The sequence below is a fragment of the Mizuhopecten yessoensis genome, unplaced genomic scaffold, assembly GCF_002113885.1.
Source record: "Mizuhopecten yessoensis strain PY_sf001 unplaced genomic scaffold, ASM211388v2 scaffold5345, whole genome shotgun sequence".
Lineage (NCBI taxonomy): Eukaryota > Metazoa > Mollusca > Bivalvia > Pectinida > Pectinidae > Mizuhopecten > Mizuhopecten yessoensis.
Window position 1 is genome coordinate 71,214 of NW_018406003.1, and position 102,850 is coordinate 174,063.

Here is a 102,850-nt window from a genome sequence, read left to right on the forward strand (position 1 = left end):
AACCCTGTAGTTGTTTCTGTGTCTGCTCTAACACTGTCATTGTTTCTGTGTCTGCTCCAACCCTGTAGTTGTTTCTGTGTCTGCTCTAACCCTGTAGTTGTTTCTGTGTCTGCTCCAACACTGTTGTTGTTTCTGTGTCTGCTCCAACCCTGTCGTTGGTTCTGTGTCTGCTCCAGCACTGTTGTTGTTTCTGTGTCTGCTCCTACCCTGTAGTTGTTTCTGTGTCTGCTCCAACACTGTAGTTGTTTCTGTGTCTGTTCTAACCCTGTAGTTGTTTCTGTGTCTGCTCTAACACTGTCGTTGTTTCTGTGTCTGCTCCAACCCTGTAGTTGTTTCTGTGTCTGCTCTAACCCTGTAGTTGTTTCTGTGTCTGCTCCAACACTGTTGGTGTTTCTATGTCTGCTCCAACCCTGTCGTTCGTTCTGTGTCTGCTCCAGCACTGTTGTTGTTTCTGCGTCTGCTCCAACCCTGTAGTTGTTTCTGTGTCTGCTCTAACACTGTCATTGTTTCTGTGTCTGCTCCAACCCTGTAGTTGTTTCTGTGTCTGCTCTAACCCTGTAGTTGTTTCTGTGTCTGCTCCAACACTGTTGTTGTTTCTGTGTCTACTCCAACCCTGTCGTTGGTTCTGTGTCTGCTCCAGCACTGTTGTTGTTTCTGTGTCTGCTCCAACCCTGTAGTTGTTTCTGTGTCTGCTCCAACACTGTAGTTGTTTCTGTGTCTGTTCTAACCCTGTAGTTGTTTCTGTGTCTGCTCTAACACAGTCGTTGTTTCTGTGTCTGCTCCAACCCTGTAGTTGTAACTGTGTCTGCTCTAACCCTGCAGTTGTTTCTGTGTCTGCTCCAACACTGTTGTTGTTTCCTGCGTCTGCTCCAACCCTGTAGTTGTTTCTGTGTCTGCTCCAACACTGTAGTTGTTTCTGTGTCTGCTCCAACACTGTTGTTGTTTCTGTGTCTGCTCCAACCCTGTAGTTGTTTCTGTGTCTGATCCGTCAGTGGAGAAGAACAAAAACTAACCACAAAGTCAGCACTAAACGACAGAAGACACCAAAACAAAGTCAGCACTACACGTCAGAAGACACCAAAACAAAGTCAGCACTACACGTCAGAAGACATCAAAAAAAAAGTCAGCACTAAACGTCAGAAGAAGCTATTGAGACACCAAAAACAAAGTCAGCACTACACGTCAGAAGACACCAAAACAAAGTCAGCACTACACGTCAGAAGAAGCTATGGAGACATCAAAGAAAACGAGATTATGGATTTTAATGTAATAAATATGTAGCAACAGTCCAACAAGGACCTCTGAAAAGAAACTTTTTTTACGTTTTCTACTGAATTACCAAATTTACACAAATAAGTTTTATTGTGTTGCCTATGTGCTTTTTTAACAAATTGATTTATTTTATACGAAAATTAACACTTTAATTATATATTTCAAGCTGTATTGCTGCATTTTCAGCGATATCTAGAAACAAAGAGATTAATGTTCATTTATTTCTAAAATTGGAATATTTCTACAGTTTTTGTCAGTTTCAAAAGTTATGAATTAATTATTTATCTAAGAAACTGTGTACATGGCGTAAATGCCAAGGGGTTTATCCAAGAAAAGGACCCACTCTTTTTCGGTATATACTGTTTAATCCCATGAATAATAATGCTTATTCATTAAAATTTAATTTGAAAAGCAAACACAACGTTTAGTTCTTATTTCATGATTATTGAATAATTTCTGATAAAAACGAAAGCATTTGGCACAAAATACATCATTGCTTTTTAATTTGATCGCCGAGCAACTTCAACAAATGATCCAGATCGAATTATAAATACTGCATCAAACAATACGACATGCGATGTCACTATTTCTTTTAAAGGTTTACGATATACCATGGAGCGTATCATGTAGGAATTAGTCAATAGTGTATTAGTGTTAATAAATAAAACCCATTCAAACCTTATGTGTTAATAATTGGATATATCTTTTTACAAAAGGGGGAAATACCTATCAAAACACAGGCAAAATACAGACGATACAAGCAGACATTTACAGTACTACACAAAACAATGGCATGACACCCGCAGAGGATGACTGCCAAGTCACGTGTTACGGATGGTGAATTTTCCCCAGCACCAAATATGGTATCCATCAGGCTGTGTCCTGTCAAATCCAGGAAAGTGATTAGCGTCACGCTACCATTATTGGTACAGTTTGTAGTTTTTTATGACATTTAAAATCTATGTCATATATCTGAATTATTTTCTAAATTCTTGACAATGACAAACCATGGTGGTTCATTTTCAGGAAAAGTTTTTATTCTTAGTAATACGGTTTAAAAATAAGCTAAGTCGGAGTGAGATATCAACCGTTTTTCGGCCATGACTAGTACCGAACTGCTGCGCCACATCATAGGCTATGCAACCTGTTTTTATTTCTACAAGTTAATGTTCAGATTTCAACAAGTCATATTGTTTTAATAATAGTATACTGAACTTCACTTTTATATAATCCAATTTTATATTATCTGGTTATAATGACCAGAAATCAATATTTAAACATGCCTATAACTAACCCCTCAAACTCCTCCGAAATAACTTCGGCGTACCTCGTTTGCTCTGGGTGTTTTTTTACAGGATTACCTTGGAGACATCGTGTATTCTTAACTCATCTTGGTAGCGTGACGTTATGTCACCCAACAGACGTTTAGTCAGGGTAGACACTTGAATACATATGTGGAACTCAGGTGATCAATTTAGAATGCCCTCTATAGAAGCCCATGCCTAGGTAATTCATCGGTCAATGAGGTGCATCAATTCAAAGCATTCTGTTACTTAGAATATCATCTTTAATAACGAATTAACATTAACCTATCACTCCATCAGAGCACAGCGGGTATACCAAACTGACTGAAACATTGCAAATCGTTAAACATATAAGCATATCTATATAAGTACGTCTATATTCTCGAAACAATTGTTAAGATATAGTGAAACGTGTTTCATTGTCATAAAACTTAGCGATTTTTTTATATTTCTTTCTTCATTTGTCAGCGAGTAATTATACTATAATGGTCATTTTCTCAAAGCAAAGAATAAATGGTTCTATATAGAACAGGTAAAACACAAGATTAAATCACAATCCATAGATATCAAATTATAAAATTATCAAAATTCTGCTTTTTTCATTTTTTTTCAATCAATATACTAATGTTATCGAGGAACCTGTATGGGAAAGACTTGAGTTTAAAGGTTTTTCATTTATGCATCCCTTTGATATATAAAGGGTATTACATAGTTTCGACTAGTCAAAATATTGTGTACACCTTTCCAGCCTTTTCTTTATAAAACAATTCAGATTTTGAGCTATTATCATCATTGTAGTTAGAACAACACATCTAGCATGTTTTTAAAACACATCAGATTTCATATGATATGGTCAATAAATAAGCACTGATCTGATAAAATACATTTAAAAGGTAAGCTTCATGTAGGACAGGTGTACAGATATGTTGAGGTTTCATTTGAAGGCTGAAGATTTGCATTGTGTAACGTTCTAGGAGGATATTAAAGATTTGAAGTGAGTGGAGTTATTTGTTATTATGTCGAACCAGTGTATGATATTTTTTGTGTCATGTTCTAGTGCAGATATAAGTTTGTTAGGATTTGAGCATGAATGTGATAGGGTATTATCGTCACCAAAGTTATATAGATGTCATGTTCAGTTATAAATATGTTAAACAGAAGTGGACCGAGCCTTGAGGTACTTTCGTTTTGCCTAAATACAAGTATTTTCATCTGTTTTCTGCCTGCATATTTACGTGTGTAATGTTAAAGCTTTCATTCTGGGTGCCGTTTCACGACGCGTACGTAAAGTTACGGGTACCCGTAAATATTTAAGTGCACGTAACTTAGTGCACGTAAGTTACGTAGGGGGTGTTTCACGAAACCGTACGTAACTTTTCACATTTACGTACGGGTTTACGTGCACGTAAATTATACCGGAAGTGAATAATCCAACATGATGTGATGATCCTAAGGTTTAAAGCGGTTACAATCTTAACCATTCAATGATTTCTTTAGACTTAACATACGGCGATTCTCATTGGAATATTTCCGAAGTGGAACTCTCTAGTGTCAGTAGTGAAACTAATTAGAGCCCCGTAGAACCCGAGGCAGCACATGAGAGCCCGGTACAGCTGGGTAGAAGTATTTGAACCGCCCGGGCCTTTTCTTTTAATGTCATGTCATACATGTAGCAACTGTGTAATTTTTACATATATTAACAATATAAATGTAATGATGAAGAAACCTATCATATTCTACAAATCCATACTTGCCAACTCTCCCTATTTTGGAGGGAGATTCCCGATTTTGAACCCTGAATTTCAGCATTTTCAACTATTCCTATTTTCTATTATCTGATGATTTCATCTGAAAGAACAACTCAAAAGATGCCACTTATTAGTTATCTAGTTATAGTTAAAAAAAAATATATAAACATAACAATATTATGCCAATTTAGAATTAGAAATATAACAACTGTCAAGTACATGTACAGCTAATATCGCACATGTGACAGTACCGCGGAATTAAATTTTAAGTCCGTCACAGTACTTGTATTATTGGGACTATCTGATCGCCAGTTCAACTAAATATTAATAAGTACATTGCTTTGTAAAACTCTGATACAACTAAATATTGTTGTATTTTTAGGCATGGAAATATTAATTGTGAGGATTTTTATCATTTCACAAACACGATGATTTCCAATTCGTATAATTATAGAGGGCACAATAAAACACTGGGCAAATATTACATGTAACTGAAAGTTTACAAACAAAAATAAGCTATTGGATTTGGAGATGCCGCGGACTCTTGGGGTGAACCGGAATCAGTAGTCAAACATAAGCCAATTAATTGTGTAGGTATTGTTATTATAAGGATGCAACACAGTAAAAGTCTATCCTCTTAAAAAAAACAAAGATTGACAGACTTGCGACGTGTTGTAATAGAAGCACCACAACAATATCACAGCGACAAGATAGCGGATAGTTAAACGTTAAGTTACCTTCAAACATAACTTCCGTCGACTTAAACTTTCTTGCCGTTGCTTTCCCTTTCAACTACTGAATCATTGCATAATCTACATGTACAAACTATAATCGGAGATGAGGGGTTGTCTAGATCTCAGTGGTAGGGATCAGGTTGGTTGGGGGACTCTTTTACAAAGCGGTACTCGTCGAATGACAATTATATCGGGATCAAATCGTTATAAAACAACCATTTTCTAACATACTTTCATATTTTTTCAATTCCAAAAATATTTGCAACAGGTGCGCCAAGGTTGGGTAATGTGAACTCTGGAATCCAAAGAAAGGACGGACGAAATGACACAACAGTTCGTGATTTTTTGGGCAGATTATGATCAATTTCTTACTCTTTATTGATATACGTTAGTGACGCGTCATAAGCCTTTAAAGATACGTCATTTCTCCATTGCATCTATCAACATTTTTTCAATAAATTTCATGAATTTGTTTGACATCCGATTTTTATGCTTAACGTCCTGCCAGAAAATTACACGTTGTTCTTGCTAGTAGTATTTACATGTACATAATTCTCTAAGGTTCTGTTATTGAGATACCAGTTTTCGTCTCCGTATCGAATTTACTGTTGGCGTCTTTCTAATAGGACACAATGGCCAATTAACTCATTATGATTTAAAAACTAAGAAATGGGTGATAACATTAACCTAATTGACGAAAGCTTTGGATAATTCTGCAGATGCCCCCCAGTAAAATAGCATACAACCCAATGGGATAATGACGTAACGTTGAAGACTTACATGTACGGCACGTCATTGCATACAACATCTTTCATACATTTCTACACATTTTTCTTTAAATCATCTTAAAGTTAATCGGAAATGTTATAAAAACAAAATTTGATATACCGTGAAATAGAATTTCCCACATTTTTATTTCATATTAATTTTATACTTTTTCTTAAAATCAGAGACGTATACGTCTCTGTTAAAATGGATAGCAAATTTGCAGAAATTCATTTTTTCTGATATAATCAGGTTAAACATGAAAAACGACCTGCATAGCATAATTATTAAGCTAAATATTATATCATATCTTCAAAATCAGCTAACGAAATAATATTGCAGTATTTTGAAATAAATATCATCGTTTATGAAATTAAAATTTCGTTCAATTTCATCACAAAACTCATCATTAAAAATCATGAAATATATCTAGAAATGCATGGAATATATAGCCGTCGCTGTTACCATCCAAGTAAAATATTGGGAAAATACTGTACTTTTGGCCCCTACTTGTGATTTGTTGGTTTAGACACACTCATCCCCTATGTAATGCCCACTGGAGTTTATTTATTTAACACGACACAATACGGCAGTCATTTGTTTCCTTTTATGACGTCTGAACGTAAACTTACGTGTGGTTTACGGCAGGTATTTGTTGGCGTAAGTTACGTGAGGTTTTGGGCGTAACTTACGGGTACCCGTAACTTATTTACGTGCACTCGTAACTTACGTGTGCGTCGTGAAACGGACCAAAAAACTTACGTACGGTTTACGGGTACCCGTAACTTTACGTACGCGTCGTGAAACGGCACCCTGATCATAATTAAGCTACCTTTTACAAACAGGTATGTCAAGATGTGTTCAAAGTATAAGATACCTATAATAAATCGTAATGAACTTAACATAAATTTATCATTTTTATTTTCTAAAACATTTCACACTACCTTTAGCAGAACAGTATAATAAATTTTGAACATTCATTTTCAGTTTAGGTACATTGTAGTCGAATATATAAAGTAATTATTATACATAACTAATATCGTTTTGTCTTGGTGCTGCAACTACATAATCATTGTATAAATACTATCCTAGAAACGGAATTCTTTATCTACACTATCGTTACATAAACGGCATTATCTGTTTTCCTGTAGGGATAGGGTTGGGTACTATCCATCAACCTGTTTTAGAAGAGCATATAAAATAAGATGTCTTTAATTTGCCTACCATTTATTTTATTTTTATATACAGATATCTTCTTCGTCTGCCGAAGTTGTAACATCATTGTGCCATGTATTTGACAAATTGTTAATTGTTTAAATGTTAATTTCATGTAAATGTAAGCCTAACTTCATATATCTTCATTGATAACTAAAATGTTACCAAATAGTATCCAGTTGTGCTGTTAATGTATATATGCATAGCATGTCTACCTATTTATAATGCACATGTACCATGTAATTTGCAGTATTTCGTCACAAACTCAATGAATTCGTAATTTTAAAACCCAAAGTCTTTGTAAAATGTAATCAAGTTGATGACACTAATGAGTCATAAATAAATCCTTTCTAGATCCAATTGGTAAAGCTTTATTCCTGTTATTTGTTGTTGTTGTTTTGTATATACAGCAAATACATTGTATTACTTTTTAAGCCTATTCAGTCGTTCTCTTGTCTTGGTTAATCTCGAATCTTGACCCCGAGGTTTGAAAACATCACATGTATTTCAAGCTCATTGTCTCTAAACGAAAACCACTGTTGCGTTTTTTATTTATTTATTCTTTGACACTATCATACATTTGTTCTTCTGTGTCTTAACGGTTTATTCTCAGGTTGTAAAATATATTTTAAGCATTGAAATTTATAATAACTGTTTAAAAAAGTGCATATACATTCAGATTGATTCAAATCACATCTATGCATGGTATATGTCCTGTCTTCACTTCTTTTCTGAATTTTTCTGTTTTCTAATCAGCAAAAGTGTTGCAATCCTAAAATCACGTTTTTCTGTGTAAACATATTTTATCTTCCTATTACAGCGTTTCGTGAATCATAGATATTCGTATCTATAATATATCTACATGACCTGATTTTTAGTTGTTTTTTTCTTACCCGAAACACCGTTGTAGCCTAAATATCAAACTTAATAGATTATTCGTCGACAGCTACGCTACATCTACAGTTGTACTTTGGATATTTTCACGGGGTTATCCCAAGGACAAAAACCACCCCTGACAGTCAGACGCCATAAGCACTCGGCCTCGCATTCGCAATGAAGAAGTTAATTGGACGCTATCCAATATTTTTCATTCTATATTTCAACCTATATGTTATATGTCGACAGTAACCTTAGCAAGAGTGCGTGACGGATGTGAGCTATGTACATCCATAGAAGAGAAATGTTTTAGGGTAAGGTGGTCCCTTGTATTGTCTTGTCACTTAGTTGGGCCATAGTGATGTGTTCATCAGGGAAGATGGAGTAATAGCAAAGCTGGTTGTAACAAAGATAGGTGTTTTGTTCAATTTAGTTAGGTCATGATTTCAGTACAGGTAGGTATACTAGCGTGCATATAGTACATGTATAAGTACATTACAAGCAGGTAATGTTTGTAACACGGATAGGTTAATTTACAATACAGATATGACATGTTGTTGGTACAGGTATACACTATTAGTGGGTTTGATATATTTAAGTCCATGCAAAGTTCGAAACAACATCTTTAATGATTGTCTATTATTCAAAAACAAATAAAAGTGTCGAGGTCAACTACACACAGCCGAACCAAGTAAATATTCATGCCTAAGAAATGTACCACGTGCGTTCTTGCGCATTGTTAATGTAGAATATGTCGTAAATGAAACATCAAGAAGAGAACTTCAGGAATTTTATCGCTTAAAAATATATCATATTTAAAAAAAGAACAGCTATAATGAAGTAATGATGTCCTTAGAGATTCAAAGGACATACTTACCTCAGCTTAGCTGTAGTCTCTAAGTACATCATTACCTCATCTTTGCTGTTCTTTTGTTAAATATGATATATATATATATATATTTAAGCTATAAACATCATTTTATCTCTGATCGTTTGGTCGTTTGTCAAGCAAAAGCTTTACCAAATTGTGTAGGTGTTTCGTTTGACGTGAATAGCATTTTTAGAATGAGCTGCTTATGTTTGCTTTTAATATGAAGTCTCATGTGGTGACACTATCATATAGCCAAGTATATGTCAAGTAGTAACCACAACGTGTAGTAACAGAATTAATTAAACAACTATTTCATCTACGCAAGCATCTGAGTGCCCCTTGCGATAGCGCAAACTTGATTTCATTTCAATCCAGGTAGTTATTTTTCGATGTACTCAAAGGTCGACCAGTAACGTATTGAATGCGTTATTATATATAGATTGTATACAACTTAATACAACATACAAGCGGCAGGATACATTGGGTTTCACGGGTTGATAGTGTGAGAATACTCCAGAAGAAGGTGCCAACGACTTAAGAACGACTGAAGAATGTATTTACCTGTTTAAATCATTTAAAAATTATAAAACAAAAACTATTGTGAGGACTACAATACCTTTCTTTGTATTGATATGCGTATTTTCAAATATCTTTTAACACATTTTCAAAGTTTCATGGTATTCCTCTGGGGAAAACGCATTTGTTTACGTTTTGTTAGACCGTGAATCTAATGACCATTAGGCATTGAAGTCGGGTGGATGAAATAAATGGAATGTAGTTAACTTTTTTGAATGGACACATATACAAGGCAGTAGAATATATATTAAAAACAGTTTATCGTCTTCAATCTCGAACCCACATAAAGAGGCCTCTTGATTGTATCCAAGTGCTCGAAATGCGAAAAAAATGCTCTCACACAGTTTGATAAATTACAATTACTTGATAAATAGTCAATGTTTCACTATCCCTTTCACTTTTCAGGACAGTTTGTCACGTTGTACAACCCATTGAAATGTTCACCTGGTCAGACCTTGGAAAACATAAGGGCAACGCCAAACGCTGTGTCATTATTTAAGGTCCCCCATGTTGATTTCCTTTGGTGTTAGGAACTTTTCCATGGCAAGGCAATTAAAACATAATTGCCATCGTCTCTCTACCTATTTGGTCAATTAGCTCGTTCACCGATTCATGCATCATCGTTCAATCGTTCAAGTACCCTCATGTCATGAAGGTGCGAACATTAGTCCAGTATAGCTAGCCTGCCTCGAACTCCATTGCGTTGCAGTGAACGATCTCATTGGTCAGATTTTTTAGATTTTAGAGTTCACAAATAATAGTGTCACTGAAGCAACTGTGTGCCGGATGTAAGCCAGGTAGAGCGACACGGACTATCTAGCCATAACACGCTTAGGCGATCTAGTAACAAATCAAGGTTACGCTTCTCAGTCATAACACGTTTAGGTTATAATAGGACTGAGGTCACAATTAAATGCTTCCGGGTTCAGTTCCCACGAATGAAGTCCCTGAGAAATATAGGTACTTTAGTAAAAAATAAACTATACCTCTTAGAACTTGGTGTTTGTGTAAAAGTTTGGTGTTAAAATACTGTAGTGATATCAATCTTAAAATTTCTGTGTTAATTTGTTTTGGTGCAGGGCGCTGTGTGAACAGTCCTTTGTTGACCTCTACCCCTAACCCGGAAGTTTATTTTTGACATTGGTGACATATGCAGACGATTATCTCGAGAAAAAGGCCAACATGCTATGTTGAAACTTTGATATTTTACTCCCAAGATGTTGCTCTTAACCAGGTTAGAACGAAAGTTGGCTATCGGATATTGGGAATTTGTTATGAAATTAAATGTTATAATGAAACATATAGTAAAAATAATTGTGGTCTTTGTCCATCTATCGATGAAACGAGTTTAAGCTATATAGTTGTTACGCATATTTCCTTATTGACAAAACAATCTGAGTTATCCTAGCCGAGACAAGCTTGGTTTATCTAGCCATAACGAAACTGCCTTTGTTCAGCTTTACAGACAACTGTACCACTGTCCTGTGTGTTTTTGTTTTGTTTTGTTTGATTATACAGTAACCTCCCCTTGATTTTAATGTTGATATATAACTTCAACACTAGAGCCTGGACACTTCCGTTGATCAGGTAGGTTAGTCGGTTACAGCAATCTGAAGTCCACGGTTCGAGTCCCGGTCTAATTAACCTTTAATATTACAATAGGAGCTTTGTTGTTGATATTTGGTGTATTTCATCTAAATTATATTTTTCCTTTACAAATATCCGGAATTGCATGGCTATCTTTTCAGAAATGAGATATCAAAGTTATATTCATGCCGGGACATACAGTTTCCAATGTGCGTTTACATTTTGCGGTCGTGGTACGGGGATCGTCAACAGGATAAATTTATCTAGCAGTATCAAGATTAGACTATTTACCCTTATCATGCTAAGATTATTCAGATTTGATGAGATTAAGTAAAGTAGTCATAATAATCTTTCTTAGCCGTAGGAATCTTTCTTAGCCAATATGCCAGTTCTATATTTATGCATTGGTTTCTTGCACCATACAGGTTGCAGTTCAAAATGAGAGGCACAAAACGGAATAGCCTAATTATTCATATCCTGCCATGAAAACTTAAGTAAGAGCAAAACAAAATGCGTTCCAAAACTTCTTGTCAGTGACCTATGGAATCCTGTGTTTCATAAAGGTGGCAACCACTTTGTAAAATTGCTTATCTTCTGCTAAGTGGAAGCTAAAAATCCTTGTGAAATCAAAGAAGAACCAGCGTATGCTTCGACCCAGATCTAATCTCATTAGTGTACTTATACATTAAAATGACGTCACGATGTTTCCGGCGTATCATGGTTACCTGTACTGACTGATGTTTCGACAGTATTTTGCCATTTTGCAACGCTTGGTTTTGTTAAATTACATTTAGCTTCATGTGACAGTGTCAAATAATACCAACAAAACAGGCATATAAATATTAACATTTTCTCCATATATAGCCAAAGGGATCACATTATTCAAAACTGATTTGTGAAATATGGATGTGACCGACTAAAGAGCTAATGAATGTCGACGTGCTTTGTTATCTAAAAAGTGTAAACATTAAAATATTGCGTCGATCAATTACCGTATTGGGCAATATCGTTGCACTGAAAACGAGTGGTGAATAAATGATCAGAAGAATATATTATTCGTCAATTTAAAGGACGAACGCATCCGATGCGTGTTTATTTTTCGAAAATGGTAGTAATTGGGTGCACTTGCAGTTGTATGATGAAAGTATGAATGCCGTCTCTCGGGACGGTATTTAAACTCAAATGTCTATTAAACACCTGAGCGCAGACCCCTTTACATACTATATAACATAATAGATAAATCGAATGAAAAACAATGATTTCGATCAGCATGTCTAAATTCACATAATTCTTTCGACCAGCATATCTAAATACACATAATGCTTTCGACCAGCATATCTAAATACACATAATGCTTTCGATCAGCATATCTTAATACACATACTATTTTCGATCAGCATATATAAATACACATAATGTTTTCGATCAGCATGCTTATTGTGTAGAGTAGATTTATACTTCTTTTGCATTATTATATTATGTGTTTCTGTAACCAACCATAGGACTATAATACATTATGTACGGTAGAGCGCCTAAGTGTTATTTTGCACATGAAACAGGTCTCTATATTGTGAGTTTATTTTCGTTTACATGATGTTTTAACATTCAAGTCAAGCTATTTGGAAACTATATGGTAAAAGTGTTGGCGCATCAGCAAAATAGAAAAAAAATATGGAGAACAATTGAACCAAAAACATTTTCATTAGCTGATTAACAACTAGCTTCTGAAGATTGTTTTGGTTTCATTGGGTTTAGCAACCTATTACCAGTCATTCAAGGACATGTCTTCATGTGTGTAATGCATGTTTGTAGGTGGGCTGGAGGCGGTATTTTGGTTTCTGTGCCTTTTTGCGATATTGTGGATCTAATGCCGACTTTGAAAAGCTACCTCAATGAAATACTACACCATAGGCACCCGACACAATTCCACCAGGTCATAGCATACTGACAACGGGTTTACCAAGTGTTGCGATGATATTTGAGTATTTTAGAACTGGAATATGACCCGGTCTGAGGACAGAAGACATTGCCATTTAAATATGGCGAACATATGATATTAAGGTGAAAGTGAAGTATTGCCCAGCTGGAAGAAAGGAAGAAGAACAAATACAAGATCCTGAATATTGCTATGGCTACAAAAGTCATATATTTGTTACCTTTGTATCCTAAAGCAAAGGGCACAAAACAAATCCCCAATTCTGCATTAATTGCCCTTACATTATGCACTAGGTTCTGGTTCTAGTCTGGTAACAGCAAATATATATTCTAATGACAAAGAAAAACATTTTAATTGCAAGATTCACACTGAGAGATGCCCTGTCATCAAACAAATCGAATTAATCTTTTTTACAATATCATTATAATGATGACATCCTAGATTAAAATAATCGTACGTATCTTCTTCTAGTACTACAACACAAAATATGAATGTAAATCTTCTGCAGACCTAGTCAGCGCCTGTCTTTCCTTTTTTCTTATTTTATTTTACGGATATAATGTTTACTTTAGGTGCCATTCTAACTTTGTTGCTGTACAGTTTCACTACTTATTGCAAAAACATAACACATATAACATTGTGACTGAAACGCTTCAAGTAATATGCAACGATTTGCAACACTTGCTTTTCTGATCATCATATTACAGGCTTGTTTGAACAAAGTTTTAGATTGACAAAAACGCAAGGCCCCTAGTTTCAGTAAGCACCGTTTATCTAGACACCTTGTGCATAGAAAACCGAGTATTAATGGAAGGCCCCTTCACACACAGTGTTGAACACTTGTGTCCTGGCTGAGCAACCCGGTCAATGTGAAAGGAGACCTGACCTTCACCTAGGCTGGTCGTAAATATATAACAGGTTAACACACTGAATAGAAAGAGGTGTGATGACTGCTGTCTAAGGTATAAAAAAAGGCCGTTAGTGGACTGGTCACCATTGTAGCGAGTCAATCAACGCTGAAGCAATTGCTAGGTTTATTTAAATAGTGGGCAGTGGCTAAAGAATGGCTGTGACGGACTTGTTTAATTTATTGACCACTATGTCTCCATAGCGAAGTTTAGTCCATCGTTAAAACCCTCTAGTCTCTTGTCCTAAGGAATGCTATTTACACTGTACTTTTCATATGATACGTACATGAACGCAAACATATACAAGTATGTTGTGTATGGTGTAACCCGAGTAACCCTATATAATGAAAGGGAAGTGTGTTGTCACCTTTATAGTCAGTTTAAGTTCAGACCGACCATGAACCTGGGGAATTGTTCTCGCGTGCTTTTATTTACTGAAGTAGAATTTGAAGATAACAAAGTGTTAGTTTCTTGTAAACATGGGTGAAAAAAATGAAAACGCATTGCAGCCGGGGTTAATTTATAAACCATATACTATGGGATAATTGGTTAACAAGTATTAACGTACATTAATAGTCCTTCTCATCGTTAATAACAAAATGTTGTTAATACATATATATTTTTACCTTAGGAAACTATTGAGAACGAACATTATTCAAGGAAATATTAATAAGTTATCTGATGGGGTTTAACCCGGTTGGATGGGTAGTGAATTTTACATGCTACCTAAATGTTATTTGAATATAATAGCTTGCAAATCTTCTGATTTTATGAATTTTTGAGTAGATATTGATTCTCTTACATTTAAATAATTAGTGAGAGATATATCACCAATGGGTAATGCATACTATTATCTACAAGATTTCTTTCGAAAAAATAATGTTTTAAGAAACTGCCATACATAGGTTACTGTTACTTGTAGAATGTTACACAGGTTGTGTTACATGTAAAAAGACTTTTAAAGACATGTAGGTAGTCTATACATTGCAAATCCAGAACAGGGAATCCCACAAATTACATTAAAGCAAATATAAGTAGGAACAAAATTATACGATTATTAGTTATTTTCCTACTATTTAAGCAATACATAATGTGTTAAATAGAAAAAGTTCCGATTTAATTATTTATAGTAAACATCAGGCCGGGATGAATAAGATACATATATTTTATAAAATACAAGTAAGATGCACATTATGTTTAGCACGTAAGTGGTTTGGGAAAGTATATAAAGTCATATTTAATTGTATATTGCATCAAAGCACGCGCAACTGTGTGACGAAGGTGCTCCTGTGTATTGATGCATCTCTGACGTATAAACTAAGTTTATACAGCTGTATGGTATGAAAGCATAGAAGGGTCAATTCTTTAAACAAGAAACTTAAGTTAAAAACAGAGATATTACACAACAAAAGGAGAACTTACGGCTTTTAGAGTCGTAACAACCCCCGAAACATCGTACAAACGCCCGATACATCGTACAAACACGAATTTTTACACGAATAATGACATAATAACGCCTTTTTAGTTATTTCAAATGCACTATTACCATTTATTTGGCTATTGCATCTTTATTTGCGTTACAACGACTTCTAAAAGGAATTATTTATTCGCATTATATCGATATTTGACAGGCTTTATAAGCGTTTATTTGTGTAAAAACGGTACTTAAACTTTTATTTCCTGTCCAAATGTTGACCCTTCAAGGCTTCAGTACTACAGGGGGTGGAAACATGTGTTATTGTAAGAGACACACAAACATGTACAAGGAGAATGCACCGACTGTAGTGTAAAAACATCACATTATTGTTGAAGGACACGCCAGATATGATAACTTATGAATATAGCAACCACATCGAAAGACAACATGAATCTTTATTTGGTGATTCATTTATTCATTTTATCTTTTTTTAAACAAACATGTGAATAGCGAACATAAAATCAGATAAAAAGAATATATTTAAAAACATTTTTATTGTATGTGTAGATAGTTAAAAGAAAAGGGGGTTAAAATAATAAAAGTGATAACGAATAATTGATATGGACTATGTGATATATATAACGTCAAAGATGATAAGGTGGGTTAAAAGACATCAGAGTCTATAGAATAGACCTATGTCTTTCAAATAATTAAATAATGCCTTCAAGTCACGGATCTGAAAAGAGTTTTCATATCCGGGACTCGAAAGTATTTATCACGAGTGTGTTTAAAATAGGAACATTCATCTGGGAAGTGAGGAATTCTCTCATATGTTGAAGTTAATGTTGCAATATTGTTACGGTGATGTCTATTGCATAGATATTTTTGCATTTAGTAATAATAATATACGGCATTTGATATAACGCCCTATCTAGCTAACATAAGCCACTCTAAAGCGCTTTACAGTTCATAGATATACAATCAATACAATTAGCATATACATTGGGTGGTCGGGTGGCGCAGTGGATAGCGCACTTGCCTTTCACCAAGGCGGCCGGGGTTTGATTCCCCGATCGGACGTGAAAAGGTATGGGGTCACCTGCCCGACCACGTGGGTTTTCTCCGGGCGCTCCGGTTTCCCCCCACAGTAAGACCCCCAGCGCGCTAACATCCGTGCCAACAAGAGTAATTGGTATAAGTTGTAAAAACTTGTTTCATAATTGTTGTTAAATAAATAAAGTTTATATTATATTAAGCATATACATTAATCAATACAATATTGAGGAAATCACAGGAGCTGCCTTATCAGGTGCTAGCTACTAGTCCTATGCCACCTGGCTAATATCTCCCTATATGTGTATGCCTGCGTGTGTGCTGGGATGTTATGTGTTCTGTTTGTAGTGGGATCGTGCTTCCAACGGCATCTGTTAAAGTGCCACCTCACTTGAATGGTACAGCACAGATACCGCAACATCCACCACAGACCAATGTATATTCCACCTGGGTTGTTGGACTTGTGTGGGCTGGAGAAAAACACTTTCTCTGAATATCCATGCGTACGACGACTTCGGGGTCGACCACTCGACCAATCCTCCGCATACAGTTATTGAGTACACATAGGCTACCCGCACGGATAATTGTCGATGGTGGTCGAATTTTTGATCAGGTTTAAAACATGTGTAAATTATGTTAAATCACAGCTGATACTGTCAAGTCGTCCTGGTATAAGTGTTTTGTTTTTGAAGTTTTGTCTTTAAATTATTTTGATAGAACAACGTTACTACATTATCATAAATAGCAAAAGAATAATACTGTGCTATTACATTATACAATATCCAGATATATATTCATATAAGACGTCGGGAGCTGAGCGACATATTGTCTTTGCGAATTTAACACAGATCTTATGATCCGCCACGACGAGGTGCCGGGCTAATATGATAAACAAATATAAATATAAACAAACAAAAACAAAATAAAATTCATAAATTAGTTATTTTGAATCACAAATGTTACAACCGTGGAAACACACTTCTGCCAAGAAAGCGTAGTCAGCCTTGCTGTTCATTTAGTCACTAAATATTGAGTTAGTTATACATTATCACTTATTAAAATATTAAAACAACATCAAGCACACGAATACATCCAAATTAGCACGAACTATTTGTTTTGAGACCTCTGACATATTAGCATGGTGCGTCTTCTTATCGTGCGCTTTGCTTAGATGTACCGATACAAACAATATTTTTGTCATTTACTTTCTTGGTTTTACTTACGTACTATGTGTACAGAATGGTGGCGCACACTGAACCTTCGATTTTGTTATTACATGTTCCAGAGGTGCATAGAGCGACTGATGATGCAACTGTGACATCACTTCTTTACAGTAAAATATTAAAAAGCAGTTCATAAATGATTTTCCTATTAATTTTAACGTTTTTAAACACTGTTTTTGTTTATATTTAAAGCAGGTCGTCCGGAAAAGTTTGTTGTGATTTTTCTGATTATTGTTTATTTATTTATTGTTTTACTTAATTAAACATTTTAATGTATTGAGGTTTTATTCCAAAATAAACAAAAACGTTTCAAGGTTTCGACCCTATCTTAATATCGTTGTAATTCTAAGAACTATTTAGGACTGGGACAGGGCGATTCCTTACCTGTACAGTAAGACGATGTATGTACTTAGTCCAATTGCTAATTTGATACAATAAAATTGATTTGAAATGAGATTCCTTGTCTGGATTTATTGTATGTATTTACAGTTTAAATACTCAGTTTGCCAGTGAATCTAGATATCAAAGAGTTGAGATTATGTAATTCTGATTACGGTATAAGTCAGTACATTAATGACTCAACAATATACCTTTAGGACGGTACGGTAACACTGAAGGAAACGTCGTGTACCATTGCTCTATATCTGTCACACTAATGTAATGATTTAGACTTAAGTGTCGCTGTCTTGGTACAATTATCNCCCTATCTTAATATCGTTGTAATTCTAAGAACTATTTAGGACTGGGACAGGGCGATTCCTTACCTGTACAGTAAGACGATGTATGTACTTAGTCCAATTGCTAATTTGATACAATAAAATTGATTTGAAATGAGATTCCTTGTCTGGATTTATTGTATGTATTTACAGTTTAAATACTCAGTTTGCCAGTGAATCTAGATATCAAAGAGTTGAGATTATGTAATTCTGATTACGGTATAAGTCAGTACATTAATGACTCAACAATATACCTTTAGGACGGTACGGTAACACTGAAGGAAACGTCGTGTACCATTGCTCTATATCTGTCACACTAATGTAATGATTTAGACTTAAGTGTCGCTGTCTTGGTACAATTATCTCACGTATTTGAAGAGAACAAGTAAACTTAACTATTTAACTGATGTCAGATTTCAATCTTTATTCAACATTTTTAACATGCGTAAATTAATATCTTAATGCAATTGTGCTCGATTTGATGTATTACTTATTATCGCTATCGTTTGCCAGTTAGACAGGTGAGGAATTAAAAAACAAATCATCAAAATATTCCAGGTTAACAATTTACTTTGGAATTTGATTTTTTTTTTTTTTTTGCGAATTTCTGTTTTAAACCTTTCTATGGCGTGTCAAACGGTGCAATATTCAATGTTTTTTTTTATTATTTATAAATTATTTCAGATATATTTACAATAATTGAAAACAAATATAAAATTTCGAAAATAAAAATAAAATTATTGAATATTGCAACGTTTGACATGCCGTACCTTTCGACAAGGTTACGAATTGTTTGAGATTAAAATGAAATGACTCGTTTGGCTAAAATATACTAGGATAGCTGACAGGCAGTGGATGGCATCAAAGGATCATGGCGGCAAACCGAAGTCAACCTTGGTCAAATTAGCTTACAGGAAAGACAGAGAGCACGTCTCCAATATTTAATCTGTCAAATAATAAGCCAAATGACAGTTAACTGTGTAAACAGATAGTATCCAATGAAAGTAAGTGAAAAGTATCAACACTAATCAATTGTTACATTGTATTTGTCGTTTGCAAGTTAAATCTTAAGTAACCGAGAGAAAACACGGCACTTTCACCCTGGTTACATTTCCCGTCTACTTCATCCGATCACGAGAGAGGGTGTTGTTTCTAAATGAGTTTGCCAACAATAGGAAGCCCGCACGACAACTAGAAGTCATCTGGTGATCTGACACCGTTTTTCAGCGAGAGAGTCATTACGTTGGTCCATAGACACAATGTAACTTAAACAACGGTACAGGGGGTGTTTATATTGGTCCAGACAATCATCAACACCGATCTCATTAGTTTTAACGTTATAGGTTTACAATATTCTATTCCTAATGTAACCCTTTCTACCCAGCAATGTATTTGGCGTGGAGCTTGCTACTTTGTAAGATTCTTATTCTAGTGAATATAGAGGTTCCCAACAAGTTGAGGTTGGTTACTATGTTTATCTAACTCGAGAGTTGATTTTCAAATGGTATATACCGAGTGCCATTACAATATGTAAATTAACTAAAAATAGTAAGATAAATATGATTGATATTTAACCATCACGAGTTTTGGACCTCTTTTCCAACAACGCTTATAAACTACATCTAAATAGCATATGTTTCTCTTGGGAATACATTATTCCTGTTTCAGATCTGGGAATTAATTACCGTGAACTATGACGTCCCAGTCGAAGATGACGTCGCATGACACTGTAACATTACAATTAAATGATTTGCCAATGTAATGACGTCCAGGGTGTTACCACTAGTGAGTAACAAACGAGTTCACAAACTAGCAAGCATATTTGATGAGTTGGGGAAAAGGAAGCCTATAATCGGTGTGTGAGAAAGAGAGGTTCCCAAACGAGTTAACAGAGAAGAGTATAACAGTAAATTAGTGTCTATTTAACGTTATCCCAGCATTGTTGTCAAACGGGACGTCATAATAACTTGGTGTCAGATGTCACGCTTCTAATTCCCGCACTTTGTTGTAACATTGATGTTTTTGTCGCTTTAATTTAAAAACAAAATAGCGTTCGTATGAAAGAGTATACCGATAGTATGGACCGGTCGTACTGTCAATCTGCTACAGACAAGTTGGAGTCAGGTCTTCTTTCATGGTTGCTAGACTGACAACGAAGAAATCACCAACGGTCAGAACCAGACCGCCAAAGGTAGCACAACTTACACTATTGAGAGAGGTCGCTCGAATGAAGCTGAATGGGGACGTTGTTTGTTCATATACAACAATGAACTTCATACCTTTAACACAATGTGAAAACGTTGTGGGAAAAGGGAGGTAACCGCTATAAATAATGGTTTAACCAGACTGAGACTAACTTTGCATTATTCTTGATCTGTGAAGTAAAATGTGTATACTTTTCAACTCGCTTAAGATATATTTGAACTTTCTTTCTAAGTATGAAGTACAGAGAGGAAAGCTTAAGATTCAATTCAAATATGCCGTATCCTGCAATTTTTTTTAAATGAATGTCAATTACTTCGTGTATGTGCGTATGAACTTTGTAACATTATCAAGGGAAATGGAAGATCATTCATCTGCCACAATAGCTGAGTAGGAACGCTGTGTTAAATGATAGTCATGGTCGGTTGTTATTCCTTCAGCACAAGTGATTTTCATACTTATAATAAATTTGGAAACGATGGGCGTAGTGAGGTAAACGATATAACAAATTGTATGACCAAATCTTCAAGAACTTTACCTTATTCCTAGACAGACAGTGTCATCCTCGATAATCACGGGGTTACGCCGTTTTGCTTTTTACACCCCTGGAACGTGTCATATCAAAATCGAAGGCTCAAACGGCACAACCTTGTGGGTGAGACGGGACGACTAGTTTGACCCTTTGATGTACATCAAAAGAATCTCGCGGTCGTGTAACAGTAAAAAATGGCAGGCTTTGAGGTCGGGTGTCGCTCCTCTGTAATCTTCAAAAGACACGTATCAGCCTAGCGATTGGTCAGTTCTTTTCACCTGAAACCAATCAAATAGCTAGCTGCGTGCCTTCAATTTTGCTATGACATATTCAAGTGGTCCAGAGAGCGTAAGTGAGCGTAACCCCTGGAGTATCGATGAATAGTCAGTGTAGTAAAATGTTTTTCCAATTTTCACAAATACAACAAATAGTTCCTATGTACTATTTTGTAGCGTAATGTTTTTGCGTCATATGATAAGGATTTCATGCTTGTCAACAAGGCTGTGCGTCAATTTCGCTAACAGAACACATTTGGTTGAGTCGTATGGGCTACCACTTAACCATAATATAGTAATATTAATAATTCGTCAAGATGATATCACCTAATCGTTATTGTGATACAATAATGTATACTCCATCACCGAAAGACCAAGAGATTACATATCAATTTCATTATCAGAACACATTTGGTTGAGTCGTATGGACTGCCACCTAAATCATCATAAAGTAATATTAATTATTCGTCAAGATGATATCACCTAATCGTCATTGACATACTATAACGCATACTCCATCACCGAAAGACCAGGAGGTTAAATATCAATGTTATTATCATCAGAAAGCATTCGGCTGAGTCGTATGGGATGGCACCTAACCATAATAAAGTAATATTAATAATTTGTCACTATGACATCACCTAATCGATATTGTGATGCTATGATTTATACTCCATCACCGAAGGATCATGAGGTTAGATATAATTTGGGTAGAAATGTTGATTAAGAATTACCTCAGTACATAATCTTGTGTGTGGTCCGTGTGTGTGATATGACAAAAAAATAGTGTGATTATTTCTAAACGTTTTCCTCGGGTTGATAAGCACACGTTATTAAGCCAGTTATCAGAACTTATAACAATATTAATCACTTTTGTTGGTCCAGCTGTAAGAACGCGTAGGATCTTAAGTGTGGGAGGTAACCTGTATACCCGACAGTATAACCGACAGCAGGCTTACTCATTCCAGGAACCTACAATGTGTTTTTGTGTGAGGAACAGTGTTTGTAACGAGTACTTGTTACGTTATTTTAACTGTCTCTATTTTTATTTCAACTGTCCTCCTTGGTCTGCTTTCGCGTCATAGATGTTTGAAAGTTAGCCCTTTCAGTTCGAAATCTGCGAATAATACCCGAATAGCATTGTGATCTGATCAAAGATGCTCTATATTGTATAATATACTTATTGAGAAATTAATACACAAAAGTAAAAAATTTAAGTTTCCATCTTCGTAGGAATTTTCACTCGTGTCAAACAAATCATATAAAGGTAGATGACTCGCTTAAGGTTTTACATGTTTAATAGCCTGTTCACTGTGTTAGATCAACGGACAGTTACGTTTTGTATATTACTCATATCTATAATTGATTTTGTATGTACATACCAGGGTTGTTATCATATTTAATTGCGATGTTTATAAATTCTTATTGAAGGCAGACAGGGGTTAGAAATGCCCTCCTTTTTTATACATCGATGTTGACAACCAGGATGTTTACTTAGCTTTTAAAATATATCTTAAAAGCTAAGTATATATTTGTTAAAATAAAACCACGGATGAAAAAATCGGCGTCATGTCTATTTTTGGTATCTTGTATTCACTGTTTCTTATGAGTACGCATTGCTATATGTTAACTATTCAGTACGATTTAAGTGATTTGTATTGCAGACCAGGAAGTTGGCATGAATGATTAATGCTCAAATTTGACATACCACGTGACATCAAGTAATACCCAAACTAAATGGTTTCCCCTGACTAACAGGTATTTGGTTGGATCCAGTGTTAAGAACCATCGTTTTATAGTGCTTGTTTTAGTTAAACGAAAGTGTAATATCTAGCTCGTAATAGATCTGTTATTTCGACAAATAGGTCGAGAAAACTCTTCAGAGAGATTAATGATTATGCAATTTTATGTGTTGTGCCTGACAACACTTAAAATAATAATAATTTCAACAGTACCATGGTATTCATTTTTATATGACATGGAAACAAATCGCAATAAACCTAGCTGTGTTCAAAGTACTTGACTATATCTTAAGGGATACTGATATGTTTTTAGAACAGTGAAAAGGTGACGTGCACAAACATTTCGTTGATCGCACGGGTAGGCTCCCAAAGGTATTTGACCTCAAAAGTGAGCAAAAATATTTTTGTTTTTGTGTAACTGACCATCGACGGCTGTGGTCATTAATGGCCATGGAGATTTTTCTTTTTCAACAAACATGTGAATGTCGAAGATAAAATCAGATAAAAATATTCATTTATAAAAGCAATCGCAATGTATGTGTAGATAATTAAAATAAAAAGGAAGTTAATTAAGTAACAAAAAAGATAACAAAAAGATACTAAGGACTTTGTGATATATATAACGTCAAAGGGTTAAGGTGGGTCAAAAGACATCAAAGTCTATAGAATAGACCGATGGCTTTCAAATCATATCTGGGACTCGAAAGTAGTTATCACGAATGTGTTTAAAATCGGGACATTCTATTAAAATATGTTCCAATGTAAATGTAGTGTCACATTCGTGGCATATAGGTGGATCTTCTCGTTTTAAAAGGTACGAATTAGAAGGATATGTGTGCCCAGTACGGAGCCGAGAAAGGACAACTTCCTCTCTACGATCTCTCCGACTGGGAACAGATGTTTAAAGTTTCGGTTGTACTTTCAAAAGTCTGTTGCTGGTTTCTAGAGACAAGCGTTGCTGCCATTCATTTCGAATAATAGGTTTAAAAAATGTATATGGTAGTTTGCTATTTGTTTGTTCGAGATTTAACGCATTTTTTGCTTCAACAAATTCGTTGCCTTTAATTACGACATGGCTCTGAATTTAAAGTAAAGTTATTTCAGATTTATTTTAAGATACGAGATATTCGAAAAGCAAGGTTTTGTTCCAGTGTGTTTTTAGGATCCCGTAACTGTAAAGTTTGTAGGACAGATAGAGAGTCTAAACAAATGATTGCCTTTTTATTGCGGTGTTCATCGATATGGTCGAGGGCCAAACCAATGGTGCATGCTTCGACAGAAAAGATGGAGGCACCGTCTAGTAGTCGGACTGAAGTGCAAGAATTAGCAGTACAGTAGGCTGCTGCCACTTTCTCACATTCTTTGTAACCATCGGTGTGGAGTTTTTGTATGAGAAGGGTAATCCGAAATGCATTCCCGATAGGAGGATTTGTGTTCTTCGGGCATTGTACTGGATATCCCTCGCTCATGAAATGAAAAGTTAAAATTAGGTGTTTGTATGGTCCATGGAGGAACATCAGATGCGCTAAATCCAACTTTGTCGGTCAACTTTATGTTGAGTTCTCACGTGAAATTTGAAATTAGGAAACCAAATGTTGGCAGAAGTTTTGGGTTTTGCGTAAATATGTTTTGGTATTTTGGGTTGAATACTTGGTTGAAACCAGCATTTTTAGGGTTTGATTTTAATTGAGCTGCAAACAGGAATGCAAGTTGTTTCCTTCTGTCATAAAGGGATGGTTTATTCGCTTCCACGTACAGGCTTTTTACAGGTGTGGAATGAAAGAGAGTTTCGAATCAAAAATGAGGCCGACAAATTTAGTCTGTTCAACAACAGGAATTCTAGTGCCATCAAGTGTAAGATTTGGGTCAATGTGTGCTTTTCGTTTTTGACAGAAATGCATGCATACAGTTTTGGATTTAGAGAGTTTGAAGCCGTTTTCGTCAGTCCAATTTTGTAGTTTATTTAAACTCTGTTGAAGTTGTCTTTCTATCGTTTGCATGTTCTTAGATCTGTAACAGATCAAGAAGTCATCCACGAAAAACGACCCTTCGGTTGACTGAGCAAAACAAATATTGTCCAATCCAATCGAATTAACAGAACAGATAAGGTGTGTCATGGTAGTGAAGTTACTACATATATTTGTAATATACATGAATGACAAACATTAAAATATGTTTCTGTTATATGTTGGTTTATGTATATGGGTTTTAACGTCCTTGTCAGGCAATATGAGGACAGGTGGTGCCTTATAATATAAACTTCATTAAGTCCACATCAATTATGAAAAAAGTAATTTGAACTTACATTAAGGGCGCGTTGGGTCTTAATGTGGGTGGACACTGGATTGCCCGAGGAATACCCCATATGGTCGGGCTAGTGACCCTTTAAGAGTGCCAAGGGTGACACCACTCGAACAGATATCAGATGAGTAGGGCATAGATAAGATCTAGATCCAAAGTATTGCAATGGGGGCAGTAGGTCAATCATTATATGCAGTAGGATACAACAGGCCTTTTCTTTCCCCGAGCCTGTAGGGAGTTATGTGTGAAAAACTATATATGTACTGTGTAATTGTTACGTTATTTCAACTGTCACCATTTTTTCTTCGTATTCTTTTCCTTAGTCTGCATTCACAGATGTTTGAAAGTTAGCCCTTTCAGTCTCGAAATCTGCAAATAATACCTGAATAGAATTGTAAACTTATCAAACGTGTATTATATTGTATAATATACTTAATTACAATACCAGATTTCACCAATGACATTCAGTCTACTTCCGCCTTCAATCTACTGAAGGTGGGGGTTGATGATCTTGGTAAAGAAGCCGTTATAGAGAAGCAGGCACCTCTGCAGACTTAGGTGATAACTGTGAGACCGGATGCCCCGTGGTATAATACAAATCTTTGCGTAGAGAAACAGAACCGTAGAAAGGTAGAGAGAAAGGGTCGACGGACCAAATTAACCGTTCACCAACAGAATAATAGGGAACAATGCCGGTTTGTTGGTTCACTTCTCATTCAGTCAAAGACGGCTTATTATTCGGAAAGAATCGAAGAATGTGGTAAGGATAATAGACAGCTTTCTAGACTCACAAAAAACCCTCATAGGCCAGATAGGTGAAATTATCCAACCAAGCTGTAATTCTGAAAAAAACCTCACCAAACAAGTTCAGTGATTATTTTCTGAATAAAATCAGCTCAAACAGGAAATAATATATCTCTGTCATGACTGCTGACATTGAATTCGATGGGGAAACCATTGGCAAAGCTCTTACCAACAACCCAGGACGATTTGCACAATATTATTATGACCTCGCAATCGAAGTCCTGTGAGCTTGATCCACTGTCTACAGATCTATTAAAGTAATGTCTTGAATCACTGCTTCCTTTGATTACCTCAATTATGAACAAATCATTGGATGAGTCAAAGGTTCAATTGTGTTTCAAGAAGGCACATGTTATACCATTGTTAAAGAAGTCTGGAATGGACAAAGGAGGAGTTGAAGAACTACTGCCCAGTTTCAAATCTGCCTTTTCTGTCCAAGATTTTGGAGAAAGGTGTGTCCCGGCGTTTGGAGGTTCATCTCCATGCAAACAGTCTCCATGGCAACATGCAATCGGCCTACCGCATGGGACACTCTACTGAGACTGTACATACAGTAATGACATAGCTTCTGGATTGGATAACAAGTGTAGAGCGGTGCTGGACTTGTCATCTGCATTTGACGTCATCGACCATGGCATACTTTATAAACGTCGTGAATACTCTTAAGGAGTAATTGATACCGCACTATGCTGGATACAGTCTTATCTGAGTGAACGACGATACATGATAAAATACTAGCTTTCGGGGTTCCTCAATGGTCGGTGTTAGGACCACGAAAATATTGTTTGTACTCTAAACCGATTGGAGAGATTTGTCGTCGCCATAGTCTTCGCTATCATTGCTATGCTTATTACACACAAACGTACATGGTCATCAAACCACAGGACTGTTAGGATACAGTTTCAGAAAATCTTGAAGCTTGTCTGACAGATATCAGTACCTGGATGAACGCCAACATGCTAAAAGCTTAATCAGGAAAAGACGGAACTAATAGTCTTTACCCCAAAGTGTCATCAAACAATGGGTCTCCAGCTCAAGGTCGCTGCCAGAACTGTTAAGACTGTCCCAGCTGTTAAAAAAACCTAGAGGTATACTTTGATAGTTCATTGAACATGGAGAAACAAGTGAACGCTATTGCCAAATACTTTTACTACCAGATCAGGAACATCAGCTGCATTTGGCAGTTTATAACTGAAGATGCATGCAAGATATTGGTGCATTCACTTGTTACCTCTCGGTTGGATTATGGTAACGCCCTGCTATGTAGTATAACTGACAAACTAACTAGTCGTCTGCAGAGGGTCCAGAACACTGCAGCACGGCTGGTTACTCGTACTCGAAAGAGAGAGTACATCACACCTGTGCTATATTCATTGCACTTGTTTTCTGTACGATACAGGTCGCAGTACAAAATGTTTGTGTACACATACAAGGCACTGAATATAACAGCTCCTCAGTACCTACAGGATATTGTTACCTGGTATCAGCCGTCACGACCATTTTAGGGTCTCTGCAAAGACGTCATGTAAATACCACCCTTCATTTGTTCAATTACATGTTGTGTGTGTGTATGTGCACATTGCTTGCTTAAATGTATAAAAGTGATTGTAAGCCTTTGTTTTTGTTTCACAATTATAACTATTACTATTTTCCATATGTTGTAAAGCGCTTTAGAGTAATAAACAATTTATATAGGGCACTATATAAATGTTGTATATTATTATTATTATTATGAAAATCTTTTAGTTTCCATATTCGGGGGTATTTCCACTTGCGTCAAACACATGCTCTATATTGACCCCGGTTCCAATTTACATTCGGTTTTGCGTTTTACACTATACCATATAATTGTAGGTGACTCGTTTAAGGTGCAAGCTATTTATCGGGCTGTTACGTTATGTTTTACCGTTTTCGAACCCGTTACTCATATCTTTAGTTGATTATTTACGTACGTACCGGGGTTGCTCTTATCAAGACAGACAACTGGTTATAAAATGGTTATTACCTTCACGTTATCTGCACCAGTCAATTTATTCCGCTAACGCCCCCGTTTAGTTGCCAATGATGATAATAAGGATGTTTTATTTAGCTTTCAAAATATTTTAGACTATTAGATTTATTAGACATTATCATGAAAAATCGGCGTCATGTCTATTTTTGGTATTATGTATTCAATGTTTGTCATGTGTACGCATTGTTATATGTTAGACCAGGAAGTTGGCAGGAATTTGATAATGATCTTATCCCCGCGCGGATCAAATTTGACACACCGTGTGATATCTAGAAATTCCCAAACTGAATGTTTTTTTCCTAGCTCAGAGGTACTTGGTTGGGTGCAGTGTTAAGAACCATCGTTTAATAGCTATAGTTAATTACGTGTTACAATAATACTTTATGTATGCATCATTTTTACTTTATTAGGCAAAGACTATAGTGAATGGTGTGTTTTATTAGTGTTTATTTGATGAAGGCTATAGTGAATTACGTGTTATTATAATACTATTTTATTATGGCCCTAACCGCTTGGACCCTATACCGCCTCAGAAAACATTATAAAAGAACTGTACCCGAGGGAAAGGGTCATAATAGATTTAGTACATCACATGACTGTCATTTGACAATAAAAAGTCAAACATGAGGAACTGCATTGATAACATATTTAATAATTAACAACAGCTGGCAATTTGAACGTAACATTTAACATTCATTGTTGTTAATTGTATCGGTACAATTACTAAAATTGGAAGAAGGTGCACAAACAATGGAATATCGAAATCTCTGCGTGATGGTTCTTGTAAATGCCGCCGCAAACCTCGCCTAATGGCAATAAGAGAACTTTGTGTAGATTTCTACTTTTTTGTTGCGTATATTTGCATAGTAATCCGCCAAAATACCGGTACCGTTCAATTCACTGGATTGGGTCACATACGGTCCCCTTTTCCAGTAGGAAGTCATTAAGGACTGTGACGGCAAATTGTGTCGCCTACTTCGTCTTTATGCATGGCTGAGTCTCTGCGAAGCATAAAAATGATGCATACATAAAATATTATTATAACACATCAAACACTTAAGTCTTTATGCTCAAACATTTATAATAGCAAACCATAATTAATAATAATAATTCGAGGTTCTTACATACCATATTCTAAAGACTTTATCAAAAAACAACATTTATGATATGTGCATAAAGTATGTAATGACCTTTCATACACTATAATCTTTATCTAAAAAAGAATCTATGACATAAACATTTTAAAAGTATTGTGATAGCACACTATACACTACCGTCTTTATCTAACTAACATCAATCACGCCATAGACATATACTATTATGACAACACATATTTCACTAAAGCCTTTTTTAAACAATTATATTAATTACGGTGTATAAATATAGTATTAAGATATATAACATTTTTATAGTCTTTTACGAACGACAGTTGCTCTGTTTATAATATAGTATCATAACGACACATAATTTTCACTACAGTTTTTTTATACAATAATCAGCAATGTTGCCGTATACATACAGTATTATAACAACACGTCATTCGTATAGTCATTTTATAGCAAACAGATTTGCAATATAAATTAAGTTATGTTTTTTTAATGCAGGTTAATTATATTCCATTCAAATTATTTGACTATTTTGACTTTCGCGCTACGTGTACATTTTACCTATGTTTAAATGATTTGTCGATACTGATATTCTGTTTATATCGATCTCGAAGTATCCGTATCGACACATCATTTAAACATACGCTAAATATAAGTATATATCTAAAAATAATGTCACAAGTAATGGTGGTTCTTAACATGCCGCCTATATTAAGAACGTGACGATTATATAAGTAGCACACCCCTGTAAGATCCTATTCGGAAGATCACACTTAATGTGCCATGATGTGCACATTGCTACATATCTGGCTTGTGGTACTTTCTTTTACAAAGCTGTCTCATGGAATCCCACTTGCTGAGTTCTACCCGTTTGGAGTATCGCAGGGTGATAGTGACTTCCCTAAGAATGATGATGGCAGCTCACCAGTTGTAACTATCAGTACTCTGTTCCCGTTCTTTAACAACCAACACGACAGTTTATACGTAAGTGTTGTAAAGTTTCGTGTCAGTTTTATATTCCATTGGACAAGTAACTAGTATAAACATAAACAACTATACTATAAATCTCAATGTAATTCATAAAAAAACTCCGAGAGCTAACTAACTTTTTTTTAAATTTTTTTAACAACTTATACTTTGTAGAGTTGTAAAACATTAGGAGCGATCCGCGCCTTTTTAACAAGATTCATACACACCATTAGGTTCATTATTTGATTTTTCTTTAAATATGTTTAACCATGTTATTTAATTTCGATGAAGTATAAACACTAGTTAAAAATATATAAAACTGTTGTACTGTTTTGGTTAGTCTTACTCTCCCTTTAAAATGACGTTGTTTCCATTTCTAAACCAAATCAACGACCGCTCATTAAAGATCAACCGCTATTACAAATTCTTCTTTGTACATAAATGTAATATGAACTCGTATTGATATAGACTGGGACAACTGTATACGTGTCTGGATCAAACGACACCCCATTACCATATCTTTGCTCCCGAGTGANAGGGGTTTTTTTTTTTTTTTTTTTGTAACAGTAGATCACACTTTCAACATTTAATATGTATTCCCATCAGCCTTCGCACTGTTTTAATTTTTTCGACAATTACTTTGCCTGTATTAACCGAATTTATATTGATTCTAATTAATCAACAATATAAACAAAAGGAAAATCACCAAGTATACGATAGTAAATCAAAAACAAAAAATGTTATTTTTGAGTGAACGTTTTAACAATCTAATTTTATGTTGTGTTTTTGAGCAGAAAGAAAAGAGATAATTAATACGAGACAATAAAGATCCTAACACGACAATAATTTACTTTTAGAAGCGCTTTATTTGTTGATATATATATATATAAATTGTAGGTGAATGCCTAGACGAAAATTACTCAAACATGCATGCTATTATTTAAATACATGTAAACTGACTGTTATAGTTGCACATTATCAATTAAATACCACTGTTACCAAAGAAAAAGGATGGTGTTTGCTTTATACAGTTGAGCTTTGGAAAATCGATTACCATGACATCACACTGTGTTAAATAAGCATTGAACTATTTACTGTAAGTATGGGTATTCACGCGGTGTGGAAATGTTCGCATTGTTACTCTTTAAACTGATTGCGGTGTGGACAATTTTGGGTTGGCAATCACTCTGCGATGTACATATTCTTTATATCCATTATCCATATATATTTATACGAATGTAGACATTTTTGTGCTGATTTACGCAACGCGAAAAACGCAGGTATTTCAACAATGCGATAATTTCCACTTTGATGTTATTCATTTTATCTCTTGATCAAGTATTATTTTGTGATTCATATTTTGATCACACGAAATCTTTGATCTCGACACATGTAGTTGATCACATATTTTGTCGTGATTTCTTGATCAGGTGCCATAGAATGATACCTTTCCTTGATCAAGTATATTAAGTCCAGGATCAGATCCTGTGTATTTAGTCCTTGACCAAGTGGATTTAATCTTTATATGTAGTCAATGGTTAAGTATCGATGTACAAGAGCTAACCCGACAATACAAGATTAGACTGGCAGGGGAACCAACATTATAACTGCTTAATTCCCTTTCAATTATTGTCCTGAAGATCAAAGATCGATTTTCGTTACTATCTGACATATTCATTACTTTGAAAACTGCGCTTCATGCGCACGCTTTTGTCAGAACAAGTGTATAATTGAATGTAATTCCGTCTTTTGTCCTTGTTTAAGGTAAATACTAATGGTGTAATCAGCTTTCTGAGAACCCTGTCACAATACACGCCTGATCCTTTCCCTCTGAGCGGTTCACGCCGGCTAATAGCCCCATTTTGGGCGGATGTCGACATACGAAATGGCGGCACGGTTTGGTATCGAGAAACAACAAGTGCATCCATCCTTCAGAGAGCCACAGACGACGTAAGACTGTTTTATCCGAGCCAGTCGAGCTTTGTAGCGGCTTGGGTATTTATCGCCACCTGGGATGATGTCGCCTTTTTTGGAGCAACTACACCCGATGCAGCAACGGTATTGTTTCTTTCATCTTACTTTTTCATCTTATCATCTTATCATCAAATGCTTTTCTAATATATAAACGACTTTAATATCTAAGACCAGATAAACATTGTTAATAATGAATGGTTGAACAACTGTTTTGCATAACCACATTATCTGGTTATCATTGTAAGGAAATTCTCGTAATAATTTGAATTTGACGTAAAGTCATAAATAATCCCCGATCACTTAAACAGTGAAACACGATCATTGTCGAGTTTGGAAACATTCATATGTGACGGTCCTTACTGCTATTGAAATGTAACAACGTTTGGGCAAGTAGGTTTATATAAGCACTGTACGAAGGAAATACAAATATTTACAAGAAATCAATTTATACTAAGCCAATTCACATTTGAAATCAAATCAATTTCCTGCTGTTACTACATCATATGAATACATTATAGGGTATGTTTTTGTAGTCTGATGAGTGTATACACCTGTTTAAATTGAAACACAGGACTATTGGAGACGGCTATTACATTTGATAAGTTCGTAACATACATGTGCATAGTTTTAGATACCATACTTCTGTGAAATCCAAAGGTACAAGTTAGTTAATACTTAATAGTAAAATGGGTATACTGTCTATTAGCTCATTAAACAATAAGGAAGGCCTGCACGGTGAAGATTGTATTGTTTTCGGGTTGACATCCCATTGTTATCGAGGCTATTATTATGCCTGCTGGATTTGTCATTGTTAGACACCTTTTATACTAACGCTTTATGAACATTTTTTTATCTTATATTCGACACATTTTCTAATGTTTATTTAATTTTGAAATTGATTAGAGTTTTGAATTTCACGAGAACCTGCTACATCAGATATAACAAAATTTGAATGTCAGTAGATCGTTTAAACAGATTAATATTACATGTATGAGACATGGATGGTTGAGTTTCTCTTTCAACAAACAAACCCATTTAGCCATATAAAACAATAAAAAGATAGGTTTCCGGATGCTTTGACATGACAAGATTATTATAGCTCTTTGTCATATATTTGTCCACGATATGGGTTGTTTTGCACGTACGTGATATTATTGAACCAACCCATGTCCGACTGGCGCACGTCATACAAGCCCAGCACGCGCCACATATGGTTAACTTCTGGAAAAACACTTTTCAGAAAAATATATACACCCAAATATCATTTACTGAAACAAGCACGCACTGTACACACGGCAATCCTTCTTACTTTGTTATTTTATTTTAAAGTTGAATGTGATTATAGTAATAATAACATGTATATTTAATGTTGATGTTAAGAGGTGTTATGATAAAGATGTGATAGCATATAACAATTTCTATATCATACTCCGTATCGGCCTTAGAGTCCTCGGGCATCCGGTCCCTCCGGTTAATGACAGCCCTCGGGCATCCGGCCCCTTTAGTTAATGACAGCCCTCGGGCATCCGGCCCATTTGGTTAATGTATAATCTTTCACTGATACCGAAAGGTATATGGACAGAGTCATACGACAACCATTGAGACGTAAAGTGTCTTATAATGTTGTCTATGAACATAGCGATACATTGTCTTACATTCATTTATCAATGCATATCTAACTTCCGTCAAATATGGTAGTTGTTATTCCCTACATAACGTTCAGTATTAAGGGTAATGGCAACAATAATAATAATAATGTATTGACCGTAGTGCTAAAATACAAATCATGAAGTTAAAACTATGCAGATAAGTTGAAAACGTTAATTACAAACGAGAAAATAATATTTCACAAGATCAAACATATGAAACAGTGTGCGTTTGTAAACATTCAAAGGTTTTGACAGGGAAGCATTTTTTCATATATTTCAATGAGATTCCGTAATATACAAATTGTTTTAAAGACATGTATCTCTTTTATTCGATTTAGAAAAGAAATTCTTTTCAAGCTGTTCTTATCACCAATGGTCGACATTCGTTCACAATATACAACTATTATGAGATAACTTGGACGACTGGAACGGCTAGCGGCGGTACTCCCGCCGAGGGTTTGGGAGGAACACCAGCTCAGGTAAAATGTGTATAGAAAGCGCATTATTCGGAAACCCTTAGTTCTTTTCCATTAACTTACAAGCGTTATATATTCTCTACTGAGTTTTTAAGGCATACATTGGGTTTCTCTTTATCCTATCATAAAAATAATTAACTAAGTTTATTTATTTTAATGTTTTTATTTTTTCTTTCACCATGTCAAATGTCCTTCTGTCCGTCAACTTTTCATTTAAAATGTTACTAGGCAACATCTGCAAATGGCGTTCTGTTTTTTACCATATATTCCATAGTAGTAGTATTTTTTTGAGCATTTGTTATAGCATAGGGTTTCAGGTAGGATTCACTGTTATAACATTCTTACTCTCTGGATTTTTAGGTAGGATTCACTGTTATAACATTTTTACTCTCTTGGTTTTTTTGGTAGGATTTACTGTTATAACATTCTTAATTTCTGGTTTTTAGGTAGGATTCACTGTAATAACATACTTACTCTCTTGCTGTTTTGGTAGGATTTACTGTTATAACATTCTTACTTTCTGTTTTGTATGTAGGATTCACTGTTATAACATATCTATTCTCTGGTATTTAGGTAGGATTCATTGTTATAACATATCTATTCTCGGGTATTTAGGTAGGATTCACTGTTATAACATTCTAACTTTCTGGTTTTTAGGTAGGATTCACTGTAATAACATATCTTTTCTCTGATATTTAGGTAGGATTCACTGTTATAACATATCTATTCTCTGGTATTTAGGTAGGATTCACTGTAATAACATATCTATTAGCTTTAGGTAGGATTCTCAAATGTCCTTCTGTCCGTCAACTTTTCATTTAAAATGTTCACTGTTATAACATATCTATTCTCGGGTATTTAGGTAGGATTCATTGTTATAACATATCTATTCTCTGGTATTTAGGTAGGATTCACTGTTAAAACATATCTATTCTCTGGTATTTAGGTAGGATTCACTGTTATAACATATCTATTCTCTGGTATTTAGGTAGGATTCATTGTTATAACATATCTATTATCGGGTATTTAGGTAGGATTCACTGTAATAACATATCTATTCTCTGGTATTTGATAGGATTCACTGTTATAACATATCTATTCTCTGGTATTTAGGTAGGATTCATTGTTGTAACATGTCTATTCTCGGGTATTTAGGTAGGATTCATTGTTATAACATTTTTACCCCCTGATATTTAGGTAGGATTCATTGTTATAACATATCTATTATCGGGTATTTAGGTAGGATTCACTGTTATAACATTTTTACTCTCGGGTATTTAGGTAGGATTCAATGCTGGTGATGGCGTTAATTACTATGCTGTCAACGAATCACGAACAGACGCTATAATCAATCTCCCTCGATTGTCAAACGTACATGTGGATGGGAAGTTTGTGTTCCGAATAGACACTGAGACAATCGAACAGGGCGGCTGTAACACAGGAGGTCAGTACTAAGTCACTGCATCATAACGATCTATTTCGTTTATTTGATAAATGGCACTGATAAATCTACTCAATATTTATCATTTTATGTACACCAAGTATAAAGGCGGGAATTCCTACAACAATCGGGCTTTCGTCTTTTCGTTTGAGTTTAAGATGTCTATACTTTTGTATCAGCAAATGATGTACTTCCGTAAATGCGTTGTGTGTTGACACAGTGGTGAATTTTCGATAAGCCTATTTTAACTTAAGTTATCCTACTAGCTTTTGTTTTTTTAGGATATAAAAGCAGTTAATTTACATTGGAAAATACTATAAAGTGCATGTATATAATATTTTGTGCTAGGAACCTTGACTATATCACCCCGATATTCCCACATGTTTGGCGGAGAGAAAAAGCTGTTGTCTGGTCCATGCATCCAATCCAACGACACCTTGACAGCTGTGTTCGGGAGAGGAGCCTCATCTATAAACTGTGTGATGCATTCCCAGTTCAGTGTAGCCTGCGTTACACCCATATTTTATACCACTGGTGATGTCAGTGTGGCGTTGACTGTGACGACATCAAATCAGCAAAGCGCCACATATGAAGGGATGATTACTATACGTGAGTATTAAGTAAAGAACATTGTCGTAGCTAACCTATGTCGACATCAACTGTCATTTGCAATCACTTCTCACAGCACGTTTTCTGTGAAATAATAAACTTATGATGATTAACGCTTTCGTTATCTTTTTATCTTTTCGCATTAAATTTACCATTAAAAAAGACCACCATGTACCGTGAACGTTTTACCAATAATAAACAAATGATTGTAACGTCACTGGTTTTTTTTTTTTTTTTTTAAAACATGTGACCTTACGGGATTGCTTCGCTGTAGGCGTGTCTATCTTATTTTGACATTTCAACTGTCAAATATCTTATAGGTTTAAGCTACAGTGAGAGCATATCTGCGTTGTCCCTTTTCCTAAAGCATTTATAATGAACTGAGTGACAACGCAATCGTTCAAAGTATTCAAATGCATCAATAAATATATCCTTTGAGCGGTTGTTTAGCTGGTGAGCGTAGGCAAACAGTTTTTACTATCATGCCATGAGAAAGGGGTTGTGTACAAGATATTTGAAAAATATACTGGACGGGATAGGTTCATGTTTTGTAAATCTTGTTGCATGGGGATTAGACAGAATACTATTAATTCAAGGATAGAGTGATAAACTGTTATTTTTTTAATTATCTTATTTTGAAATCCTCATAATCATGCTTATGTATAAACAGCAGTGCTAAAATAGTGTCAGCAACACAGCATCTATACAATGAGTGTTGTCTTTTATTTTTATTTGATGAAGTGAATCCTTTAAACATGAAACCAGTGTTACAAAGACTAGACCCGTCTAACTGGAGAAGAGGAGATGAAGTTACTTTGACGTGGTCAACTCCACACATCCCGTTTGATATCGAAGGATCTTACGTGGAAATCTACACTATAAAAGTAATACAAAAATATTGCAAAACAATAGTATTCTATTTCCTGCTGGATAAAAGAAAATATACAGTAATGTCTTTCATTTTGTCCGATCCTACTTTCGACACAATGTACATCAATCAATTTCCTAGATATTACGATTTCTCCAGCTTACCAAAACATGTGCAGGTTCGAAAAAAGAATACGCCTGCTGTATCTCACTGCATGATCGTAAGAGGCGACAAATGCCTCAAAAAGTGTAATTAAATGTTAAGAACGCAGTTTAAATGTATTCATTGACATGATTGGTTATATATGTTATATCGTGAGAGTTCTAAATTGAAAGACTGGTAACTGAACTTTCAATTGTTTTGTCTATATTACTCGACCATTCTGCGAAAATGTAGTTATATTCCATTAAAACATTGTTGACTCCAATGAGAAAAGATGTCATAAATAATTTGCTCTGTACGTCATTTGATCAATTACAGCCCGACTTGGACCACATACCACGTATATATTATCATAGCAAGGCTGTGCAGTACATAGAATCAATCCAAACTGAAGTCACGCTTACCCTTGACACTAAAGATGACGTCATTGTCCTGAGTTTGGTAGAGCTGACTCAGGGAAACGACCAGTAAGTTATTATTTTACTGTGCATTGCATTGGTTTTGATGTATATACTTTGCAACAGCTGACTAACACCTCTTTGATTCCAATATGTCCAATATGATTGAAGCCATTGGCAAATTGACTCAGAATGTTTGTTTCCTGTACGTTTCCTGAATCTGACATCAAATTAGATGCCAAATGAGTGATAATACATCGGTTGGTTGAACTGATAACGTCATCATGTGATGAGTCGGTTGAATATAAATGTATATAGGATCTTACAAAAAAATGAAAAATTTGTGACGAGTTTCATTAATTTCATATGAAATGAAAACGAGTATTAAGATTTGTGGCTTTTTATTCGTGTAAATCGCCAATTTTCATACAACCTTCAAATGTGAAAAGCCGCCACTTTGACTCCAGTACGTAAGTCTGTGACGTCATGTAGTTGTCCTAGGCGTGACGTCACAATTGAAACAATTGAAACTTACAACCAATCACAAGGCTGATAGGTCATATTCCATGGGTTTATACGCAAAAAAATTTGACATGGGTATATTCACATGGATGACACAGTACATTATTTGATAAATACATTTATTCTATACTGCACAGTATATCTAAAACTCCATTTAATTTACAATTGCTACAAACTGGGTGTTTTCGATGGTTAAAATTTTGAAATAATTGAAATATCTTTAGCAAAAGGTGTACTTTTTCCATCTGTTTTTAGAACTCAAAGACAGAGAGTATGGTCAGACGCTTTTGTTGTTATACCAAAAAATATCACCGAATCTAAAGCCTCTTGTACGCGATGGCAAACAACAGATGACCAGCTACCATCTTTGTCCGGAGTAGATGTGCAGGTGTGTCCATGTCGCCTTGACCAAGCGGAGATCGACCTTGTTAGATTTCATCCCGATCCCATGTGCCAGTCCCCGGACGGTTCGCAACAATCGGATGCTGACACGTCAATCAACTGTCTGGTCCATCCCCATGCCAAACAGTGCTTCCGACTGAACACCCCCGGGTAAGATGGAGGCATATTTCTTCTGTGTCTGTGTGCATCATATAACAAACATAATGTATTACTTTAATCTTATCACGTCCCTTACGTTAACGTCTAAAGTGAAATATTTGATATTTTCTCCTTTAGTTTATGTTTCTGTCATTAAATAATTGACTATTGATGGAATGTTAGATGTGCTTATCAGCCACAGACGTACAATATGTAGAAGTAGAAGTATGTGGCAATAGTTATTCACTTAAAAACTTTAATTTGCGCAACCTTATTACAGCGAAAAATGTTAAAGATCCAAAATTTCAATACCACCCAAATATACACGTTGACAGTATCCTTAATCACATGGTAACTAAGTCCCGCTTCTTAAGTCTTGGTTTCTAGACTTTTAGTGGGTTTGTTTTTCATAAACAACGTTTCCTTTGATTTTACCCTTTTGCATTAACGATCCTGTAATTTTGTTTTCCATTTTTCCACATGATGCACACTTTTTCGGTCACGTTTGGTACCAACGATATTATTCTAATTTGTTATTACATTTACATGATCGACTTAATAGTTTCACTGGGCGTGCCTTTGTTTTAATAGAACAAGAGGAACGGGACAGCTGTGTTGCTATGACGATAATGGAAGCATCATGAATATGCTGACCTCGTCCGGTGGTGGATCACTACAACGTTATCACTACTTCGGTGATACAGATGACGCAGTTCCGTATCTGTCAAACATTGTTTATGATACGGCCCCCTACTACCATTGTTGTGCGTATCCTCACCTTTTTCAGTCGGATGTTCCGAGTGAGTGTTACAGATTTCATCAGAGACGTACGCCTGGAAACTGCAATGAGTATGTCCCAAATACGCCAGGTAAAGCAACGTCTTTTATATTTATCAATTAACTTCCAAATATCTATATCCTTGAATTCTATATATCAAATAACACAACATTCCCAGTTGAAATATAAGCTATATTCTTGCTATTTTCCATTCTGTAAATGCTGGTGGTAAACAATTGGAAATTCTTCACTTTAATTCTAGTATAGAACTTCAACAATACCATGAGCAAAAGGGCACAACAGAGTAAAATAGGGCTGAAATATTTTCGACTCCTTACCAGCTGCACATGTTTGGGAATTTTTGTTTTTTTACCATATTTGGCAAAAAATAATCATCGTTTAGCCATAAGTTTTTTTGTTTGCGCTGCTTTGAAAAGCAAGTGTTTTTTTTTGGCTCTCTTTTAGCTTCCCTAAAGTCGATTTTGACAAAGCTGAATACGGATGTATCTCTCATAATTAATGACATTTTGAAGATAATTAATGGCTTATTTTATAATCAAAGATGGGCAATCTAGTCTTTGTTTGCGTATGACATTATTATATTCCTCTTAATTTCCAATTTATCAATTTTAACAAAATAAATCTATAAATATTTCTGTCTCAATAACATTTTATAATGATTTACATTTATCGATGATAAGATTAAACAAGACTCAATGAACCACGAATTTGTCCAACTTAAAATTCACCGCTACCTTAGGTTATAATAGATGAACAAATACAAATGTCATAAAGTGCATCCTATGGTATGGTATGTATATTCAGTTGCGTCCTCATTTAGAGACCTTTATAATATTTCAGCACAAAACTTTGGCGATCCCCATTTTGTGACACCGGATGGTCTGTCTTACACATTCAATGGAGTAGGGGAGTTCACATTATTTAAAACGAAAACCAACACTTTCATAGCTCAGGTCAGGATGCAGTCTCTTGGTACCACCGGTAAGAATTGCCTTTTTTTTATACGCTCATACTTATCGAATTGTTAACTGAGGTATAATTCAGTTACTTTCCTTATAGTGACATTCCAATTGCACTTTACATGTGTAAAATTAAATGTTATTGAATAATATTTCTGGTAAAAGTGACGTTAACTAATATATTATAGGTAAAGATCACCTGCTCTTATTGACAATGACGGCTATTTTGCCTTTGATACTGTAATGTGTTTTACTATGTACTCTTCATTCGTGATATAATGAATCATTTCAGAACCATTTTAGTAATTTTGGGCCAGTTCTTAATCGAGAGGTAGGTCTCAAAGACTCTCGCACATCTATGACCAAGTATTAAACAAAGCGTAGCTGAATCGAGTCATTTCGGTACATATATAACATATATAACAACTATTGTACATACGCTTACAGCGTAGCCTAAATCGACATCAAGTTTGTAGATAACTCGTACACACTTTACACCTTTGTGTGCATACGCTTCACTGGTCATTTGTCCGATGAAGGTGACAGTGTACATATCGTACTAGTCATGGAAACGTCACATAGAAAAAATAGTGGTTGCGAGAACTTTTCATAATCCATACTTACCAACCTGAAGAAAATGTTTAAAAACATTTTAGTAATTAAATTCATATCCCTTTGATGTTTTAAGTTATTTATGTCAGTAATGTATTTTTTTATTTTTTTTTTGTAAATATAAGAAGTATAAATCGTTTAGATATACGTACATTAATTACATTGTATCACGTCCGTAATCAAGGCGGACTGAGAGTGAATAACACAACGTTTATCTAGCATATTCACACCATCACAGATAAACATTTATATACAATCTGTGTTTCGAAGATAACTATTTAGTCAATTTAATTCCAGGCAATCAAGGAAGTGTGATAACATCTGTCGTCGCAAACGCAGCGAATGCCTCAGATCGTGTAGAGGTTAGGCTCAACTCCATCCGGGGATTTGATATTTTGGTTAACGGTGTGTTGGAGGACATTACAGACGTCCAGTTCCTTCGGTATACAGGCAAGTGTTTCTTTGATATACATGCAATTGTTCCTCCGGTATACAGGCAAGTGTTCCTTTGGTATACAGACAAATGTTTCTTCGATTTACAGGCATGTGTTTCTTTCGTATACAGGCAAGTGTTTCTTTCGTATAAAGGCAAGTGTTTCTTTGGTATAGAGGCAAGTGTTCCTTCGGTATACAGGCAAGTGTTTTTTCGGTTTACAGGCAAGTATTTCTTTGGTATACAGGCAAGTGTTTCTTTAATATACAGACAAGTGTTCTTTCGGTTTACAGGCAATGTTTCTTCAGTATACAAGCAAGTGTTTCTTTAGTATTCAGGCAAGTGTGTCTTTGGTATACAGGCAAGTGTTCCTCCGGTATACAGGCAAGTGTTTCTTTGGTATACAGCCAAGTGTTCCTTCGGTTTACAGGCAAGTGTTTCTTTGATATACAGGCAAGTGTTCCTTTGGTATACAGGCAAGTGTTTCTTCAGTATACAAGCAAGTGTTTCTTCAGTATACAAGCAAGTTTTTCTTTGGTATACAGGCAAGTGTTTCTTTGGTATAGAGGCAAGTGTTCCTTTGGTATACAGGCAAGTGTTTCTTTGATATACAGGCAAGTGTTTCTTCGATTTACAGGCAAGTGTTTCTTTGGTATACAGGCAAGTGCTTCTTTCGGTATACAGGCAAGTGTTTCTTTGATATACAAGCAAGTGTTTCTTCGGTTTACAGGCAGGTGTTTATTTGGTATACAGGCAAGTGTTCCTTTGGTATACAGGCAAATGTTTCTTCGGTTTACAGGCAAGTGTTTCTTTGGTATAGAGGCAAGTGTTCCTTTGGCATAAAGGCAAGTGTTTCTTCGGTTTACAGGCAAGTATTGCTTTCGTATACAGGCTAGTGTTTCTTTGGTATAAAGGCAAGTGTTTCTTTGGTATAGAGGCAAGTGTTCTTTCGGTTTACAGGCAAGTATTTCTTTGGTATACAGGCAAGTGTTTCTTTAATATACACACAAGTGTTCTTTCGGTTTACAGGCAATGTTTCTTCAGTATACAAGCAAGTGTTTCTTTAGTATTCAGGCAAGTGTGTCTTTGGTATACAGGCAAGTGTTCCTTCGGTTTACAGGCAAGTGTTTCTTTGGTATACAGGCAAGTGTTCCTTTGGTATACAGGCAAGTGTTTCTTTGATATACAGGCAAGTGTTCTTTTGGTATACAGACAAATGTTTCTTCGATTTACAGGCAAGTGGCTCTTTGGTATACAAGCAAGTGTTTCTTTCGTATACAGGCAAGTGTTTCTTTGGTATAAAGGCAAGTGTTTCTTTGGTATAAAGGCAAGTGTTCTTTCGGTTTACAGGCAAGTGTTTCTTCAGTATACAAGCAAGTGTTTCTTTGGTATTAAGGCAAGTTTTTCTTTGGTATACAGGCAAGTGTTTCTTTGGTATAGAGGCAAGTGTTCCTTTGGTATACAGGCAAGTGTTTCTTTGATATACAGGCAAGTTTTTCTTCGATTTACAGGCAAGTGTTTCTTTGGTATACAGGCAAGTGCTTCTTTCGGTTTACAGGCAAATGTTTCTTCGGTATACAAGCAAGTGTTTCTTCGGTATACAGGCAAGTGTTCCTTTGGTATACAGGCAAGTGTTCCTTTGGTATACAGGCAAGTTTTTCATTAAATGGATTTAATATAGATGAACGAAGGTCATTATTACAAATCCGATTACTGCAGAACATGTTTTTTCATGTAAAAGTTGCGACTAGGACTGCCAACTCCAGAACAGCAAATATATGGGGGGAAACCTTTGACTCAAGTTTCTGTGGTATAGGCTATCATGAAAACGTGTTTATAAACAGAAAACCGTGAAAAGATCACGAATATTTCATGTATTACAAATATTTTAGTGTCATTGCCTACGACAACAAAACAATAGGTGCCAAATAAAGAAAATGCACAAAGTATGTGCCAATATAATACGTTGGTAAACATTAAATATGAAGCTAAGCTCTTACGTTGTTGTAGGAATATGATTGCATTCATATCACTATAAAAGTTACTCTTTCAAGATATGACATACAACAGATAATATATATGACATATATGGAGAAGATAGTTATACATAACAGTTTATTTTTTATAATTTTTAGGAGTAATCATTTCTATACTCGACAATCCTTCCACAACAAATAATCATACGAAACAAGTCAACGTTGCTTTTCCGGAGCAAGACATTGCCTTCCAGATACTGATTTATGGGTCGTTTTTGAACTACGTCGTTAGTTTTGGCCAAGGTGTGAAGCGAGGTAAGAGTCAACAAACCTGAGTTAACGTTCACAACTGAAAATGTCTACCGTCTTACACATTATTATATGACTGGTGCTAATTCCCAGCCCTGATTGGAGGAGCGACGTCATGTGACGAGTCTGTAAATATGGTACAGACCTCATTCTGTGAATGGAAAAGTGTTACAGACCTCGAACTTTAAATAGAAAAGTGTTACAGACCGCTACTAAAAATAAAACTTGGTAATTTCCCAGTCATCGATTAACAGCCAATTGCAATCAAATCATCTGTTACAGACCTCGTTCTATGAATAGAAAAATGTTACAGAACTCGACCTATAAATAGAAAAATGTTGCAGACCGCTACTAAAAATAGGCCTAGGTAATCCCCGAGCCAGTCTGTATTTCTGTTACCAATTACACTGCTGAATTGAACTACAATTGAATAATCTCATCGAATTCTGAACTATGTGAATATTGATGATGTCGATTGTACAAATAATATTTAATTGAAATTAAATAGCACATGAATTGAATCTGAAATTCAATTTTTGTGTATGTTATTTTGTATTTGAAGTCCTTCACTCTGTGATTCCAAAATGGTCCATGCCATCCATGTGTTTACGACAAAAAACATAATCTCATTGTTAAATGTCATATAATAAAACAATTGTGGACTTTCGGTCTATCCCTGATTTACGGACCTGGTCGGAACGATATTCACCTCGGCCTTCGGCTTCTGTGAATATTATTCAGACCAGGTTCGTAAATCAGGGATAGTCCTCACCTGAAGTCCATAATTGTATAAAGGTCTTTATAAATAAGTCGTCTAACACAGATCTATAACATGTTTTAGTTCTGGCGACGTTTACTGTATCTAAGATCATTCATGACCTGTTAGATTCCTTTATTTAAATAGAAATAACCTATTGATTTAACAAGTGGAACGTTAAATAAATACGGCCTGCACTCTGTATCGGCGAGGTCGAGGTCTATTATGATAAAATGTATGACGAGGGCCTCGTAAACACTATTTACTGAGAGTTTACCAGGTTTTGTCGTCTGCTTTGTTGACTTTTTAGTTCCTGCTATTAATTATTTGTAGCGACTTTGAGCACCGGCGTGGTGATGCATATCCTGTTTAATCATTTTTGAAGTTATTAGTGTACGATATACACTATAGTCTATAACGTATGTATGGCTTATTGTTTTACTTACATTAACTACATTATCAATGTGAAACTCTTATCTTGTCTATAATATATTTGTGCCATGTTTTTCTTTGCTTTATCTAATGCGGTACCTCAATCCAGTCTGTAATGTATGTATACCATGGTGTTCTATTAACAACACTATTACGGGACTCCTAGCACAGCTATAATGTGTATGCGCCATGGGGTTTTATTGACAAAATCTTCACAAAACTCATATACAGTCTTTTATATATCTTCGCCATGTTTTTTATAGGTAGTATCGAGGGACTACTCGGAAATTTAAACCAGGATCCTAAGGATGACCTGGTTTCCCAAACTGGCGATGTCTTACCCTCCAATTCGTCTACCGAAGTTATACACAACAGGATGGGCATGTCATGTACGTGGTGCGAATGCTGTAATTTATGTTGAATCCCTGATGAATAGCAAAGTCATGTCATTCGACACTGACACAAGAATTACTTCAAGATTATTTCAGAATATAAAATGCTAGTTGCAGTATTTCACTTGGATATCGTAATATTAAGGTTGTAAGGCAACAAAATCCGATTTTTAATTCTGAGTCTCAAAACACTACAATCTTCATATACAGTTGTCATTCGGTGGTTAAATGTGGTAGATGGTTAACAGCAATCATACATGATACGTTTCATACAAGATCACTCCATCAAAAATACTATTTAAAGACACCTTAATGTAACATTTTCTATTTATTCGTTTGCAAAAAGTAAATTTTCAATAGTAAAAAATGATTGCATGTACCCATACTTAGCCAATAAAAATATGTTCTCGTTTCGCTTGTTTGCATTTACAATACACGTATTTGTTCGATTTGGTTTGGTTCGGTTTAGTATTTTTTAACGTCCTATCAACAGCTATGGCCTGTGTGCAAGATGCATGCGTGTAGTGAATGCGTGTGTTTTGGGAGGCTGCGATATGTTCGTGTTTGTCTCCTTGTGATAGAGCGGAACTGATGCCGACTTTATTTTGCTACCTCACTGAAACATACTGTCGAAGACGCCCAGCAGAACACCTCGCCCGGTCACATCATACTGACCACGGGCGAACTAGTCGTCCAACTCCTAAATTGCTGAGCGCTAAGCAGGAGTAGAAGCTACCATTTTTACAGACTCTGGTATTTGATCGAAGATCATTTTAGGCGCATGGTTAATGAGTACTTATATTTCCTAATGTTTATAGGTTTGCTTGTAGTTGTTTCCGTGGTATAGATTTCTCTAAGGTTTTTGCATTTATTCTTTCTACATTATGACAGGGCGAATCACAGAGGACGAATCTTTGTTTACTTATGCAGTAGGAACCTCGTACGACTCTGTCCAGGACAAGACTTTTTCGCCGGTATTTGATGTTCCCGTATCAGCCGTTGATAATGCCACACGAGAGTTATGTGGAAACGACACATTTTGTTACTATGATTACTACGTCACAGGGGACAATACCATGGCGAGATCCACACGCATGTCCACCCATACCTTAGCCAAGCTTCAAGAGATCTCTCGTAAAAGTATGTGAGAACCCTGGATTGTGTGTTGCTTAATGAAGGGGAATTTGATGATTATAATATATAAACTAAAATTATTTCATCTTTCAACAATTCGGTTAGCAAGTTTCCACTTAGATTATTTGGTAAATCTTACTTAATATACTGCTGCCTATTACTATTGTATTGATAAATTGATGCGCTAAACCGTCTTAAATATGCTATTGACTATTGTATTGCATGTTACTGACTATACACAATGCATAACCAATCTCATCTGTGGATAAATAAATATAAGTAAACAATCAAAGTTATAAACACATTGATGACTATTTTATTTCGGTTTCCAAGATTGTATACAGTGTTTGGTTGCTTACAGCTGTAACCTGTGGGTTTCCGCCGGCTGTGGAACATGGACAGTGGAATATCAGTGGTGTAGATGTTGACGACACGGGCAAACTTATTTGCAACTCTGATGCACAGCTCCAAGGGTCCGGTCACATAACATGTAACACAGAAGGTCATTGGAATGCCAGCCAGAGCTACTGTGTTCCCTCAGGTATTGATATTATGTGTAGTTTGGTTGTGTTATGCTTTTGTTACTCGATTATTAGTCTTTCGGCTAACCCTACAGCTGAGGTCACGGTTCGTTTTAAATTTTAGTACATTTTTAAATATAACATGGCTTCCATGTAAATTTTTCAAAATCTTTGTTTGCAGTAGTAAAAGCAACAATTGACCCAACCACGGAAGCGACCGGATCTAGTAAGTACAATATTGACCTTGACCTCACAGGCTGAAATAATTCGTAAGTTGTTCAGCGCTATAAAGAGGACATTCCTAATATAATAAATAATTGTCTTGATAATTTCAAAACGATTTTTTCATAATCAAAAAGAGTTTACATAGTATACTTCATTTGTGTCATGTAAGGGATGTTAATAATTGATAGTTTTGTCAAAGTTCACATACATAAACGTTGTGGGTGGTTCTTGTCAAACAATTTATGCATAACAAAGCTGTATCCATTATAATTTTCTCGTATTTGATATTCAGATGAGTAATTATTATTTCAACAGTAACATATACAGAACAACTTCAGTTTTTTTCCTCAAATTGGTCATTTTATCGTATATACTACAGTACTAGACATTTAAGATATAATGCCGAATGGTTTATGCTCGAAATTTTATCTGTAATTATCAGTATTTAAGTAGGTAACGAATAAAGGCTTAATTGATACATTTAAACACTTTATTCCAACTATGCATATTTCGTATTTTAGATTCCTGGTTAATCCCTGTGGCGATTGGTATTGCATCCGTGTTTACACTCATCATCGTTATTCTGGTGTTCATCGTTCTCGTCAGGTGCTTCTGTTGGAAGAAAAGCAAGGCGAAAGGTCGAGATGACACAGAATTTTCGAAATCAACACAGGAATTTGACAATGTGGCGTACCAATCACGTACTTATTAAATCATTAGTTCCTAGTAACTATGTCTGAAGCCGATATATACCAGTCAGATCACATCTTTATGGTATATATGTTGCTTAAAATCTATTTATTCAACTTCTTATCTCCAATTATTTTAGGACATTTAATTACTTTTAAAACCTAGAAAAATATCATTTTCAGGCTTATCAAATGATATAAGGTTTATACATCATGATATATTCTCTAAACAGAATTTTTGATGTGGAATTGACGTCAACAAGTATCTTTGAAATAAAAATATTGTAATAACTTGTGCAATCATACATTCCTTCTGCTATAAGACAACATTAATTTATTCCCGTACGTGATATTTTTATTCGGAAGATATTTATTATGTCCCCCTAACAAAGTTTGGGAACATAATGTTTTTGCTCCGTTTCATATATATTATTTTATTATTATTATTATTATTATTATTATTATTATTATTTCTTCCACTTTCTTCCGTCGACGAGGTTTCCGACATGTTTCTCGAAAATTTTAGGGCGAAATTCAACGAAACTTTACATGAGTGTTTGTGTATATTATGTGTATATTATGTGTGTATATTATGTGTGCATATTATGTGTGTATTATGTGTATATTATGTGTATATTACGTACCGTGTCACTACTAAAGTGTGTATATTATGTACCGAGACATTACTCAAAAGAAATAACTGTGGCTATCAAGGTTACAGCAAACGTTCGGGACTAGGAAATCCACCAGCAGAGTCTACCATCTTGTATCTTTAATGATTAACACACACACAAATGTGATTGCAAAAAAAGTCGGTATTAGATACAGATGCTTCGTTCTTCTAGGTCTCAACGATGATCTTAGACCCGAGACAGATAGATTGTATGTTTTAATCCATTTTGTATTATATCTGATGTGTGACACTTTAATAAATTTCCTGAGTTTTGAATCATATGATTATTCATTTATTTGTTATGTTGCAACAAGTTCTGTGATAGTGTCATGATTCGGTACGAGGCAGATATGTGCGCAAAATGACAAATGACAAAAAAGTATATGTTTCTCTTAGGATTACATTATTCCTATTTCAGATCTGGAAAAAAACACTATGAACTATGGCGTCCAAGTCCGGAATATAACGTCGCGAGGTATTGTTACTTGAGATAGGGGCTTTGCCGAGTGTTTGGCAATTAATGAATCTTTCCCCAAAGGTTGATATTAAACTATCTCACCCCAAGGAGTTGAATGATTCTTTATCTCGTTCACCCATTGTGTATCATATACGTATACAGTAAAACCTCATTATACTGCCACCATTTGTCCACAGAAAGTTTGGAATTATAAAGCAGTTTTAGAGTGACACATATTAAGGAATTCTGAGATAAAACAGAAAAATATGGAAATATGCTAGCAGTAAGTGACATGGCAAATGAAAAAAGAGACATTATATTGAGGTTTTACTATATATCCCAAAGGAACTGGATTAGGTCAATCCTCTGTGACCAAATAGGTCAGTTGCTTAGTGGTCATCCAGACCCCAGAGGTCTAAGGTTTAAATCCCGGTCTGACTGTACATTATCTGTTGATAGTATTGGGAATGTGTATTTTTTATAAAGCCCACCCCTGATTTTATTACCTAAAAGAATAAGTTCGCACATATTTTTCGGCAAATTTCAAAGCGTTTTCATCGTTAGTCAACCCATGATTTCAAAATGAAATGTGCATTTCGATTCTGCATTTAAAACTGGCAGTTCACCGCTCACCTGCATATGTTTATAGAATTTGATATGAGGTTTAGATATAGCACCCCATGGCAGGTACATGGCTGGTACTGTATGCACATTTTAAATTTCAGAAATATCAATCCAGTATTTCTGGAGATATAGCGAGAACATACTCGCTTCAAATGTAAAAATCCGAAAAGGCGGCCTGGTGGCCATCTTGTTTTAATGAATACACCCTAATAGTAACAGGTACTACTAGATAACTTGATAAAAACAAAATTTGGATAAAATCCCGTAATTCCACCGCATACCCACCATTTATAAAAAAAATGACCCAACCAAGAATGCTCCCGTCTAAATTCGGATAATATCCCTTAATCCCTACTGAGAGGAAGGTTTCAAAAAATATTACCTCTATTTCCTCTTTTTGGCCCCCCTCCTTTGCCCGCAGGGAAGGCTGCTACATACCTAATTTAGATGCAATTCCTTAATTCCTATGGTAGAAGAAGGATTTTATAGGTTTACTTCTATTTCCCCTATTCGAACACTCCTCTGTCCCCAGAGGGGGGGGGGGGGGCACACCCACCACACCCACCGTTTATACAAAATTGAGTCCCCTTGGCCAAGGATGCGCCAGTCTAAATTGGGATATATATTCTACTTTCACTTTAAAATCACTTCGAGCAAGAACTATAAGAACTATCGTTATGCTCTTCATCCTAGCTAACGATATCGTAATGTAATAGTCAATAAGATGAACGAAGTGATATAAATAGTCATGATTTACCTATTTTGCACCAAGAAGTTAGTTATATTTTGGCCAATAAGCGTCATAATATTTTGCCGCGCTATGTTAATTACGATCATATGACAATCACATGCCTCGCAATTCGTGCGGTGAAATCAAATTGCATAGAAACAATTACAACTAAAAACACAAATATTTCTTTTTTAACAATAATCAAATATTCTTTTCAACGAAAATGGTGTATATTTGTAAATAATGCAGTCGTCGTCAGTTGTTTACGACCATAACGTTTACTTTGGATCGATTTCTTGCACCATGCTGTTAGGACGGCATGCCCCGATTTAGAGAAACCATTGCTTAAATGATTAAAAACACACCTTCCTTCTGGAGTAATATTTTCATTGAATCGGCATGTTTTCTCACTTGATGTGTCAAGGCAACCGTTAATGTCAATGGAAGGAGCACGTTTTCTTATCAGATTTTTTGTCAGAAAATGTCGGTAGGTCAACGGAGCCATGAAAAAGATGATTTTAATCAGATTGATCTAATCATTTCCATTTCATACACAGTCATACAGTGTAAATTAGATAGCAATTGACTATTGCACATGTTATGTTATTACTAGAAAGCGATGGTCGATCTATTGTTTACCATTGACGGGGAGGAAGCGAGGTGTGAAAATTTTACCTGGAGTGGACAGTTGATCACTTCGGGCGATGTACAGTAAGCCCGACCTATTGTTCAATTGTCCTTGGCCCGTATTCATGAAACCGTTCTCATGCTCAAGCATGGATTCTGTGCTCAAGCCAGCTTTCTTGTAACCCACCTAAATCATGTCAACCATCAAAAAGTCAAATTTAAATATTGAAAACAGTATTTGGCTTCTAGTTACTTCAATTTTTGTCCAAAACTTTAACAAAATAAGAGTTTTTTGTATAGGAGTTACCTCCCTACTTTGCTCCTAGAGAAATCTTCAGCTTTGGAGATAGGAAATAGTAGCCATACATTTAAAGCAAATGATTAGATTGTTCATAATTTACAGTTTAATTTTCCAAATCTCATTTAACTCTTCCGGGAGGTCTTCACACAATCCCACAGGGAAGGAAGACAGGCTTTTTGTCTGCAGCGTTTTGTGTTGTGGTTACGGCCGGGGTTTTCAGTGTGAGAGGAAAATGGGTCAGAAAGTCGAGACGGCCATCGTCCAGCCCATATTCAGGCCGGCCAGCAGCTGGAGCCCGGGGTAGTGGTGAGCAGCATGAGAGGCCTTCTAGTTCTAAACAGCCAGGAGAGGGAGGACCCCTGTCCCCACAGCAGCTGGAAGACGTAATCGAGCAGGTGTCAACTAGGCTGGCACCTCAGCTGGTGGAGGCCGTGCATCAGGCTATCGAGCCTCGGATGGCTGTACAGCCGTCAGGTAATGATACCAGTTCGCCCCAAACTTCTAATTTGTCAATTTGTCACACTAGTAATGTTGATACTGCCTGTTCTCAACAATCAAACAATTTATGTAATGACCTATTCGATCCTAGAGCTCACCAAGTGGCCAGTGTAAGTGACGAGTTAGGACGAAATGTTGTTTCAGCGGTTTGTCAAAAAATTATTAACAATGAGTTTGTTGATCCTGGTCAATTGCTGGCTAAACCTGCTCCCTTAGATGAGGCCAAACTTTTTTCGCTTGTAAACGGGGAGCTTGTTGTTAAGGGTAAAATCAAGAATCCCAAGATTGTTGATATTGATATGTGGACAGATGCGTTTACAGTTTTCATATCTATTTACACTTCTGCTCATCCTGCAGACATTGCCGGTCTTTTGAAATACATGCACACTGTCCGCTTAGGTGCTAAGAGGGCTGGGGGTGTAGCTTGGAGAAATTACGACGAGCAATTTCGCCTTAAAAAAGCACAAGACCACTCCATACCTTGGGGTCAAATTGATCAAGAATTGTGGCTTTTGTTTATGCATGCCCAAGTTAGTGTGTCAACAACTACTAAAGCTGTTAATCGTCCAAACCCTGGTATCAAGAAATGTTTTGATTTCAATAATGGGTCCTGTAATAGGAGTCCCTGCTTTTTCAAGCATATTTGCTTAAATTGTAGTGGGAATCATAGGCGTATAAACTGTCACAACAAACCTCAAAATACTGACCAGAATGTTAACTCTGCTTTTAGGTCAGGCAGTGCCCAGCCTACAAGTTTCCAAGACAAGGGTAACAACAAATTTGTCAGGCCTCGGGCAAACCCCAATTAACAGTCAGTTGTTAGAAAATATGCTTCAAGGGCATCCAGATAGGGATCTAGTCAACTATTTAGTTTCCGGTTTCCGTTCGGGTTTCCCGTTACATTACGAGGGCCCACGTGTTCATACTGCATGTAAAAATCTGAAGTCTATTTTTGGTAATGAGGAGGCTGCTCTTAATAAAATAGATTCAGAAGTTCTAGCTGGGCGTGTTGCAGGGCCTTTTGATTATCTCCCTTTACCAACTTTAAGAATTTCACCTATTGGCTTAGTGCCCAAGAAAGATGGGTCCTGGAGGCTTATTCAACACCTGTCACACCCTAAGGACAACAGTGTTAATCATTTTATCGATGAGAATTTATGTAAGGTACATTATACCAGTTTTGATCATATTATTGACATTGTTCAAGATTTAGGGCCAAATGCTTTAATGGGAAAGATGGACATCAAATCTGCTTTCAGGTTGTTGCCAGTTTCCCCACAGGATTATGATTTATTGGGTTTCAAACTTGGTGATCAAATATTTATTGACAAGTGTTTGCCAATGGGTTGTTCCATTTCATGTGCCATGTTTGAAAAATTTTCATCAGCTTTAGAATGGATAGTTAGAGAAAGAGTTCTTTCTGACCAGACTGGTCAAACGTGGGGTCTAGACCACTATTTAGATGATTTTTTCTTTGCGGGGAAGGAGAGTTCTACTGATTGCCTGCACCTTATGCAGGTTTTTGAACAAGTGTGTGCAGAACTAGGGGTTCCTATTGCAGATGATAAAACAGTATTACCAACCCCTATTTTAACCTTTTTAGGGTTAGAAATAGATGCTATTGAAATGCGAATAAAAATTCCACAAGATAAACTTGAATCTTTGAGGGAGTTATTGAGGGAGGTTGGTGGCAAAAAGAAGGTCACCTTAATAAAACTACAGTCTTTGGCAGGGGCCCTTAATTTTGTATTAGGGCAATTCCACCTGTACGTGCTTTCATCCGTCGTTTCTACAGTGCCATGTCAGGAATTCGAAAGAGTCATCATTTTGTTAGGGTAACCCAGGGGATGAGAGAGGACATACAAACGTGGCTGGTTTTTTTAAATCTGTTCAATGGTTATTGCAGTTTTCCAGAGAGGACATGGGTGGACAGTGATGAACTACAGTGCTGGGGGAGATGGTAGTAAAGGAGGGGGTGCCTATTTTCACGGTCTTTGGGCTTTTATCTCCTGGCCTAGGAAATGGTTAGGATCAGAGGTGATTAGGGATATCACATTTCTGGAGCTTGTTCCAATTGTCATGGCCCTTTATATTTGGGGAGCAGAATTGCATAATAAAAAAATTAGATTGTTCACAGACAATCTCGGCTTGGTTTCCATTCTCAACAACAAAAACGTCAAAATCGCTTCGAATTATGGAGTTAATCAGGACAATGGTACTGAGGTGCATGCTCTTTAATATTCAGTGTAGGGCAATTCATATTGAAGGTCAAGCTAATGGTATCGCTGATGCTATTTCTCGCCAGCAGTGGGAACGGTTTCGTATGCTGGCACCTCAAGCAGCGTTGACTCCTTCAGTGATCCCCGAGGCATTCCAGCAGCTAATCTACGGCTTGAAATTGACAGGCTCTTAGGCGCTTCTATTGCCCCTAACACAAGACATGTCTACCGTACTGGGCTTGATTGTTTTGATGCTTTCCGTCAGTCCTATCAGTCATACAGCGACTGGCCACCTACTGTGCAAAGTGTTGTGGAGTTTATAGCTTGGTTGTCTGCACAAGGGATTTCCCCATCAACTGTTAAGTCTTACATAGCTGGTGTAAGTTTTAAATGTAAGATTAGTGGATTTGTGGACGTAACCCAGTTTTTTATTGTTAAGAAAATGTTGCAGGGCATGACTAGATTAGACGCTAGAGTAGACACTCGCCTCCCAATTTCATCTGAATTGCTTGTTAGGATTACTCAAATTTTGCCAGTAGTTTCTAGTTCAGTTTACGAAACAACGTTATTCCCGGCCATTTTTTCAATAGCCTTCTATGGATTTCTGAGAGTTGGTGAATTAGTTATTGCCAAACAAGGAGAAAATGGACATGCCTTAATGGCACATAATGTTAAAATTTGCGATTTAGAAGGAACTCTAGAGCTAAAACTTCCTCATTCTAAAACTGATCAAACAGGGAGAGGGGTTGTTATTACTTTACAGAAGATTAATTCCCCTACATGTCCTGTTATTTTAGTTTTTAGAGATTCGAAATCAGACTCAAGGATTTTTTTTCTGCCATTTTGGTGGTGTACCAGTTACCAGGTATCAATGTTCAGCTGTAATGAAGAAATCATTGAATGCCATTGGTGTAAACACAGCTGGGTACAGATCACATTCCTTTAGGATAGGTGCAGCAACATCGGCAGCCATGAAGGGGTTTTCTGATGATAAAATTAAAGAACTTGGGCGGTGGGAACCTCGAGCATTTAAAGGTTACATAAGAATTCCAACCGATAAGTTGTTTTGGAGGGGATTCTCGAAAACACTTTAAGCTTAAGTTACAGATCCCTGCAAGACATTCTGGATCGTTGGTTCTTCCATCATCAGACGGGCCTTTTGTCATGCCAGAGATTCCCTGGAAAGGTCCCAGATGGACTTAGGACGACATTTTGTGGCATGCAAAAGGGGGTTTAGGATGGAAAAATTTGCTAAATCATTTGAAACTTTTGCTGCCCATTGATAATCCCCCACATATTTCAGTCATCCACTGTGGATGGAATGACGTAGGTCAGTGTAATTCTTGTGTGTTGAGGCATCGTATGATTGACGTTTTAGAGCACATCTCAGTGCTTTTACCCAATACAAGGTTAGTATGGTCTGCCATTCTGCCACGCCTTAAATGGAGGGGCGGGGTGTGTCACCAGGCTGTGAGAAAGGTCCCAGTTCGCATAAATAGTCAGATTAGTGCTTATGTTGTGAGTAGGGGTGGGGGCTATATCAGGTACCCCGAAATAACGGATACAAATCCTGGTTTATTTTCTGATGACGTCCATTTGTCCCCTCTGGGGAACAGTCTGTTTTTGTACCGCTTACAGCAGGGGCTCCAAGTGTTTTGTCCACCAACGAAAGCATGTCCCCTTAATTCGGAGAGTGTGGCCCATGGCTGTTTACTTAAAATTATAGAAAAAATGTCTAGTCTGGTCCACGCGTTACCATTTTCGAATGGGTTTTTTATTCCCTCTTTGTTTGAATAATTTTTGTTATGGGGTTTATTTCCCATCTTCTTTGAATTATTTTAAATGGGGTTGTCCCCTGGATATTTTGGAATGGGGTTGTCCCCATTATATTTTGTTTACTCTCCTGATGGGACTATAAGATGGCTGCGGGTTTTTGGAGGCCGCCATAATACGCCCATGATTTGTTGGGCTGGTGATTCTCGTCTTGCTATTTTTGCAAGGTTTTTTGACGGGTTTGTCCCGTTGCTTCCAGCGGGGCTTGTGCCCCTGTGTTATTAACTTTTGACATCAGTCCTTTCAGTTTTGTTTTTATATTACAGTTTGAATAATTTGTTTGGCAATGTGTTTTGACAGCTCCATTTTTGTGGGCTAATTTAACGAAAAATGCGGAGATCCTTGCTAGAAATTTTTTCAGCTCTCGCTCGTTTTCTGTTTTGGCTGTGGCAACATTCGTTGTCATTTGGCAGGGTTTCACTTAGGACAACAGAATGCGGTCTCTCTAAATTTGATTTTGAATATACCAAACAGCTTTTATTATTGGAATTTTCTGTTCCCAGTTTCCTTTTAATTCTAGCTGTTGAAGTCATGGCCAATACTAGCCAATTTCTAGAAAATAATAAATTTACATTAACTTCATTTCATTGTGTTTGTCTTCTATATGATAATGGGAATTAATCATATCAAATTAATTCCGGTTATCTTATGAGGACCGTTATTCTAGTCGAAAGTCCAGAATTTGTATAGGAGTTACCTCCCTTGGACATTTTCGTCTACTTTGCTCCTAGAGAAATCTTCAGCTTTGGAGATGGGAAATAGTAGCCATACATTTAAAGCAAAGGATTAGATTGTTCATAATTTACAGTTTACTTTTCCAAATCCCACCCTTCCCATCCCATCACATTTATTTTTGATCCTGTAAAGTTTGGTTTCCAGTTTTGCTGTTGTTTTTCTGATTATATGTTTCAGTCGGAGACTATGACAACCCATTCTCGCTTCGTCATGGCTTCATCTACCTAGTCCTAATGCAGGGCAGGATTTCACTTAGGACAACAGAATGCGGTCTCTCTCAATTTGATTTTGAATATACCAAACAGCTTTTATTATTGGAATTTTCTGTTCCCAGTTTCCTTTTAATTCTAGCTGTTGAAGCCATGGCCAATACTAGCCAATTTCTAGAAAATAATAAATTTACATTAACCTCAATTCATTGTGTTTGTCTTCTATATGATAATGGGAATTAATTTATAACTGGAACAGGAAATTAGACTTGAGCACATAATCCAGGCTTGAGCATGAGAACGGTTTCATAAATACGGGCCCTGGTGTCAAACACGGACAATTTACCTGAGTTTTTACCTTATAAAATCCATTCACGGAAAAAAAATTATATAATAAGCGGGGTCCAACCTTTGACCATATCATTATAAACTATTTGTTTTGCTTAGTAAAAAGATAAAATCGGTACATGGGAAAAGATTTATAATAAGCGACATCATAATAAGTAAGTTCCACTCTAGTACAAAAACAATCCTATAATATAGCAAAGATATATTTTCACAACATAAAACAGTAAACAGAAACGAACTACAGACGTTTCGCCCCAAAACGGTTATGCTCCAAACCAGTTTGCCCCAAATGTTTTTTCTCATCGCCCCAATTTACAGTCAGTCCGCCGCAAGTATGACAACCATATCGCCCCAAAACCGTTTCGCCCCAAAAGTCTATATCGCCCTAACCGCTACGAACCTATATTGAACTATAAAAGGCAGTTAATGGGAGGTAACTCTTTCAATTTCAGAGCTGTGACTATTTGCTTGTCAATATTAATTATTCATTTCTTTTTTCGAATACCTAATATCCAGTCTGGTTTGATCTTGTAAGTGTCGGTAGTTATTGCCAGTTTCACTTAAATATAACTGATTAGGAACACATTACCATAAGACTCAATTGGCATATTTTTTAAGATTGTTATTTGTTTTAATGATCTTGTAATGTTTTTGCAAAATATTAATTGTTTTGATGACTTACAGTTTGCATGTTGATGAAAGAGATCGTCAGTCAATTTTTGAAAAGTAAAAGATATGCCTAATGATATGCCAATTGAGTTTCTGCCCTTCATATTACATGATAAGTATTTTTGCCCGAGCTTCATCAGTTGAGAAGCAAAAATACTGTTCTTACCCTAAACATATCCAGTTATCAGAATGTCAGCTATTTAAATTTTTCCAATAGGAACAACACAAATGATAAATTTGGTTTGAAATGTACAATGTAATTTGGCAGAATATTTAATGGATTGTTATTTTTTATAGTTATGTTTTTGAATTTGTTATTGAAAAATATAAAATGACTTATGCGGAAGAAGTAGATCTATACATATTTCCTAACTTTTGCATACTGCTAATATGATTTTACCTTGACATAATCTGATGTCTGTCGACGCGTCATCATCACAAACACTAAAGGGACCTGTTTACAGTTTGATTCGTCCTCAATCGAGATGAAACCATGAACCGAGAACAGTTGAACGAACGGAAGTCTGACTACCTGAAATAAATCGATTTTTTTTATTCATAAATGGAAAAAAGTGTTTTAATTTAATGCTGTGAGTAATTATTTAAGTCTAAAATATTCTTGACAACATTATTATTTCAAGTATTTTGTAAAGCTCTTTTAAGCACATATTTCGCTGGACATAAATATTCTCTCTCTAACATATTCAGATAACTTACTTTAATGTGCCGTGGACGTACCAAGTATGCATGTTGTTCACGAGGTCGAGCTGGCTTGGTGTTGCAAAGATGAGATGGCGTTGTCCATCGTTGCGCACGTCTCCTTTCATTTTCAGAGTATCGTTTTCTATTAATTTTGAAGTATATTACGTATTAAACAAATTTATGAAATATATCAAAATATAATTATGAATTAAGTCTTTAATTCGAATTTTTAAAGTGATTAAGCATCGTTTATCTAGACATCTTGTGAACAGAAAACAGAGTATTAATGGAAGGCTCCTTCACACACAGTGTTAAACACTTGTGTCCTGGCTGAGCAACCCGGTCATTGTGAAAGGAGACCTTCACCTAGACTGGTCGTAAATATATCACAGGTTAACAGGCTGAATGTAAAGAGGTGTGGTGACTGCTGTCTAATGTATAAAAAACAGCCGTTAGTGGACTAGTCACCATTGTAGCGCGTCAAACAACGCTGAAGGTTTATTTAGATAGTGGGCAGTGGCTAAGGAATGGCTTTGACGAACTTTTTAAATTTATTGACCACTACGTCTCCATAGCGAAGTTTAGTCCATCGTTAAAACCCTATAGTCTCTTGTCCTAAGGAATGCTATTTACACTGTACTTTTCACATGATACGTACATGAACGCAAACATATGCAAGTATGTTGTATATGGTGTAACCCGAGTAACCCTATATAATGAAAGGGAAGTGTGTTGTCACCTTTATAGACAGTTTTAGTTCAGACCGATAATGAACACGGGTAATTGTTCTCGCGTGCTTTATTTACTGAAGTAGAATTTGAAGATTACAAAGTGTTAGTTTTTTTGTAAACATGGATAAAAAAGTATGATACTCACCGTAAGATGAAAACGCATTGCAGCCGGAGTTAATTTGTAAACCATATATTATGGGATATCTGGTAAACAGGTTCTAACGTACGTTAATATAGTCCTTCTCATCGTCCATAAAAAAATGTTGTTAATACATGTGTTTTTTTACCTTAAGAAACTATTGAGAACGATCATTATACAAGAAAATATTTATAGGTATCTGAGGGGGTTTAACCCGGTTGGATGGGTAGTGAATTTTACATGCTACCTAAATGTTATTTGAATATAATAGCTTGCAAATCTTCTGATTTAATGAATTTTTGAGTAGATAATGATTCTCTTACATTTAGATAGTTAGTGAGAGATATATCACCAATGGGTAATGCATACTATTATCTACAAGATTTCTTTCGAAAAAATAATGTTTTAAGAAACTGTCATACATAGGTTACTGTTACTTATAAAATGATACACAGGTTGTGTTACATATTAAAAGACTTTTAAAGACAGGTAGGTAGTCCATACATTGCAAATCCACTGTTGTAAAGAACAGGTAATCCCACAAATTACATTAAAGCAAATATAAGTAGGAACAAAATTATACGATTTTTAGTTATTTTCCTACAATATAAGCAATACACTAATTTGTTAAATAGAAAATGTTCCGATTTAATTATTTTATAGTAAACATCAGGCCGGGATGAATTAGATGCATATATTTTATAAAATACAAATAAGATGCACATTATGTTTAGCGCGTAGGTGGTTTGGGAAAGTATATAAAGTCATATTTAATTGTATATTGCATCAAAGCACGCGCAACTGTGTGACGAAGGTGTTACAGTGTATTGATGCGTCTCTGACGTATAAACTAAGTTTATACAGCTGTATGGTATGAAAGCATAGAAGGGTCAATTCTTTAAACAAGAAACTTAAGTTAAAAACAGAGATATTAAACAACAAAAGGCGAACTTACGGCTTTTAGAGTCGTTACAACCCCCGAAACATCGTACAAACGCCCGAAACATCGTACAAACGCCCTTTACAAATCATCTTAACACGAATAATGACATAATAACGCCTTTTTAGTTATTTCAAATGCACTATTACCAATTATTTGGCTATTGCGTCTTTATTTGCGTTACAACGACTTCTAAAAGGAATTATTTATTCGCATTATATCGACATTTGACAGGCGTTATACTCATTTATTTGTGTAAAAACGGTACTTTAACTTTTATTTTCTGTCCAAATGTTGACCCTTCAAGGCTTCCGTAGTACAGGGTGTGGAAACAGGTGTTATTGTAAGAGACACACAAAAATGCACGCCAGATATTATAACTTATGAATATAGAAACCACATCTAAAGACAATATGAATCTTTATTTGGTGATTCATTTATTCATTTTTTCTTTTTTTAAACAAACATGTGAATAGCGAAAATAAAATCAGATAAAAAGAATATATTAAGAAACATTTTTATTGTATGTGTAGATAGTTAAAATAAAAAGGGGGTTAAAATAATAAAAGAGATAACGAATAATTGATATTGACTATGTGATATATATAACGTCAAAGAGGGTAAGGTGGGTTAAAAGACATCAGAGTCTATAGAATAGACCTACGTCTTTGAAATAATTAAATAATGCCTTCGAGTCCACGGATCTGAAAAGAGTTTTCATATCCGGGACTCGAAAGTAATTATCACGAGTGTGTTTAAAATAGGAACATTCATCTGGGAAGTGAGGAATTATCTCATATGTTGAAGTTAATGTTGCAATATTGTTACGGTGATGTCTATTGCATAAATATTTATGCATATCGTAATAATAACTAACAGCATTTGATATATCGCCCTATCTAGCTTACATAAGCCACTCTAAAGCGCTTTACAGTTCATAGATATACAATCAATACAATTAGCATATACATTAATCAATACAATATTGAGGAAATCACAGGAGCTGCCTTATCAGGTGCTAGCTGCTAGTCCTATGCCACTTGGCTAATATCTCCCTATGTGTGTATGCCTGCGTGTGTGCTGGGATGTAATGTGTTCTGTTTGTAGTGGGATCGTGCTTCCAACGGCATCTGTTAAAGTGCCACCTCACTTGAATGCTACAGCACAGATACCGCAACATCCACCCCAGACCAATGTATACTCCACCTGGGTTGTTGGAGTTGTGTGGGCTGGAGAAAAACACTTTCTCTGAATATCCATGCGTACGACGACTTAGGGGTCGAACCCCGGCCGTCTGCGTGGAAGGTCGGAGGGTTAACCACTCGACCAATCCTCCGCATACAGTTATTGAGTACATATAGGCTACCCGCACGGATAATTGTGGATGGTGGTCCAATTTTTTTTAAAAACATGTGTAGATTATGTTAAATCACACCTGATACTGTCAAGTCGTCCTGGTATGAGTGTTTTGTTTTCGAAGTTTTGTCTTTAAAATATGATGATAGAATAACGTTACTACAATATCATAAATAGCAAAAGAATAATACTGTGCTATTACATTATACAATATCCAGATATATATTCATATAAGATGTCGGGAGCTGAGCGACATATTGTCTTAACGAATTTAACACAGATCTTATGATCCGCCACGACGTGGTGGTGGGCTAATATGATAAACAAATATAAATATAAACAAACAAAAACAAAATAAAATTCATCAATTAGATATTTTGAATCACAAATGTTACAACCGTGAAAACACACTTCAGCCAAGAAAGCGTAGTCAGCCTTGCTGTTCATTTAGTCACTAAATATCGAGGTAGTTATTAAAATATTAAAACAACATCAAGCACACGAATATATCCAAATTAGCACGAACTATTTGATTTGCGACCTCTGACAGATTAGCATGATGCGCCTTCTTATCGTGCGCTTTGCTAAGATGTACCAATACAAACAATATTTCTGTCATTTACTTTCTTGGTTTTACTCACGTACTATGTGTACAGAGTGGTGGCGCACACTGAACCTTCGATTTTGTTATTACATATTCAAGAGATGGAGAGCGAAAGTGAGGGTAACTCCTTGATATCGATGATGTGCTAGTGTGGTATTGTATTGAATTGTATTGTTTGCAAATATTGTAAATATCTCACTTTTGAAAGCAATAGGTCGAAAGACTCAAGGTAATAAAGAACTTGGACTTGAATTTGAATGTAGAAAATATACTTTTACGTGTCTGGTTAACTTTCCAACTCAACGCAACTGATAATGCAACTATGAAGTCACTTCTTTACAGTAAAATATTAAACAGCAGTTATCATATGATTTGCCTATTAATTTTAACGTTTTTAAACACTGTTTTTGTTTATATTTAAAGCAGGTCGTCCGGAATAGTTTGTTGTGATTTTTCTGATTATTGTTTATTTATTTATTTATTGTTTTACTTAATTAAACACTTTAAAGGTTTCATTCCAAAATAAACAAAAACGTTTCAAGGTTTCGACCCTATCTTAATATCGTTGTAATTCTAAGAACTATTTAGGACTGGGCCAGGGCGATTCCTTACCTGTAAAGTAAGACGATGTCTGTACTTAGTCCAATTGCTAATTTGATACAATAAAATTGATTTGAAATGAGATTCCTTGTCTATATTTATTGTATGTATTTACAGTTTAAATACTCAGTTTGCCAGTGAATCTAGATATCAAAANGTATGAACCTTGTAACATTATCAAGGGAAATGGAAGATCATTCATCTGCCCAATAGCTGAGTAGGAACGCTGTGTTAAATGATAGTCATGGTCGGTTGTTATTCCTTCAGCACAAGTGATTTTCATACTTATAATAAATTTGGAAATGATGGGCGTAGTGAGGTAAACGATATAACAAATTGTATGACCAAATCCTCAAGAACTTTACCTTATTCCTAGACAGACAGTGTCATCTTCGATAATCCTGGGGTTACGCCGTTTTGCTCTTTACACCCCTGGAACGTGTCATATCAAAATCGAAGGCTCAAACGGCACAACCTTGTTGGTGAGACGGGACGACTAGTTTGACCCTTTGATGTACATCAAAATAATCTTGCGTTCGCGTAACAGTAAAAAATGGCAGACTTTGAGGTCGGGTGTCGTTCCTCTGTAATCTTCAAAAGACACTTATCAGCCTAGCGACTGGTCAGGTCTTTTCACCTAACACCAATCAAATAGCTTGTCGCGTGCCTTCAATTTTGCTATGACATATTCAAGTGGTCTAGAGAGCGTAAATGAGCGTAACCCCTGGTGTATCGAGGATGAGACAGTGTAGTAAAATGTTTTTTTTTCCATTTCCACAAATACAACAAATAGTTCCTATGTACTATTTGGTAGCGTAGTCGTTAGCGTCATATAATTAGGATCTCACGCTTGTCAATAAGGCTGTGCGTTATTTTGAAATAGAAACACAGCGTAAATCTGCCGTTTTCGGCTATTGATTGGTACAATATGAGTTATTTGACTATCACAACATATCAGTGTATGAACGAAGATGTACAAAATAACCACTTACTCTATCGTAGCTTCATTTGCACCTTAAACAAAACATTTACGGCTTGGATGTTGTTAAAAGAAAAAAATCGTTCTGACTGGTCATTATAAAATCGATACCGGACCTTATATAAGCATACGTGAAGATAAAACACCACGTAACACTTCACTGCAACTAGCAGAACCAGCAATAAAAGGGTCTTTGGAAAAACTCTTGTGAAGCTTCAGGGCTACATTGTAGTTCGGTAAGTTGATCATTAACCAGCATTCATACAGGTTTCAATACAGAAGCCTGGTTACAAATGTAGCTAGTGCTAGTTTTTCGGCCTTTGAAAACTTGGGAAAATATAGGGTTTTCTTGATCGTCAAACGAGCCTTAATATTTTTGCTTGCTGAAAGTGAAAAAATATCTGCAGACAAGGGTTAAGCCACTAGACGCATTATCTACCCACACGATTGTACATGTGTATGGATATATGGGACTTCAAGCTGCTTGTTCGTTTTCAATGACGGATCTGATAGGTTTAACCCACTCTGAAAGTGAGCTCAATTCAGTATACCTATCACCCCGCTATAGTCTCCTATAGAAATAAGCAGTATTTTGAAATTCACATTTCAATTGATAGCAGGAATCCCGCTCGATATATTTCATTAAAAGCTCTTGTAGTTGTGAATACAATTATAATTCCCAGTTTCAACATACTCCGCTTAGACCATGGTTGCGTGAAGTTTTAAAACAAGAGCGATCTCTAGAATGCAGTATCATAAGATAAATACAGTTGCAAATCTAACAGGGAAATATCTCTTTAATGCCTTTATAGAGTCCGATACAGCTTACATTTCGAATGAACTGTCATAAACGTGATTATCCATTGCTAGATTCGGCTATTAACTGGAAAAAAGTAACGGAAGAACACATAAACACATATAAACAACGATGAGATATGCTATTGGAACAAATACAAGTTCCGGCTGATATCTCTGAGATTGCTAAAATAATGAATGTTGCTGCAAAGTTATCGTTTCCTACAAAACGGTACAGACATTATTTGAAACCGTATTGGAACTATAATAATGTGAAATCTCTACATACTAATATGAGATATATGCGGTCTTTATGGATCGATGAAGGTCGTCCACGTGGTGAAGGTCATGAGACCTACACAAACTATAAAACCGCGAAGAGATCATTTCGCAATGAATTAAAACTCGCTCGTGAACAGTACGAAAGGGAACAGTTTGAACAACTTGAAAAAAAGGGCAGAACTCGACACCGGAACATTTTATAAAGCTATACGTACAAAGAGGAATGTAAGTAAAAACGCTTCCTCGTATGAATTACTGGTTAATGGAAAGATTACTCGTGATTCTGATATTTTGAGAGAAGCGTGGTATGAACATTTTCGTAATTTATCAAGTCCTCTCATTGAACCACACTTTGATGACGAGTTCAAGAAACGCATTGAACGCATGGTCGACCGTATGTACGTTAATAGTTTTAACAATAATGACGGTATTTGTGACGACCCCATTACAGTTTTGGAAGTCAAACAGGCTATTAGAGATATGAATAGTGGAAAAGCCGGTGGACACGACGGGATAGTTCTAGAACATATAAGATATGTTAGTTGTAATTTGCTTAACTCAATTGTTGCATGTTTTAATGACATAACAGAAAGGGAGTCATACCCTGAACATTTCAAATTTGGTATAGTAATTACTCTTTTTAAAGGTGGTAAGCGAGATCGATTGCTAATGGATAATTACAGGGACATAACTCTTACACCGATCCTGCAAAAGTTACTGGAAAAGGTTTTATTCTCTAGAATCTTAAAGCAGTGTAATGTCATACAGTTTCCCCATAAGCTTCAACAAGGTTTCAGGGACCACTGTGGAAGTATCACGGCAGCATTCACCGTAAAGGAATCTATTTCATATTATATAGAAAGAAAATCAAAAGTGTTCGCTGCCTTTCTTGATAATCAAAAAGCATTTAATAGTGTGTGGTTAAACGGTCTTATGTACAAATTATACAATTTAGGTTTCAATGGCAAGTTTTGGAGGCTATTATTTGATTCATTTACTAATGTGACGTCATCGGTGTTTTTTGATGGTAAACGTAGTAATACGTACCCAATAGGTCAGGGGGTAGGTCAAGGTCGAGTGTTATCCGCATGGTGTTTTCTGGTAATGATCAATGATCTTGCTGTTGAGCTAGACAATCGGAATTTCGGGTTAAAAGTTAAAGATATACACATACCCTGTGTATTGTTAGCAGATGATACGTTACTTTTATCCGCGTCGCTTTCTCTTCTTCAAAAACAGTTGGACATTGTATATTATTACTCTGCTATGTGGCGCTTTAAGTATAACTCTGTTAAAAGTTCTTTTATGATATTCGATCGCTCACGTCGATCGAAATCAGAGCAACGTAGTAAAATATCTTGTTCTCTTGGAGAAGTGGCTATTCCACGTACTACACAGAAAACTTATGCTGGGATATTCTTTACATGTAACCTAAAATCAGACAGTGGTATTACCGAGTCCTGTGTGAAAGGAAGGAAAAGTTTAAACTCTCTTATTGGTATAGGCATTCACGCTAATGGACTTAATCCTGTAACTAGTTTTAATATAGTAAAATCTGTTGTTTATCCATGTATGCTATATGGAAGCGAACTTTGGAACGTTTATACCAATAAATCTGTTGAAGAATTAGAACTCACTCATAGATATGTCTGTAGGCGTTGTATTGGACTACCGAAAACGTCATCAACTGCTGTAACTTCACAATGTTTAGGAGTTTTTAACATCTGGAGTGAGGTAGAAATTAAAAAACTGCTATTTTGGAATAAGTTGTGTTTAGGAAATGTAAAGTTTGTATGGAAGTCCTTGTTTATTATTAGATTATGTCAGTTCATGTTTGGCGAACTGTCCGCTGTACAAATAGGATTTATTCCAGATGTGTTCAACATCATGAAAAAGTTTAATATAGAATCATTTTTAATTGACTTTTTAACCAACATATTTGTACCTCCAAAATTATGCTGGAAACGCTTTATTAAAAGATTTATTACAGATTTCTATCATATACAGTGGAGAGATGCACTATCTACAAAAGCGGAATTGCGTCGTTATTCTGCCATACACAGTTATCAGGGAATCAACCCCATATTAGAACTGAGTACCAAGCAAAAATCGCATAAATGCATGTGGCAGTTAATAGAGCTAATGAAATATTCATTTATATTTGAACGCGATATTGTATTATGTAAACTTTGTGGTAAATCTACTGCTGATATTGTTTTTCATTTTCTGCTTGAGTGTCCGAAATTGTTTGAAACGCGTGACTTAATGATGGATGGTGTGGTGAATGCTTTAGAAGTTCCCTCCTATATTTCATTTACAAATATAGAGGATGAAAACCAATGCAGTTTCTTATTAGGAGATCGTGTGAATATACTACTAGAAGACTACGAGTGGGAAAATATGATGATCAATATGTCAATTAATCTAGAAAGAATGGTGTGTGAGATTGACACGTTATTGTAACTATCTTCCTTTTTCTATTGATGAACGCTATCTTTATGTAATTTGAAATGTAAACATATATGTATGTATTGATTGACTTTAATCTCTTGTAAAAGAGGAAATAAAGAATGTCTGTCTGTCTTTATACATGAACGCATTAGTATATACATGAATAGGAATGACATCTGTTTTCGATATTAATATTCTGAATTACTACAGTAATAATAAAGGAAATCAATTCGACATCCACTTTCACCTAAAGAACTTCTATTTCGTTTTTTAAATAGATAACAGAATAGGGGCTAAATGTTCCCATCCTCCTGCATGACATCATCCTAAATATCTAGGGGTTACGCTCACATTCGCTCTCTGTGAGCGTAACCCCTGGATACCGAGAATGGTATGATATGTGAAGAGAGACGGTTAAATCCAGCCAACACATATAACTATATAAAACGATATATATCAGTTTTCATATTGTGTAATATACCCATATGATCAAAGCGCTATGTTGTCCAGTCAATCTACGTAGTCATGATTGTCTACCCTGGATAGGCGTCAATCTATGTCAGGGAACATCGGATGTTGTAATGATGAAAAAATTCTATAGGAAGTGTTTATCATGATTTACGGTCTGTTTCACGTCTATTATATTGTTGATATCTACCTATCTACCTGAGTGTTAAGGATAGGTGCGTTTATGATCTTTATTTTTTTCCTTGTATGTCGTCTCAATTCCCTGTCTCTCGGGCATATGTAATGCCCCCGCCATAAAATGGAGGGGGGGGGGGGGGCATTTAGTGTTGCCGATGTCCGTCCCGTCCCGTGATCAAAGCGGTTGTTACTATTTATAGGACATCGAACACTGAATCTAATTTCACATGGTGACGGGGGAATTCATATTTTACAGACCTTTTCTAGTTTTATTAAATATTTTACCACATTGAAAGCAAACGCAACATGGAATGGCACATTAGCTTTAATTGGGGTGGGAAAGAGAAAACAACTAATAAAAACATCAGAAATTGCAAGAAAAACACGAGAGTTAATAATGTTTAGTTTGTTTGTGTTTTACGTCCAATTAACAGTTATGGTCATTGAAGGACGTGCCAGGTTTTGGTGGTGGAGGAAAGCCAGTGTTCCCGGAGAAAAAACCACCGACCTGCGGCTAGTACCAAGCAACTTCCCAGCGTAGGCCTAGAACCCGAGACCCAGTGGTGGAGGCCTAGTGGTAGCAGAATGGCAGACGCCTTAACCACTTGACCACCGAGTCCTCTGGAAAATGTGAGAATGGAACATCACATAGAATAACGAACAACATAGGTGCAGAATTGTTGCAGCACACATTTGGCTGAGTCGTATGGCCTGCCAACTCACCATAGTAAAGTGATATTAATAATTCGTCACGATAATATCACCTAATCGTCATTGTGATACTATAACACATACTCCTTCACCGAAAGACTAGGAGATTAAGTATCAATTTCACTACCAGAACACAGTTGACTGAGTCGTATTGCCTGCCACCTCACCATACTATAGTAATATTAATAATTCGTCACGACTATATCACCTTATCGTCATTGTGATACTATTACACATACTCCATAACCGGAATACAAGGAGGTTACATATTAATTTCACTATCAGAACACATTTGGCTGAGTCGTATGGCCTGCCACCTCACCATAGTAAAGTGATATTAATAATTCGTCACGATGATATCACCTAATCGTCATTGTGATACTATAGCACATACTCCATCACCGAAAGACCAGGAGATTAAATTTCAATTTCACTATCAGAACACACTTATAATTATGATATACACGTTATCTACCCCCGCCAATTAACTCCGGCTAAGGCACTCCTTTACTTGTCAATTATTTCTTTTTTAGGTATTATGTATTCAGTGTTTGTCATGTGTATATATTGCTTTATGTTAGACCAGGAAGCTGGCAGGAGTTGATAATGCTCTGATCCCCAAGCGAACCAAATTTGACACACCACGTGATATCAAGAAATACCCAAACTAAGTGTTTGTTCCTAGCTCAGAGGTACTTGGTTGGGTGCAGTGTTAGGAACCATCGTTTAATAGAGTTTCTATCTAGCACGTAATTGATTTGCTATTTTGATGTATATTCGATTTTTTTTGTTTTTTGACAATAACTATCGGTTTTATTTAGTTCTATATTATCTTTTTCAACACACCGTATAACAGCTAATTTAACATAGTTAAACGTTAAAGGGTCGGTACATTACTCGTCTGAGAATGAGAATAATTTAAATGAGTAGATACAGTGCACGAAATTTAGTCCAAAACCAGTAAAAGCAATAACCCCGCAGATACATGAAATTTAAAGAGGACGGGCTATCTGTCGCTCTCATTTTGCAAGGTAAATCTCATCATCGGGTCGCCATGATGTTTACATCAAATATTGCCCGTTTAGTTAGTCGCTTTGGTAAATCGGACGATTACAGACCTTCCAATAAGTAAACGTCCATCGGAACGTCGGGGAAACTAGACAGGCGGGTCAGAAAAGGGTTAAAAAGTAAAAGTTTAATGAGGTATTTGGTAGAAAATGAATAGATAACGTAACAAGAGTATTGGTGGCCCTACTGCTAACTTCTCTCGTTACGAATGAAATATCTTAGATAACCTGTTTGAAAGATATCTACCAAAAACCTTTTTAGGACTTATCAAACGTTTGACTCTTATCATCATTAATGGGTAATAGTACTCTAGACTAGTGAGCATCGCATTGCAAAGTCAAAATCAAATTAGGATGGAGGTAAATATGTATTCTACAATCAGACACATGACTAGTAGCGTATTGAACCTTATAAAACAAAATGGAAGGATGTTTTCAAAATTTGCAATTAGGCAGACTAAGTTTTTATTTTCAACTCAATCTACTTGACGAAGGTATTTATTTCACCAGCAAGCTTACATGTTACTTAGTCTACATTTAGTGATGATATCTAACAAACATTAATCACGCCATATACATGTAGTATTATGACAACACGTAATTCACTATAGCCTTCAACAAATTATCACATATAACACACACCATTTACTTTAGTCTTTATCTAAAAAAGTACAAACTGTGTATAAAAGTATTAAAATAACACATCATACACTTTAGTCTTTATCTAACAAACACTCACTATGATATATAATAGCACACCATAATTAATAATAATAATTCGAGGTTGTTATATACCGCTTTATCACAACCTAGATCGTAGGTCGTCTCAAAGCGGTTCACAAATTATTATCTGTGGTTATAGAGCCTTTGCAACCAGCCAATATCTTTACATTAACATTACACCATACATAAAGTCTTTATCTAACAAACCCAACTACGATGCATAAATGAAGTACCTTAATAGCACGCCATAAACTATAGTCTTTATCTAAAAAAAACCATTTATGATATGTACATAAAGTATGTAATGACATGTCATACATTATAGTCTTTATCTAAAAAAAACCTATGGCATAAACATTAAGTATTATGATAGCACACCATACACTAAAGTATTTATCTAGCTAATATCAATCACGCCATATACATATAGTATTATGACAACATGTATTTCACTAAAGCCTTTATCAAACAAATATATTAATTACGCTGTATAAACATAGTGTTATGACATACAACATAATTATAGTCTTTTACGAATGCCAGTTGCTCTGTTTTTAATACAGTACAGTATCATAACAATTTTCACTGCAGTTTTTATATAATAAACAGCAATGTTGCCGTTTACATACAGTATTATAACAGATCCGTAATCTTTTTATAGCAAACAGATTTGCAATATAAATTAAATAAAAAAATTATGCAGATTTATTATATTGCATTCAAATTATTTGACTATTTTGGCTTTCTCGCTACGTGTACATTTTACCTATGTTTAAATGATTTATCGATACTGATATTCTGTGTGTATCGATCTCAAAGTATCCGTATCGACACAACATTTAAACATACGCTAAATATAAGTATATATCTTAAAAGAATGTCACAAGTAATGGTGGTTCTTAACATGCCGCCTATATTAAAAACGTGACGTTTATATAAGTAGCACACCCCTGTAAGATCCTATTCGGAAGATCACACTTAATGTGACATGATGTGCACATTGCTACATATCTGGCTTGTGGTACTTTTCGTTACGAAGCTGTCTCATGGAATCCCACTTGCTGAATTCTACCCGTTTGGAGTATCGCAGGGTGATAGTGACTTCCCTAAGAATGATGATGGCAGCTCACCAGTTGTTACTATCAGTACTCTGTTCCCGTTCTTTAACAACCAACACGACAGTTTATACGTAAGTGTTGTAACGTTTCGTGTCAGTTTTATATTCCATTGGACAAGTAACTTTTATAAACATAAACAACTATAATATAACGCTCAATGCAATTCAAGAAAACACTCCGGGGGCTAGCTAACTATTATTGGGTTTTTTTCAACAGCTTACACTTTGTAGAGTTGTAAAACATTAGGAGCGATCCGCGCCCTTTTAACAGGACACATACACACCATTAGGTTCATTATTTGATTTTTTTTTAAATATGTTTAACCATGTTATTTAATTTCGATGAAGTTTAAACACTAGTTAAAAATATATAAAACTGTTGTACTGTTTTCGTTAGTCTTACTTTCCCTTTAAAATGACGTTGTTTCCATTCCTAAACCAAATCAACGACCGCTCATTAAAGATCAATCCACTATTACACATTCTTCTTTGTACATAAATGTAATATGAACCCGTCTTGATGTAGACTGGCACTACTTTAGGGATAAGCGCTTTTTTTATCTTTTTTATTATTTATTTTTTGGTAACAGTACATAACACTTTCAACATGTAATATGTATTCTGATCAGCACGCGCACTCTTTTAATGCTTTCGACAATACATACTTTGCCTGTATTTACCTAATTTATATTGATACAGTATTCTAATAAATCAACAATGCAAACAAAAGGAAAATCACCTAGTATACGATAGTAAATCAAAAACAAAAAATGTTAATTTCGAGTGAACGTTTTAACATTGAATTTGATTGTATGTACTATTTTGTAGCAGAAAGAGAAGAAAGAGATAAATAATAGGAGATAATAAAGATCATAACACGACCATAATTTACTATTAGAAGCGCTTTATTTGTTGATATATATATATATATATATATATATGGGGCAAAGAAGTAATTCCAACAGTGTAGACAAATTTAGGTTGTCAAATTTTCGGAGCGATCCGCTCCTTTATCAAGACACATTGAAACAGAACAGTTACATGTGCATATACATCATATTACACGTTCGCTGTTCCACTTTGAGCGTATTACTTGCGTAGCATTTTCGTAGTACTTCCGTACCATTACCGTAGCATTTCCGTAGCACGTGCGTCGCGTTTCCGTAGCACCTCCGTATCGTTTCCGTAGCACTTGCGTCTGCATATTTCCATTTAAAAAGCGTTTGTGAAACGTTCGGTCGCAAATTTAACGGAATATGTATTTGTCGAAACGAATTGTAAAACAAAATCCTTATAAACGCATTACGTGAAAATTATTCCAACTATCATAATAGTCTAAAGAAAAAAACCCACAAAAATGACGGTTTACACATACATGGACGTAAAAGCCCTCCTCTTATGGGCCTACTGTGTGTTCCCCACACCAGCAGCTAGGCATTAGGGGTAATTTAAATAACTGGCATACAGCTGGCCATGTGGTAATGACCTGTCCCTTGTTGAAGGTATAAACAACTTTAGTATCCGTTATAAAGGTTGTTAGGGCAACATGACCACCCGCTGACAGATACTTTTCTTTCAATATGATATCGATATACCTGAGAATATAGGCAGTGATAATGCATTGACCATTCACCTATGATCACATTGGATTCTGATGTGCTATACCTGATCAATGTCACATTCTGTGATTTCAAGGCATTTAAGTCTATGTCAATTAATCCAGTTCATTGTATATCCACCACGTACAGCTGTATACAGGTAAACCAGTTCAAGGTAAAAACTAATCCGCTAAAACTGACCATAATCGCAGGATAAAAAAATCTGATCGGTCGCCTGTTTACGGTCAGCTATCGACTGCTATTTAAAATGCGGGGATTGTCGTCGAAATCTGGCGACAGCGATTGCGAGAGTTATACATGTTTGTCAGAGAAAATAATCATACCTTTATTTCAGTTGATTCATTTCTCACTCACTTGACTAGATGTCATGTCCGTCCTCGATACAATATGGACGCTACATCGTTTTATTCAATTGAGTTGCTTTTTGACTGCTCAAATCGACAGCCATCTTGCGTACATCAATATGTATTGGCCAATCAGAATCAGAATTGCTTTGGTCAAATCGACTTGTTGACAACAAAAACACGTGTACCAGTTTACCTTTTCCTCGCAATCGAGTTGTTTTCGTAATTATAATGCTGAGAAGTGCTAGGAATATCAGAGTTATTTTGATTTGTCTGCTAAAAGATCACTGCGTAACCATTGTTTATATTTGCTCAAATTAACCGGAAGTAATTTTGATTGCTAGTGCGCCCCATTGTTGAAGGCAAAATGGCTGTCGATGTGAGCAGTCGAAAGCACCTCAATGGAATAAAACGATGTAGCGTCCATATTGTAGCGAGCAAGGTTGAATACTAACCCTAATTCATAACAAACTTTTCATTTCAGATTATTGAACATGACAGCGAAAGTGCACTAAGACGACTCGCCCAATGAAACACAACGACGACCCGCCAAATGATAACCAAAATCGGAGAAGAATCCCTCTAGAAAACTCTTTAACTACTAAATAATTACATCTCGTCTCTTCTTTCTGGTGCTTATCTCTTGGTGACTCACTTTATGTAATAGTGCATCTTGCGCAAGAATAGGCCCTCTACATATATTTAGTAGTTAAAGAGTTTTCTAGAGGGATTCTTCTCCGATTTTGGTTATCATTTGGCGGGTCGTCGTTGTGTTTCATTGGGCGAGTCGTCTTAGTGCACTTTCGCTATAGAGCAGAGCCAGCGAGCGTTCTGATATTTAGACTATAAGCGTTCCTTGTCCTCGATGCTCTCAGCTTAATTGCTGCCTTCGGCTGTCTTTAGCCGAGGGGACTATTGGTTTTATATAATAGCTATATTTTCAATTATAGTATATCAGTTCTATCTCCTTGTAATATGATGTATATGTACATGTAACTGTTCTGTTTCACTGTGTCTTGATAAAGGAGCGGATTGCTCCGAAAATTTGACAACCTAAACTTGTCCACACTGTTGGAATTACTTCTTTGCCCCATATATATATATATTTCACATTTTTGTGCTGATTTACGCAACGCGTAAAATGCTGATATTTCACTTTTATGTTATTCATTTATCTCTTGATCAAGTATTATTTTGTGATTCATATTTTGATCACACGAAATATTTGATCACGAGACGTGTAGTTGATCACATATTTTGTCGTGATTTCTTGATCAGGTGCCATATAATGATACCTTTCATTGATCAAGTATATTAAGTCCATGATCAGATCAGGTGTATTTAGTCATTGACCAAGTGTATTTAGTCTTTATATGTAGTCAATGGTTAAGTATCGGTGTACAAGAGCTAACCCGACAATACAAGACCAGACTGGCAGGTAAACCAACATTATTACTGCTTAATTCCCTTTCAATTATTTTCCTGAAGATCAAAGTTCGATTTTAATTACTATCTGACCTATTCATTACTTTGAAAACTGAACTTCATGCGCACGCTTATGTCAGAACAAATGTATGATTGAATGTCATTCCGTCTTTTGTTCTTGTTTAAGGTAAATACTAACGGTGTAATCAGCTTTCTGGGAACCCTGACCCAATTCACGCCTGACCCCTTTCCCCTAAACGGTGCACGCCGGCTAATAGCCCCATTTTGGGCGGATGTCGACATACTAAGGGGCGGCACGGTTTGGTATCGAGAAACAACAAGTGCATCAATCCTTCAGAGAGCCACAGACGACGTAAGACTGTTTTATCCGAGCCAGTCGAGCTTTGAGGCGGCTTGGGTATTTATCGCCACCTGGGATGATGTCGCCTTTTTTGGAGCACTTACACCCGATGCAGCAAAGGTTTTGTTTCTTTCATCTTACTTTTTTATCTTATCCTCTTATCATCAAATAATTTTCTTATATATAAACGACTTAAATATTTAAGACCAGATAAACATTGTTAATAATGAATGGTTGAACAACTGTTTTGCATAACCACATTATCTGGTTATCATTGTACGGAAGTCTCGTAAAACTTTGAATTTGACGTAAAGTCATAAATAATCCCCGATCACTTAAACAGTGAAACACGACCATTGTCGAGTTTGGAAACATTCATATGTAACGGTCCTTACTGCTATTGAAATGTAACAACGTTTTGGGCAAGTATGTTTATATAAGCACTCTACGAAGGAAATACAAATATTTACAAGAAATCAATTCATACCAAGCCAATTCACATTTGAAATAAAATTAATGTCCTGCTGTTACTACATCATATGCATACATTATAGGGTATATTTATGTAGTCTGATGATTGTATACACCTGTTTAAATTGAAACACAGGACTATTGGAGACGGCTATTACATTTGATAAGTTCGTAACATACATGTACATAGTTATAGATACCATACTTATGTGGAATCCAAAGGTACAAGTTAGTTAATACTTAATGGTAAAATGGGCATACTGTCTATTAGCTCATTAAACAATAAGAAAGGCCTGCACGGTGAAGATTGTATTGTTTTCGGGGTGACTTCCCATTGTTATCGAGGCTGTTATTATGCCTGCTGGATTTGTCATTGTTAGACACATTTAAACTAACGCGTTATGAACAGTTTTTATTTTATATTCGGCACATTTTCTAATGTTTATTTAATTTTGAAATTGATTAGAGCTTTGAATTTCACGGGAACCTGTTACATCAGATAAAACAAGATTTGAATGTTAGTAGATCGTTTAAACAGATTAGTGTTATGAGACATGGATGGTTGAGTTTCTCTTTCAACAAACGAACCCATTTAGCCATATAAAACAATAAAAAACTAGGTTGCTGGTGCTTTAACATGACAGGATTATTATAGCTCTTTGTCATATATTTGTCCACGATATGGGTTGTTTTGCACGTACGTGATATTATTGAACCAACCCATATCCGACTGGCGCACGTCATACAAGCCCAGCACGCGCCACATATGTTAATTAACTTCCGGATAAACACTTTTCAGAAAAATAAATACACCCAAATATCATTTACTGAAACAAGCACTCACTGTACACACGGCAATCCTTCTTACTTTGTTATTTTATTTTAAAATTGAATGTGATTATATTAATAATAACATGTATATTTATGATTTATGTGTTATTGCGGTATAATGTTGATGTTAAGAGGTGTAATGATAAAGATGTGATAGCATATGACTATTTCTATATCATACTCCGTATCGGCCTTAGAGTCCTCAGGCATCCGGCCCCTCCGGTTAATGACAGCCCTCGGGCATCCGGCCCCTTTGGTTAATGTATAATCTGTCACTGATACCGAAAGGTATATGGACAGAGTCATACGACAACCGTTGAGACGTAAAGTGTCATAATGTTGTCTATGAACATAGCGATAAATTGTCTTGCATTCATGCATCACTGCATATCTGACTTCCGTCAAAAATGGTAGTTGTTATTCCCTGCATAACGTTCAGCATTAAGGGAAATGGCAACAACTGGTTCACCAGCAGTTGCAAAATGGCCGGCGTTCCCTAGTTAATAATAATATATTGACCGAACTGTTCAAATACAAATCATGAAGTTAAAACTATGCAGATAAGTTGAAAACGTTAATTACAAACGAGAAAATAATATTTCACAAAATCAAACATATGAAACAGTATGCGTTTGTACACACTCAAAGATTTTGACAGTGCAGCATTTTTTCATATATTTCAATGAGATTCCATAATATACAAACTGTTTTAAAGACATGTATCTCTTTTATTCGATTTAGAAAAGAAATTCTTTTCAAGCTGTTCTTATCACCAATGGTCGACATTCGTTCACAATATACAACTATTATGAGATAACTTGGACGACTGGAACGGCTAGCGGCGGTACTCCTGCCGAGGGATTGCGAGGAACACCAGCTCAGGTAAAATGTGTATAGAAAGCGCATTAATTGGAAACCCTTAGTTCTTTTCCATTAACTTTCAAGCGTTATATATTCTCCACTGAGTTTTTAAGGCATACATTGGGTTTCTCTTTATCCTATCATAAAAATAATTAACTAAGTTTATTTATTTTAATGTTATTATTTTTTCTTTCACCCTGTCCAAATGTCCTTCTGTCCGTCAACTTTTCATTTAAAATGTTACTAGGCAACATCTGCAAATGGCGTTCTGTTTTTTACCATATATCCCATAGAAGTAGTAATGTTTTGAGCATTTGTTATAATATAGGGTTTCAGGTGGGATTCACTGTTATAACATTCTTACTCTCTGGATTTTAGGTAGGATTCACTGTTATAACATTCTTACTCTCGGGTACTTAGGTAGGATTCAATGTTATTTCATATATATTCTCTGATATTTAGGTAGGATTCACTGTTATAACATTCCTACTCTCTGGATTTTAGGTGGGATTCACTGTTATAACATTTGTACTCTCGGGCACTTAGGTAGGATTCATTGTTATAACATATCTATTCTCTGATATTTAGGTAGGATTAACTGTTATAACATATCTATTCTCTGATATTTAGGTAGGATTCATTGTTATAACATATCTATTCTCTGATATTTAAGTAGGATTCACTGTTATAACATTCTTACTCTCTGGATCTTAGATAGGATTCACTGTTATGATATGTTTACTCTCGGGCACTTAGTTCGGATTCGCTGTTATTTTCTTACTCTATGATACTTAGGTTGGATTAACTGTTATAACATATCTATTCTCTGATATTTAGGTAGGATTCACTGTTATAACATTTTTACCATCTGATATTTAGGTAGGATTCACAGTTATAACATGTTTACCCTCTGATATTTAGGTAGGATTTACTGTTATAAATTTTTTACCCTCAGATATTTAGGTAGGATTCACTGTTATAACATTTTTACCCTCTGGTATTGAGGTAGGATTCACTGTTATAACATGTTTACTCTCGGGAATTTAGGTAGGATTCACTGTTATAACATTTCTACCATCTGATATTTAGGTAGGAGTCACAGTTATAACATGTTTACCCTCTGATATTTAGGTAGGATTCATTGTTATAACATATCTATTCTCGGGTATTTACGTAGGATTCACTGTTATAACATTTTTACCCTCTGGTATTGAGGTAGGATTCACTGTTATAACATGTTTACTCTCGGGAATTTAGGTAGGATTCACTGTTATAACAATTTTACTCTCTGATATTTAGGTAGGATTCACCGTTATAACATTTTTACCCTCTGATATTTAAGTAGGATTCACTGTTATAACATATCTATTCTCTGTTATTTAGGTAGGATTCACTGTTATAACATTTTTACCCTCTGGTATTGAGGTAGGATTCACTGTTATAACATGTTTACTCTCGGGAATTTAGGTAGGATTCACTGTTATAACATGTTTACTCTCGGTTATTTAGGTAGGATTCACTGTTATAACATGTTTACTCTCGGGAATTTAGGTAGGATTCACTGTTATAACATTTTTGCTCTCGGGTATTTAGGTAGGATTTACTGTTTTAACATTTTTACCATCTGATATTTAGGTAGGAGTAACTGTTATAACATTCTTACTCTCGGGTATTTAGGGAGGATTCACTGTTATAACATTTTTACCCTCTGGTATTGAGGTAGGATTCACTGTTATAACATTTTTACACTCGGGGATTTAGGTAGGATTTACTGTTTTAACATTTTTACCATCTGATATTTAGGTAGGAGTAACTGTTATAACATTCTTACTCTCGGGTATTTAGGGAGGATTCACTGTTATAACATTTTTACCCTCTGGTATTGAGGTAGGATTCACTGTTATAACATGTTTACTCTCGGGAATTTAGGTAGGATTCACTGTTATAACACATCTATTCTCTGGTATTTACGTAGGATCCATTGTTATAACATATCTATTCTCTGATATTTACGTAGGATTCACTGTTATAACATTTTTACCCTCTGGTATTGAGGTAGGATTCACTGTTATAACATGTTTACTCTCGGGAATTTAGGTAGGATTCACTGTTATAACATGTTTACTCTCGGGAATTTAGGTAGGATTCACTGTTATAACATGTTTACTCTCGGTTATTTAGGTAGGATTCACTGTTATAACATGTTTACTCTCGGGAATTTAGGTAGGATTCACTGTTATAACATATCTATTCTCGGGTATTTACGTAGGATTCACTGTTATAACATTTTTACCCTCTGGTATTGAGGTAGGATTCACTGTTATAACATGTTTACCATCTGATATTTAGGTAGGATTTACTGTTATAAATTTTTTACCCTCAGATATTTAGGTAGGATTCACTGTTATAACACTTTTACCCTCTGATATTTAGGTAGGATTCATTGTTATAACATATCTATTCTCGGGTATTTACGTAGGATTCACTGTTATAACATTTTTACCCTCTGGTATTGAGGTAGGATTCACTGTTATAACATGTTTACCCTCTGATATTTAGGTAGGATTCATTGTTATAACATATCTATTCTCGGGTATTTACGTAGGATTCACTGTTATAACATTTTTACACTCGGGGATTTAGGTAGGATTTACTGTTTTAACATTTTTACCATCTGATATTTAGGTAGGAGTAACTGTTATAACATTCTTACTCTCGGGTATTTAGGGAGGATTCACTGTTATAACATTTTTACCCTCTGGTATTGAGGTAGGATTCACTGTTATAACATTTTTACACTCGGGTATTTAGGTAGGATTTACTGTTATAACATTTTTACCATCTGATATTTAGGTAGGAGTAACTGTTATAACATTCTTACTCTCGGGTATTTAGGGAGGATTCACTGTTATAACATTTTTACCCTCTGGTATTGAGGTAGGATTCACTGTTATAACATTTTTACCCTCTGGTATTGAGGTAGGATTCACTGTTATAACATGTTTACTCTCGGTTATTTAGGTAGGATTCACTGTTATAACATGTTTACTCTCGGGAATTTAGGTAGGATTCACTGTTATAACATGTTTACTCTCGGTTATTTAGGTAGGATTCACTGTTATAACATATCTATTCTCTGTTATTTAGTTAGGATTCACTGTTATAACAATTTTACTCTCTGATATTTAGGTAGGATTCACCGTTATAACATTTTTACCCTCTGATATTTAAGTAGGATTCACTGTTATAACATATCTATTCTCTGTTATTTAGGTAGGATTCACTGTTATAACACATCTATTCTCTGGTATTTACGTAGGATCCATTGTTATAACATATCTATTCTCTGATATTTAGGTAGGATTGACTGTTATAACATATCTATTCTCTGATATTTACGTAGGATTCACTGTTATAACATTTTTACGCTCGGGTAGTTAGGTAGGATTCACTGTTATAACATTTTTAACCTCTGATATTTAGGTAGGATTAACTGTTATAGCATATCTATTCTCTGATATTTAGGTAGGATTGACTGTTATAACATATCTATTCTCTGATATTTACGTAGGATTCACTGTTATAACATTTTTACGCTCGGGTAGTTAGGTAGGATTCACTGTTATAACATTCTTACTCTCGGGTATTTAGGGAGGATTCACTGTTATAACATTTTTACCCTCTGGTATTGAGGTAGGATTCACTGTTATAACATGTTTACTCTCGGGAATTTAGGTAGGATTCACTGTTATAACACATCTATTCTCTTCACAGTTATAACATGTTTACCCTCTGATATTTAGGTAGGATTCACTGTTATAACATTTTTACTCTCGGGTATTTAGGTAGGATTTACTGTTATAACATTTTTACCATCTGATATTTAGGTAGGAGTAACTGTTATAACATTCTTACTCTCGGGTATTTAGGTAGGATTCACTGTTATATCATTTTTACCCTCTGATATTTAGGTAGGATTCACTGTTATAACATATTTATTATCGGGTATTTAGGTAGGATTCACTGTTATAACATTTTTACCCTCTGATATTTAGGTAGGATTCACTGTTATAACATTTTTACCCTCAGATATTTAGGTAGGATTCACTGTTATAACATATCTATTCACGGGTATTTAGGTAGGATTCACTGTTATAACACATCTATTCTCTGGTATTTACGTAGGATCCATTGTTATAACATATCTATTCTCTGATATTTAGGTAGGATTCACTGTTATAACATATCTGTTCTCGGTTATTTAGGTAGGATTCACTGTTATAGCATTTTTACCCTCCGATATTTAAGTAGGATTAACTGTTATAACATATCAATTCTCTGGTATTTAGGTAGGATTCACTGTTATAACACATCTATTCTCTGGTATTTACGTAGGATCCATTGTTATAACATATCTATTCTCTGATATTTAGGTAGGATTGACTGTTATTACATTTTTACCCTCTGATATTTAGGTAGGATTCATTGTTATAACATATCTATTCTCGGGTATTTAGGTAGGATTCACTGTTATAACATTTTTACTCTCGGGTATTTAGGTAGGATTCAATGCTGGTGATGGTGTTAATTACTATGCTGTCAACGAATCAAGAACGGACGCTATAATCAATCTCCCACGATTGTCAAACGTACATGTGAATGGGAAGTTTGTGTTCCGAATAGACACTGAGACAATCAAACAGGGCGGCTGTAACACAGGAGGTCAGTACTAGGTCACTGTATCATAACGAGCTATTTCGTTTATTTGATAAATGGCACTGATAAATCTACTCAATATTTATCATTTTATGTACACCAAGTATAAAGGCGGGAATTCCTACAACAATCGGGCTTTCGTCTTTTCGTTTGAGTTTAAGATGTCTATACTTTTGTTATAATATCAGCAAGTGATGTACTTCCGTGAATGCGTTGTGTGTTGACACTGTGGTGCATTTTCGATAAGCCTATTTTAACTTCAGTTATCCTACTAGCTTTTTGGGGGTTTTTTAGGATATAAAAGCAGTTAATTTACATTGGAAAATACTATAAAGTGCATGTGTATAATATTTTGTGCTAGGAACCTTGACTATATCACCCCGATATTCCCACATGTTTGGCGGAGAGAAAAAACTGCTGTCTGGTCCATGCATCCAATCCAACGACACCTTGACAGCTGTGTTCGGGAGAGGAGCCTCATCTTTAAACTGTGTGATGCATTCCCAGTTCAGTGTAGCCTGCGTTACACCCATATTTTATACCACTGGTGATGTCAGTGTGACGTTGACTGTGACGTCATCAAATCAGCAAAGCGCCACATATGAAGGAATAATTACTATATGTGAGTATTAAGTAAAGAAAATTGTCGTAGCTAACCTATGTCACCACAAACTGTAATTTACAATCACTTCTCAGCTTGATTCGTTGACAGCATAGCATAGCTGTGAAATAATAAAGTTATGATGATTAACGCTTTCGTTATCTTTTCGCAGTAAATTGACTTTTTAAAAAGAAAACCGTTTACCGTGAACGTTGTATCAATAATAAATGAATGATTGTAACGTCACTGAAATGATATACGATTTCATCGTGACGACACAGTTTAAACCTTGGGATTATGATAAATAAAACATGCTTTGGTCATTATTAGTTCTTTTTTTTAACTTGCAAAATACACATTTTCCATATTTACCTATTGCATAGTATGAAACGGAACATCTAATATACATTTTAGAAAAACTTAATTCGTGACTAAGATAACTGCCGACGACTGTAATCATACACATTTGCATATGCATGAAAATAGCTTTCATTTAACATTTCTGAGAAAAAAACATACATTGGAAAATTTCTTAATAGAAACATATACGACTGCATAACAATTAAGGTATTAACGATAGTGTACTGAGTGTACAAAATATATCAGAACCAGGCAGTTGGAATTCGATCCCTGGATACAGTTGTCTAGCTTAACGTTCAGCATGTAGGGTAATGACAACAACCGCTACACCCGTTGTCAGTATAAAGTGACCGGTCGGAATGCTGTGCTGGGTGCCTAAAGCATTGTAACTCAGTTAGATAGCACTATATATACAAGGCGGCAAATACACTAACATACCCTGTCTGCGGCACACATACAAACATGCACGCTTACACAACACACATGGAGGCACGTCCTTAAATGATCTTAGCTATTGATATGACGTTAAGCAAAATAACCAAACAAGTTTTCCTAACAAACATCCTGATCAGCAGCAGTGTCGTGCCCCAGTTCTACTACAGTTGTACTGAATTGAAAACTACAGTAGAATCGTCTAGTGGTTTATCTCAATAAGAGAGAGTTCATTAAGATTTAGATTTGATCAATACACACTCGCTTAATAGAGTGAGGTCAACATACCGGGTATGATAGAAATAACATGATAATAATAGATCGGATTGATTCATGTTTTGTAAATCTTGTTGCATTGGGATTAGACAGAATACTATTAATTCAAGGATAGAATGATAAACCGTTGTTTTTTAATTATCTTATTTTGAAATTCTCATAATCATGCTTATGTATAAACAGCAGTGCTAAAATAGTGTCAGCAACACAACATCTATACAGTGAGTGTCGTCTTTTATTTTTACTTGATGCAGTGAATCCTTTAAACATGAAACCAGTGCTACAAAGACTAGACCCGTCTAACTGGAGAAGAGGAGATGAAGCTACTTTGACGTGGTCAACTCCACACATCCCGTTTGATATCGAAGGATCGTACATTGAAATCTACACTATAAAAGTAATATTATATTAAGATGCTATTGCAAAACAACAGAATTATATTTCCTTCTGTATCAAATACATTTTGCAGTAATGTCTTTCCTTTTGTTTGATCCTACTTTCGACACAATTATACGATGAATGTACTTCAAATAACTTCCTAGAGATTACGATTTCTCCAGCTTAACAAAAACCCGTCAATCTGCTGCCTCCATTGAATCACTTGCGATCTTTTTCATTTCTTATCTTTATTGTCTTCTTTCTTTTCTTTTCTACCTACTTCTTTTCCCGGTGGTGTCTCCCTATGTTCCCATCCTAATCTGACCCTGGCTGTTGTATCTCCCTAGACAACCGTCCTCATATGACCCATGCTGTTGTGTCTCCATAGAAAACCATCCCCATATGGCCCTTGATCTTGTGTCTCCATAGACCATGTTCCCCATAGGACTCTTGCTGTTGTGTCTCCCGAGACAGCCGTCCCAATATGACTCTTGCTGTTGTGTCTCCCTAGACAGCCATCCCCATATGACCCTTGCTGTTGTGTCTCCCTAGACAACCGTCCCTATATGACCCGTGCTGCTGTGTCTCCCAAGACAGCCGTCCCCATATGACTCTGGCTGTTGTGTCTCCCTAGACAGCGATCCCCATAGGACTCTTGCTGTTGTGTCTCCCTAGACAGCGATCCCCATAGGACTCTTGCTGTTGTGTCTCCCTAGACAACCGTCCCCATATGACCCTTGCTGTTGTGTCTCCCTAGACAACCGTCCCCATATGACTCTTGCTGTTGTGTCTCCCTAGACAGCCGTCCCCATAGGACCCTTGCTGTTGTGTCTCCCTAGACAGCAGTCCCCATATGACTCTGGCTGTTGTGTCTCCCTAGACAGCGATCCCCATAGGACTCTTGCTGTTGTGTCTCCCTAGACAGCGATCCCCATAGGACTCTTGCTGTTGTGTCTCCCTAGACAACCGTCCCCATATGACCCTTGCTGTTGTGTCTCCCTAGACAACCGTCCCCATATGACTCTTGCTGTTGTGTCTCCCTAGACAGCCGTCCCCATAGGACCCTTGCTGTTGTGTCTCCCTAGACAGCAGTCCCCATATGACTCTGGCTGTTGTGTCTCCCTAGACAGCGATCCCCATAGGACTCTTGCTGTTGTGTCTCCCTAGACAGCGATCCCCATAGGACTCTTGCTGTTGTGTCTCCCTAGACAACCGTCCCCATATGACCCTTGCTGTTGTGTCTCCCTAGACAACCGTCCCCATATGACTCTGGCTGTTGTGTCTCCCTAGACAGCCGTCCCCATAGGACCCTTGCTGTTGCGAGGACGTTAAACCACAAACATGCGACCAACATCTAAAACATCGATGTTTAAATGTACTCGATTATATCGTTCATATACATTATTGATCAAACTTTCTATTTGTACCATCACTGTTCTGTCTGCCAAATGGAGACAGACAGTACATTTTTTATATTAGAGTGTAAGCAGAGAGAAAATCACCATGAACATTTGTGTTAAAGTGTCCATAAGTGTTTTGCGATATTTGTTTTCTTGTACTTTTTATAGTTATCAAAAACTTGTAATGAAATGTTAAGAACACATTATAAATGTATTCATTGACATGATTGGTTATACATAAACTTTCCATTGTTTTGTTTATATTACTCAACCAAGCTGCGATAATGTAGTCATATTCCATTTAAACATTGTTGACTCCAATGAGAAAATATGTCATACATAGTTTGCTCTATACGTCATTTGATTAATTACAGCCCGACCAGGACCACATACCACGTATATATTACCAGAGCAAGGCTGCGCAGTACATAGACTCAATGCAAACTGAAGTCATGCTTACCCTTGAAACTAAAGATGACGTCATTGTCCTGGGTTTGGTAGAGCTGACTCAGGGAAACGACCAGTACGTTATTATTTTACTGTGTATTTCATTGTTGTTGATGTATGTACTCTGCTAGAGCTGACTAACACCTCAGAGATTCCAATTTGTCCAGTATGATTGAAGACATTTGCAAATTTACTCAGAAAGTTTGTTTCATGTACGTTTCCTGAATCTGACATCTGTTGATTGAACTGATGACGTCATCATGTGATGAGTCGGTTGAATATACATGTATATAGGATCTTTCATGAATTTCCATTTCATATGAGATTTATGAAATTCGTGATGAGTTTCATAAATTTCGTATGAAATGAAAACGAGTGTAAGATCCTTTTTATCACATATCAAGACTTGTGGCATTTATTCGTGTAAAACGACAATTTTCATGCAACCTTTTAATGTAAAAAGCCGCCATTTTGACTCCAGTGCGTAAGTCTGTGACGTCATGTACTGTGACGTCACAATTGAAACAATTGAAACTTACAACCAATCATAGGGCTGATAGGTCATATTACATGGGATAATCCGTCAAAAAATATGACATGGGTATATTCACTAAAAAACAGTTCAATATGTGATAAATATATTTCTACCACAATACGCTGTGTTATTCCACTCTCAGATCATTGCATAAACATGCAGACTGTTAGATAAATATGAGTTATACACCACACGTGGTATATGACCTTCCAGAGTTTTGATTGGTCGAGAAGATGAACTTTGACCGGGACGACTTTTTCCACGTGCTTTTTGCCACATGCTGTTTTGTTTACGTCGTCTGCTGTCAAATTTTGGTGACTTTGTGAGGTTATGCGATGGGGAAAAGGGGGTTATTAAGGCAATCTTAAAAGAAATATAAATAAATGCAATACTGCATACTCTCAATACTTAAAGACGTTCATCTACTATATTTTTTTCACGAAGTTGTTGCCAAAACATTTATTTTGACAATTATTAAATTTGTAAAAAATATATATGTAAATTTGAATATTAATGAGTGACATTTTACATATGGGTACTATAACTACGCCAGCCTTGTCAACAAACACACGTGTGTATGTTATTCAAATCAGGTCACACTCCAGCTGTTTCTGACTGAGACTGTGGTAGAAACAGATCACACGACTCGTGGTTGTTGAGTATAGTATTTATTTCACTCTCGTTAGTTAATTTTCAAAAGTTACAGAAAGACACTTGTTAAAGCTCGTGTCTTTTGTAACTTTTGAAAATTACCTAACTCGAGTGAAATAAATAACATATTCAACAACCACTCGTTGTATAACCTCTATTTATTCTATACTACACATTATATCGAAAGCTCCATTTAATTTACAATTGCTACAAACTGCGTGTTTTCAATGGTTAAAGCATAATTTTGAAATAATTGGAATTTTTCATCTGTTGTTAGAACTCAAAGACAGAGAGTATGGTCAGACGCTTTTGTTGTAATACCAAAAAATATCACCGAATCTAAAGCGTCCTGTACGCGATGGCAAACAACAGATGACCAGCTACCATCTTTGTCCGGAGTAGATGTACAGGTGTGTCCATGTCGCCTTGACCAAGCGGAGATCGACATTATTAGATTCCATCCCGATCCCATGTGCCAATCCCCGGACGGTTCTCAACAATCGGATGCTGACACGTCAATCAACTGTCTGGTCCATCCCCATGCCAAACAGTGCTTCCGACTGAACACCCCCGGGTAAGAGAAAGACATATTTCTTCTCTGTCCATCATATAGCAAACATAATGTAGTACTTGAATCCAATCACGCCCCTTATGTTAACGTCTAAAGTGAAATATTTGATATTTTCTCATTTAGTTTATGTTTCTGTCATTAAATAATTGACTGTTAGATGTGCTTATCAACCACAGACGTACAATATGTAGAAGTATGTGGCAAAGCTGCTTATTTCTCGCACCTCAAACAGAGATATCCCACGGCATACCACATGCTAGATTTTTCTAATTCGTCAGATTTGTCTTGCACATTTACGTGACATTTCGCGGAATTTGTACAGTGCAATGTATTCATCCGCGCGTTAACTGCTTGAAATTGACAATCTGCATTATAAATGTTCTGTTTAGTCGTTATATATATAGTTTTGACATCTGATGTTGTAGATAAAATAAAATCTACACTGTGAAATACGTTGTCATCTATGTAAGAACGGACTACATTTTTACGCGGAAGCATTCAAATGTAGCTTCAGTAGTGAAGAGGTCATTATCATTTGAGGCCCAAAACGGGATACATAAAGTTTTTAGCAAAATGTTTTGTTTTTCGAACTAAAAGGTGCGAGAAAAACAAAAAATCAATTACCTGTAACTGAGCAAGATATGGTTATCTCAGTCTCGGGCTAAGATTCTGTAACACCCAACCTCGGCTTACGCCTCGGTTGGGGTTTTGTTACAGAATCTTAACCCTCGACTGAGATAACCCGATCTCGCTCAGTTACAGGTAATATATTTTATTAGTCATAGTTATTCACTTTAAAACTTTAATTTGCGCAACCATATTACAGCGAAAAATGTTCAACGCAACAGGATCTAAAAATTTAAATACCGCCCAAATGTACATGTTGACAGTATCCTTAATCACATGTTAACTAAGTCCCGTTTCTTAAGTCTTGGTTTCTAGACTTTTAGTGGGTTCTTTTCATAAAAGGCGGTTCCTTTGATTTTACCCTTTGCCTTAACGATCCTGTAATTTTGCTGTCTATTTTTCGACATGATGCACCTTTTTTCGTTCACGTTTGGTACAAATTGTACCAAAGAGAATGTTTTAATTTGTTATTACATTTACATGATCGACTTAATAGTTTCACTGGGCGTGCCTTTGTTTTAATAGAACAAGAGGAACGGGACAGCTGTGTTGCTATGACGATAATGGAAGCATCATGAATATGCTGACGTCGTCCGGTGGTGGATCACTACAACGTTATCACTACTTCGGTGATACAGATGACGCAGTTCCGTATTTGTCAAACATTGTTTATGATACGGCCCCCTACTACCATTGTTGTGCGTATCCTCACCTTTTTCAGTCGGATGTTCCGAGTGAGTGTTACAGATTTCATCAGAGGCGTACGCCTGGAAACTGCAATGAGTATGTCCCAAATACGCCAGGTAAAGCAACGTCTTTTATATTTATTAATACATTTCCAAATATCTATATCCTTGAATTCTATATCTTAAATAACACATCATTCCCAGTTGAAATATAAGCTATATTCTTGCTATTTTCCATTCTGTAAATGCTGGTGGTAAACAATTGGAAATTCTTCACTTTAATTCTAGTATAGAACTTCAACTATACCATGAGCAAAAGGGCACAACAGAGTAAAATAGGGCTGAAATATTTTCGACTCCTAACCAGCTGCACATGTTTGGGATTTTTTGTTTTTTTACCATATTTGGCAAAAAATAATCATCGTTTAGCCATAAGTTTTTTTGTTTTGGCTGCTTTGAAAAGCAAGATTTTTTGGCTCTCTTTTAGCTTCCCTAAAGTCTATTTTGACAAAGCTGAATACGGATGTATCTCTCATGATTAATGACATTTTGAAGATGATTAATGGCTTATTTTATAATCAAAGATGGGCAATCTAGTCTCTATTTGCGTATGACATTATTATATTCCTCTTAATTTCCAATTTATCAATTTTAACAAAATAAAACTATAAATATTTATGTCTCAATAGCATTTGATAATGATTTACATTTATCGATGATAAGATTAAACAAGACTCAAAGAACCACGAATTTGTCCAACTTAAAATTCACCGCTACCTTAGGTTATAATAGATGAACAAATACAAATGTCATGAAGTGCATCCTATGGTCATTTGTATGTATATTCAGTTGCGTCCTCATTTAGAGACCTTTATAATATTTCAGCACAAAACTTTGGCGATCCCCATTTTGTGACGCCGGATGGTCTGTCTTACACATTCAATGGAGTAGGGGAGTTCACATTATTTAGAACGAAAACCAACACTTTCATAGCTCAGGTCAGGATGCAGTCTCTTGGTACCACCGGTAAGAATTGCCTTTCTATACGCTCATACTTATATAATTGTTAACTGAGGTATAGTTCGTAGCTGAATCGGGTCATTTCGGTACTTATATAACATATATAACAACTATTGTACATACGCTTACAGCGTAGCCTAAATCGACATCGATTTTGTAAACAACTCGTACACACTTTACACCTTTGTGTGCATACGCTTCACTGGTCATTTGTCTGATGAAGGTGACAGTGTACATAACGTACTAGTCATCTAAACGTCACAAAGAAAAAAAATTGGTTGTGAGAACTTTTCATAATCCATGCTTACCAACCTGAAGAAAATGTTTAAAAACATATTAGTAATTAAATTCATATCCCTCTGATGTTTTAAGTTATTTATGTCAGTCATGCATATTTTTTATTGTTTTTTTTGTAAATATGAAGAAGTATAAATCGTTTAGGTAACACGTACATTAATTACATTGTATCACGTCTGTCATCAAGGCGGACTGACAGTGAATAACACAACGTTTATCTAGCGTATTCACACCATCACAGATAAACATTTATATACAATCTGTGTTTCGAAGATAACTATTTAGTCAATTTGNGTTTACATGCAATTGTTCCTCCGGTATACAGGCAAATGTTCCTCCGGTATACAGGCAAGTGTTCCTCCAGTATACAGGCAAGTGTTCCTTTGGTATACAGCCAAATGTTCCTCCGGTATACAGGCAAGTGTTTCTTTGGTATTAAGGCAAGTGTTTCTTTGGTATACAGGCAAGTGTTTCTTTGGTATAGAGGCAAGTGTTCCTTTGGTATACAGGCAAGCGTTTCTCCGGTTTACAGGCAAGTATTTCTTTGGTATACAGGCAAGTGTTTCTTTGGTATACATGCAAGTGTTTCTTTGGTATACAGGCAAGTGTTTCTTTGGTATACAGGCAAGTGTTCCTCCGGTATACAGGCAAATGTTCCTCCGGTATACAGGCAAGTGTTCTTTCGGTTTACAGGCAAGTGTTCCTTCAGTATACAAGCAAGTGTTTCTTCGGTTTACAGGCAAATGTTCCTCTGGTATACAGGCAAGTGTTCCTTTGGTATACAGAAAAGTGTTCCTTTGGTATACAGGCAAATGTTTCTTCGGTTTACATGCAATTGTTCCTCCGGTATACAGGCAAATGTTCCTCCGGTATACAGGCAAGTGTTCCTCCAGTATACAGGCAAGTGTTCCTTTGGTATACAGCCAAATGTTCCTCCGGTATACAGGCAAGTGTTTCTTTGGTATTAAGGCAAGTGTTTCTTTGGTATACAAGCAAGTGTTTCTTTGGTATGGAGGCAAGTGTTCCTTTGGTATACAGGCAAGTGTTTCTCCGGTTTACAGGCAAGTATTTCTTTGGTATACAGCAAAGTGTTTCTTTGGTATACATGCAAGTGTTTCTTTGGTATACAGGCAAGTGTTTCTTTGGTATAAAGGCAAGTGTTCCTCCGGTATACAGGCAAGTGTTCTTTCGGTTTACAGGCAAGTGTTCCTTCGGTATACAAGCAAGTGTTTCTTCGGTTTACAGGCAAGTGTTTCTTTGGTATACAGCCAAGTGTTCCTTTGGTATACAGGCAAATGTTTCTTCGGTTTACAGGCAAGTTTTTCTTTAGTATACAGGCAAGTGGGTTTTTTTTGTATACAGGCAAGTGTTCCTCCGGTAGACAGGCAAGTGTTCCTTCGGTATACAGGCAAGTTTTTTTTTATTAGATGGGTTAAATATAGATGAACGAAGGTCATTATTACAAATCCGATTACTGCAGAACATGTTTTTTCATGTAAAAGTTGCGACTAGGACTGCCAACTCCAGAACAGCAAATATATGGGGGGAAACCTTTGACTCAAGTTTCTGTGGTATAGGCTATCATGAAAACGTGTTTATAAACAGAAAACCGTGAAAAGATCACGAATATTTCATGTATTACAAATACATTTTAGTGTCATTGCCTACGACAACAAAACAATAGGTGCCAAATAAAGAAAATGCACAAAGTATATGCCAATATAATACATTGGTAAATATTTAATATGAAGCTAAGCTCTTATGTTGTTGTAGGAATATGATTGCATTCATATCTCTATAAAAGTTCCTCTTTCAAGATATGACATACAACAGATAATATATGACATATATGGAGAAGATAGTTACACATAACAGTTTATTTTTATAACTTTTAGGAGTAATCATTTCTATACTCGACAATCCTCCCACAACAAATAATCATACGAAACAAGTCAACGTTGCCTTTCCGGAACAAGACATTGCCCTCCAGATATTGGTTTATGGGTCGTTTTTGAACTACGTCGTCAGTTTTGGCCAAGGTGTGAAGCGAGGTAAGATTCAACAAACCCGAATTAACGTTCACAACTGAAAATGTCTACCGTCTTATACATTATTATATGACTGGTGCTAATTCCCAGCCCTGATTGGAGGAGCGACGTCATGTGACGAGTCTGTAAATATGGTACAGACCTCGAACTTTAAATAGAAAAGTGTTACAGACCGCTACTAAAAATAATACTTGGTAATTTCCCAGCCATCGATTAACAGCCAATTGCAATCAAATCATCTGTTACAGACCTCGTTCTATGAATAGAAAAGTGTTACAGAACTCGACCTATAAATATAATAATGTTGCAGACCGCTACTAAAAATAGGCCAGTCCGTAATTCTGTTACCAATTACACTGCTGAATTGAACTACAAATGAATTATCTCATCGAATTCTGAACTATGTGAATATTGATGATGTAGATTGTGCAAATAATATTTACTTGAAATTAAATATCACATGAATTGAATCTGAAATTCAATTTTTGTGTATGTTATTTTGTATTTGAAGTCCTTCACTCTGTGATTCCAAAATGGTCCATGCCATCCATGTGTTTACGACATAAAAAATTAATCGCATTGTAAAATGTCATATAATAAAACAATTGTGGACTTTCGGTCTATCCCTGATGTACGGACCTGGTCGGAACGATATTCACATCGGCCTTCGGCCTCTGTGAATATTATTCAGACCAGGTCCGTAAATCAGGGATATACCTCACCTGAAGTCCATAATTGTATAATGTTCTTTATAAATAAGTCGTCTAACACAGATCTATAACATGTTTTAGTTCTGGCGACGTTTACTGTATATAAGATCATGCATGACCTATTAGAGTCCTTTATTCAAATAGAAATAACCTGATGATATAACAAGTGGAACGTTAAATAAATACGGCCTGCATTCTGTATCGGCGATGTCGAGGTCTATTATGATAAAATGTATGACGAGGGCCTCGTATAGCACTAATTACTGAGAGTTTACCAGGTTTTGTCGTCTGCTTTGTTGACTTTTTAGTTCCTGCTGTTATTTATTTGTAGCGACTTTGAGCACCGGCGTGGTGATGCATATCCTGTTTAATCATTTTTGAAGTTATTAGTGTACGATATACACTATAGTCTATAACGTATTTTTGGCCTGTTGTTTTGCTTACATTAACTACATTATCAATGTGAAACTCTTATCTTGTCTATGATATATTTGTGCCATGTTTTTTTATAGGTGGTATCGAGGGACTACTCGGAAATTTAAACCAGGATCCTAAGGATGACCTGGTTTCCCAAACTGGCGATGTCTTACTCTCCAATTCGTCTACCGAAGTTATACACAACATGATGGGCATGTCATGTAAGTGGTGCGAATTCTGTCATTTATGTTGAACCCTGATGAATAGCAAAGTCATGTCATACGACACTGACACAAGAATTACTTAATAGATTATTTCAGAATATAAAATGCTAGTTGCAGTATTTTACTTGGATATCGTAATATTAAGGTTGTAAGAAAACAAAATCCGATTTTTAATTCTGAGTCTTAAAACACTTCAATCTTCATATACAGTTGCTATTCGGTGGTTGAATGTGGTAGACGGTTAACAACAATCATACATGATACGTTCCATACAAGATCACTCCATCAAAAATACTATTTAAAGACACCTCAATTCATTTTCTATGTATTCGTTTGCAAAAAGTAAATTTTCAATAGTAAAAAACGAGTGCATGTACCCTTACTTAGCCAATAAAAATACGTTCTCGTTTCGCTTGTTTGCATTTACAATACAGGCATTTGTTCGNGCGACCGGATCTAGTAAGTACAATATTGACCTTCACCTCACAGGCTTAAGTAATTCGTAAGGTGTTCGGCGCTATTAAGAGGACATTCCTATAAATAAAATGGCGCCTTGATATCTCGGACGCTTTATTGCCTAGAAAAATGACTAATGTGATAAATAATTGTCTTGATAATTTCAAAACGATTTTTTCATAATCAGAAAGAGTTTACATAGTATACTACATTTGTGTCATGTAAGTGATGTAAATAATTGATAGTTTTGTCAAAGTTCACATACATAAACAATGTGGGTTGTTCTTGTCAAACAATATATGCAAAACAAAGCTGTATCCATTATAATTTTCTCGTATTTGATATTCAGATGAGTAAATATTATTTTAACAATGAATTTTACAGAACAACTTTAGTTGTTTTACCCTACAATTGGTCATTTTATCGTATATACTACAGTACTAGACATTTAAGATATAATGCCGAATGGTTTATGCTCGACATTTTTTCTGTAATTATCAGTATTTAAGTTGGTAAGGAATACAGGCTAAATTGATACATTTAAACACTTTATTCCAGCTATGCACATTTCGTATTTTAGATTCCTGGTTAATCCCTGTGGTGATTGGTATTGCATCCGTGTTAACACTCATCATCGTTATTTTGGTATTCATCGTTCTCGTCAGGTGCTTCTGTTGAAATAAAAGCCAGGCGAAAGTAAACAATCAAAATTATAAACTCATTGATGACCATTTTGTTTTGGTTTCCGAGATTTTATACAGTGTTTGTTTGCTTACAGCTGTAACCTGTGGGTTTCCGCCGGCTGTGGAACATGGACAGTGGAATATCAATGGTGGAGATGCTGACGACACGGGCAAACTTATTTGCAACTCTGATGCACAGCTCCAAGGGTCCGGCCACATAACATGTAACACAGAAGGTCATTGGACTGCCAGCCAGAGCTACTGTGCCCCCTCAGGTATTGATATTATATGTATTTTGGTTGTGTAATTTGTTTGTTATTTGATTATTAGTCTTTCGGCTAACCCTACAGCTGAGGTCACGGTTCGTTTTAAAGTTTAGTACATGTTTTCTATATAGCATGGCTTCCATGTAAATTTTTCAAAATCTTTGTTTGCAGTTGTAAAAGCAACAATTGACCCAACCACGGAAGCGACCGGATCTAGTAAGTACAATATTGACCTTCACCTCACAGGCTTAAGTAATTCGTAAGGTGTTCGGCGCTATTAAGAGGACATTCCTATAAATAAAATGGCGCCTTGATATCTCGGACGCTTTATTGCCTAGAAAAATGACTAATGTGATAAATAATTGTCTTGATAATTTCAAAACGATTTTTTCATAATCAGAAAGAGTTTACATAGTATACTACATTTGTGTCATGTAAGTGATGTAAATAATTGATAGTTTTGTCAAAGTTCACATACATAAACAATGTGGGTTGTTCTTGTCAAACAATATATGCAAAACAAAGCTGTATCCATTATAATTTTCTCGTATTTGATATTCAGATGAGTAAATATTATTTTAACAATGAATTTTACAGAACAACTTTAGTTGTTTTACCCTACAATTGGTCATTTTATCGTATATACTACAGTACTAGACATTTAAGATATAATGCCGAATGGTTTATGCTCGACATTTTTTCTGTAATTATCAGTATTTAAGTTGGTAAGGAATACAGGCTAAATTGATACATTTAAACACTTTATTCCAGCTATGCACATTTCGTATTTTAGATTCCTGGTTAATCCCTGTGGTGATTGGTATTGCATCCGTGTTAACACTCATCATCGTTATTTTGGTATTCATCGTTCTCGTCAGGTGCTTCTGTTGAAATAAAAGCCAGGCGAAAGTAAACAATCAAAATTATAAACTCATTGATGACCATTTTGTTTTGGTTTCCGAGATTTTATACAGTGTTTGTTTGCTTACAGCTGTAACCTGTGGGTTTCCGCCGGCTGTGGAACATGGACAGTGGAATATCAATGGTGGAGATGCTGACGACACGGGCAAACTTATTTGCAACTCTGATGCACAGCTCCAAGGGTCCGGCCACATAACATGTAACACAGAAGGTCATTGGACTGCCAGCCAGAGCTACTGTGCCCCCTCAGGTATTGATATTATATGTATTTTGGTTGTGTAATTTGTTTGTTATTTGATTATTAGTCTTTCGGCTAACCCTACAGCTGAGGTCACGGTTCGTTTTAAAGTTTAGTACATGTTTTCTATATAGCATGGCTTCCATGTAAATTTTTCAAAATCTTTGTTTGCAGTTGTAAAAGCAACAATTGACCCAACCACGGAAGCGACCAGATCTAGTAAGTTCAATATTGACCTTGACCTTACAGGCTTAAGTAATTCGTAAGGTGTTCGGCGCTATAAAGAGGACATTCCTATAAATAAAATGGCGCCTTGATATCTCGGACGCTTTATTGCCTAGAAAAATGCCTAATATGATAAATAATTGTCTTGATAATTTCAAAATGATTTTTTCATAATCAGAAAGAGTTTACATAGTATACTTCATTTGTGTCATATAAGTGATGTTAATAATTGATAGTTTTGTCAAAGTTCACATACATAAACAATGTGGGTTGTTCTTGTCAAACAATATATGCAAAACAAAGCTGTATCTATTATAATTTTCTCGTATTTGATATTCAGATGAGTAAATATTATTTTAACAATGGATTTTACAGAACAACTTTAGTTGTTTTACCCTACAATTGGTCATTTTATCGTATATACTACAGTACTAGACATTTAAGATATAATGCCGAATGGTTTATGCTCGAATTTTTTTCTGTAATTATCAGTATTGAAGTTGGTAAGGAATACAGGCTAAATTGATACATTTAAACACTTTATTCCAACTATGCATATTTCGTATTTTAGATTCCTGGTTAATCCCTATGGCGATTGCTCTTGCATCCGTGTTTACACTCATCATTGTTATTCTGGTGTCCATCGTTCTCGTCAGGTGCTTCTGTTGGAAGAAAAGCCAGGCGAAAGGTCGAGATCACACAGAATTTCCTAAATCAACACTGGACTTTGACAATGCGGCGTACCAATCACGTCATTATTAAACAATTAGTTCCTAGGAACTATATCTGAGACCTATATATACCAGTCAGATCACATCTTTATGATACATATGTTGCTTAAAATCTATTTATTCAACTTCTGATATCCAATTATTTTAGGACATTTAATTACTTTTAAAACCTAGAAAAATATCATTTTCATGCTTATCAAATAATATAAGGTTTATACATCATGATATATTCTCTAAACAGAAATTTTTAATGAGGAATTGACGTTATGTATATATTATGTGTGTATATTATGTGTATATTATGTACCGGGCCACTACTAAAGTGTGTGTATTATGTGTATATTATGTACCGTGTCACTACTAAAATGTGTATATTATGTACCGGGCCACTACTAAAGTGTGTATAGTATGTACCGGGACACTACTGAAAAGAAATAACTGTGGCTATCAGGGTTGCAGCAAACTTTCGGGACTAGGAAATCCACCAGCAGAGTCGACAATCTTGTATCTTTAAATATTAACACACACACAAATGTGATTGCAAAAAAAGTCGGTATTAGATACAGATGCTTCGTTCTTCTAGGTCTCATCGTTGAGCTTAGACCCGAGACAGATATATTGTATGTTTTAAACCATGTTGTATTATATCTGATGTGTGACACTTTAATAAATTTCCTGAATTTTGAATCATATTGATTATTCATTTCTTTGTTATGTTGCAAAAAGTTCTGTGATAGTGTCATTTTGCTTTAAATCCTTCAACGATTCAGTTAGAGGCAGATATGCGCGCAATATGGCAAATGACAAAAAAGTTTATGTTTCTCTTGGGATAACATTATTCCTGTTGCAGATCTGGAAAATAATTACCATGAACTATGACGTCCAAATCCGGAATATAACGTCGCAAGGCATTGTTACTTGACATTATGATTAGACGATGGACCAATAACATAACGTCCAGGGTGATAACCCACTAGTGGGTAACCACAATGTTTATCAACTCCTCGCAGGTTTATCAAATGAGTCAGGAGTGGGGAAACCTTTAGTGGCTGTGTGAGAATAATAGAATTTTTCGTCTCCTTGGGGTGAGATAGGGGAATCACAACCCGAGGGGCAAGATTCTTAAGTTACAAAAAACGATGCTTTGCCCAGTGTTTGGCAATTAATGATTTTTTCTCCAAAGGTTGAGATTAAACTAGCTCACCCCAAGGAGTTGAATGCTTTTTTATCTCCTACACTGTTCATCCATTGTGTATCATATACGTAATGTACTGTTAACGTTATATGCTAAATGCAGGGGTGACGTGATTTTGATGCATTGTTGACGTGACGTAATTGTATTGTTGTCGTGAAGTCATAAACCTGTTATAAATAGGAGACAACTTAAGAATATTTACCCCAAAGTTTAGATTAATAGAATCACTCACCCCCTTGAGGGTGAGATAGGGGAATCTCAACCCGAGGGGAAAGATTCTAAAGTTGCCAAATACAAGGCTTTGTCAAGATTTCCCTATCTCACCCTTAAGGTGAAAACTGCAATTCTTACCCTTTCTCTGTTGGTAAAACATGTAGCTTTGACACATGTACCAGTGACATGCACAATTTAGTACCTGTCCAACTAAAATCCTTCGTTCAAAAAGTTCAGAACAGTTTTATAGAAGCTTTAAAAATGTTTAACATGCAGATTTTCCTCAGGATTTGAATAACACAGATTTTGAAAATAGTATGGATGTAGATAATGTTAACACAGCTTACAGACCTTTTCAGAGATTTTTTTTAACATAGTCGAGAAACATGCTCCTATAAAACAACGAAATCCATTACAGAAACAAGCATCATTTACGAATTGATTAGAAATCTGCGGAAAGCAATTTTTAAAAAAAGAATGTTGCACAACTTATATAAAAGTGATATGTCTAGGCAGAACTGGGAATTTTATAGGAAACAGAGAAATTTGGTTAACAAAATAATCTATAAAACAGTATTTTATTGAAAGATGCACCGGAGGACACACAAACAGTGTCGTTTGGCTACATTATTTAACTATAAAACCATTTTTAACTAATAAATGGTGTCAAAGCTAGAAAGATATAAATATTGAAGACCAGAGTAAATTGATTAATGATCAAGTTAAAGTCAGTGAAATGTTTAACTTTTTTTTATTAATGTAGCCAAGTACACTGGTCAAGAGAATAACAACCAAAACACCGATCACTGGTCAAGAGAATGACAACATAAACACCGATCACCCTAGTATTCATTTATAACTAACAACATAAATACCGTTCATCCTAGTATTCAGACAATAACTAACAACATAAACACAGATCACCCTAGTATTCAGATAATAATTAACAATACAAACACCGTTCACCCTAGTATTCAGACAATAACTAACAACATAAACATAAACACCGATCACTGGTCAAGAGAATGACAACATAAATACCGTTCATCCTAGAATTCAGACAATAACTCAGACAATAACTAACACCATAAACACCGATCATTATTCATTTATAACTAACAACATAAACATAAACACCGATTATTCAGACAATAACTTACAAAATAAACACCGATCACCCTATGGTCAAGAGAATGACAACATAAATACCGATCACCCTAGTGTTCAGACAATGACTAACAACATAAACATAAACACCGATTATTCAGACAATAACTGACAACATAAACACCGTTCATCCTAGTATTCGGACAATAACAAACAACATAAACACCGGTCACCCTAGTATTCAGTTAGTATTCAGATAATAACTAACAACATAAACACCGATCACCCTAGTATTCAGGCAATAACTAACAACACAAACACCGATCACCCTAGTATTCAGACAATAACTAACAACATAAACACCGATCACCCTAGTATTCAGGCAATACTGTAAACGTGGTTATTTACGCGATTCGAAGGTCAAAACTATACGCGCGGGGGTAATTTACGCGGTCGCGGTAGACCGACGTTTACTCTGCAGAGTTATCTCCCTTTCTTTACAAAATGTGTACAGGTAAAAAAACTAGTAGCTAATGAGTACATGTTACGTATCGTACCGACTGGTCATTGGACAGATGAAAACAAAGGTGAATTGTATTCATGTGTATGTGTGTGTCTTATACCAGCTGATCTCGTAATCAACTGGGATCAAACAGGTGAGTGCTATTTAGTCAAAACAAACACGTTTTCCAAATAACAATGATAAAACCATGCGCTATTCGTAAATTATCGTAACACATCGAGCGCAGTTAATGTCGCTACTATTGATGACGGTAGCATTTGCCTGTGTAGGGACCGTTGCACACGATTACTAGCTGTTTGTGTCCCGTAGACCCGTATGTGAGTGATGTGTACCGGACCTCGATGCACCCGGGTTTATTCATGACTTTCTCTGTGCCTTTATATAGATTTTCAAATTTGTTGTTCATTAAAAACTTCAATTAATCAATGAGTAATACTTTAACAAAGCAATATTACCGGAGGACATCACACACACACCACACGTACCAATATCTATCAGAGTTGTCGTTCCTTACACTATCGACGAAACCATACGAGCGGGGTAAATTTACGCAGACGATCCAACTCCGCGTAGTAAGCGTAAATGTCCCCCACGCATAATATTCCACGTTTACACTAACTAACAACGTAAACACTATTCACCCTAGTATTCAGACAATAACTAACAACATAAATACCTTTTGCGTATCAGGGGCTACTCACTCAACACTATAGGCTAACTATATACAATACTACAAAACAAATGTGTATTGACGAGGTAGCCTCCTAAGCAAAGAAAGAGGCTACAAGGAAAAAATATATTATCAGCAATATATTTAAAGTAGGCCAGACAACTCTTGAGCAATTCAAGACAGGTCAATACAGGCCAAATGTAAATATCTAGTGAACACTCTTGAGCGATTCAAGACAGTATAAATGTAGATATCTAGCGCAAACCCTTGAGCGATTCAAGAGATGCATATAAAATACTCATAAGTAGTAAAGAAACTTTTAAGCGATTTAAAAGCAGAAAGCTCTTACATGGAGCGATTCAAGAGAGGCAAACTGACCACCTGACTTAAGCGATTTAAGAGCTGGTAAGACAAAACTCCTGAACGATTCAAGAGCCTAGTAGTATTAAGAATAGACCGAAAAAAATTGATTAAAGCAAAAGCAGTAAAATAATCAACAGATAAGTAAATAATATTGTAGAAAAGTAAATACCCAGGAATTAAAACCCCAATGATGGAACGAAACGAGGAATTGGAAATTACTAGTGAGTGAGAGCCTTCCCCCGAGCGTAATATTCCACAGTTACAGTAACTAACAACATAAACACCATTCATGCTAGTATTCAGACAGTAACTACCAACATAAACACCGATCACCCTCGTATTCAGACAATAACTAACAACATAAAAACCGATCACCCTAGTATTCGGTTATAACTAACAACATAAACACCGATCACCCTAGTAGTATTCAGACAATAACTAACAACATAAACACCGATCACCCTAGTATTCAGTTATAACTAACAACATAAACACCGATCATCCTAGTATTCAGACAATAAATAACAACATAAACACCGATCACGTTTGTATTCAGACAATAACTAACAACATAAACACCGATCACCCTCGTATTCAGACAATAACTAACAACATAAACACCGTTCACCCTCGTATTCAGACAATAACTAACAACATAAACAACGATCATCCTAGTATTCAGACAATAACTAACAACAGAAACACCGGTCACCCTAGTATTCAGACAATAACTAACAACATAAACACCGGTCACCCTAGTATTCATACAATAACTAACATTATAAACACCGATCACCCTAGTATTCAGACAATAACTAACAACATAAATACCGATCACCCTTGTATTCAGACAATAACTCACAACATAAATACCGATCACCCTCGTATTCAGTTATAACTAACAACATAAACACCGTTCATCCTAGTATTCAGACAATAACAAACAACATAAACACCGATCACCCTCGTATTCAGTTATAACTAACAACATAAACACCGATCATCCTCGTATTCAGACAATAACTAACAACATAAACACCGTTCATCCTAGTATTCAGACAATAACAAACAACATAAACACCGATCACCCTCGTATTCAGTTATAACTTACAACATAAACACCGATCATCCTCGTATTCAGACAATAACTAACAACATAAACACCG

At 35.8% G+C, this 102,850-nt stretch overlaps 2 protein-coding genes across 4 annotated transcripts; both read left to right on the forward strand.

The window, feature by feature from the left end:
- The first annotated feature begins 29,911 nt into the window (after window positions 1-29,911).
- LOC110450605 (sushi domain-containing protein 2-like) lies at window positions 29,912-98,305 on the forward strand. Of its 3 annotated transcripts, XM_021498214.1 has the most exons (21): window positions 29,917-30,158; window positions 31,908-32,201; window positions 34,105-34,245; window positions 35,524-35,686; window positions 36,032-36,292; window positions 37,034-37,176; window positions 37,641-37,789; window positions 38,498-38,794; window positions 39,374-39,651; window positions 40,422-40,562; window positions 41,450-41,602; window positions 43,721-43,876; window positions 45,323-45,448; window positions 46,343-46,591; window positions 46,947-47,126; window positions 47,288-47,332; window positions 95,328-95,507; window positions 95,670-95,714; window positions 96,490-96,669; window positions 96,832-96,876; window positions 97,454-98,305. In XM_021498214.1, exons 1-21 carry the CDS (start codon window positions 29,958-29,960, stop codon window positions 97,642-97,644), a joined length of 3,618 nt encoding a protein of 1,205 aa, XP_021353889.1. In that variant the 5' UTR covers window positions 29,917-29,957; the 3' UTR covers window positions 97,645-98,305. The 3 variants fall into 3 exon arrangements, with proteins under 3 accessions (XP_021353891.1, XP_021353890.1, XP_021353889.1); XM_021498215.1 differs by lacking the exons at window positions 95,670-95,714; window positions 96,490-96,669 and having other exon boundaries at window positions 29,915-30,158; XM_021498216.1 differs by lacking the exons at window positions 95,328-95,507; window positions 95,670-95,714; window positions 96,490-96,669; window positions 96,832-96,876; window positions 97,454-98,305 and adding an exon at window positions 47,853-48,972 and having other exon boundaries at window positions 29,912-30,158.
- LOC110450606 lies at window positions 91,434-94,137 on the forward strand. The gene is made up of 3 exons (XM_021498217.1): window positions 91,434-92,102; window positions 92,590-92,745; window positions 93,965-94,137. Exons 1-3 carry the CDS (start codon window positions 91,553-91,555, stop codon window positions 94,120-94,122), a joined length of 864 nt encoding a protein of 287 aa, XP_021353892.1. The 5' UTR covers window positions 91,434-91,552; the 3' UTR covers window positions 94,123-94,137.
- Window positions 98,306-102,850: the final 4,545 nt, after the last annotated feature.

Coding starts and splice junctions, on each gene's coding strand:
- LOC110450605 (XM_021498214.1), top strand. CDS start 29,958: ATGATGTGCACATTGCTACATATCTGGCTTGTGGTACTTTCTTTTACA. Junction 36,293..37,033: donor TGAAGGGATGATTACTATAC/GTGAGTATTAAG, acceptor TATTTGATGAAG/TGAATCCTTTAAACATGAAA. Junction 95,715..96,489: donor CACGGAAGCGACCGGATCTA/GTAAGTACAATA, acceptor GTTTGCTTACAG/CTGTAACCTGTGGGTTTCCG.
- LOC110450606 (XM_021498217.1), top strand. CDS start 91,553: ATGTTCCTCCGGTATACAGGCAAGTGTTCCTCCAGTATACAGGCAAGT. Junction 92,103..92,589: donor AGTGTTCCTTCGGTATACAG/GCAAGTTTTTTT, acceptor TATAACTTTTAG/GAGTAATCATTTCTATACTC. Junction 92,746..93,964: donor TGGCCAAGGTGTGAAGCGAG/GTAAGATTCAAC, acceptor GTTTTTTTATAG/GTGGTATCGAGGGACTACTC.